We start from the raw sequence: 141,927 nt of genomic DNA, 5'->3' as shown, positions 1-141,927 counted from the left end.
AGCTAACATATCTGGGCAATCAGATAAGGGTTGAGGGCAGAGCAACTCCAGAGGGCATCTCTATAGAGGGCAGTGTGAGTGGGCTGGAGAGGAAGCATCACATGGAATGCCCAGTCCATTCAACTTCAGCACTGTGGACAGGGGCGCAGCTCCCCCCTCCAACCCTGGTAGTAAGTGTTTGGGTTTATGGTCAATGCAAAGATGACTAAGACACTGTCCTCAGGGAATTCACAGTCTTGTGGGAGGGTCAGCTTTGTGGTGGAATGTGAAAACTGTTAGTTGCTCAGTCGTGTCCGACTCTTTGCAACCCCATGGACTGTAGCCCACCAGGCTCCTCTGTCCATGGGATTCTCCAGACAAGAATACTGGAGTGGGTTGCCATTCCCTTATCCAGGGGATCTTTCCAACCCAGGGATGGAACCCGGGTCTCCCGTACTGCAGGCAGATTCTTTACCATCAGAACCACCATAATAACTTAATAATGACATAACAAGAAAATACAGATGCAATTTCCCAAACTCTGCCCACAAGACTTCAGTAGGATCTTACTGTAAGTTGAAGGGAATTTTGTCCTGACACATGTTTTGTGAAAGAATGAACTTCTGTTGTGTTTGACTGATTTGGATGAGTTCTGGTGTGGTTTATCTAAAGGCCACTGAATGCATCTATAATACTCAATAAAAACTTCATTCTTTTAGTATATAGTCAAAGTTATGGTTTTTCAGTAGTCATGTACAAATGTGAGATTTGGGCCATAAAGAAGGCTAAGCGCCGAAGAAGGTGAAGCTCCACTACTTTGGCCACATGATGCAAAGAGCTGAATCGGAAAAGATCCTGATGCTGGGAAAGATTGAGGGCAGGAGGAGAAGGGGGCAGCAGAGGAGAGATGGTTACATAACATCACCAATTCAATGAACATGCTTCTGAGCAAACTCCGGGAGATAGCAAAGGACAGGGGAGCGTGGTGTGCTGCAGTCCATGGGGTCACAAAGAGTCGGACACTTGGTGACTGAACAACAACGGTGATCATGAACATCCACTAAGCACTCTGTGCTAAGCATGTTGCTTGTATTATCTCAGTTAATCCTCTTCACCACACTCTAATGGAGATAAACTTAAGGATCCTGTTTTACAGATGAAGAAACTGAAGGTCAGAAAGATGAATCAACAGGAGTGAATGGTGATGATCTTACAAACACAGAGGGAAAACCTCTAGATGTGGTATTTGAGTGGCTAAAGCCTGTGGCCCGGTATGACATTCAGCTAACTGGCCTTGGGGGTTAAGGTACATGCATGCTGAGACAGGGTGTGTTTGCAGTTGGACTCTTTAATTATTCACGCTGTAATAACGAGCTGCCCTGGAGGCTCAACTAGTAAAGAATCCGCCTGCAATTCGGGAGACCTGGGTTCGATCCCTGGGTTGGGAAGATCCCCTGGAGAAGGGAACAGCTACACACTCCAGTATTCTGGCCTGAAGAATTCCATGGACTGTATAGTCCATGGGGTTGCAAAGAGTCAGACAGGACTGAGCGACTTTCACTTCACAAGGAGCTGCTGCTAAAACTCACTCACCTCCGTACAGCCACGCAGGAACAGTAAACTCGTGTCTCCTGGCCGGCGGGACGTGGCTGTAATATCCCGGACCGCCACAGCCACATCTTGTATTGTCTTTGTATCTATGGAAGCATCTAGAGCAGGCACTTGTCCAGGGGTCCCCCAGCCTTGCCGGTTTACTTCCCAGACAGGGCCTCGGGCGTCTCTCTCTCGCCCCCTGCTGTCTGCTTTCCATACTGCAGCCAGCCTTCTCTAATAAGTGAGGCTGTGAACTATTAATATTTTGCTCTGTTGTTGCTTTGTTTTCCTGTATTCCTTTTTCCTTATTGGCACTTGTACGATTTATTTATTTATTTTTAATTTAACTTATTTATTTGACTGCATCGGGTCTTTGCTGTGGCATGAGAGATCTTTAATTGCAGCATGTGGAATCCAGTTCCTGGATCAGGGGTCGAAGCCCTGTCTGCCTGCATCAGGAAGCGTGGAGCCTTAGACACCGGGCCACCAAGGAGGTCCCTAGGATTTATTTTATTAATCTTGAAATTAAAATAATTCAGTAAGAAATGTTTCATAGATGCCTCGACTATTGAGTTTGGCTCATAGAAATTATGTGGTTTTTTTTTTCAGGTAAGAAAAATGATTCCCCAATTATTGCTAAAAATATTTGTCTCCTTATCTGTTCTGAACTGAACTTATCTGTTCTTTGTTTCTCGAATGTGTAATATTCATTTATTGAATTTCTAGGCTCTTTATTTCTATTTTTTTTCCTTTTTTTTTTTCTTTATTTCTATTTAATACTTCATATGCATTCCTTTAGTCTCTGAGTTTAGTTTTGTTTTGTTTTCTATAATAAATTATACACCACTCCAAGAAAATGCATATCTGACCCCTCCTTGGATGCCCCTTCATGGCAACCCACCCATTCTAGGGGTGCTGTGAATGCCCCTTGGTGTTCATGCACACCTCATTCCCACCCCCGAACCCCCGCCTGACTTTCAGACCCTGCTTCATACACAGGCGCTGTTCACCACCCCTGCTCCTTGTTTGGCCCTGATAACATGTATTTACAGAACGGCCACGCCAAGGAACTGTGGCCACCCCCGCCCTCCTTGGGTCAGCCTGTCTTGGGGAGAGGGAGGCGGTCTCCACAGGAAATAGGTCTCTGCGGCTGCCCACAGGCCTCTCGGCTAAACACACCAAGGATTTTTTTGTCATCATCACCATTCCCATCAATGGTGGTAGGACATTACTCTGCGATGCCTTTCCAGAGCTACAAATTATTCCCAAGGAGGCTCTGAAACAAGCCTTATTTCCTCTGCTGAATCAGTTCCCTGGAGGAACTGGCGGGCTGGGAGCAGGGGAGGGGAGGGGGAGACTCTAGAAACCCCAGTCTCCCGTCAATTCTTCCTTCCTTTTTTTTTCCTTTAACTCTTAGTTGCAGCATGTGGGATCTAGTTCCTTGACCAGGATTGAACCTGGACCCTCTGCATTTGGGAGCAAGAAGTCTTAGCCACTGTACCACCAAGGAAGTCCCCCCACCCATATTTTTTAAAAGTAAGAAAAAAAAAAAGGTGAAATTAGCATTTATATTTTATCTAAGCCAGTATATCAAAAACTGTATCATATCAACATATACTCCAGGTTTTCTTAGTTTTTAATGAGATATTTTAAAGTATCTAGAATGCAAAAGTAGGAAGTCAAGAGATACCTGGAGTAACAGGCAAGTTTGGCCTTGGAGTACAAAATGAAGCAGGGCAAAGGCTAACAGACTTTTGCCAAGAGAACAGCCTGGTCACAGCAAACACCCTCTTCCAACAACACAAGAGATGACTCTACACATGGACATCACCAGATAGTCAATACCAAAATCAGATTGATTATATTCTTTGCAGCCAAAGATGGACAAGCTCTATACAGTCAGCAAAAACAAGACCAGGAGCTGACTGTGCCTCAGATCATGAACTCCTTATTGCCAAATTCAGACTTAAAGAAAGTAGGGAAAACCACTAGACCATTCAGATATGGCCTAAATCAAATCCCTTGCAATTATACAGTGGAAGTGAGAAATTCAAGGGATTAAATCTGATAGAGTGCCTGATTAACTATGGATGGAGGTTCCTAACATTGTACAGGAGGCAGTGATCAAAACCATCCCCAAGAAAAAGAAATGCAAAACGGCAAAATGATTGTTTAAGGAGGCCTTACAAATAGCTGAGAAAAGAAGAGAAGCAAAAAGCAAAGGAGAAAGGGAAAGATATACCCATCTGAATGCAGAGTTCCAAAGAATAGCAGGGAGAGATAAGAAAGCCTTCCTCACTGATCAGTGCAAAGAAATAGAGTAAAACAATAGCAGGGGAGAAACTAGAGATCTCTTCAAGAAAATTAGAGATACCAAGGGAACATTTCATGCAAAGATGGGCATGATAAAGTACAGAACAGTATGGACCTAACAGAAGCAGAAGATATTAAGAAAAGGTGGAAAGAATACACAGAATTATACAAAAAAGATCTTCATGACCCAAACAACCATGATGGCATGATCACTCACCTAGAGCTAGACATCCTGGAGTCCGAAATCAAGTGGGCCTTAGGAAGCATCACTATGAACAAAAGCATCACTCTACTAACAAAGCTAGTGGAGGTGATGGAATTCCAGTTGAGCTGTTTCAGGTCCTAAAAGATGATGCTGTTAAATTGTTGCACTCAGTATGCCAGCAAATTTGGAAAACTCAGCAGTGGCCACAGGACAGGAAAAGGTCAGTTTTCATTCCAATCCCAAGGAAAGGCAATGCCAAAGAATGTTCAAACTACCACACAATTGCACTCATCTCACATGCTAGCAAAGTAGTGCTCAAAATTCTCCAAGCGAGGCTTCAACAGTATGTGAACCAAGAACTTCCAGATGTTCAGGCTGGATTTAGAAAAGGCAGAGGAACCAGAGATCAAATTGCCAATTTGATAATAGAAAAAGCAAAAGAGTTCCAGAAAAGCATCTACTTCTTCTTTATTGACTATGTCAAAGCCTTTGACTGTGTGGATCACAACAAACTGTGGAAAATTCTTAAAAAGATGGGAATAACAGACCAACTGACCTGCCTCCTAAGAAATCTGTATGCAGGTCAGGAAGCAACAGTTAGAATCAGACATGGAGCAACAGACTGGTTCCAAATTGGAAAAGGAGTAGCAAGACTGCATATTGTCACCCTGCTTATTTAACTTCTATGCAGAGTACATCTTGTGAAATGCCAGGCTGGATGAAGTAAAAGCTGGAATCTACATTGCCAGAAGAAATATCAATAACCTCAGATATGCAGATGACACCACCCTTATGGCAGAAAGTGAAGAGGAACTGAAGAGCTTCTTGATGAATGTGAAAGAGGAGAGTGAAAAAGCTGGCTTAAAACTCAATATTCAAAAAAGGAAGATCATGGCATCTGGTCCCATCACTTCATGGCAAATAGATGGGGAAACAATGGAAACAGTGACAGACTTTATTTTCTTGGGCTCCAAAATCACTGCAGATGGTGAATTGAGCCATGAAATTAAAAGATGCTTGCTCCTTGGAAGAAAACCTATGACCAACCTAGACAGCATATTAAAAAGCAGAGACATTACTTTGTCAACAAAGGTCCATCTAGTCAAAGCTGTGGGTTTCCAGTAGTCATGTATGGATGTGAGAGTTGGACTATAGAGAAAGTGAGTGCCGAAGAACTGATGCTTTTCAACTGTGGTGTTGGAGAAGACTCTTTCGAGTCCCTTGGACTGCAAGGAGATCCAACCAGTCCATCCGAAAGGAAATCAGTCCTGAATATTCATTGGAAGGACTGATGCTGAAGCTGAAACTCCAATACTTTGGCCACATGATGTGAAGAACTGACTCATATGAAAAGACCCTGATGCTGGGAAAGATTGAAGGCTGGAGGAGAAGGGGACGACAGAGGATGAGATTGTTGGATGGCATCACCGACTTGACGGACATGAGTTTGAACAAGCTCCGGGAGTGGGTGATGGACAGGGAAGCCTGGCGTGGTACAGTCCATGGGGTCGCAAAGAGTCAGACACGACTGAACAACTGAACTGAACTGAATGAGATATTTTGTTCTTTTTTCATACCAAGTTAGGAAACCCTATGAATATTTTATACCACTAACATGTGTCAATTTGGGGGCCCCACACATTTTGTGCTTAGTCGTTCAGTGGCGTTCAACTCTGTTGCAATCCCATGAACTGTAGCCCCCCAGGCTTCTCTGTCGATGGGGATTCTCCAGGCAAGAATACTGGAGTGGGTTGCCATTTCCAACCCCTAATTAGGGGTTAATTAACGACATGTGGCTGGTGGCTCCCACATGGATAGCACTGCTCCAGAATGCTGGTTCTCAGCAGGAAGTTACCCCCGCCCCACTCCACCCCCGTCTCACTAGGGAAACATGTGGGAAATCTGAGGTGCTCTTTTTGTCTCCACACCTTTTTCTCTCCTTTGGCCGCACCTTGCAGCTCCTGGGATCTCTGTCCCTGTTGTTGTTCAGTCGCTCAGTCGGGTCCGACTCTTTGTGACCCCGAGGACTGCAGCACGCCAGGCTCCTCTCTTCACTATCTCCCAGAGTTTGCTCAGCTGCATGTTCATTGAGTTGGTGATACTATATAATCATCTTATCCTCTGCTGCCCTCTTCTCCTTTTGCACTCAATCTTTCCCAGCATCAGGGTCTTTTCCAATAAGTCAGTTCTTCGCATCAGGTGCCAGAGTAGTGGAGCTTCAGCTTCAGCATCAGTCCTTCCAATGAATATTCAGGGTTAGTTGATTTCCTTTAGGATTGACTGGTTGATCTCCTTACTGTCCAAGAGTCTTCTCCAGCACCACAATTCGAAAGCCTCAATTTTTTGGAGTTCAGTCTTCTTTATGGCCCAACTCTCACATCCGTACATGACTACTGGAAAAACCATAGCTTTGACTGTACAGAGCTTTGTTGGCAGGGATCAAACCCATGCCCTCTGCAGTGGAAGCGTGAAGTGTTAGCCACTGGACCACAAGGGAAGTTCCTGTTTCCACAATCATTGAGGAGCTGTTGGTGTAAAGTGGGCAGAAGCCAGGCACGCCGCCGCTCCTGTAATGCCTGGGACAGTGCTGCCAAATGAATGGTCCCGTATCCCCCCTGTGACTTTTGAATCTTCCACTGAACATTCACAAAGATGGTAAAGCAAACGAACAAGCAAACAGAAACATCTGTAAGCTCTGAACTACCTCTCTGTTTTATGTATGATCCCCGTGTCTTTTGGACTATTTTGTTGTACACTGAACAGTCCAAGAAGTTAGCTACCCAGTAAATCCCGGGAAGACCATGCTTTGTTTAGTTTGGAGTCTTACCAGGAGTCATCTACCAGCTGGGAAATTCACATTTCCAAATGTGGTGTCTATGGGACGACACAGGACAGCCTTATCAGTTTGCATTTTCAGCATCTGCCCGCTCCTTTAAGTCTCGCAGAGTATTTGTGCCTACGCATTTATTTGTAGAAATGCATATTATTTTATTATAAATGACATTTTTTATATTTTTCCTTTTAAAAAGACAGTTGGGTCATGGTATTCATTTTTGTAAATTATGCATGGGGAGAGGTTACATTGTCCGTGAATTTTCTTTCAGGAGAGTAAAGTGAGATTATGAAATATTTGTATTAAAAGGAAGCTTTAGGGACTTCCATGGTGGTCCAGCAGCTAAGACTCCATGCTCCCAATGCAGGGGGCCTGGGTAATATCCATGGGCAGGGAATTGGATTCCACATGCCACAACTAAGTGTTCGCTTGGTGCAACATAAGATTCCCGCCGGCCGCAACAAAGATCAAAAATCCTGTGTGCCGCAAGTAAGACCTGGTGCAGCCAAATACTTTTTTTAAAAGAAAAAAAAAAGGACCTTTGGGTGTAATGGGTTGTCTGCAAGACCCAGGCCCTGGCCTAGCCCAACTCTCCTGTTGCTTGGAGGGACTGAACTGTCTTTTCACGACCTGAGGTTTCTAGGGCATCTCCTGATGACACAGTTTGATTGTGTCCCAAACCCTGACGGATCTAGGCAAAGCAGTCAGAACCAGGTCAATAAGAGCCTTGAATGCCATCCTAAGGGCTTTGAACTTAATCCTGAAGGCAAAAGAAGCCACGGAACAGTGGCTATTTGTTCTTCATTTTATTTCCAATTGTCCATGTCCACAGCCACTCTTCAAAATTTTCCCCATATTTAATACAGCCTTCATCTTGACATAATTTTAGAGTTACAAGAGGTTGCAAACATAATATAGAGAGTTCTCATCCACTTTTCACCCGCCTTTCCCTAATAATAACATCTTACATAAATAAAGAGTCCATTATCAAAACCAGGAAATTAACACTGGTATAATGCTATTCACTAAACCCCAAACTTCATTCATGTTCACCGGTTTTTACAGGCATTTTGTGTGTGTGTGTGTGTGTAATACTATGAAATTTTATTACATGTGTCTAGATTCTTGTAACCACTTCCATAACTGGGATACAAAATGGTGGCAACATTACATGTTCAAAAACTATGTGCTTTACTGATATGCAAATAGCTGTGTGTTATTTGGTAAGTATTCACAGTGGATCATTGTATAGACTATACAAAGAAGGATGGGGGAAATGACAGGACACATCCCTTTTTATTTCCTTTGATCAGGTATATTTTTTATTTTATTATTATTTTTTAAGGTATTTTTTTTAAAGAGTCAGAAGTATTGTTTCCACATTTTAGGTAGCTAAATTTCCATTCACTGCTCAGTCTTATAACTCTGTTTCATCAAAATTTGTTATCTTTATCAAAGGACTTCAAACTAGAAACCCAAACACATGGGATGGCATGACATATCCCCTTTGCTGTATCTTTTTTTAAAGGAATTATAAGAATAATTTGTGAAATAATTTTAATAATGAGTCAGTACCTAGACTGTGGATCGCAATCTTGACTGCTGATTAGGAGAACGTGAACAGAAAGATACTTTTTAAAATCTTATGTCCAGGCCCTAATTTATACCAATCAAATCAGAACCTATTGGGACTTCCCTGGCAGTCTGGGGGTTAGGACTCCACCCTTCCAATGCGTGGGGTGCCGGTTCAATCCCTAGTCAGGAAACTAATATCTCATATGCCTCTTGGTGTGTCCTAAATAAAACTAAAATGAAAGATATTAAAAATGTTTATTTACATGGATAGCATGTAAATGCAATCAAAGTTAAAAAACAGTCAGAACCCTATTTCCATAGGGTCCAGGCATCAGCAATATTTCAAACTTTTAATTTTGAGGTTATTTTAGATTTATGGAAAATTTGTTTTTAAAAAAAAGCCCAAATAGTTCCTCTAAGACCTGATGCTGGGAAAGATTGAAGGCAGGAGGAGAAGGGGACGACAGAGGATGAGATGGTTGGATGGCATCGCCGACTCGATGGACATGAGTTTAAGCAAGCTCCAGGAGACAGTGGGGGACAGAGGAGCCTGGTGTGCTGCAGTCCCTGGGGTGGGAGAGTTGGGCACGGCTGAGCAACTGAAAAGCAACATCTCTTATAATCATAGGGCAATGGGGTCATTGGTTATGGAGCAATAAACAACTCACATGTGCCTACCTCCTAGTTCTGTAAAAAAAATTTTTTTTTTAAGAAAACCCATTCTGGGTTGGGCTTCCCGTGAGGCTTAGTGGTAAAGAATTCACCTCCCAATGCAGAAAACTCAGGAGACTCGGGTTCAATCTCCGGGTCAGGAAGATCCCCTGGAGGAAATGGCAACCCACCCCAGTATACTTGCCTGAAAAATTCCCCGGACAGAGAAGCCGGGCGGCTATAGTCCATGGGGTTGCAAAGAGTCAGATACGACTGCGTGACTGAGCAACGCACATCTTCTGGTTTGTCTGCCCTCAGCAAAACTTTAATGTAATGTAATTAAATTAAATTATTTTTGGCTGCGCTGGGTCTTCATTACTTTGCATGGGTTTTCTCCAGTTGCAGTGAGCGGGGGCTGCTCTTCGTTGCGGTGCGTGGGCTTCTCACTGCGGTGGCTTCTCTTGTTGCAGAACATGGGCTCTAGGCGCACAAGCTTCAGTAGCCGCAGCTCCAGGGCCCGACAGCGGGCTCAGTAGTCGTGGTGCACTGCCTTAGTTGCTTCACTGTGTGTGGGATCTTCCTGGACCAGGAATCGAACCCAGGTCCCCTGCACTGGCAGGCAGATTCTTACCTACTGTGCCACCAGGGAAGTCCAAGATTAGATTTAATAATATATGGTAAAGGGCTTAGCATAGCACCTTATAGAATTGCTTATTAATGTGCTAAAAAATGATATACACACATGCACAGAGATTATAAAATGACAGAGATCCCAGGGACAGCAGCAGAGAGAATGTCCTCATCAGAATGTCTTGAGGAGAGAAAAGTACAGAAGCTATTGCTCAAAGTCTAGAAAAATTGCTTGGGAAACTTATGGAAAGAGGGCTGCAAACGGCGGCCAGGAACCAGAACTTAGCCCAGGAATGTGTTTTTGTTCGGGTGGTTAAAAAAATGCTTTATATTAAAAAAAATCAAGCCACTATATAAAACTCAAAAAAAGTATTTTAACATGAAATTCCACATTCCACTTTTCTCTTGAAAATTCCTAAGCTACGGCAACACTGGGCTTCCCAGGTGGCCCTACAGGTAAAGAATCCACCTGCCAATGCAGGAGACATAAGAGACTCGGCTTTGGTTTCTGGGTCAGGAAGATCCCCTGCAGGAGGCCATGGCAACCCACTCCAGGATTCTTGCCTGAAAAATCCCATGGACAGAGAAACCCGGCGGGCTATAATCCACAGAGTCACAGAGAGCCGGACATGACTGAGGCAACTTAGCACTCATGCATGGCAACACTGTCCCCACACTTCCCCCGGCAGCAAGCTGCTGGAATTCAGTAGGAGCTGTCCCTTTAAAAAGGGAAGTCTTGGGATTCCAATTTGCCACAGTCCCTACTCCTCCCAGTTGCCCTCCAGCACTAAGGCTGAAACCCAAACACAGTAAACATTTCAGCATTTGAGTTGCTGTTTTCTTTCAGCAGAGCCATCTTTCTCATTACTCTATCAAAAGTGGGAAAGAGAGAAAAGACTTTCTGGCATTTGAAAAGGAAATCTAAGTTCTGTATTATGTGAAGAACGATTACTCAAGGCTCCCTGGCATTTAGTGGCATGAATTTACCCTTTCGAACTTTATCGATTCTTGCTAACACCTGTCAGAAGCCGACAAGCCTGGGAAGGAGGCGGCTGGGTGTGGTGGGGCGGGGGATGGAGAACACGCGAGCTTCTAGAACTCCATTCACCTTATTGCTACAATCTCAGATGTTACAGTGTGAAAGAGAGGACTGGGAAGCTCTGAAAAACAGGAGATGGACAAACTGCTGTTTTCGGCTAATCCCCGGACAGCCAGCATTCTTGGCAGGCACTGAATTGTATGAGACCAGAGAAGGAATTTCTCAGCGATGTGCATTAAAATCTAGCTGCCTATTTGACTCAGTGCATTTTCCTCTCTGCAACAAGAACCTGTTATGTTAATGCTCAAGATACGAGGAAAGAACAAATAAGAAGGGTGACGTCAGTCATTTATCTGATTACCTGATGTTCCATGTGCTTTTACACACTCTGAGTTTTCTCCTCCTGTCTCCCCCTTCCTCTTCCCTGAATTTACACTGAAGTCAGCCTAGTACTCATGACCTCAGGGGAGAGACATAGCAGGGGATAGAGTAGAAATAATATTTGGGGTTTTTGTTTTCAAAACTCAAAAAGCACGTTATGTGGAATAACAGCCAAGAAGTAACTGTGATGTGAAGAAGATGCAGAATGCCTTGATGTGTTTGCTAAAGTTTGTGTTGGGGATAACGAAAGGAAGGAAGGAAGGAAGGAAGGAAGCTGTGTAACTCTAGTGCCAAGAGGCTTCTTGGAGAAAAGGCTGATTTTAGACCTGGAGCAGGAAATGTGTAAGGTGAGCAAAGACTACTACGGCCCTCTCAAATCCAGATGTTAAGTTCAAGAGTCTCCTGCAGGCCAAAGAGGGGATAATTTGACTATCAATAAGGATAACTGAGGGGCTTCCCAGGTGGCTCAGTGGTAAAGAATCCATGCCAATGCAGGAGACATGGGTTCGATCTCTGGGCTGGGAAGATCCCCTGGAGAAAGAAATGACAAGCCACTCCAGTCTTCTTGCCTGGAGAACCCCACGGACAGAGGAGCCTGGTGGACTACAGTCCATAGGGTTGTAAAAAGGTCAGATACAATTTAGTGACTAAAACAACAACAAGGATAACGGAAATGGGTTGAAATAAATATATTTAAATCCACAAACGCATAATCATACTTTGAAAAAAAAAAAACCCTCACCTTACAGGATATGAATGAACCAGCTCATTCTGTTTTGAAATCTGGTAAACAAAGGGAACGAAACAAGCATTTGTTTTGCCTTCCTTCTTCAAATAGAACCGCAAGATAACCGAACAATTGATTTAGCAAAGATTCCACCTAACACAGGAAGAAAGAATAGATTGAATCAGAATGTTGCCACTTTGCAATTTTGGATAAATTAATAGTTAAGGCAACAAAGTGTTGTGTGTGTGTGTGAAATCGCTCAGTCGTGTCCGACTCTTTGCGACCCGATGGACTGTAGCCTACCAGGCTCCTCTGTCTATGGGGTTCTCCAGGCAAGAATACTGGAGTGGGTTGCCAAAAGCGTTAGTGACCTCCAAATTGACAAAAAGAGACAACCTGAGGCTGTGTACCTCCCAGCAGAAATGCACACACCAGCTTGACAAAGTCTTGCCAAACAATGGAATCTGATACTAAAGGGATGCATATTAGGGGACAGTAGATGGTCTCTGCCCCAAGCAGGAGGAAGAACCCCACAGGCAGAGAGGACTGTCTGAGGACACAAAGGCTTTCCGAGCTGGGAATTCCCTGATGGTCCAGTGGTTAGGACTCTGGGCTTTCAGTGTCACGGGCCTGGTTCAGCCCCTGATTGACGATCCCACAAACCATGGAGCACAGCCAAAAACAGACCACAAAAGAGAGTACCTGGTACTTGAGCTGGGCATCAAGGACTGAGTGGGAGTGAGCCCTTCGGAGGGTTCAGCCATGGAGGCCTGAGAGATGTCAGCCTTGGCGGAAATGAAGTCCACGGCGGCTGGAGAATTAAAAGCAATAGAAGTCTCTGGAAAGGAGGCTGCTGCCCCACTCCCTCCTGTGTTGCTGTTGATGTTTGGTCGCTAACTCGTGTCCGACTCTTTGTGACCCCACGGACTGCAGCAGGCCAGGCTTCCCTGCCCACTATCTCCCAGAGTTTGCTCAAATTCATGGCCATTGAGCCAGTGATGCTATATAACCATCTCATCCTCTGCCACCACCTTCTCCTCCTGCCTTCAGTCTTTCCCAGCAATTCAGGGTCCTTTCCAATGAGTCGGCTCTTCGCATCAGGTGGCCAGAGTATTAGAGCTTCAGCTTCAGCATCAGTTCTTCCACTGAATATTCAGAGTTGGTTTCCTTTAGGATTGACTGGTTTGATCTCCTTGCTGTCCAAGGGACTCTCTAGAGTCTTCTCCAGCACCACAGTTCGAAAGCATCAATCCTTTGGTGCTCAGCCTTCTTTATGGTCCAACTCTCACATCCGTACATGACTACTGGAAAAATCAAAGCTTTGACTCTACGCACGTTTGTCGGCAAAGTGATGTCTCTGCTTTTTAATACATTGTTAGGTTTGTCATATCTTTCCTTTCAAGCAGCAAGCCTCTGTGTTACAGGGAATGAAAGATCAGGGAGGTTAGGAAATTTGGCCAGGATCAGAGTCTATGAAGTCAGGACTTAAACCCCGGTTTATAGAATGCTTGCAGGCTTGAAGTTTCCATTTGCTCAGTAGGATTTTTTGTTTGTGTTGGTTTTCTTCTCTGCATTAAATCACACACCCAGATGTGCTGGGCATGGAGCCCAGGCATCAGTATTTTTTAAGCCCCCACCCCCGTAATTCCAACCTACAGTCTGGATGGAGAACGACTGGGTGGGTTGATCCTCCTAAATCCCGAGGCACTTTCCAGTGACTCTAGATCCCTCGTTCGACCTGTCCAGGTGGACGCGCTTTCACCACACTTGCTTAATTTTGAGCAGCAGAAGTTTCTCGAAGGTGAGGAGTGGCGGTGATGCAGAAGCTAAAGCAGATGAGATCGGCTCTTTCCTCTGCGAACGAGGCCCGAGGACTTCCCACATTTTGGCGCAAGAAAAGAAGCTGAGAACATTCTCCCTCCTTTGCTTGGTTTGGGGGAATTTTTGCTGGTGCTGTTCTTTGATTTTTTTTTTCTTCCACCTAGACTCCCACGAGGTGAGAAACGGGGAGTCCTGCTGGGCTGGGCAGGCGGGCAGGCAGCTGTTGGGGCCGCCTCCTCTTTGGAGTCATCGCCGCATCCTGACTCTCCAAGTGGTCCAGCCCCCACACCCACCCAGCCCTGGGCAGCTGCAGACGCAGACCAGACGGAGCCGCCCCCTCGCCTCCTCCGTCCCCCGCCCCCCGCCCCCAGCGCCGCTGCGAGGGGAGGGCGGAGGATGTGAAAGAGGGGGAACCTGTGAACCATCTCCCAACTGCCGTGTGCACACGCTCCTCCCGGGGAGCAGAGGTGGCCCCCAGGGCGCTCCTCTTCTGGACTCATCCTCTCCTTTTAACATCCAAGTGGGGATGCACCCATGTGAGGCAGTATGGGGCGCCCATCTCAAATTCCAGGTTTAGCAAGCTGCAGCCTGCTTCTCCGGGACCTGGGCGCGCCTGGGCCTGACCCTCTTTCTCAGGTACCCGGGGACCCCGTTTCTCTCTCCACCCCCACATCTCCCCGTAAACCCGAAATGACTGTGTTACACTGGCTTTGAGAGCGATCAGAGGTAACGGCAACCCAGAGCAGGAAACTTCCTGCTCAACGTGAGCAAGCACCCTTAATCTGTTACTCTGGTCTGTGTTAGCTAGGAGCCTTTGGGTTCCAAATGACCGAACCCGTCTGAAATGGCTCTGGAGAAGGAGGCTGCAACCCCCTCCAGCATTCTTGCCTGAGAAATCCCAAGGACAGAAGGAGCCTGGCTGGCAACAGCGCACGGGGTCGCAAAAAGTCGTCGGCGACTTGGCGGACCACACAACAACATCTGAAAAGGGCTTAAGCGAATAGGGAAGGGATCACTGGAAAGTCCGGGGCGGGGAGATTTCAGGTCCGGCTGGATCCTGTACCCGTGTCAGGCTTCGTGTCTTTCCTCTCCTGTCCCTTCCTTCTCTCTTGTCTCCTTTTGTGTCCCCCTCGTCTATTTTTTATCAGTGGCTACCCTCCCCCTCCTCCCCATCTCTCTCGCCACCCTCCCTCCCCCTCCACCACCTCTACCCACTAGGAACCAATAGTGTGTGTACACGCCTCCACGTGCACACACACAGAGCAGTTGTGAGAACCCAAAATGTATCTAAACATTGCCAAAATGTGTGTGCATGTGTGTATCACACCTCCCCTGCCTCATTACAAGAAGAAACCTTTGTGAGAGATAATAGTGGGCTGGAGCCGTGAGGAAAGGGAGCCCGTGGGTCCTAAATCTGGATTCCTCTGAAGATAAGCTTCCTACTGCCATGTCTTAAACTGAATTGGGGAGTTCTTGTTGTTCAGTCGCTCAGTCGTGTCCAACTCATTGCAACCTCGGGGACTGCAGCACACCAGGTTTCCCTGTCCTTCACCATCTCCTGGAGTTTGCGTACACTCATGTCCTTTGAGTCAGTGATGCCATCCAACCAACTCATCCTCTGTCACCCCCTTCTCCTCTTGCCCTCAATCTTTCCATCAGGGTCTTTTCCAATGAATCAGCTCTTTACATCAAAAGTGGCCAAAGTATTGGAGCTTCAGCATCAGTCCTTCCGATGATTATCAGTGTTGATTTCCTTTAGGATGGACTGGTTGGATCTCCTTGCAGTCCAAGGGACTCTCAAGAGACTTCTCCAACTCCACAATTAGAAAGCATCTATCCTTTGGCACTCAGCTTTCTTTACGGTCCAACTCTCACATCTATACATGACTCCTGGAAAAACCATAGCTTTGACTATATGAACCTTTGTTGGCAAAGTGATGTCTCTGCTTTTTAATATGCTGTCTAGCTCTTCTTCCAAGGAGCAAGCGTCTTTTAATTTGGGGAGAGCCTGCATGAAATCCCCCCTTATCAGTCCCTGAAGCTTTCTGGGCCGGTGTCACTGTTGTTTGTTTATATTTTAATGCTGTGAGCATAAAAGAGATATTTATTCAAAAACATTTAGCATGGCCCAGAACTGACAAGTTTATTTTAAGGTCCTGCAAACCAGTCCTGAGAGCAGGGTTTGATTGCCACCTCGGCATCAAATTAGTGCCTTTAAAGATGCATTAAATTGTCCCTTTGATCTAATAATTGCCTTTTGCTATGGTGATGCCTCCCAGCTGGAAACAAAAGCCATTGTTAACTCCTGCAACATAGAGAAAAATGTGATTTTTCTCAGACTGGAAGGTTAGGAGCTGACAAATCACCCAGACTTGACCGTTTTCTTCCCAGATTTGGGCTGAGGATGGCTTCTGGCTTCCTTTGTGAACTTAGTTAGTTCCTTTGTGTGTGCATGTTCAGTCGCTTTAGTTGTGTCCGACGTTTTGTGAACCTTAGACTGTAGCCCGCCAGGCTCCTCTGTCCATGGGATTCTCCAGGCAAGAATACTGGAGTGGGTTGCCATTCCCTTCTCCAGGGGATCTTCCCGGCCCAGGGATTGAGCCTGAGTCTCCTGCAGCTCCTGCGTTGGCAGGCCGATTCTTTAGCGCTGAGCCAGTGGTGTTGGTGGGTGGTTCTTTTATCTGACGGCAGAAAGCTTAAGCTCTGTGTCTCCCTTTTCACCCTGAATTCTGGAAACAGCAAAACTTAAGTACAGAACAATAACCGTCAAGTTCATTGACCATCTCCTGCCTGGCTCCGGATATAATTATCCTGCTTTCCTTAAGCGGTTAGAGGTGACTCATTTCTCTTTATTATTTTTGCTTACTCTAGGTCGTAGTATTTCAGGAAGGAATCTCTATGGATCCCACTGGGGAAATGAATAAGCAAATATATGAACTGTTAGATTTTAAGCTGAGTAATAGGAAATTGATTTTTTGTGACTCAAAAATAGCTGAGTATCAACAAATTCATATACTACAATCGAGTGTTTGTGGATGGTTGGATGGTTAGATGGCATCACTGACTTGGTGAACATGAGTTTGAGCAAGTTCTGGGAGTTGGTGATGGACAGGGAAGCCTGGCGTGCTGCAGTCCGTGGGATCTCAAAGAGTCGGGCACGACTGAGCAACTGAACTGCACTGAGTTTCTGGGGCCCTGAAAGAGCCACAGAAGGGACAATGCTCCCAGATTCAGAACCCGGATGCTGAGCAGTGTCATTAGGTTAGAAATGGTCCCCAAAATCCAGCAACCCCTGGAAGAGCGTGTGGTGGTCTAGACCCACAGTCACCTGCAGCAGCCAACTCAGGTGAGTTTTACTTTCTTCTTACACGGTGTACTTATCAGTGGTTGCTTGGAGATAGGAAGTAGCGGGGAGGGAGGAAGGAGTGGGAGGAACACAGAGAGATTCCAGGAAACTTTTTGGGGGGTGATGGGAATGGTCACTACCTATCTTTTTGGCTGTGCTGGGTCTGCGTCACAAGCGGCCTTTCTCTAGTTATGTCGGCAGGGGCTACTGTGTTCTTTGCAGTGTGTGAGCTACTTGTTTTGGTGGCTTCTCTTGTTGAAGTGCATGGGTTCTAGAGGGTGGGCTCGGTGGTTGTGGCGAATGGCACGAGGGCTTAGTTGCTCCGTGGCATATGTGATCTTCCCAGACCAGGGATTGAACCTGGGTCCCCTACATTGGCAGACAGATTCTTAACCACTGGACCACCAGAGAAGTCCAGGATGGCCACTGTCTTGACTACAGTTATGGTTTTTCAGATATATATATACACACACAGACACACGCACATATATATATATGTGCTAAGTCACTTCAGTCGTGTCCAACTCTTTGCAACCCCATGGACTGTAGCTTGCCACGCTCCTCCGTCCATGGAGACTCTCTAGGTGAGAATACTGGAGTGGGTTGCCTGTCCCTCCTCTAGGGGATCTTCCCGACCCAGGGATCGAACCCCAGTCTCTTATGTCTCCTGCATTGGCAGGCAGGTTCTTCCCACTGGTGTCGCCTGGGAAGCCCTTTATGTATATATATGTCAAAACCCTACATCAAAACGGACACTTAAAATATATGTGCTATTTACTATATATCAATCATCCTTCCAAAACATTATAACATTCTGCACATTCGAAACAAATCAAGGATTACGTATCATTTTTCAAACATTGCGAAATGATTTTGTCACACCCGTCAGGATGGTCACCATCAAAAGAACATAAAATGACAACTGCCAGCAAGGAGGCAGGGAAGTTGGAACCCTTGTGCACTGTTGGTGGGAATGAAAAATAGTGCGGCCACCGTGGAAAATAGTATGGAGGTCCTCAAAAAATTAAAATTATAATTATTATAAGTTCCAGCAATCTCACTTCTGGGCATATATCCAAAAGAATTCACAGGAGGATCTTGAAGAGATATTTGCACACTTATGTTCATAGCAGTATTATTCACAGTAGCCAAGACAGGGAAGCAACACAAGTGTCCATTGACAGATGAATGCATAAAGCAAATGTGATGTTTTCACTTCTCTTATGTCTCCTGGATTGGCAGGCAGGTTCTTTATCACTAGCACCACCTGGGAAGCCCCACGGCAGACGACTACTCAGCAATAAAAAAAGAGTGAACTACTGAGACATGCAACAGCTTGGATGAATCTCAGAATTATTATGCTGAATAAAAGCAGGCAGACCACCCAAAGGCTGAGTACATACTGTATGATTCCTCTGATAGAAAACTTTTTAAAAAATGCAGATGAATCTATAGTGACAGACGGCTGATCGGTGGTCACCCAGAGATGCAGCGAAAAGGGAAAGAAGAAGAGAAGGAGGGAGATTCGTGAAAGCCACCAGGAAACATTTGAGGGGATGGACAGATTCACTGTTTTGATGGCTGTGGTTTTTTTTTTCCTTATGATTCTTCTTCCAATTTTATTCAGATATATTTGATGTACAGTGCTGTATAAATTTAAAGTGTACAGCATAATGATTTGACATACATACATCATGAAATGATTATCACAATAAGTTTAGTAAACACACATCTTCTCATATAGATAGAAAATTAAAGACAAAGAAATAAATTTTTTCATGGTGAGAACACTTGGGATTTACTCTCAACAACTTTCATATATAACATACAGCAATGTTAATTGCATTTATCATTTTGCACATTACATCCCTTGTACTTATTTATCTAATAACTGGAAGTGTGTCCCTTCTGCCCACCTTTGTCCAATTCCCCTCCCCGACACCCACCCTTTGGTAAGTGCAAATCTGAAATATCTTTCTGTGAATCTTTGTTTGTTTTTGAAGTGTAATTGACCTACAACGCTATGTTAGCTCCTGGTACACAGCATGGTGATTTGTTATTTCTGTACATTTCAAAATGGTCAGCGCTGTAAGTCTAGTTATGATGTGGTGGCTGTGATTTTATTGCAGGCGTCTATGTACCTCAGACTCATCAAAACGGACACTTAAAATATGTGCTGTTTATTATATGTCAGTTATCTTCAAAAAATTATGATGGAGTAGCTTCCACTTTTTCAATGCTCTGTTCTCATTGCTTTGTTTTTTTAACAATATTTATTTTTAAATTTGTGGCCGTGCTGGGTCTTTGTCGCTACTCAAGGGTTTTCTCTCGTGGCGATGAGCTACTCTCTAGTTGCGGCGACGGGTTTCTCATCGCGGGCTTCTCTTGATGCCAAGCAGGGACTCTATAGCACAGGCTCGATAGTTTGGCACACGGGCTTAGTTGACCCTCGGCGTGTGGAATCTGCCCAGTTCAGGGGTTGAACCCATGTCCCCTGCATTGACAGGTGGACTCTTAACCACTGGACACCAGGGATGTCCCTCATTGATTTACAGACACTACCTCAGTTAACTCTTACCACAGCTCCGCTCTACAGATAGAAAGACAGAGGCTCACGAAATTGAAGGTGCTGCCCAGGTCCACGCAGCTATTACTAGGTCTGTCTGGCTTCCAAGTTCATCCTCTTTCTCCTCTCATCTCCAAACAGCATCCCTGCCACACACATTACAGCTAATCTTCCTAATCACTCACCGCGAGCTGAATACTTTGCACAAATTAATTTAATCTTGAGCCTTGGGGAGTTTGGGTTTGCCCAAGGACACAGTAAGTAGAGCTGGGATTTGAACCCAGGGAATCTGAGGCCAGAATCACATGCTGAAGGCAAGTGCTCCCGGAAGGACACCCTTCCCAGTGTCTCCTGGGAGCCCTTCTTGAATAAAATCCTTGTCCAGAATCTCTGTCACCGTTGCTGCTTCTGGGGAATGGAACCTTAGACAGCATGAGGTTCAAAGGCTTTCTCCAGAGCACAGATGTTTTAACTGGCAGGAGGAGGGGGTCAGAGTTGCTGCTGTAACTCAGAAACTAGAATCAGCACTGGTGGCCGGACAGTGCCCGGAGATGTGGAATCCTGGGGCAAGTGGGGGTGGCGTGGGCACTGCAAAGCCACCTCGGATCCCGAGAGGCTGGGCTTTGCCTAGTCCCTCTCACGCCGTATTCTTTCCAAAGGGGCCAGTTTCCTGCTACTGATCTGTTTGTCAATTTCCAGTTGCCCCTCAACTCAGCATGACTCAGCCATGGGGCAGGGAGTGGGGGGCCCAATTACAAAGGAAGAGAAACGCGTTCAATGTTTCACTCAGTGACATTCACTGAGCTTGCCTCCAGGCCAGGCATTATGCGTGGCACTGGAAGGATCTGATGGTGAACAAATGCCCTTCCCTGATCTCAGGGAGCCAAGGAGACAGCTCCAGGAATAAGCCATCTCAGCAACAGAGTGATTTGACCGAGGAAAGCAGAGATCCCACGGAGGTGAGACAAGGAGCATCTAACTCTTTGCTACCCCTAGTGTGGTCCACGCACCAGCAGCATCAGCATCATCGGGGCAGGTGTTAGAAAATGTCGAAACCCAGGTCCCACCCTAGACCTCCTACAGAATCAGAATCTGCCAATTAACAAAGGCCCACAGCCATTTGAAAGTGCATTAACATTTGAGGAGCTTTAATGTAACCGAATCAGGGGCGAGGCAGGCTGAGGTATAGGTGGGGGTCAGAGAAGGCTGCCTGGAGGAGACGACACCTGAGCTGGACAAAGGACTAGGAGTCAGCCAGGTGAGGCAGAGATTGGCTGGCTGTTCTCCAAACCAGCTCTTCTTTTCTGGCTGGACCACATTCCAGCGTCTTGCAGTTCCGGGCGGCCACGTGACCAGGTTCAGGTCGGTGGAACGTGAAGAGATGCCTTGGGCACCCTTTGCAAGCCTGGCCCAGGGAAACCTCCACAGTCTGATCCTGCTGAACTTTCCGGATTCACCAACCATATGGAGGGGACGTTGAGAAGGCCAGAGCCATAGGAATGACTGATGCACTGGCTGGTTAGCCAGGAACTCCCACAGATGAAGTTCTGTCGTGTTCAGCCCCTGGGGTGGGGGTTGATTTACAGCAGTTGACCTATCCCTGCTGAGACAGCAGGCAAAAGGGGATGAGCTTTGGTCTGTTTGCCTTTGTTTTATTTTTGGAAGGTGAGCAGAGGTAGGAACAGGCTAGATCTTGAGGATGGAAGAGACCGTGCTAAGGAAGGAGAACATTCATCCATTTGTGTTTGGGGAGGGGTGGAGTCAGAGACCCCCCTGCTAGTAGTGGTGGTGGTTTGGTCGCTAAGTCATGTCTGACTCTTTGCAGCCCCATGGACCGTAGCCCGCCAGGCTCCTCTGTCCATAGGATTCTCCAGGCAAGAATACCGGAGTGGGTTGCCATTTCCTTCTCCAGGGGATCTTCTCAACTCAGGGATCAAACCCAGGCCTCCTGCATTGCAAGCAGACTCTTAACTAACTGAGCTACAAGGAAAGTTATAAAACGCCCCCTAAAAAATAAAGAAAGTTATAGACACTCGTTTTTCCCAAATACACACAAACAACTCAACAGGAGACGCAAGCGGTTCATGAGTTCCAGGTTAAGATATGTTTCAGCGGATGGGAGACAGTTTTTAAAAAAGAAAGTCAAGTCACATGTATCGAGGGAAAATTTCCCTTGTCATCAGCCAAGGCATTTTTGGTTTTCATTTTTTTCTTCCTCATAAGAATCCATCTTCAGGGCTTCCCTGGTGGCTCAGTGGTAAAGAGTCTGCCCGCCAAGGCAGGAGACATGGGTTCTGAGCCCTGATTCAGGAAGATCCCAAATGCCACGGAGCGACTGAGCTGATGTGCCACAATGATTGAGCCTGTGCTCTGGAGCCCGGGGGTTGCAACTTCTGAAGCCCATGCGCCCTAGAGCTCACGCTCCCCAGAAAGAGCAGCCGCTGCAATCAGAAGCCCATGCACCGCAGTTAGAGAGTAGCCGCCACTCTCCGCGACCAGAGAAGGTCTGCTTGCAGCAACGAAGACCCGGCTCGGCCAAAAATAAATAAATAAATTAACCTTAAAAAAAAAAAAAAAAAGAGTGACTTCCATGATGGTCCAGTGGTTAAGAATTTGTGCTGCCAACGCAGGGCTCACAGGTTCGATCCCTGGTCGGGGGCCTAGGATCCCACATGCTGTGTGGTGCAGCCAGAAAACAAAAATTAAAAATTAGATAATCTTAAAAAGAAAAGAATCCATCTTTAGTTTTACAGCGAAAAACAATAGCGAAACAATGAGATATCACTACACACCTATTAGAATGGACGTAATCCGGAACACTGACAACACCAAGTGCTGGGAAGAGTGTGCGGCAACAACTCATTGCTGGTGGGAATGCAAAACGATATGGACACTTTGGAAGACAGTTTGGTGGTTTCTTACAAAACTAAACATATTCTTTAAAAAAAAAGAAAAACTAAATATCATCTATAATCTTACTGGATGATTCAGCACACTGACTCCTTGGAATTTACCCCAAGCAGCTGAAAAGCTAAGTCTACACAAAAACCGCACACAGATTTTTCCAGCAGCTTTATTCATAAGCGCCAAAACTTGGAAGCAAATAAGATGTCTGTCCTTCAGTAGGAGAATAAGTCAATAAGCTGTGGTCGATCCACACAATGGAATATCATTCAGCACCAAAGAGAAGGCAGCTATCAAGCTATGGAAAACCATGGAGGAAACATAAATAGGCTGCAGTGATATATTGTACAGCACAAGGAATAGAGTCAATAATTTATAACAAGTTTAAGTGGAGTATGTCATCTATCCAATGGCTGAGTCACTGTTATACACCTGAACCTAATGCAAGATTGTGAATCAACTTTACGTCAATAAAAAAAAGGAAAAAGAAAAATTAAGAAAAGACAAGACGTGGAGGAAACCTAGACACATATTATTAAGCGAAAGAAGCCATTCTGAAAAGACCATGTACTATTGTAGGGGTCCAACTATACAACGTTCTGGAAGAGGCAAAACTACGGAGACTAAGGAGTGGTTGCCGGGGATCAGAGAGGGAGGGACGGATGAGTAGGCGGAGCGTGGAGGACGTTTAAGGCAGTGAAAATACTTTATATCATAGTAGAATTACGCACACATGTCATGTAACATTTGTCCAGACACATAGCAAGCACACCACCAAGCGTGAACCATCATGTAAAGGATGAACCTTGGGTGATGATATGTTCGGGTCAGTTCGAATGTAACAAATAACGACGCTCTGGATAAGGGGAGCTTCTGACGGTGGGAGAGGCCAGGCATGTACAAACAGCCTCTGTGTATGAACAGAGGGCATGTGGGAAATCTCCCCACCTTCCTTTCAAATTTGCTGCGAACTTTTTTGTGGTTGTTTTTGCTGTGAACTTTAAATGGCTCTCAAATAGGATAAGCTTCCCTGGGAGCGCAGTCAGTAAGGAATCCGCCTGCAGTTCAGGAGACACAGGTTCGATCCCTGAGTCAGGATGATCCCCTGGAGAAGGAAGTGGCAAACCACTCCAGTTTTTTCTCGTTTTAGTGAGAAAACAAGAGTCCTCTTATAGCTCACGTGGCTGGGGCACATTTATCTGGTGAGGCCGTGGACAGCTGTGCTTCTTCAGCCCTGCCATTTTTCTGTTTTACCTTTTTTATTAATTTTTATTGGAGTATAGTCGATTTACAACGTTGTTTAGTTTCTGCCGTTCAGCAAAGTGAATCAATTATATATGACGTGTATCAGCTCTTTTTTAGATTCTTTTCACCTCTAGGTCATTACAGAGTATTGAGTAGAGAGCCCTGTGCTATAAATAAGTCCTTATTAATTCTCTATTTTATATATAGTAGTGTGTATATGTCAACCCCAATCTCCCAATACCCCCCACCATCTTTCTTTTAAAAGAGATGTCCGACTGGGATCCATTCTTCTGGGTTGTCTCTTTTATTTAGCTGGTAGTGCACGCTGGTGAAAAATCCACCTGCGCTGGCAGGAGACTCAAGAGATGTGGGTTTGATACCTGGTGAGGAAGATTCCCCTGGAGAAGGAAATGGCAGCCCACTCCAGCATTCTTGCCTGGAGAATCCCATGCACAGAGGGGCCGGGTGGGCCACAGTCCATGGGGTCGCAAAGAGTCGGACACGATTTGGCGCCTAAACCACAACAAGGGCAAGAACAGGAGAGTCTTGAGTTTTGACACCAGATGGGGACCCAGCTCCCAAATCTCTGCTGAGCGGCTAAGTCTCCGCTTGGCCACGAGAGGGCGCAAGGGCCCCAGTCAGCTGAACCTTGGCACAGCCCTGGCCGCTGGGGTCAGGGCACCGGCTAGTGATTCAGCAAGGGAGGGCCCTCCCCGCCCCCGGGGGCACGAACAGCAGGCTCTCCAAAGCCTCAGGACTGCAGATAACACCCCCCCCCCCCCCCCCGAGCTTCCGCTGGCATCTGATCCAGCCGTGCTAATGACAGTCTGGGGCGGCAGTGCCAGCAGACCCAGAGGAACGCCCTGGGGTGGGGTGAGGGGGTGACTTTGCCCCCCGCCCCCCACCTCGGTTCTGCATTCCTGAGCCTTGACCCCCACGGAGCAGCCCCAGGGCAGCTGGAAACGCCCTCAGCCCCTCTGCAGACAGCCAGGCTGTGTCCGAGAGCTCACAGGTACATTAAAGGCTAGAAGAGCCCTGTGGTGGATCGGCCTGCCCTTCCAGCACACGTCCTGTTTTCATTTACTCTAAGCCACGCTGCTTCTCTGATGAGACGTGAGAGGGAGAGGGAAGGGACAGGAGCGTAGCCATGAGTTTGCTTCACGCAACGTGGCGGCCTCCAGTGCGGTCAAGCAGGAACAGGGACCGAAGCCTCTGAGTGTAACCTAAGGAGCCTTCAGGAGAGGTGGCACTGGGAAGTGCAAAGGGCCTGGGGCTCCGGAATCAGAAAGACTCAGGTTCAAGTCCAGCTCCCTCATCTGCCAGCAGCTGGTTACCTCCCCTCTCAGGGCTGCAGTCTCTTCATTTTCAAAGTGGAGGTGGGGACTTCCCTGGTGGTCCAGTGGCTAAAACCTCTCGCTCCCAATGCAGGGCATGCAGGTTCGATGCCTGGCCAGGGAACTAGATTCCACATGTCCCAACTAACAGTCTGCATGCCCCACTCAAGATCCCATGTGCTGCAACAAAGACAAGGACCTGGTTCAGGCAAATAAATTTTAAAAAAAATTTTCTAAAGTAGGACTTTACTGGTAATCCAGTGGTAAAAAAAATCTGCCTGCCAATGCAGGGGACACTGGTTCGATCCCTGGTTCAGGAAGATCTCACCTGCCTCGGGGCAGCTCAGCCTGGGCACCATGGCTACTGAAGCCCGCGTGGCTAGAGCCTGTGCTCTGCAACAAGAGAAGCCACCGCAATGAGAGGCCCGCACATTGAAACTAGGGACAGGCCCCTGCTCACCACAACTAGAGAAAGACTGAGCTCAGGATAAAGACCCAGTGCAACCAAGATTAAATAATGTTTTTTGAGTGGAGGTGATATTTAGCACACTGGTATGAGATAATGATTCCCTTTGTTGTTTTCTCCCCAAGTTGTGTCCGGCTTTTTGCGACCACATGGACTATAGTCCGCCAGGTTCCTCTGTCCATGGGATTTCCCAGGCAAGAATACTGGAGTGGGTTGCCATATTTTCCTCCAGGGGATCTTCCTGACTCAGGGATTGAACCTACAACTCCTGCATTGGCAGGTGGATTCTTTACTGTTTCCCTAGCACCCAGCATAGCAGGGCTTCAATTCATATTAGATAAAATTGGACAGTAGCTTGAAACAGCCATGTTATTATCCCCTCGGTTCTGTGGGTGGCCTCACGAGGCTATTTCACAGCTGATGTTGCTTGGGGTCTCTCAGGCTGTTGCAGTCTGATGGATGGAGTTATCTTGGAGGCTTCAATAGGAACTGGGAAGGCTGGGTGCTGCTCCTTTCCAAGCTGCCTCAGGGTCTGTCTCTCCATGTGGCCCCCTCCTGCTCTATCTACTGCATCTTGGGACTCCCAAAAGCCCAAAAGTAGAGCTGACCAGTCTCCTGATGCTTGGGTGTGGAGGTGACAAGCATCTCATATGTCATCATCTGTTGGTAGGTCCCAGGTCTCGCAGATTCAGTGTAGGAGGGACCTGTCTAGAGAACAGATACCGGAGGTGTGGCTCACAGGGACGTCTGCTCAGGGACTAGACATGAGATGGTGTGTTAGTGTCCTGTTGGTGCTGGAACAAACCGCCACAAATTTAGTGGCTTCAAACAGCATACATTTATTATCGTACAGTCCTAGAAGTCAGACCTGCAAAATAGATCTCTCTAAAGAGTCTCCCAGTAGTTATGTATGGATGTGAGAGTTGGACCATTAAAAAAACGCTGAGCGCCAAAGAACTGATGGTTTCAAATTGTGATGCTGGAGAAGACTCTTGAGAATCCCTTGGACTGCAAGGAGATCAAACCAGTCAATCCTAAAGGAAATCAACCCTGAATATTCATTGGAAGGACTGATGCTGAAGCTGAAGCTCCAATACTTTGGTCACCTGATGCGAGGAGTCAACTCAATGGAAAAGCTCCTGATGCTGGGAAAGATTGAAGACAGAAGGAGAAGGGGGTGGCAGAGGAGGAGATGCTCAGAGAGCATCAGTGACTCAATGGACATGAACTTGAGCAAACTCTGGGGAGACAGTGAAGGACAGGGAAGCCTGGCGTGCTGCAGTCCATGAGGTTACAAAGAGTTAGACACAACTCAGCAACTAAACAACAAAAAACAACAAAAGGGCCAAAATCAAGCTGTGGCGGGCTGCCTCCCTTTCTGGAGGCTCTGGTAAAGGATTCCTTGCCTTGCCTTTTCCAGCTCCTAGAGACCACCCATGAAGGCTTCCCAGGTGGCTGAGTAGTAAAGAAATTCACCTACCAATGCAGGAGACACAGGAGATGGGGTTTTGATCCCTGAGTTGAGAAAGATCTTCTGGAGGAGGAAATGGCAACGCACTCCAGTATTCTTGCCTGGAGAATCCCATGGACAGAGGAGCCTGGTGGGCTACAGTCCATGGGGTCACAAAGAGTCGGACACGACTTAGCGACTAAACAACGACAAGGGCAAGAACAGGAGAGTCTGAGTTTCAGCACCAGATGGGGACCCAGCTCCCAAACCTCAGCTGAACTGCTACCCGACTCTTTCCTCCCAGTGGCCACTAGAGGGCGCACGGCCGGCCCTCCTCGCCCCCGGGGGCATGACCAGCAGGCTCTCCACAGCCCCAGGACTGCAGAAAACACCTCCACCTGGGTCCAGAGCTTCCGCTGGCATCTGATCCAGTCAGACTAATGACAGTCTGGGGTGGCGGTGCCAGGAGACCCAGAGGAACGTCCTGGGGTGTCTCTGTCCCCCCTTTAGTTCTGCATTCCTTGACCTGTGACTCCTCCCCATCTTCAACACGTTACTTCAACCTCTGCTTCCGTCATCACGTCTCCTCTTTCTTCTGTGACAGCCTGCCACCTGTCTTTACAAATAAAGTTTTATTGGAACACGGCCACATCCATTCATTTCCGATTGTCTGTGGCTACTTTTTGGACTACAATTGCAGAGCTCTCTACTTGCAGGAGAAACCGTGGCCGACAAAGCTAAAAATATGCACAATCTAGCCCTTTGTAGAACAGTTTAGGTTAGGTCGGTGGTTGTCAACTCTGGCTGTAATTTAGAATTATTTGGGGAAGCAATCCTTTCAAAGATGCTAAAACCCTGGGCCCCACTCAAAGCCCTTGTCATTTAATTGACCTGTGGGTGGACTCAGGGCATGCATTTCTTAAAAGCTGAGGGACTTAGGGACTTCCCTGGCTGTCCAGTGGTTGGGACCCTGCGCTTCCAACGCAGGAGGTGCGGCTGTGATCTCTGATCAGGAAACTAAGATCCCACATGCCCTGCGACACAGCCAAAATAAAATAAAAAAAAATTAACCACCTCTGGCATCACACAATAATTTTTTTAAAAATACCCAGGTGATACCATTGGGCAGCTAAGACCAAAAACCACTGGTCTAAGCCAGTCATGGCAATTCAGTTCTCCTTTAACAGGAAATGATGGGAACCAACTCTGGCCAATGAACCACAGTGGGGAGTCCATTGGGGTGGGTCGCCGGTCTGGGAAAACTTTCCCACTCTGATATAAAGACAAGGATAAGGAGAAAGTGGCTGTAATTACTGCTGACTCCCCCTTCCTGCTGTGGATGCTGCTGGGAAAGAGCCCGTGGAAATAATTAATTTTAATACCAGGAGAAAACACAAATAGAATCCTGTCTGCCTTGTATTTGCCTTTATACCAATACAGTCACAAAATATAATCTTTTTTTTTTTTTAATGGAGGAAGAGCCCAGAAAAGTTATAATGTGACCCTGACAGTGCCTGGTACAGAATAAGCCTTAATATATAAGAGTTGTTTTCATCATCGTAGGATCACTGCTGTTAGTGGCAAGAATGGGTGTGGTCATCAGACCAGCCTAGCCAGATGGAAGGGTGAATACAGCCAAGTAATAACAGGGACAAAAGCAGTGAGTATACACACCCTGCTTTCTCCTGAAGTCGATTTTTGTCTGCTCTTCTCCACCCAACCTCCCTATCAGGTGTTATTATCCCCATTCTACAGATGAGGAAATAAAGGCCAGGCCAGTTAAGTAATTTGCCTCGGATCACACAGGTAGTCGAAGGGGAGGTAGGATGTGAGTCCAGGTCTGTGGGATGTCTGTCACAGCCATATCTTCTTCGTGCTAATCAGAAAAGAGAGAAGTTCTCCAGTGACGGTCTTGGGAATTTGGATTGGAGCAAACAGCTGACAACACCGGGAGATTTTTGGAAAGGAGCTAATGGCATTTAGGGAGCTGTGGGTTCTCACATTAATTCCAAGGAACATTTGAAGAGGTGTCTGAGAGTGTTAGGACCCGAGCCACTGAAAGGATTCATTTTTCCTGGACACAGCTCACTTGGGCCATACACTGAAAGTGAAAGTGTTAACCACTCAATCAAGTCTGACTCTTTGTGACCCCATGGACTGTAGCCCACCAGGCTTCTCTGTCCATGGGATTTTCCAGGCAAGAATATTGGAGTGGGTTGCTACTTCTTTCTCCAGGGGATCTTCCTGACCCAGGAATCAAACCTAGGTCTCCTGCATTACAAGCAGATTGTTTACTGTCTGAGCCACCTGGGCAGCCCAAAATAACAAGACATAATGCGCCATAGCCCAGAACTCCTGGTCTCAAATGTCCTCCAGCCTCCGCCTCTCGAGTAGCTAAGACTACAGGCGCACGCCACTGTGCCTGGCAGCAATACACTGGTTTAGTATTAAAAGGTATTAAGTATTAAAAGGTACTAAATTTAGTATTAAAAGTAAGTTAGTAGGACTTGCCTGGTGGTCCAGTGGCTAAGACTCCATGCTCCCAATGAAGGGGGCCCAGCAGGGAATGAACTAGATTCCACATGCTGCAACTAAGCGTTCCCATGCTGCAACTAAAGATCTCACATGCTGCCACTAAGAAAAAAAATCCTGCATACCATCACAAAGATCGAAGGTCTCATATGCCTCAATTAAGACTGCAGCCAAATAAATAAGTAAAAATAAATAAATATGTGTGTATGCTCAGTTGTGTCTGATTCTTTGCAACTCCATGGACTGTAGCTCACCAGGCTCCTCTGTCCATGGGATTCTCCAGGCAAGAATACTGGAGTGGGTTGCCATTCCCTTTTCCAGGGGATTTTCCTGACTCAGGGATCAAACCCAAGTCTCCTGCATTGCAGATGGATTCTTTACCACTGTACCATCTGGGGATCCAAATAAACACACATTTAAAAAAAAAAAAAAGAGGGAGATGGGAGGGAGTTTCAAAAGGGAGAGGATATATGTATACCTACAGCTGATTCATGTTGAGGTTTGACAGAAAACAGCAAAATTCTGTAAAGCAATTATCCTTCAATAAAAAATTAATTAATTTTTTAAAAAAGAAGTTAGAGAAACTGCCAGCCCAACCACCCATCCAGCAATGATCTGGAAAATTATCTCTTTTAATACCTTGACTTTGTGCTGGGAAAAAAATACTACAAACCCTACTCATGATCTGCATGATGGCTCTGTTTGAAACGATCTGGAGCTAACAAGCAGTGATCTATTAAACAAACACTTACTACATGCCTAGTTTGTGCCAGGTAGTCCATTAAACAGTGGACACAGAGCTGAAAAGATTTACAAATCTCTGTCCTTTCAGAGCTTACATTCAAAGAAGGGAGCCTGTCCCAAAGGAAACAGATAAGCAACTCAAATGATAACAGATTATGACCAGTTCTGGGAAATAAAGAAGAGGCTGTTTACTGGAGACAGAATACAGGTTACCCGCTGTCCTCCCACAGCTCTTCTCTCTTTTAAAGTCATAGATCCCCCAAATTCGTAGCTGGGCATGTGGCCATGCAGGGCTTCCCTGGTGGCTCAGATGGTGATGAACCTGCCTGCAATACGGGAGACCTAGATTCCATCCCCGGGTCGGGAAGATCCCCTGGAGAAGGGAATGGCTACCCACTCCACAATTCTTGCCTGGAGAATTCCATGGACAGAGGAGCCTGGCGGGCTACAGTCCATGGGGTTGCAAAGACTTGGACAGGACTGAGTGGCTAATACTTTCACGTACCATGCGGAATATCCCAGGCTTCCTGGCGGCTGGCATGGCCATGTGACTGAGTCCTCTCCAATGGGATGGAAGCTGAAGCCATGTGTGCCCCTTATAGGAAGGGTCCTAAAAGACAGAGTGGATGGGAAAATGCTGGAGCACATGTCCTAACCATGTAATGAAGGCTGTGCACAGCAGAGAAACAGGGTAGAAGGAGTCTGGCTTCTAGGGGCCATGAACCCCCAGCCCAGCCCAGCACTGCCCATTTTTGGACTTTAAGGTGACAGAGAAATAAATATCTGTGGTTAGAACCCAGCTATAGGGGAGAGGGCTTACTCTGTGTGGAGTGGTTCAGAAAGGCTGCCTGGAGGAGGGGGCATTAGATGGATGCCATCCAATACAAACATAATGCAAGCCATAGATGCGATTTCTAATTTTCTAGTAGCCATGTTTTCAAAGTAAGAAAAAATAGGTGAAAAAAAATTTTTTTAATTGCTTTTCTTTTTTTACTAAGTCTTGGAAATCTGGTGTATGTTTGACACTTACAAATGGGGACTAGCCCATTTCAAGTGTTTAGTAGCCGAGTGTGAGTGGCAGGTTCTGTGCTGAGCAGCCCAGCTCTGAAGGAATGAAAGAGCCAATGAGGAATTCTGCAAAGAGCATTTTATGCTAAGGAAACCAGGCTGAGTGCAAAAGACAAGAGTGGGAAAGATCAGATCTGAGAAATACAAGTCCTCACTTGATAGAATCTTTAGCAGATACAAGATGGGCCCAGTAGGGGGCTGGCACACTTTAATGTATATATTAATTATATACATATATATATATGTGTGTGCACACACGCATACATATGTTTAGCTTTATTCCCTTTACCATGTTTTTTAAAAATTGTCTTGTAGTTGATTTACAATGTCATGTTAGTTTCAGGTGCAAAGCACAGTGATTTAGATAGGTAGATAAATTTTCTTTTCAGAATTTTTTTCCCTTATAGGTTGTTGCCAAATATTTAGTATACTTCCCTGGGCTATACACTAAGTCCTTGTTCGTTATCTATCTTATTAACCAATACATTATTTAATCATTTATTTATTTATTTTTATTTTTGGCTGCCCTGGGTCTTCGTTGCTATGCGCTGGCTTTCTCTGATTATGGCGAGTGGGGGCTACTTGGTGTGAGGGCTTCTTGCTGCAGTGGCTTCTCCTGCTTCAGGGCACGTGCTTCAGAGGGAGGGGACTCAGTCATTGTGGCCCCCGGGCTTAGTTGCCCCACGGCAACCAGGGATCAAACCCGTGTCCCTTGCATTGGCAGGTGGATTCTTAACCACGGGACCACCAGGGAAGTCCTATTAACTAATATCTTGAAAGCGCCTTGATATTGGATTTCCCTTCTTCCACTAGTAAGTGTAACGCCAGGGTCCACTACAGTGAGTGATGAGTCAGACTTCTTATGTTCAAATCTTTGCCCTGTTTCATACTGCTGTGTGACCTTGGCAAATTACTTCATCTCTCTGTGCCTCAGTCTGTTTGTTTTTTTCATCCCTAAAGGGCAGATGATAATTATAGGACTTGCCTCAGAGATAGTTGCAAGAAATATATGCTAAGCCCTGGGGGCAGTGCTGGGCCTGTGGTGGGCGTCCTTTAGACACTGGCTATAGACTTGGGATGGTTTTTAGCTCCTAAGTTAATGACAGGCAAGAAGAAACAAGTAAAATATGAACCTAGTGCCAGCTGGGTTTCCTGAGCTTCAGACAGGAGAGGAAAGAAGGGAGGTGAATGTTCCAAGAATGCAATTCATTTAAAGCCGTAACATAAGGAAGTGGGTGGTGGTGCAGATACAAACGCAAACTGGAAAAAGTTAGCCAGCAAGAAAAATAAGCCAGGAGATAAATGGACACAGAAAAATAACGGCCACTATTTTTTGCCTCCGTGCCATGCCCTAAGGTTTGGAAACTCAAAATGCCTAAAGGAGCTAGGCTGGTTTTGCAAATAAGTGAAGCCACCTGACTGTAAGATGATAGAATATGGTGGCGTCCATGGCAACAAGTTTCCAGGCTCAGCCAACTGAAGTCAGTCCTAAAGTACATTTTCTCTATTTGGCAGAGTAAGAGCACTCATAGTTGGAACTTCATCAGTTATGTGACCATGGACAAGTTGCTTAAACCCTCATGCCTCAGTTTCCTTATCTGTTATACGGAGACAACAGTAACTATTTACAAGAATGAACGCACGTAAATTTGAACAGGACTTGACATGTAGTATTAGACATTCAACAAGTATTATAGGGAATTCCTAGTTGAGAATCTTGCCAATGCAGGGAACACGGATTTGATCCCTGGTCCGTGAAGATTCCACGTGGCGAGGGGCAAATAAACCCAAGTGCCACAACTACTGAAGCCCATTCGCTGAGAGCCCGTGCCACAAGAGAAGCTACCGCAATGAGAAGCCCCACCACCGGCAACTAGAGAGTACCCTGCATAGCAAGGAAGAGCTGGTGCAGTCATAAACAAATAAATAAAAACGTTTTTAAAAACCAATATATCGCAGGCAGATTCTTTACCAACTGAGCTATTGGGAAAGCCCAAGTATTATATACCATTATGTAATATGCCATTATGATTACTGCTGCTATTGTTGCCATTAGTTGCATTGCAGAAACCGGGCTGTGGGGGGCGGACAGTAGGGCATGGCATGGGTGCACTAGCTAATCCTCACACGCTGTGATTAAAGGCATTAGCATGGAAGTGATAGAGACCCAGATCTGCCACTTACTAGCTGAGTGACTCATTTACATTACGTAACGTCTTTGAATTCAACTCTCTCAAATGTAAAATGAGGGTAAATATCTACATGCATCAGTGAGATGTCTTTGGCTGTAAGGAACAAAAATGTGTATCAACCATAAGAAAATGTATCATCTCACATCGCAAAAAGCCCGGAGGTAGGGTGGGCTTCAGAAATGGCTAATCTTGAAGCTGAATCGAAGACCCAGAAACTTTTATTTTTCAGGCCAGGGCTGCGGTTCTTTTGTGGCTATTGGAAGACTTCTCGTGGTAACTGAGGCCACATGCCTTGTTCACATCCAACCGAGCAATAGAGACTCACCCCCCACATCATGGAATAAAATTCCGTCCTTTCAGTCTAATTGGTCCAATTTAAGACCGAGAAGCCATTCATTGGAGAATGCCTGAAGCTGATTGGCTTGGGCCTGGATCCCTGAGCCAATCACAGGCAGCAAAATGGGATTACCAAGTTTAGACCAATCAGAGTCCACTCCTGGAGCTGCGGGGACGGGATTGGCTGGCCCTCAGTCACGTGGGCTGCATGCTTCTCTGGATCTCAAGAAAAGCCAGACTGGTTGCTGAGTAGGCAATCAACAGTGCCCCCAACACTGTCTCCCAGGGTTATCAAGAAGATTAAATAAGAAAATGCCTTTAAAGCACTTAGCACGGTGCCTCACACCTATTATTAAGCTTATCTGTGTTGTTAGTGGGAGCTGAATTGAGTGTAGGGAACTGCTAAATTGGTTTCCAAAGGAGAACAGAGAGTACTGGCAGGATAGATTTTTCTTTCTCTTTTTGTTTGGTACAGTTAAAAGAGAAAGAGTATAAATATTCTTAACCATTTGCCAGCTGTCAGGTGCCTTGAAGACAGACTCAGAAACTAATGCAATCATCAGGCAATGCTTGAGTTTAATCTGATACAACATTCACATACACCCCCAAATAATAATAATAGATGCAAACAAATGAAATGACCCATCTTAAGGGGGTGTGAGAGTCATGAAGTTTGAGTTTTGGGGGCCATTATTTCTCCCTTCCTAAGACCTGAGTGTAAGATGATAACGTATTTTAGGCGTTGTGTTTTCAAGTCATAGGATCTGCTTTTTGATACATTAGATCGGGGTTGGCAAGCAATAGCATTTGAGGCAAACCTGGCCTGCTGTTGATTTCCTAACAATTTTATAATAGTGATTAAATCTTTTTTTCTTGAGGAAGACTGCTCCAAAATCACATCAACTGGCCACCCCGATGTGACTTTCTCCTTTGAATACAAACCCAAACTCACAGAGGTCAGTTTGGGGGTAAGCAATTGGTGAAAACCCCTGGGAACTTCAGAGATAAGTCCTTTCTCTTTCCTTTTCTCTCTCTCTGGTCTCTGAGTTGCTTGCCTGGGTTTATTTTGCATGGATATTCTTGCCATGTGGCTTCCCAGATGGCTCAGTGGTAAAGAATCCGCCTGCCCACGCAGGAGACGTGGGTTCAATCCCTGGTTTGGGAAATTCCTTGGAGAAGGAAACGGCAACCCACTCCAGAATTCTTGCCTGGGAAATCCCATGGACAGAGGAGCCTGGCGGGCTACAGTCCATGGAGTCACAAAAGAGTCGGACACGACTTAGAGCCTAAAACAACATCAACAACACAGCATTACACCAAGGAACTGCAGTCGTTCACTCCATTCCCATCAGTGTTATCACTGAGGGTACTGTGAACCAGAGAAGGGACATTTTAGTTTACACAAGGTTGCCCTGTATTTGCACAGCAGATCAATCAGTATTATGAAATCACAGACCTGATATAAAATAATCCTACCCCCACATCCCCCGGTGGGGGGCGGAGTATGTTACAGGGGAGGGAGAAAGTGCCACATTTATCGTGTCGCTGGTTATGGCTCATCATCTTGGGCCTTCTGACCCAGAAAAATGGAAAAGGCCTGGAGTCAGAAGGTCTAGCAGGACTCATTTAGGGCTCATCAAAGGGATCTCTCTTAATTTACCCGCAGAGGCTCCTCCTTGTGGAAGCTTCTCTCAGTGCTGCCAGAGCTTCTTTCCTAGAATAGCTGCAGTTCAGGGGGTGGAGGTGGGTATATTCTCATCCAGCAACTGCAGAAAATCCGACATCATTTTTCATCCCTACCTCCAGGGACTCCAGCACCACACCACTCCCTTTTGTAGACTGAATGTCATCAGCATCTCACCTCCCAGTGGTGTTCAGCAGAAATGTCTCCCCGTCAACCCAGGAGAATGACAGCTGTAACCAAATGCTTCCTCCCTCGTTGTCAGGAGTCAGCTGGGGCAGGAAGGCAGCCAGCGTGAGCAAAAGAGAGAGCTCACATTCGGGAGATAGGAGCGCCTCGCCCAACCTAAAGGCCTCGGGAGGGCTCAGAAGTGGAAAGCCATCAGAAACGCAGAACGGATCTGCATTTCAAGAGCGTCTTGGCTCACTTTCTCTCTCCAAGTTGCATTGCTCCTTTCTCTCTCCAGCCTGACTTCCTGCGCTCCTGGACCACTCCAGGGTCTGTAGCAGCTTCAGAGCTCAGTCCTAGCCACACAGTCTTTCTCTCAACCTCTCTGTGTAATGGAGGAAGGGTGGCCACGGATGGTTAGGCAGGTTCTGCCCTGTGCAAGAGCCCCTGAGCAATGAAGCCCCTGGAGGGTTGAACCCTAGTCCCTCCTGTGTTTATCAAGCCATTCATTAAGGCTGAAGCCTGCATCTACTCATGGGGAAGGTCTTCCTCTAATTCTGCAAAGCTGTTGGATGGATTAGTGGTACCCAGAGCAAACTTTTCTCTGAACTCATCCTCCAAGCGCGGCCCTTGAATTTACTTAAAGGAAATTCTCTTTCTCCACTACTTGCAGCTTGACTGAGCTTGTTGATCAAGGTACCAAAGGGAAAGGATGTGCTGGGACTAGACCTGTCTTGAAATCTAAACCTGCTCTCCCTGCAGCAGTGCCTGGAGAGACTGATGGAGCCCACCTCATGGATCCCAGGGCTACTTCTCTCCCTTCCTAGGTCTGGGTTGTTCAGCTTTTCCTTGGATTCTCTGATCAATCCTCTCTCCTTCCAACAAATGCCTGTTTTTTAGTTAAGATTAAGTTGTATGCTGCCTAGAAGCCTTAGAACAGAAGAACCCTAACGTATAACAACATCACCAACAAAGATATTTCGAGCACTCACTGTGTGCCAGGCACTGTTCAAAGCACCTTATGTGTAAATTCATTTTCTCCTTACAACAGCTCTATGAGGTAGGTACTAATGTAGCTATTCCCATTGCACAGATGTGAAAACTGAAGCCTGGGGAGGGGACGTAACTTGCTCAGGACCACCCAGGTGTTAAGGAGTGGAGCTCGGATCTGGAGTCAGGCAGCCTCAATGTGTCCAGAATTCATATTCTTATTTAGTCCCAGTTCCAAATTCCCAGGAAAAGGATTCCATTTGGCTTTAGATGAGTCAGATATACAACCTCAGTTCAGGTTGTATATCTGGTGGTCCAGTGGCTAAGACTCAGGGCTCCTAATGCAGGAGGTCCGGATTTGATCCCTGGTCAGGGACGTAGATCCTGGATGCAGCAACTGAAAGAAAAAAAGATCCTGCGTGCCCCAAGGAAGAGAGAAGATCCGTTGTGCTGCAGCTAAGACCTGCTGCAGCCAAATAAATAAAAATAATTTTTTTAAAAAAGGGGGACCTAACCATCTGCTATTTTTAAAAAAACACCTCAGGCATTCTTGTGCTTATTATGTTGAAAACTGCCCTGTCTTTGTAAGGAGCCTCTGGAGGGAGAAGAAGATTGCAGTCTTTGTTTGGGATGCCCTGAGCGTCTTAGCATACAGCAGATCAGTGGTACGGATGGACATGCCGGCTCTGTCTCCTTTCTGCCCCCTCTGCAGCCTGGCGCCCCTCTGATGGCACATGCGCAGAGTGGAAGCTGAGCCCTGGGTATGAATCAGCTCCTGGACTGCCCAGGAGTCAATGAGTGTTTCTTGGTTTCTAGTCCGGCAGTTCAGCCCGTCAGAGTCAGAGCTGGGCCCTCTGGCCCCCAGGGATAAAGGCTCACCTGCTGCCAGTCTAACAAGATGACAGCTACGCAAGAAGGAGCATCAGATGACTTTTATCTAGTTTGATTCACTTTTTCTATTTCATATTCAGTGCTCCCATTTCATTTAGTTTATGTTTTCCAACTTTGCCATCCATTTTTTTTTATGTTCTTTCTCAAGCCTTTATTAAGCAGAGTAGAAAAGTTTTTGTTTACACATATATAAATCATATGTATAATATATATTTTAGAAAACACAAATTTTTACCTAACTAAAAAATTTATGGCATATTGATTCCACTTGTTTGACTTAGAATGAATAGAACACTAAATTTCTCTTTTAATAGAAATTTTAGTGTCTATTTTAAATTTTTAATAGCTATTTTAAAAAAATAGATATGTAACAAGCAACAAAAGTTGATTGTATAGCACAGGGAACTATGAGTTCATAGTTGTAATAACCTATAATGGAAAATAATTCAAAAAATAATATATGTATATATGTATGGATGAATCACCTTGCCGTGCACCTGAAGTGTTGTAAGTCAGCTGTGATTAGTTGTTTGGTCATGTCCAACTCTTTGTGACCCCATGGACTGTAGCCCGCCAGGCTCCTCTGTCCAGGGGGATTCTCCAGGCTAGAATACTGGAGTGGGTTGCCATGACCTCTTCCAGGGGATCTTCCCAACCCAGGGATTGAACCCAGGTCTCCTGTATTGCAGGCAGATTCTTTACCGTCTGAGCCACCAGGGAAGCCCAAGTCAACCGCACTTCAATAAAATATATAAAGAAAAAAAAAGAGAGACAGCGAGGAGGAGAAGGAGCAAGCCTCCGCCCTACTTTCCTGCAAGCAGCAGGCTGTGTCCCCTACAGGTGGCACCTGGAGTGAGGGAAAACCCTGCCCCAGTTTTTCCCCTGGGAAACTTTTATCCCTTGCCCCACCCTCCTTCTGGGAAAACACCTATTCTTCTGGCATCACCTGAGCTGGGCATTGCATGGAGGTCAAAGAGTGTAGATTGCAGAGCCAGGCTGAATCCCTGATTCTGCTGTGTGATGTTGGCAAGTTACTCAACTGCTCTGTTCCGTCATTCTCACAGAGGCCTGCTCCTCATGCGTCAGAGGGAGAACTGAATGAGCTAATATATGTCAGGGACCCAGTGCACCTGATACCTGGGATACAGAAAATGAGGAAGAAGTGTTTTTTGGTACCGTCATCAGTACTAATAGTTATTAATGTTCTGTGTGTGTGTGTGCGCACGCTTAATCGCTCAATCGTGTCCGACTCTTTGCGATCCCAGGGACTGTGGCCTGCCAGGCCCCTCTGTCCTTGGGGATTCTCCAGGCAACAATACTGCAGTGGGTTGCCATGCCCTCCTCCAGGGGATCTTCCCTCCTCCAGGTCTCCCACATTGCAGGCAGATTCTTTACCATCTGAGCCACCAAGGAAGCCCAAGCTCTTCCCAAATCCATGAACCAGTGTGAAAGCTTTAGATGCATGTTATAATCTTCATAAAAACCCAATAGGGGGACTTCCCTGGTGCTTCAGTGGTTAAGACTCCATGCTTCCAATGCAGGGAACACAGGTTCGATCCCTGGTCAGGGAACTAAGATCCTACTGCTGCGTGGTGTGGCCAAAAAATACAATAAATAAAATAAAAACCCAACAGATTCTGGAACAACTGGATAGTGGTGATGGCTGCCCCACATTTTGAATGTGCTTACTGCCAGCAACTTGCGCATGGTGCAGCTTAAAATGGGAAAATGTTACATCTTTGTGTTATGTATATTTCACATCCCTCCCCCAACACACACCCAAAGCCCCCCCAACACACACCCAAAGCCTCCCCACAGTAGGAGGTACTGTGATCTCCTTTATTACAAATGAGAGAAACTGAGGTCAATGAGCCCCTGTGCCTGCCCCAGGGTCCCAGGGCTGGGAGTGGCTCGGTCTGGATTTTATCCCAACAGGCTCCACACTCCTGTGAACACAAAGACCCACTGGGCTACCTTTCTGCCCCCTTGTCCCGCCCTCCTTTTATTCTTTCATTCGACAGCCATGAGTTGTATTCCTACTGTGTGCCAGGCCCTTTACCAGATGCTGGGGATCCAACAGACAGCAAGAGATGTGATCCTCAAACACTTGCCCAAAGGAACATACACGTAACCCCTGGGCTGGTGCTGAGATGAAAGGTGCCAGGAGAGGAGACGACAACTGGTGTGAACCAGTCAGGGGCCCTGGGGGACAGCATCACGGAGGAGGTGACAGAGTCAGGGGTGAAAGATGCTAGGAGTCCCCTTAGCGGGCTGGGAGGAGAAGAATGGTCCTGGCAGAGGAAGCAGCCACTTGTGCAAAGGCCCTGGGGCCCATGTGGCCGATGAGAGAGCATGGGAGAGACAGAGGAAGCCAAGGGCAGAGAGGACCATGCAGGCTGCCCCTGGGGAAGCTCTGCCTTTGTCCTAAGTGTAACAGGGGTCTTTCAGGGGTTGAAGCCAGGAAGCATAACCTATTTCGCCACCCCAGGAGAGCCCACCTCTCTGCAGTCTTGCTGTCCCACCAGCAACGATGAGGAGGGCCAGCAGTCCTCCTGCAAGACCCTTCCTCACCCTCATCCCCGCACCACCACGCCTTACCTACCCCTCAGCGCTCCACCTGTATGCTCCCCCAGCCAGCCCTCCTCCCTGCTGTATTCCTCTCCAGAGACCCCTGGGACCCTGTGTATCTTACTTCTCAGCTTGTCTCTTCCCCTAGAAGGAAGGTTCCTCAAAGCCAAAGACTTTGTTTCCCCGGTGCCCCCAGACAGGGTTGAGCATCCAGTAGGCGCTCATTTATCAGGCACCCAACCATTGAAAGGAGTCCTACTACCTCATGTAGATGGCAAGGGGACAAAAGTGAGGGGCCAGAGCTTCCCTGGTGGTCCACTGCTTAGGAATCCACCTGCCAATGCAGGGGACACGGGTTCGATCCCTGGCATGGCAAGATTCCACATGCCGCAGAGCAGCTAAACCTGAGCGCCACAACTACTGAAGCCCTTGCACCTAGAGCCCATGCTCTGCAGCAAGAGAAGCCAGCGAAATGAGAAGCCTGCACAGCCAAAAATATTAGATTAAAATTTAAAAAAGAGTAGGGGGCCAGGTAAAGATCTGCTCTGGGATTCTGAGTCGGGGCACTGAGGCTTAGGCTACAGAAAGTGAAAGTGTTAAGTCGCTCAGTCTTGTCTGACTCTTTGCAACCCCATGGACTGTAGCCCACCAGGCTCCTCTGTCCATGGAATTCTCCAGGTGAGAATACTGGAGTGGGTTGCCATTTCCTTCTCCAGGGAATCTTCTCAGCCTAGGGATAGAACCCAGGTCTCCTGCATGACAGGAAGCTTCTTTACCATCTGAGCCACCGGGGAAGCAGAAAAATGGGAACATTCCACAGTGGTGGGAGCAGTCCTCGAAAAGCTTCTGAAGGTGTCTTGGCCCCGGAGAGGACAGTTTTCCTGATTAGAGGAGAGAAGGCCCAAGGTCAAGCTGGGACTGAGATTAGAAGTCAAATCCATCTCCACCCAGCAGGACATATTTGATAGCACCCACCAGCAGACCCTTCCTGGACCCCTCCTGTTTCCCTGCAGCTCACACAGAGCCGGAGCCAGCCTCCAGGCATTTGCCCTCCAGGTCTTTCACTCCTTAAACAGAGCCTCTGCTTCTCCTCCCTTCAGGTCTAGCTTCAAGGCTCAGCTTCAAAGTCAAGTCCTCTCAGAAGTGTTGGAGGCGAGAGAATGGGAGGGGCTAAGGGGAAGGGAGTGGAGAGAAGCCAATCTGATTCTAAGGTCAAAACCCAAGAGTTCTTCAGATTCATTCATTCACCAAACTGCTGTTGTGTGTGTGAGTTGCTCAGTCGTGTAAAACTCTTTTTGACCCTATGGACCGTAGCCTGCCAGGCTCCTCTCTCCATGGGATTCTCCAGGCAAGAATACTGGAGTGGGCTCTATTTCTTCCTCCAGGGGTTCTTCCTGACCCAGGGAACAAACCCAGGTCTCCTGCATTGCAGGCAGATTCTTTGCCCCCAGTCATATGCAGGCTTTGGGGAGACGAAAAGGAGACAGAGGAATTTCTTTCCGCTTCATGGAGCTGACAATCGATAGCGGGGAGATGGATATTAACTCTCAGAACAAAGTATTATGATTATTACTACTACTACCGGGGACTTCCCTGATGGCTCAGATGGTAAAGTATCCGTCTGCAATGCAGGAGATCCGGGTTTATTCCCTGGGACAGGAAGATCCCCTGGAGAAGGGAATGGCAACCCACTCCAGTATTCTTGCCTGGGAAATCCCATGGACAGAGGAGCCTGGTAGGATACCATCCATGGGGTCTCAAAGAATCGGACACAACTGATTGACTAACAACAACAACAACGGTTATTATTATTATTTTGAATAGTCTGTATAAGGGTGAAGTGACTTCACTGCACGTCAGAGGTCAGAGTCTGAAGGAGACATTCTAGGAAACACAGGGCTCCCCGCCCAGCCAGTGCCCAGGTTCTCTGAGCATTGCTCTGTTCTATCTGCAGAATAATGTGGGGCCAGCATGCCTGTCTCAATGCTGAGAATCCAAACACTGAGGCGCAGGGAGCTCCACCCCGCACCCCTGACCAAGAGCAGGGCTGGTGGGCAGAGATGCCAGGGCTGCTGGACGCTTACCTCCCACCACCCCTCCTTAGAAGGCCTTCCTGGACCACCCTCTCTTCCCCTCAGCCTGCCTTGCTTCTCTTCCTGGCACTTCGAGATGTATCTATTTTTTAATCCGACTCCTCCAGGAGAATGTAGGGCCAAAGGAAACTTGCTGATGACTCATCCCCTGCTGCTGCACACACCCGAAAATAATTGGATTTGGAAAGAAACGCATTCAGTTGACTTTGATTAGCCCTTTAAAATCATAACCATTCTGGGAGCTCTCCTGTTGACAGAAACCCTTGCTAGACTTGGCTAAGTTCACATTCTTGTTCCTAAGGCTGAGCGCGATACCGGGCACTTCGTAGGTGCTCATTAAAGACCTCAGTAAAGTGAGGAAATGGGTGAGTGAAACCACCTGGGACTTTCCTTTCCCTGCTCAATTATACCCCCATAGTCCACCTGTTGCTCTTCTCTCCTTCCCCCAGGCCTTTTTTTTTTTTTCACTTATTTTTATTAGTTGGAGGCTAATTACTTTACACCCCATTCCTTCTTGATCTCTGCAACTTTTGAGGCCCCATTCCACCTCAAGCTCTTATGCAGAGCCTCGGATAACAAACTAAAAGAGAGAGAAAGCTCACAATAGTGGGGTCAATAGAATCAGTGTTTTTAATTGCCTTTAATGGAATTCGATGGTGGTTCAGTGGTTCGGACTTGGTGCTCTCGCTGTGGGGGTCCCCAAGCTGTGTTGGCATGGCCAAAAAAAAAAAAAAAAAAATTCCCTTTAAGATAACGTGCTGTGTTGTGCCTAGTCACTCAGTCATGTCTGACTCTGCAACCCCATGGACTGTAGCCTGCCAGGATCCTCTGTCCATGGGGACTCTCCAGGCAAGAATACTGGTGTGTGGGCTGCCATGCCCTCTTCCAGGGAATCTTCAACCTTATTTTGTGTAATTATTTTTCCATCCTTTGCTCCTTTTTTCAGCTTTGGTATATGTAATATAGGCTTCCTAGGTGGCTCAGTGGTAAAGAATCCACCTGCCAATGCAGGAGACGCAGGTTTGATCCCTGGGTCAGGAAGATCCCCTGGAAAAGGAAATGGCAACCCACTCCAGTATTCTTGCCTGGGAAATCTCATGGACAAAGGAGCCTGGCGGGCTACCGTCCATGGTGTCACAAAGAGCCGGACATAACTGATCGACTGACCATGCACTCATAATTAATATACAAAAATCGTACATTAAAAAATATATATTACATATGTATTTGTCTTCACTGGGTCTTGGTTGTGGTTTGTGGGATCTAGTTTCCAGACCAGGGATCAAACCTGAGCCCCTTGCTTTGGACGCGAGAAGTCTTAAGTCACTGGACCACCAGGAAAGTCCCCAAATTGTGCATCTTTAATGTATTTATTTTGGGAATTTGGACACACACATATATACCCACAATACCATTGCCACAGTCAAGGGAACAAGCATATTCATCACCTGCCAAAGATTTCTTGTGTCCCTTCTTTTTCTTTTCTTTCTTTTTCTTCTTTTGTAGTAAAAACACTTACCCTGAGATCTACCTTCTCCACAAGTTTTTAAGTGAGTGACATGCGTGTCTGCTCAGTCGCTCAGTCATGTCTGACTCTTTGGGACCCCGTGGACTGTAGCCCACCAGGCTCCTCTGTCCATAGGATTTCACAGGCAAGAATACTGGAGTGGGCTGCCATTTCCTTCTCCAGGGGATCTTCCTGACTCAGGGATCGAACCCAAGTCTCACGCATCTCCTGCATTGGCAGGCGGGTTCTTGACCACTGAACCACCGGGGAAGCCCAAGTTCATGACACCATGGTGTTAACCACGGGACCTAGGTTGCACAGCAGTTCTCTGGAATTTTCTCATCTTGGAGTTAGACCAAAGCTGGAGTGGGGAATAATCCGTTCTTTGGGGAGTGAGGCGGGTGTAGAGTGTAGAGAGTGGGGCCACTGGAGAAGCCTTCTGAAAGGGCAGAAGTCTGAGAAAGACTCTGAAAAATGTCCAGAATTTCATCTCCTGTGGGCCATGGAAACTGCTGGAACAAAAGTGTGGAAGTAGAGAGAGACAAATACTGCATAATATTACTTACATGCAGAATTTTAAAAACACAATGAACTAGCAAATACGACAAAAAAGGGGCAGACTCAGGGATACAAGAAACTAGTGGTTTCCGGTGGGGGTAGGGGTGGGGGAGGGGCTGTGGAGGGAGCTAAGTCGCTTCAGTCATATCTGACTCTTTAGGACCCCGTGGACTATAGCCCACCAGGCTCCTCTGTCCATGGGATTCTCCAGGAGAGGATACTGGAGTGGGTTGCCATGCCTTCCTCCAGGGGATCTTCCCCACCCAGGGATCGAACCCACATCTCTTACGTCTCCTGCATTGGCAGGCGGGTTCTTTACCACTAGCGCCACCTGGGAAGCCCCATGGGGGAGCGGGAGGTACCAAGTATTGGGTGTAAGATAGGCTAAAGGATGAGATGTTGCACAACACAGGTGACATAGCCAATTTTTTTATATTGGTTTATTTCTTTGGCTTCACTGGGTGTTGGTTGTGGCAAATGGAATCTTTGCTGCATCTTGTGGGATCTTGGGTTGTGATGCATGGACTCTCCCGTTGTGACGCTTGGGCTCAGTAATTGTTCAGTCCAGTCGCTCAGTCGTGTCCAACTCTTTGCGACCCCATGGACTGCAGCACGCCAGGCCTCCCTGTCCATCACCAACTCCCGGAGTTTACTCAAACCCAACTCAACTTCCAGAGTTTACTCAACTCAGTAGTTGAGGCACGTGGAATGAGTTGCTCTGTAGCATCTGGGATCTTAGTTCCCTGACCAGGAATCAACACCTCGTCCCCTGCATTCTAAGGCAGATTTTTAACCAGTGGACCACCAGGGAAGTCCCAGCCCGTGTTTTATAATAACTGTAAGTGGAAAGTAGCCTTTCAAGTTGCATACCATTTTAAAAAATATAATAAGAAACTAAAATGCAAAAAAGAAATAAAAAAGTAAAGCAGTGACTGACATTAGAAGAACTCCAAGTACCCAGGGTAGCTACCAGGAGGGGTTTTGTAGGGAGTGGCAGTTTGTCAGGCCAGCAAGTCCTGTTTAAAGTACTTATGACCCAAGCGGCTGCATATTTAACTAATGGTTATATCTGCAGCAGATTTTGCATCAGCACTTGAAGGATTTTATTTTTTACCTTTATTGAGGTATAATTTACACATCATAAAATTAACCCATTTAAAGTGTACAACCCAATGATTTTAGTAAGTTTACCGACATGCACTTCCACTATAATCTAATTTTAGAAACTTTCCATCACTCTCAAAGGATCCCTTGGGTCCATTTACAGTTAATCCCGTTTGCTCCACCAGCTCCGGGCAACCACTAATCCACTCTCTGTCTCAATGCATTTGCTTATTCTGGACATTTCATATAATTGGAATCCTACTCCATGCAGTCTTTCGCATCTGCTTTCTTTCGCTGAGGGCTTTTCCAGTGGCTCCATGGTAAAGAGCAGGGGACTCAGGTTTGACCCCTGGGTGGGGAAGATCCCCTAGAGAAGGGAACAGCAACCCACTCTAGTATTCTTGCCTGGAGAATCCTATGGACAGAGGGCTACAGTCATCGGGGTCGCAAAGAGGCAGACACAACTGAACGACTAAGCACAGCACAGACCGAAGAAATGTTGAGCAGAAGGTCTTTATGGTCGCCTATTTTCATGTCTTTTGGATAAATACCCAGGAGTGAGCTGGCAGGTTGGATGGTCAGTTAGTCAGTTCAGTCACTCAGTCGTGTCTGATTCTTTGCGACCCCAAGGACTGCAGCACACCAGGCCTCCCCGTCCATCACCAACTCCCGGAGTTTACTCAAACTCGTGTGCATTGAGTCGGTGATACCATGCAACCATCTCTTCCTCTGTAGTCCCCTTCTCCTCCTGCCTTCAATCTTTCCCAGCATCAGGGTCTTCTCCAGTAAGTCAGTTCTTCGAATCAGGTGGCCAAAGTATTGGAGTTTCAGCTTCAGCATCAGTCCATCCAATGAATTTTCAGGGCTGATTTCCTTTAGGATGGACTGGCTGGATCTCCTTACAGTCTAAGGGACTCTCAAGAGTCTTCTCCAGCACCACAATTCAAAACCATGAATTCTTTGGCACTCAGCTTTCTTTATGGTCCAATTCTCACATGAGTACAGACCACTGGAAACAGTGCCCTAATCTTAAGTGTAGTGGCTTGATGACCTTATTCTTTTTTTTGATGACTTTTTACATGTAGACGTATCCTGCAACCACCACACAAACCAACACCAACTAACAGTATTTTCAGCACCCCAAATTTCCCCTCACCATATCCCTTCTCCACTCCCTGTCCAGTGGTAACCGTGACGCCAAGTTCTAGCTCCACTGATTAGTTTTGCCCCTTCTTGTAATTCATGTAAATAAAATAATACGTGTTTGTCATGCTGCCACGTCTCAATCATTTGTTTTCTTTTTTTTTTTTAATTGCTGTAGAGCTCTGGAGAAGGAAATGGCAACCCACTCCAGTATTCTTGCCTGGAGAATTCCATGGACAGAGAAGCCTGTCGGGCTACAGTCCATGGGGTCACGAGTAGACACAACCGTGCGACTAACTTTCACTCTTCTTTGCTCTAGAGTATTCCATAGTATAATGATACTAAAAATAATTTAACCGCTCTCCTGTTGATGGACACTTGAGCTATTTCTAAGGTTTTTGTTGTTGTTATTGTTATTAGTATATCCTGTTACTTAATAAAAAAGAAGAATGCAGACTTCCCTGGAGGTCCAATAGGAATCCGCCTGCCAGTGCAGGAAATGTGGGTGTCATCCCCAGTCCGCATGCCGTGGGACAGCGAAGCTGGAACCCCGCAACGACTGAAGCTCTAGAGCCCGTCCTCTGCAACAAGAGAAGCCACTCAATGAGAAGGCCAGGCACAGTGAACAGAGAGTCGTTCCTGCTTGCTCCAACTGGAGAAAGCCCACGCAGCAGCAAAGACCCAGTGCAGACAAAAATAAATTAAAAAATTTTAAAAGAACATTAAAAAAAATTTTTTTTAATTAGAAAAAGAATAATATGTTCCTACCTAAATAGTATGTTCCCAAAGCATTCTCAAACACCTGTATGACAACCTGGTAAGGATTTATTCAAAACACAAAGCTTTTAAAATTACCTGATTATTTCACCGCAGTGAATTTGTTAATAGGAACTTTATGAAGTGGGCATCGATATGGTACAGTATGTATGGCATGTGATCATGTTATATAAAATTATGTTTCCTTTATGCAATGAACTTGTACTGTAATATGGTTAAACAATGAAATAATGTGTCAAGGTTATAAGGAAAATATCTAAAGTGGAGCTGGTTTCATAGCCCCCAACATACCCAGCCAACTCTGGAACCTATGAAAGGGTAGGTCTTCAGGGAAAGAATGGATGAGATGAAATGAACAGCATTTATTTTTTAAATTTATTTTATTTAAGTATAGTTGCTGTACAGTGTTGTGTTAATTTCTGCTGGAAGCAAAGTGACTCAGTTATCTAGGTATACACATTCTTTTTCAAATTCTTTTCCATTAGTGTTTTTCACAGGATATTGATATAATTCCATGTGCTATATGGTAGCATTGTTGTTTATCCAGTCTAAATATAATAGTTTACTTCTACCACTGGGTCTCTAGCCTTTCCCATTCTATTGTTTTCCTCTATTTCTTTGCATTGATCACTGAGGAAGGCTTTCTTATCTCTCTTTGCTGTTCTTTGGAACTCTGCATTCAGTTGGGTATATCTTTCCCTTTCTCCTTTGCCCTTCACTTCTCTTCTTTTCTCAGCTGTTGGTAATGCCTTGTCAGGCAACCATTTTGCCTTCTTGCATTTCTTTTTCTTGGGGATGGTTTTGGTCATCACCTTCTGTACAATGTTAAGAACCTCCATCCATAGTTCTTCAGGCACTGTGTCTATCAGATCTAATCCCTTGAATCTATTTGTCACCTGCACTGTACAATCATAAGAGATTTTATTTAGGTCATACCTGAATGACCTAGTGGTTTTCCCTGCTTTCTTCAATTTGAGCCTGAATTTTGCAATAAGGAGCTGATGATCTGAGCCACAGTCAGCTCCAGGTCTTGTTTTTGCTGACTGTATAGAGCGCTTCCATCTTCGGCTGAGAAGAATATAATCAATCTGATTTCGGTATTGACCATCTTGTGACGTCCATGTGTAGAGTTGTCTGTTGTGTTGCTGGAAAAGGGTGTTTGCTATGAACAGTGTGTTCTCTTGGCAAAACTCTGTTAGCCTTTGCCCTGCTTCATTTTGTACTCCAAAGCCAAACTTGTCTGTTACTCCAGGTATCTCTTGACTTCCTACTTTTGCATTCCAGTCCTCTATGATGATAGGACATCTTTTTTTTTCCCTTGGGTTACAAAATCACTGTGGATGGTGACTGCAGCCACGAAATTAAAAGACGCTTGCTCCTTGGAAGAAAAGCTATGACAAACCTAGACAGCATATTAAAAAGAAGAGGTATCACTTTGCCAGCAAATGTACTCATAGTCAAAGCTACAGTTTTCTCAATAGTCATGTACGGATGTAAGAGCTGGACCATAAAGAAGGCTGAACATCAAAGAATTAATGCTTTCGAGCTATGGTGCTGGAGAAGACTCTTGAAAGTCCCTTGGACAGCAAGAAGATCAAAACAGTCAATCCTAAATGGGAAGATCCCCTGGAGAAGGAAATGGCAACCCACTCCAGTATTCTTGCCTGGAAAATCCCTTGGGCAGAGAAACCTGGTGGGCTGCAGTCCAAGGGGTCACAGAGTTGGACACAACTAAACGACTAACACTTTCTTTCTTTCCTTCTTCTTTGCAAGGACTGATCATGAAGCTCCAAGACTCTGGCCACCCATTGTGAAGAGCTGATTCATTGGAAAAGACCCTGATGCTGGGAAAGACTGAGGGCAAGAGGAGAAGCGGGCAGAGGATCAGTTGATTGGATGGCATCACTGACTCAATGGACATGAGTTTGAGCAAACTCAGGGAGATAGTGAAGGACAGGGAAGCCTGGCGTGGTGCAGTTCGTGGGGTTGCAAAGAATCAACTGAACAATAACTGCCAGGTGGTTGGTTCAGCAGTATAGAATCCGCCTGCCAATGCAGGGGACACGGGTTCAATCCGAGGTCAGGAAGAGCCCCTGGAGAAGGAAATGGCAACCCACTCCTGTATTCTTGCCTGGGAAATCCCATGGACAGAGGAGCCTGGCGGGCTACAGCCCAAGGGGGTCTCAGAGAGTCAGACATGACTTGGGGACTAAACAACTAATCCCACACTCCCAACCCATTCCTCCCCTTCCCACCTCCCCCTTGGCAACCACAAGTCTGCTCTCTGTTCTCCAGTCTGTTTCCGTTTCACGGATAAGCCCATTCTTGAGAGTGTTGAAATGGTAGACACTGATTTGGACCATCGATCATCTATCTTATCTACCTATCTAGGAAAATATCATAGCGAATATTTGGAGTCAAAGTCCAAGTATGAGGTGGGTTTTGCACAGTAATTCAATAAAAGGTAGAGACTCCAAATTGCTTTAGCTGCAGTCCCTGATGTGATCTGGAACCACACCTGGAGTAAACCTTTAAGCTATGCAAATGAGCAAGGATTCCAGACCCTGCCTTCGGAAGAGCTGGGGTGGGGAGGAGGGTGGTGGGAGGGAGCATATAATAAGTGGAGGCTGAGAAGGGTGGGACCAGAACTTTTTCCCATTACTGCTGGCTCTCCAAGACGCAGGGCCCTCTTTATACTCCCAGACAACTCACTGTCTTAAGATTCGCCATGCTGTCAAAGTCAACGACACCTCAGAAACGGAAACGGAGGCCTGTGTGTGGCCGGAAGACCAAAGGGTCACATGGCTCTCAATTCCTGAGACAGCTCTCCCCCAGTACCAGCTTAGCCTGCAGGCGGTTCCTAAAAGCCCGGAGGAACACAAGACAAGGTATGTTCTTCGCAATGACGTTTTCCAACTCGATTGCTGGTTCATAAGCAAGCTGTTGATTTCAGAGAGGTAGATCTCATCGTGGGCCACCTTACAGAAATCTTAACTTTGCCTTCCAGAGCTGGTTTGTTTCTTCTCCGGGGAGGATGTAGGGGTGCATGCAAATATGTCTTTTCCTTTGCAGTTGCGCCTCTGTCTTTTGTTCTCTTGCATTTGGTGGTATTTCTTTGGAAGTTGAATTGACCAAATTGGGGTTGGGTCTTTGAGCAGCTAGTGGAAGGAGAGGGGTGGGCACAGAGGTTTGTGGACAGGTGGAGAGGAAAGGCCAGTGGGTGCTTTATCAGTTGAACCAGGATCATGGCTAAAAGCGCTCCTCCACAGCACCAGGCTCCAACATGCGATGGGCACAGATGCCCAAGAGCAGTCATAATCACCCTTGAAAATCCCTTAAGTCACTTTTGTTACCTTTTTAAAATCCAATTATCTTCCAAGGTTAGAACAAAATTACCTAATTGAGTAGAGCTGAATTGACTGTTGTGTTTAGAAATGTCATTACTTTTCCCTTCTTCAAAAAAAACAAACTTCAAATCCAGAATCACCCCAGTCCAGAGCTGATGTTGTATAAGTTAACATGAAGCATTTGTTCTATCTTTGTAAAACTGGTAAGATCTTTTTCTTCCCTTGGTTTCATCTGAGGCTCACGGCCCTTACTCCCGTCCCTTTGAAACTGACATTCTGGGCCTCATGTAAATACCATCTTCAGCTTCCTTCTGCATGTTTTTTTTTTTTGTGGTTCCCCATTCCCTGGATGGGCTTCCCAGGTGGCACAGTGGTTAAAAAATGCCCACCTGCTAATGCAGGAGACACAGGCCACTCGGTTCGATCGCTGGGCTAGGAAGATCTCCTAGAGAAGGAAATGGCAACTTACTCCAGTATTTCTTGCCTGGGGAATCCCATGGACAGAGGAGCCTCACGGGCTACCGTCCATGAGGTCACAAAGAGTTGGACCCAACTGAGCCCACACGCACTGGAGAAGGGCTTTCCAGTTAGCGCTGGTGGTCAAGAACCTGCCTGCCAACGAGGGAAACAAAAGAGACGCTGCTTCTATCTCTGGGTTGGGAAGATCCCCTGGAGTAGGAAATGGCAACCCGCTCCAGTATTCTTGCCTGAAGAATCCCCATGGACAGGAGAGCCTGGCCTTTTCAGTCCATATTGTTGCAAACACCTGACATGAAGTGATTTAGCTTTACCTGCACAGGGAATCCAGCCTCCAGAACCCCACAGGGAGAGGGCTGTGTGCCTGAGGGTGAGGTTGGAGTTGGGGATGTTGGAGGAAGGTGCGGGGCTACTCCTTAGTAGGTGGGGTTCTTGCAAAGCTCTGCTAGTTCCCGCAGCTGCCACGGACATCTGGCTCTGAGAAACCTACAAACCCTACAAACAGATCGGTTTATTCCTTTAGGCTATATTTGAGTCTTTCCTGTGGATTCTAAAGATAAGGGCAGTTACTACCTTAAGGAGGATGGATACATTCTGCTGGAGGAGACAGAGGTTTTTTGTTTTTTAATCTATATTTAGCAAAATGTCAGTTCACACTGAGCACCTATGTGTACCAGGCCCTGGGGAATGGGGTTCTGCTTCATTGAAGAAACTCACATCTACTAGGGAAAACGTGAAACACAGGGATTTTTGGCAAAAGACCACTGGTGGTCCAGTGGTTAAGACTCTGCACTTTCAATGCAGGGGGTGTGGGTTCGATATCTGATGGGGGAACTAAGGTCCTACATTCCATGCGGCACAGCGAAAAATCGAAAGAAAAAAAAAAGGCAAAACACTTAACAACTAGTGTTAAGTCATCAGTCCTTTTAATCAACTGCAACAATGGCTGTGAAGAAGTATTTGGTACAGTGATGGGGTGCTACAGGGACCTTAAGAAACTGAAAGAAACATTTTGCATCATTTGTCTTAGTAAATCTTTGAAATCTAGTATATATTTCACATAAATATGGTATATGTATGGGTTGCTCGGGTAAAGGATGGGGAGAAGTGATAGTTAGGGAGTTTGGGATGGACATGTGCACACCTCTTCTTAATATCTTCTTCCATTAGGTCCATACCATTTCTGTCCTTTATTGTACCCATCTTTGCATGAAATGTTCCCTTGGTAGCTCTAATTTTCTTGAAGAGATCTCTAGACTTTCCCATTCTATTGTTTTCCTCTATTTCTTTGCACTGATCACTGAGGAAGGCTTTCTTATCTCTCCTTGCTATTCTTTGGAACTCTGCATTCAGATGGATATATCTCTCCTTTTCTCCTTTGCTTTTTGCTTCCCTTCTTTTCACAGCTATTTGTAAGGCCTCCTCAGACAACCATTTTGCCTTTTTGCATTTCTTTTTCTTGGGGTTGGTCTTGATCCCTGCCTCCTGTACAGTGTCAGGAACCTCCATCCATAGTTCTTCAGGCACTGTGTCTATCAGATCTAATCCCTTGAATCTATTTGTCACTTCCACTGTATAATTGTAAGGGATTTGATTTAGGTCATACCTGAATGGTCTAGTGGTTTTTCCCTGCTTTCTTCAATTTAAGTCTGAATTTGGCAATAAGGAGTTCATGATCTGAGCCACAGTCAGCTCCAGGTCTTATTTTTGCTGACTGTATAGAACTTTTCCATCTTTGACTGCAAAGAATATAATCAATCTGATTTCGGTGTTGACCATCTGGTGATGTCCATGTGTAGAGTCTTCTCTAGTGTTGTTGGAAGAGGGTGTTTGCTATGACCAGTGCGTTCTCTTGGCAAAATTTTATTAGCCTTTGCCCTGCTTCGTTCTGTACTCCAAGGCCAAATTTGCCTGTTACTCCAGGTGTTTCTTGACTTCCTACTTTTGCATTCCAGTCCCCTATAATGAAAAGGACATTTTTTTTGGGGGGGCGGTTAGTTCTAGAAGGGCTCGTAGGTCTTCATATTAAGAAGAGGTGGCAAGAATATACAGAAGAGCTATACAAAAAAGATCTTCACGACCCAGAAATCACGATGGTGTGATCACTCACATAGAGCCAAACATCCTGGAATGTGAAGTCAGGTGGGCCTTAGGAAGCATCACTATGAACAAAGCTAGTGGAGGTGACGGAATTCCAGTTGAGCTCTTTCAAATCCTAAAAGATGATGCTGTGAAAGTGCTGCACTCAATATGCCAGCAAATTTGGAAAACTCAGCAGTGGCCACAGGACTGGAAAAGGTCAGTTTTCATTCCAATCCCAAAGAAAGGCCATGCCAAAGAATGCTCAAACTGCCGCACAATTGCACTCATCTCACACGCTAGTAAAGTAATGCCCAAAATTCTCCAAGCCAGGCTTCAGCAATACGTGAACCATGAACTTCCAGATGTTCAAGCTGGATTTAGAAAAGGCAGAGGAACCAGAGATCAAATTGCCAACGTCCACTGGATCATCGAAAAAGCAAGAGAGTTCCAGAAAAACATCTACTTCTGCTTTATTGACTACACCAAAGCGTTTGATTGTGTGGACCACAACAAACTCTGGAAAATTCTTAAAGAGATGGGAATACCAGACCACCTGACCTGCCTCTTGAGAAATCTGTATGCAGGTCAGGAAGCAATAGTTAGAATTGGACATGGAACAACAGACTAATTCCAAATAGGGAAAGGAGTATGTCAAAGCTGTATATTGTCACCCTGCTTATTTAACTTATATGCAGAGTACATCATGAGAAACGCTGGGCTGGATGAAGCACAAGCTAGAATCAAGATTCCTGGGAGAAATATCAATAACCTCTGATATGCATATGACACCACCCTTATGGCAGAAAGTGAAGAAATACTTAAGAGCCTCTTGATGAAAGTGAAAGAGGAGAGTGAAAAAGTTGGCTTAAAACTCAACATTCAGAAAACTAAGATCATGGCATCTGGTCCCATCACTTCATGGCAAATAGATGGAGAAACAGTGGAAACAGTGAGAGACTATTTTCTTGGGCTCCAAAATCACTGCAGATGGTGACTGCAGCCATGAAATCAAAAGACACTTGCTCCTTGGAAGAAAAGTTATGACCAACCTAGACAGCATGTTAAAAAGCAGAGACATTACTTTGCCAGCAAAGGTCCATCTAGTCAAAGCTATGGTTTTTCCAGTGGTCATGTATGGATGTGAGAGTTGGACTGTAAAGAAAGCTGAGCGCCAAAGAATTGATGCTTTTGAACTATGGTGTTGGAGAAGACTCTTGAGAGTCCCTTGGACTGCAAGGAAATCCAACCAGTCAATCCTAAAGAAAATCAGTCCTGAATATTCACTGGAAGTACTGATGCTGAAGCAGAAGCTCCAGTACTTTGGCCATCTGATGAGAAGAACTGACTCATTTGAAAAGACCCTGATGCTGGGAAAGATTGAAGGCAGGAGGAGAAGGGGACGACAGAGGATGAGATGGTTGGATGGCATCACAATGGGCATGAGTTTGAGTAAACTCTGGGAGTTGGTGATGGACGGGGAGGCCTGGCCTGCTGCAGTGCATGGGGTTGCAAGGAATCGGACATGACTGAGCGACTGAACTGAACTGAACTATACACACCGCTATATTTTAAATGGAGAACCATAAGGACTTACTGTATAGCACATGGAATCTGCCCAGTGTTATGTGGCAGCCTGGATGGGAGGGGAATTTGGGGGAGAATGGATACATGTTTATGTATGGGTACCTCATGCAAGGAGTTGACTCATTGGAAAAGACCCTGATGCTGGGAGGGATTGGGGGCAGGAGGAGAAGGGGACGACAGAGGATGAGATGGCTGGATGGCATCACTGACTCGATGGGCATGAGTTTGAGTAAACTCCGGGAGCTGGTGATGGACAGGGAGGCCTGGCGTGCGATTCATGGGGTCGCAAAGAGTCGGACACCACTGAGCGACTGAACTGAACTGAAGTCCCTTCTCTGTTCTCCTGAAACTATGGCAACACTGTTAATCTGCGATGCCTGTGTACCTGCTAAGTCATTTCAGTCATGTCCAACTCTTTTGCAACCTTACTGTAGCCCTCCAGGCTCCTCTGTCCATGGGATTCTCCAGGCAAGAATTCTGGAGTGGGTTGCCATGCCCTCATCCAGGGGATCTTCCTGACCCAGGGATTGAACCTGCGTCGCTTATGTCTCCTGCATTGGCAAGCGGGTTCTTTACCACTAGTTCCATTTGAGAACCCCCCCACTGTTCCCACCCAGCCAATATGAAATAAAAACTTTTTTTTTTTAAAGTGAATGATGTCACCTGGGGCAAATGTTGGAGGGAAGAGGATGGGCATCTCCAGAAAGTGCTTGAGGCCTTCAGATTTAAGATGAGGTGGAAAGGCAGGCAGGGAGGGTCCAGATAAAGCAAGGCGGGATCTAGAAGGTTCTTAAGGTAGTTATCCCATCACATTTTGAAAGGATGACTCTGGCTATGGTGGGATGAGTGGCTTATATGTGCGACTGTCTGGATGGATGGGCCTGGGAAACTGGGGCCTCCCTGGGAGGGTAGAGGGGAAAGAGAGTCAAAGAGATGGACAGGAGGGCGAGAAGCAACATTGGCCTGAACTTGGGCAGTCAGGGCTGGAGAGGCAGGGGTCTCATTAGGAGCTCTTAGGAGGCAGAATAGAGTTCCAGGCGGGAAGAGAGGATAAGGCATGATGGACAGACTTGGGCTTGACCCATCTAGGAAGACTGGGCTACCTGGGGGTTGTGCCAGTGAAACAGCTGCATGGTACTCAGCACTCTTGAGAGCCGGACATGCACAGTGCTAACTAAACTCTTCGCTGTTGCTGTTATTTAGTCACTAAGTCGTGTCCAGCTAATTTGTGACCTCATGGACTGCAGCCTGCCAGGCTCCTCAGTCCATGGGGTTTCCCAGGCGAGAATACTGGAGTGGGTTGGTTGCCATTTCCTTCTCCAGAACATCTTCCTGGCCTAGGGATTGAACTCATGCCTCCTGCATTGGCAGGTGGATTCTTTTTTTTAATTTTAATTTTTTTTTTTTTTTGGCATGTGGGATCTTAGTTCCCTGACCAGGGATTGAACCTGTGCCCTCAGCGTTGGGAGCACCGAGTTCTAACCACCTGACTACCAGGGACGTCCCGGCAGGTGGATTCTTTACCACTGAGCCACCAGGGAAGCCCAACTAAACCCATGAATTCAATTAATCCTCACAATAACCGTCTAACCGTGTGCTGCCAGCCAACCTTTCTGCCATGATGGAAATGTTCTGTATCAGGGCTGCCCAGAACAGCGGCCACCAGCCCCACTGGCAGCTGGGCCTTTGAAATATAAATAGTGCGACTGAGGAGCTGAACATCTAATTGAATTTAATTTGAAGTAATTCAGGTTTAAGAACTGATGCTGATTCTGTTACTGAAGAAATTTTAAGTATTTTTGAAATAACTTGGTTATATAGTTCTACTTTTGAACATTAATATTATCTTCAAAGGAAATTTGAAAATACATAGAAATACCATTTGAACTGTTCTTGATAACATTTTGACTCTACTTTTTCAAGGGCAAATTTTTTGAAATCTAAATGGAGATCAAATATTTCCCAATGAAATTTTGACATCTAAATTGAGACATGTTGTAAATGTGAAATATAGGCCAGATTTTGAAGGTTTATTGAGAAAAATGATGTATGTAAAGTGTCCCATTATTAATTTTTTATGTCAGTTATGTATTGAAACGATAAACTTGGAGGGACTTCCTAGGTGATTCAGTGGTTAGGACTCCTGTCACTTTCACTGACGGGACCCAAGTTCAAACCCTGGTTGGGGAACTAAAGTCCTGCAAGCTGTATACTGTGGCCAAAAAGAAAAAGAGAGTTTCTTAAGCTTGGATATAATTGAGTTAAATGAAGTATATTTATTAAATATAAATAATATTTAAATGATAACTGCCAAAGCCTGTTAACTGGCCTTTCTGTTGTGATTGCTGTTGGTCAGTCGCTAAGTCGTGTCTGACTCTTTGTGACCCCATGAACTGCAGCACACCAGGCTCCCCTGTCCTTCACTATCTCCCGGAGTTCGCTCAAACTCACGTCCATAGAGTCGGTGATGCTATCTAACCATCTCATCCTCTGCCACCTGCGGTCTCCCTGCTCCGGGGCCAAATCTCCTCCAGCAGCCAGAGATATTTTTAAAAGTGTAAATCTGACCATGCTATTCCCTGTCTAAAACACTTCAATGGTTTCTCCATTCCAAATATATCAAATGTAAATTCTTTCCCATGGCCTGGCACTCATTTGATGCTCACTGAAATATTTGTTGAAAAAATAATGGAAAAAAATTTATGTTTTTTTCTGTTTGTTTGTTTCAAACCTATATTTTTTAAACTTAAACACATTTTAAATTGAAAAATTTTAAACACTTAAAATTTATTATTCCTGGGGATTCCCTGGAGGTCCAGTGATTAGGACTTGGCTTTTTCACTGCCAGGACCTGGGTTCAGTCCCTGGTTGCAGAACTTAGGTCCTAAAAGCCAAAAAATTATTACTCAGGATAACATCCCATCTGCAATAGAAGTCCATTTTCATGAGTCATCTCCATCACTAGGTATTCATCTTTTAAGTTTTTAACTATGGCCAATTTGCTGGGTGAAAAAGTACCTTGTTTTAATTTGGATTTCTTTGCTAGTAACTAGGTTGGCTATCTCCTGTTTGTTCATTATTTACTATTTGGTTTTATGGCCAAATTAATTAATAAAACTTTGTTTTTATTGAAAAGTATTCTTTTCCACAAGAAGGATTTCCATCCTTTGTGTCATGACTATTTTTTCTCTATCATTCATTGACTTAACAACAATGATTTTTGTTTGTCTATTTCATGAGTATTTTTCCCCTATTTGTCATCTGTTGGCTTAACAAGAATAGATTTTTTTTTTTTTTAATTTGGCTTCACTGCTCAGATTTCGGGATCCAAGTTCCCTGACCAGGGATTGAACCCACGCCTTTGGCAGTGAAAGTGCAGAGTCCTAACCACTGGACTGTCAGAGAATTCCCAACTAAATATTTTGAAAAATAATCTTCTAGAAGAAAATGAATGCTTGCAAATAAAATACAAGTTAAGAAAAAGACTGGTGTGTGTGTATTAGGAAAATGGTTGATAAAGAATAAGTAGTAGCTGATATTTATATGGCAGGCTTCCCTGGTGGCTCAGTGGTAAGGAACCCACCTGCCAATGTAAGAGATGCAGATTCAATTCCTGGATTAGGAGGATCCCCTGGAGAAGGAAATGACAGCCCACTCAGATATTCTTGCCTGGGAAATCCCATGGACAGAGAAGCCTGGTGGGCTATAGTCCATGGGGTTGCATACAACTTAGCCACTAAACAACAACAAGAACAATTTACATGGCAAGTGCCATTTTACCCAGAGCATTCTGCATCCTCGGTCTTTTTTTTTTTTTTTTTTGGTAAAGATTCAGATAGTAGGTAGTTTGGACCACACAATCTGTCTCAACCACTCCAGTGTGCTACCCTAAGAGCCACAGGCAATAAATGAATGACTGTGGCCCTGTTCCAATAAACCTTATTAATGGATACTGAAATGTGAAATTTCATAATTTTTCAAAATACTATTCACTGATCTTTTTCTCCCAACCATTGGAAAAAAAAGAGGAAAAACCATTCTTCATTCTTGGGCTATACAATAACAGGAAGTAGACCAGAAAAATGTGGCCCGTGGGTTATAGCCGACCAATCCCTGCTTTATCGCTTTTGAACTTGACTGTAGCTCAGTGAGGTTGACAGAAGCAGGAGTCTCCGCTTTCAACACATGCAGGGGCAGGTTCAGGGAGGTGAGGGCACAGAGCTGATTGGGTTCTGCCCTGTGGCTCACCGATGCTCAAAGGAGAAGCCAACAGCAGACAATCCATTGGAAGCCAAAAGCTTTTACTCAAAGCCAAACGGTTACATGTTTTAGAAACTTAAGTTTGTAATGGATTTAAGGTTTTAACAAATTCCTCCCAAGACTAAATACTTCAAAGAAGGAATATCATGTCCCTTTGAGAATAGTTATTTGAATACTTTGCTTGCCAAACTGGATCCCATCAGGGCTCCCCACTTTAAGCTCAGCAGGTGGGTTTTTCTTTTTAATGTTTATTTCTTCATTTGGCTGCGCTGGGTCTCAGTTGTGGCATGCAGGATCTTCAGTTGCCAACTGCAGAGGTTGGGTCCTCTGGGATCTAGTTCCCTAAGCGGGGATCCAACCTGAGTCCCCTGCATTGGGAGCAACTAAGTCAATGAAGCGGTGGAGCCCCAGCTCCATAGTGTAGACAGACTTAGAACCCTGGTCCTAACACTTACTTACTGTGTGACTTTGGACAAACTACTGCCAATCGCTACATAAAACAATCACCTCTTAGGGCTGTCGTTTTTCAAATCTGAGTCAGTGCCATAAACATAGAGGTCAAACCTCAGTTTTTGTCCTCACGTGAAATAATACACATTGCTTGTTGTTGTTTAGTCGCTAAATTGTGTCCAAATCTTGTGCAACCCCCGTGGACAGTAGCTGGCCAGTTTCCTCTGTCCCTGAGATTTTCCAGGCAAGAATACTGGAGTGGGTTGCCATTTCCTTCTCCAGGGGATCTTTCGAGACCAGGAATTGAACCCAAATCTCCTGCATTGGCAGGTGGATTCTTTAACGCTGAGCCAGTAGGGAAGCCCAAATTCCTTAGGACCCCCACATTTATTTAAGGCTCCAATCACCTCAAGGCACATAAGACCAAGAGGTCTGAAGAACCCTTAGAATGTCTATGCTCTGACCCCACCTGAGCAGGTAACCAGAAATACCCACCTTCTATTGTCAAGGGTAATCTTGAATGATTAAGCTTTATAAATGTTGCCAAGTCTTCAGGAACACAACCTGCCCAGAAAATATGGGAGCCTGGAATCCATCCTACCCAGCTAGTGTGAAAAGTGGAGTTAAAAGTAAAAAAAAGTAGCAGGACTTCCCTGATGGTCCAGTGGCCAATGCAAAGGACCTGGGTTTAACAGGTTGGATCCCTGGTCTGGGAACTAAGATCCCACATGTGTGCAATCAAAAAGTAAAATTTGAAAAATAAGTTTAAAAAAAAGTAAGGAAAGTAGCTGGCACGGGGTGGGCCAAGCTAAATAATGGCTGTTTGTATTAGTTCAGTGGCAGAGTATTAATCCAGGAATTTCTTGGATGTGGGTTTTGAAATTTGACAGGCCTGCCTGGGTTAGAACAAGCTGGTGTGACCTCCTATTAAGGCTGCAACAGTGGAAATCTTTTGTGTCTTGTTGTTTGAAATGACAGCTTTAGTGAGATATAGTCTACATACTGCACACCTCTCCTAAGCATATAATTAACATCTATTTTCGGGCTGCACAGGGTCTTCGTTGCGGCAGGTGGGTTCTGGTTGTGGCTGTCTCCTCCCTGCACTGGCTTCCCTTGCTGCGGTGGCTTCTCTCTTGCAGAGCACAGGCTCTAGGGCGTTCTGGAACCAGGCCTTGGTTGTTCCATTGAACCCGCATCTCCTGCGTCTCCTGCATTGTAGGTGAATTCTTTACTGCTGAGCCATGGGGATCGTCCAGCCTGTCCTGAGTGCCTCCCACGAATTCATCTACGTGTCCTAACAATCCCGTGAGCAGAGCTGTGCTTGCAGTTGTCCAGTGTGTGCAGAGTACAAAGTGTGGGGCAACGGATCAGAGCTGGGCAGGGTCAGAGAGAAGGGAGAAGGTGGAAGGGAGAAGGGAGGGTCAGGGAGAAAGTCTACTGTGGGGCGGTGGGGCGGGGGAGGCAGAGGAACTTTTAAGATGTTCCTTTTGATAGTAGGGGAGGGGGATACTCAACCCTATGCATTTGTAAAACCGATAGAACCATACAAAGAATGAACTTCATCTATTTGGCTCATGTCTGCGCTGGGTCTTAATTGTGGCATGTGGGATCTAATTTCCTGACCAGGGGTGGAATCTGGGCCCCCCCCAGCAGTGGAAGCACGGAGTCTTAGGCACTGGCCCACCAGGGAAGTATCAAGAGTGAACTTTTAATGCAAACAAATTGTGTTAAAAGTCAAGAGGGATATTGGGGGGTCCCAGGACAAAATGCAGACAGTAACAAATGAATCCAACTATACTGCAAATATTTGACAAAAGCTCACTGAAGGGGGTGGGAGAAAATCGAAGCTGACTTAAATGACTTTGGACAATGGCATTTTTAATGGAAACTATAAAGCTAAAATCAAAGCACTGGACATTTTTGAAAAAGGTGGGGGGGGACCTCTGGCCAATCTTGCTTCTGGTAACAAAGGCTCTGTCTGTGCACGCTGCCCTATGATGAGAGAAGTGTCTGCCAAGAGGGGCACTTCATTTCAAACAAAGGGACTATGTAGGCGAGTCCTGGCCCTGCCTATGACCTAGAGCCATTACCCCATTTTACAGATGAGCAAGCCAAGACAGAAGAGGAGGTTAACTGGTCCAAGAACTGACCCAATAAAGCGTCAAGGTTTAGCCTCTGGAAGTAACTCAAAATACCTATGAACAGATGAATAGAGAAATAAGAGTTGTATATCCTACCATGGAATATTATTCAACCAGAAAAAGGACCTACCCACTGACACACGCTATCTTGATAATAACCCTGAAGATAATATGCTGAGTGAAATAAGCCAGACACAAAAGGCCGCATATCCTCTGATTCCATTTCTGTGAAATGTTCAGAATAAGTAAATCCATAGAGACAGAAAGCAGATTAGTGGTTGCCATAGGCTGTGGGGACAGGAAATATGGACTTAGTGCATGCGTGCTAAGTCATTAAAATTGTGTCCAACCCTTTGTGACCCTATGGACCATAGCCCACCAGGCTCCTCTGTCCCTGGGATTCTCCAGGCAAGAATACTGGAGTGGGTTGCCATGCCCTCCTCCAAGAAGGAGAGATCGAACCTGTGTCTCCTGCATTTGCAGGCGGGTTCTTTACCACTAGTGCCACCTGGGAAGCCCCAGTGGGTAGAGGATTTGGGGGAGGAGAAGTGAAAATATTCAAAATTGGCCATGGTGATGGTTGTACAAATCTCTGAATACACTCTAAACCCCTGAATTAATGACACACCTAGGAGGACTTCCTCCAATGGTTAGGAATCCACCTGCCAATGCAGTGGATATGGGTTCCATCCCTGGCCCAGGAAGATTGCACATGCCGTGGGGCAACTAAGCCTATGCCCATGAGCCCAGAGCCTGTGCCCTGCAGCAAGAAGCCTGAGCACCAGGATGAAGAGTAGCCACGACTCACCACAACTAGAGAGAGCCCGTGTGCAGAAACAAAGACCCAGTGCAGCAAAAAATACATAAAAGATTTATGCAGAGCTGCACCTCCAAGAGGGGAGTTCTTCAACAGTCTTTCCTGGGATGGTGATGCTGAAGGCCCTGGGACCATGCTCTGAGAACTTGCTTTGAGGTGACTTGTATAATGTGGATCAGAAAGTGCTAGAGAAGTTCTGGTGACCCTGGGGGCAAAGTGCAAAAGTTTTCCATAGTGCCAGCCCTGGCTGAACCTGGGAGTCCATTGTAGCCTGGAGGAGGCAACCAAGAAAAATGATACTAGGGTGGAAGTCTCAGATAATGGCCCCTTGGACCCCCCACCACCAACCAAGACTCGAGAGCCCTGGGTTCTCAGCCTTCTCATCTCAGGTTCCCTGGAACTCTGCTCCAATACTATATAGTTTTGATATGTGTTTCCTCCAGATGTTATTATTACAGTATTATATGCACATGATAAAATTATTAAATGCACAGAAAAAATTCAAACAGTATAGCAGGAATTGACACACTTTCCATTAAGGGCCAAGTAAGTACTTGGTAAGTACTTCTGGCTTTGCAGGCCCTGTATGTGACCTCTGGTCTCTATTGCAACTATTATTGCAACTATTTTACCTTCATCTGATGAAAGTAGACATAGATAACACACACATGAATGAATGCTCTGTTCCAAATAAAATTTAATTTTTTTTTTTTAATTTAATTTTTTAAAATAATTTTTTTAATTTATTTATATTCCTCTTTGGCCATGTTGGGTCTACATTGCTGCCAGGGCTTTTCTCTAGTTTTGGCGAGCAGGGGCTATCTTCAGTTGCCGTGCGCAGGCCTCTTGAGCTTCTCATTGCGGTAGATGCTCTTGTTTCAGAGCACGGGCCCTAGAGCGCAGCCTCAATAGTTTTGCTACAAGGGTCCAATTGTTCTGAGGTGAGTAGGATCTTCCCGAATTGGGGATCAGACCCATGTCTCCTGCAATGGCAGGCGGATTCTTTACCACTGAGCCACCAGGGAGGCCAAAATTTAATTTTTTAATATGGAAATTTAAAAAAATTTACTGGAGCTTAGTTCATTTACAATTTGTGTTCTGTTCACTTCAGCCACTCAGTTGCGTCCAACTCTTTGCGACCCCATGGACTGCAGCAAGCCAAGCTTCTCTGTCCATCACCAACTCCTGGAGCTTGCTCAAACTCATGTCCATTAAGTCGGTGATGCCATCCAACCATCTCATCCTCTGTTGTCCCCTTCTCCTCCCGCCTTCAATCTTTCCCAGCATCAGGGTCTTTTCCAATGAGTCAGTTCTTCGCATCAGATGGCCAAAATATTGGAGTCAGCTTTAGCATCAGTCCTTCCAACCAACATCTAGGACTGATCTCCTTTAGGATGGACTGGTTGGATCTCCTTGCAGTCCAAGGGACTCTCAAGAGTCTTCTCCAACACCACAGTTCAAAAGCATCAATTCCTCGGCGCTCAGCTTTCTTTATAGTCCAACTCTCACATCCATACATGACCACTGGAAAAACCATAGCCTTGATTAGACAGACCTTTGTTGGCAAAGTAATGTCTCTGCTTTTTAATATGCTGTCTAAGTTGGTCATAACTTTTCTTTCAAGGAGCAAGTGTCTTTTAATTTCATGGCTGCAGTCACCATCTGCAGTGATTTTGGAGCCCAAAAAAATAAAGTCTGACACTGTTTCCACTGTTTCCCCATCTATTTGCCGTATGGTGATGGGACTGGATGCCATGATCTTAGTTTTTGAATGCTAAGTTTTCAGCCAACTTTTTCTCTTTCCTCTTTCACTTTCATCAAGAGGCTCTTCAATTCTTCTTTGCTTTCTGCCATAAAGGTGGTGTCATCTGCATATCTGAGGTTGTTGACATTTCTCCCAGCAATCTTGATTCCAGCTTGTGCTTCATCCAGCCCGGCATTTCGAATGATGTACTCTGCATATAAGTTAAATAAGCAGGGTGACAATATACAGCCTTGATGTACTCCTTTCCCGATTTGGAACCAGTCTGTTGTTCCATGTCTGGTTCTAACTGTTGTTTCTTGACCTGCATACAGATTTCTCAGGGGTGAGGTAATGTGGTCTGGTATTCCCATCTCTTTAAGAATTTGTGTTAGTTCAGGTGTATAGCAATTATCTACTTTATATATAGTATTGTGTATATGGGGCTTTCCCAGTAACTTAGTAGATCGAGACTCTGGTTCGATTCTTGGGTCAGGAAGATGCCCTGGAGGAAGAAATTGCAACCCACTCCAGTATTTTTGCCTAAAAATCCCATGGACAGAGGAGCCTGGTGGGCCACAGTCCAGTAAGTGGACATGACTGAATGATTAAGTACAGCACAATGTATATACGTCAAGCCCAGTCTCCCAATTTATCTCTTACTCCTTGCAATAAACCTTATTTTTAATAACAAGTACTTGCATTTTTGGCCAGTGGGCCTTAGTTTACTAATTCCTGTGGAAAAGTAAAAGTAAAAAAAAAAAAAAAAGAATCTCCTCCTCTCCCCAAATCCCTCCAAGGAAACCACTGTTAATTTTCTTGCGTATAGTATTGTGGCTAAAAGCACAAAAGTCAAGTTTTTATATAAAGGCAAAATAAAACAAGCCAGGTGGCATCGTAATTTCGGGTGAAATTCAAAAAGCCCAAACCATTTTTTTTACTCCCTTAAATACCTTGAATGTAACAGAGATTAAAAACATACTTTTTAAAAATATATTTTTATTTGGCTGTGCTGGGTCTTAGCTGTGGTATGCAGGATCTAGTTCCCTGACCAGGGATCGAACCCAGGCCCCTTGCCCAGGGAACACAAAGTCTTAGCCACAGGACCACCAGGGAAGTCCGACTTTTTGTTCATTTATTTGTTTCATAATTTTACTTATTTATTTTATTTATTTTTGGCTGTGCTGGGTCTTCGTTGCTGTGAGAGCTTCCTCTAGTTGCAGGGAGTGGAGCTACTCTCTAGTTGCGGTGTGAGGGCTTCTCATTGTGGTGGCCTCTCTTGTTGTTGAGCACAGGCTCTAGGGCACATGGGCTCAGCCCTTGTGGCTCCTGGGCTCCAGAGATCAGGCTCAATAGATGTGGTGCAGGGGCTTAGTTATGCCGAAGCATCTGGGATCCTCCCCGATCAGGGATTGAACCTGTGCCTCATACACTGACAGGCAGATTCTTTACCACTGAGCCACCACGGAAGCCCCCCATGTTTTTTTTTTAATTGATAAAGCAAGTTAGAGTTGATAAATAACAGTGGAAACGATCTAACATAAATGGCTCCTATCTTTAGGGTAACTTAGTAGGTGTTCCAGAAATGTTTGCATCATTTGATTTAAAAAAAATACTCCAGAATGATAAGCATTCTCCTAGAAAATCAGGGCAATTCAAGTTAAATTCGGCCCAGTTAATTAAACCCAACATTTGAGCTCCAAGTAGATTTATTAATTGCAGACTTATCTTTGTCCTCTGCTTTTGAATTTCTACTCTTAGAGTATCTGAGAACTGAATTCTGTATTAGTTTACCACTGCCTGCTTGTATTTGTCTTCTTGGGACATTACTTCAAGTCAATAGCAGAATTAATCCAGGAAAAAACAAGTTTTTTAGGACTCAGATAACAAGGACAGTCTTTCTCTAGGCCTTGAATATTTCTATTGTAAGAAAAAAAAATCTCGATAACACCAAATGGTGAAACACATTGTTCCTTGCCATTTAAAGATACTATAGTTGTTTTAAAAAAAAAAAGAAATCCAAAAGGCTCTCTCAAAATGTAGATGCTTAAAGTATTAACAAGAATTTCCTTTCTACTTTCCTTTGGTTGATGTGCTGAGCAGGAGCAGAGATTATTTATGAACATAAACTACTCTAAACAAGTAATTATTAATATAGGATATTATCTAAAAAAAGACAACAAAACAACAGAACAATCCCCAGGGTGCCTGGCACATAGTAACTGCTTAATAAAAGTTGTTCATTTCGTATGTAATTTTCTTTAAAAGGGACCTCCGTGTTCTCAAGTTGGTTGCCTCAGAACCTGAGACTCTTTCCCTATCAACCTTGATATCAAATGCTATTATTTTAATTAATTTAAATTCCCTGAGATCCCATCTGGCAGATAAAATCCAGTTGCTGCTTGCAATTGTCACTGTACTCCAAACAGTGGTGCAAAAACTCTGCTTGTTGCCAGCATGTGTATTCATTAAGTCAATCAAAACATTACTCCACGTGACTTCCCTGGTGGTCCAGTGGCTAAAACTCCACATTCCCAATGCAGGGGGTTCAATCCCTGGGCAGGGCATTAGATTCCCACATGCCACAACTAGAGCTTCCCTGGTGGCTCCGACGGTAAAGAATCTGGCTCCAATGCAGGAGGCTGGGGTTTCATCCTTTTGTAGGGAAGATCGCCTGGAGCAGGGAATGGCTATCCACTCCAGGATTCTTGCCTGCAGAGTTCCATGGACAGAAGAGCCTGGAGGGTTACAGTCTGTGGGAATGCAAAGAGTTGAACACAACTGAGTGACTAAGACTTTCACTTCACATGCCACACTATGACCCAGGGCAACCAAATAAATAAACATTAAAAAAAAAAATTTCCTGAACAAGAACTATGGAAGGAAAGACCTATTTCCTGACCAGTCATAGAGCCTAGTATTAATAGCTTAGCTGTGCCCGGTGTCCAAGTGTCCCAAGAGATGGGAGAGAGGGGATCCAAGGATGTGACAACCTCACTGGCCAGGGGACCCACATCACGGCCTTCAAGCAAGGTTCCTTTTTTTCTGCCTCTATCCAGACCTTGAGTATCCGGGTGCTGGACAAGCATTCTGCATTTGTTGCATGAGTGAATGCTTGTATGTGAGGTTAAATACATTTTACTTTGAACGCATGGATGTTCTCCACCCTCATTTTCAAATGTCTTTGAAACTAATTTTCCAGGTCTGCAGTTTATTTTTAGCCTAATTAGGAGAGGAGTAAGTTGAATCATTGAACAAGCTAATGCCAAGTCTGGAGGCATTTGTGTTTGTCACAGCTGCTACCGGCATTCCGTGGGTGGACCGAGGATTTGGGTAAACATCCTACAGTGCACAGGGAAAAAGTGAAGTGTTAGTTGCTCAGTCGTGTCTGACCCTTTGCGACCCTATGGACTGCAGCCCTCCAGGCTCCTCTGTCCATGGGATTCTCCAGGCAGGAACACTGGAGTGGGTTGCCATTTCCTTCTCCAGGGGATCTTCTGGACCCAGCAATGGAACCCTTGTCTCCTGCACTGGCAGATGGATTCTTTACCACTGAGCCACCCTGGTTCAAATCTTTACCTTATTTGTTTTTATTATAGTAAAGTACATAATATAAAATTTACCATTAATGACATTTCATCCATTCACCATGTTATGCAATCATCACCAGTATTTCTGGAACATTTTCATTGCCTTGCTCCCAGAAACCCCATATCCATTAAGTAGTCATGCCCTCCACCCCCATACCCAGCCTCTAGCAGCCATTAATCTGTTTTCTGTCTCTGGATTTGGCCATTCTGGATATTTCATATAAATGGAATCACACAGTATGTGGTCTTTTGTGGCTGGCTTTTTTTACTCAATGTAATGCTTTCAAAGTTTATTGAAACAGGTATACATGCTTCCTTTTTAAGGGCTGAGCAATATTCCACTGTAGGCTACATTGCCTTTTGTCAATCTATTCATCTGTCCATGGAAATTTGGTTGTTTCCACCGTTTGGAAAGATGGAAACAATCTTTTGATAGGAAACTATCATGCCTCCTGCTGCAATGAACATCTGTGTACAAGTTTTTGTTTGAGACCCTGTTTTCCACTCTTTTGGGTACATCCCCATGAGTGGCATAGCTGGGTCATCCCGTGCTAAGTCTATGTTTAACCTGTACTAAGAATCCCTTCCCTTATTTTTTTATTACCTCTTAGTCCTTTCCTTCTTTGCATCTTGGTTTCCTCTCCTGTAAAGAGGGGTGCGCAGTTTTATTTCAAAGGGCAGTTGAGAGGATTAAACGAGTGAGTTGCTGTAAGCCCTTGGCCCAGTGCCTGGCACGGGGAAGCACTCAATAAACATGAGCAGTTACTATTGCTCTTACCTGATCGTGGGGATTAAGATGCTCAAACACAAGGCGTGCTACCTGGCTCTTTGAGGAGTTACTTATTATTTGGTTTACAATTCGTGCTAAGAAAATTCTGTCAAGAACATGTGTGATGTGACTAACTTCTAGGCTGATACTGGTCAAACACGAATCAATTGCCTTTTAAAGCAAAGGATGGCGGGACTTCACTGGTGGCCCAGTGGTTAAGACTCCACGCTTCCAATGCAGGGGGCGTGGGTTCAATCCCTGGTCAGGGAACTAAGATATCCCACGTGCTGTGAAGCCCAAAAAATAAATAAATGATAAGACTAAAACAAAACCGGGCTTCCCTGGCGGCTCAGTGGTAAAGAATCCGCCTGCCAATGCAGGAGACCCAGGTTCAATCCCTAAGTTGGGAAGATCCCCTGGAGAAGGGAGTGGCTCCAGTATTTTTGCCAGGGAAATCTCATGGACAGAGGAGCCTGGCGGGCTACAGTCCATGGGGCCACACAGAATTGGACACGACTGAGCCAGTGATACTTGATTGGTAAATGGCAGAGACTGAATTTAGTCTGGTCTTGTTTTGGCTGCCCTGGGTTTTTGTTGTAGCACGCAGGCTTTCTCTACTTACGGCGAGTGAGCGCTCAGGCTTCTCATGAGTTCGATCCTTGCTCTGGGAAGATCCCACATGTTGCAGCTACTGAAGTTCTCACATCCTACAACCCATGCTCCACAACAAGAGAATCCACTGCGTTGAGAAACCTGAGCCCGGCAACTGGAGAGCAGCCCCCGCTCCCTGTCACTTGAGAAAAAGCCACACAGCAACAAAGACCCAGCACAGCCAAAAAATAAATAAAATAAAATTATAAATAAAATTCATGACTCCACGGAAAGGAAGGTTCCTGAAGATTTAGCATGAGCAGTGCCACTGAAAGGTGGCCTGTATCTCTTTTCATTATGAGAAGATAGTGTAAACACAGCCCCCCAAATTATGAGGGTCCTGATTCCAGTGGGGCAGGGGGGATTTCACATTGCGGGTGCCAAATGAGTTGCTTAGTAATTTTTTTTTTTTTTTATTGTGGCAATTTGGAGCCAGACTGCTTGGATTGCTCCATTACCAGCTGTGTGACCTTGAGCCTCTGACTTAACCAGGAGCCTCAGTGACCTCCTCCGTAAAATGGGCATCAGAGCGCCCGCCTCACACGGTTGCAGTGAGGATGAAATGAACTGGGTAACACGTGAAGTGCTCCAACGAGTTCCTGCCTCACAGTAAGGGCTATTTAAAAGAGCACTTCAATTGTTTTTTTCTTTTTAAATTACCCCATTGTTCCATGGTCTTGGGCTTCCCTGGTGGCTCAGACGGTAAAGCGTCTGCCTGCAATGCAGGAGACCCAGGTTCGATCCCCGGGTCGGGAAGATCCCCTGGAGAAGGAAATGGCCACCCACTCCAGCACTCTTGCCTGGAAAATTCCATGGATGGAGGAGCCTGGTAGGCTACAGTCCACGGGGTCGTAAAGAGTCGGACATAACTGAGCAACTTCCCTTTCCTTTCCACAGTCTTACCCTTTTAAGAAGATCTGACCAAGATGGGTGGTAGTAGTCTGACAAATTTCCCTAAAACGCAAACAAACAGAAACAGGAAAAGAAGGCACCCACAGTCTCACTGCCTCTCATTAGGGCATCTTTGTCTTTAAACTTCGAGGCAACCCATTCATATTACCAAAGCATCTTTTTTTTTTTTTTAATATATATTTATTTATTTATTTGACTGCATGAGGTCTTAGTTACAGAGACTTAGTTACAGCACATGGGATCTTGTTCCCTGACCAGGGTATGAACCCGGGCCCCCTGCATTGGAAGCAGAGTCTTAGCCACTGAATCACCAGGGAAGTCCCCACCAAAGCATCTTTTTGTGAGCCGTTTCTTTCGTTTTTTTTTTTTTTTGAGTAAACGATACCCCAATATCTATAGCACACCAGCCAACTGTGAACAGTCATTCTAGAAAAGAGTTTGCTTTAAGGGTATTAAGGTTTTGCGACTTCCCCGGTGGTCCACTGGTTAAGTAGGACTTTGCCCTCCAACGCAGGAGGTGCAGGTTGGATCCCTAGTCAGGAAGCTAAGATGCCTAGAAGCCAAAAAACCAAAACATAACACAGAAGGAATATTGTAACAAATTCAAAAAAGACTTTTAAAAAAATGGTCCACATCCAAAGAAATCTTAAAAAAAATAATAATAAAATAAATAAGGTTTTGTTGTTTCACAGCCTAGAAGCATGTTGGCAATGTGACTTCATTAGCCACCCCCATGGTCATTTTTGCCATGTGTTTACCTTAGGCAGCCCTGTCCTTTTCACATAGTGGGTACTCAGCCTATGAATAGTTTTGAGTGAAAGGATGACGTGTCAGGAATCGGGAATGGCTGGGATCTCATTCACTCTCTTACAAGAACCATCTCACAATCTCTGGATGGGAAACTGAGAAAAGTCTTATCTTTTCACTTGGTTTCCATAACAGCCCCTTTAGATAGAAACTGGCCTCCCCATTTCCTTGATAAGAACCTTAAGTTCTAAGAGGTTGAGTCAGTCTCCTAAGTTCAAGTTTGTGGAACCCCTTTAGACCACCTGGTTCCACACCCTAAAGCCTCTTACCCTCTTGAACTGCTTACAGCTGCACGACCTTTACCGAATGCCTTCTCTCTCTGCCCACATCCTCACTAACCTTGTGGTTAGGGGTTTAGGTTGTGTCTTTCCAGCTATGGATTATAACACTTACACTGAAAAAAAAAAAGAAAAAGAAAAAATGTGCTTGGTACTCCCATTTCTTCTTTGACATGTCCATTAATTTATTTTAGACCCTGATGAGAACCTACCTTCCAGGTAGGTAAATAGTTTGGGTGGGTCTCGAGAAAAAAAAAGCTGACCAGCTGTTTATGCCAAGTCATGGCTGGGGCCCTGGGAGCGGCAAAATATGTTTTGCTCAGACAGTAGTGATAGGGTGGCCCCTCCCTCCTTGGCTGTACCTACTGACAAGGCAGCTGGTCCAGAGGTTCCTGTCTCCCCGGTTTTCTGTCTCTTCCTCTGGTCTCTGGTTTCTCAGAACCAGGGTAGGGGTTGTGAAATTTAAAACAAGTTGGCAGTGATTGGAAACAGTGCCAGTCCCCTTGCCCAAACAGAGTTCTCCAAACAGCTTCTTTGAAGCATCTTGGCATTAAGACTCCCAGGAAGCACGCTTTCCACAACTGATTCACTTCTTCTGTGGAATTCTTCCCCAGCAACCCCTTCTGAGTGTAAAGGGGCTTTAATAATTCCACTGGGCCAAGAAAAAAACAGACTAGCACAGCCCTCAGGAATAACTGAGTCTGGGCCTTCTTGGGAGGCCTCAAAGTGCACTGGTCTTGCTTTCCTAGTAGTCATGGGGGCCTAGGGATAAATTCTCCACCTGCCATCCACTCCTCTATGAAACATGGGCAAGGGAGGAAAAGAGCAAAGAAGTACGAAAATCCATCTGAGATGCCTTGAAAGCAAGCAGGTACTGTCTTTCCCATCTTTGCACCCCGGACGGCTCCTAGCTCCTCACTAGCATTTAGTAAGCATCAGCTGGGGTAGAAGCATTGATTCAACCTTTATTGAGCATCTGCTATATATCAGGCACTGTGCTAGGTTCTGTGGACAGAGCTGTGAGAAAGATGCTTCTAGGAGTGGACAGATGATTTACACGTGTTCGTTTTGTTTGTTTTTCTCTTTTTGCTGTGCTGTGTGTGCATGCTAAGTTGTTTCAGTTGTCAGACTCTCTGTGACCCCATGGACTGTAGCCCACCAGGCTCCTCTGTCCATGGGATTTCCCAAGCAAGAATACTGGAGTGGGTTGCCATTTCCTTCTCCAGGGGATCTTCCTGACCCAGGGATGAAACCCAGGTCTCCTGCATTGCAGGCAGATTCTTTACCACCTGAGCTACCAGGGAAGCCATCTAGGATGAAGGCTGTAGGGAATAAAAGAGAATGCTGGTAAGTACTATGAAAAAGTAAACTGGTTCCCAGAATTATTGTCTCCCCTGTGGGTCCCTCTTTGTATCAGTGTATGACTATGGCCCACATCTGCTATATAGAATATATCCCCACCTCCCTAAGTGACCTCTAGGCTCTCATACCATCTCCACACATTTCTACCCCTCAGTCCAGAATCCTGTTGAACTAATTTCTTCGCACCTCCATATGGATAATGTCTGGGGTTTCCCAGGTGACTCAGTGATTAAAAAAAAAAAAAATCCACCTGCCAATGCAGAAGACTCAGGAGATGCAGGTTCAATCCCTAGGTTGGGAAGGTCCTCTGGAGGAGAAAACAGCAACTCATTCCAGTATTCTTGTCAGGAATATCCCATGGACAGAGGAGCCTGGTGGGCTACAGTTCATAGAGTCGCAAAGAGTCAGACATGACTGAGCAGGCATGCATAGATAATATCTAACAAGCACTTCAAATGTAATACAGTAAAAAAGGAAAGAAAAAAAAAACAACGGCAAACATACAGATAAAAACAACAACCCCTCTTGGCTCCCCAAAGCAAAGCCAGAAAAACCTCTCGATTTTTACTCCCAAACCTGTGCCTTCCCCAGACTTCTCCCCCATGTTGGTAATCGGCACCATCATTCACTTAGTTGTTCAAACCAGAAATCTGAGAGCAATACTTGATTCTTCTCTCTTCTGTCCCACCCAACTCCAGGCTATCAGCAATTTGACCTGCCAACAGACTAACCTATTTTCTCCATCTCCACCCTCGCCCCCACCCCAGGGCACTCCATCTCCAGCACTCTCCTAGACTACGAACAGCTTTCACTCTGGTCTTTTACTCATTCTCATCTTAACAGCTTTCACTCTGGTCTTTTACTCTCATTCTCATCTTTTTATTTTATTTTTAAATTTTATTATTTGTTTATTTGGCTGCGCTGGTCTTAGTTGTGGCATATGGTGTCTTTAGCTGCAGCATGTGCGATCTAGTTCCCTGACTAGGGATCGAACTGGGCCCCCTGCATTGGGAGTGTGGAGTCTTAGCCACTGGACCACCAGGGAAGTCTCCTCATCTTTTTCTTTTTTTTTTTTTAATTAATTTTATTGCAATCTGACCCATATCATATAATTTACCCATTTAAAGTGCACAATTCAGTATTTTCAGTATGTTCACAGTTGGACAATCACCAAAATCAGATTTTGGATATTTTCATCACCCCTCAAAGAAACCCTGTACTTTCTAGCAGTCACTCTCCAAACCCTTAACTGTCCTTAATCTATCTTTCATCTCTATAGATTGATTTTTCCTGCTCTGGACATTCCGTGTCATTGGAATCATCATGCGCTATAAGATCCTTTCTGTCTGGCTTCTTTAACTCAGCACAGTCTTTTCAAGCCTCATCCAGCTTTTTTTAAAAAATTAAATTTATTTTAAATGAAATGATGAATATTTTTAAAGATATAAGGTATAATTCACAAAGATAGACATCATAAATCATTAGACACCTTAACAACAAACAAAGATAAAGCAAAAAATCAGAATAAATACAAGGGAAAAGAATATATAATTATAGTGAGACATATTAACATTTCTCTGAGAATATTTTATCAAGTGTAGAAAAAGTAAAAATAGGAGCATCTTGAATGATGTCATTAATAATTTAAATATAATAGACTTACATTTAATTAATTTATATTAATCCATTCTTCATTTCCAAATAGTATTTTACTGTATTGGGTGTACCACATTTAGTTTAACCATCATGCAAGGTATTCCTTACTCTTATCCTTTTTTAATTCCCGGATTGGTTCTGAACCCAGTGATGAAGATAAGGTTGGCCAGTGTGGAACCCGATAGGCACCACTATCATTGCCTGCCACCCCTTCCGCCAGAGCGGTCCTGTCTGCCCTCCCCCAAGTGAGAAGGGTTCATTTGCATCTGAGAACCGTTCATTAGCATTTGTGTGAATAACAACACCTCTTCCTAATCTGGGGGGAGATGCTGGGGCTGGACTGATTCCTCGTGAAGTGGCTCCTTCCCTCTTGAATGTCACTGCTTGGGTCCAGCAAGAAATTCACTGGTGGGAAATGCTTGAGGGGGCGGGCGGGATCTCATCACATTTGAATCATACATTCATTCAACAAATATGTATCTGAGTACTTGCTCTGTCCCAGGGCGCTTGGGATACCACAGAGAACAAAACATTCTTTTCCCGGTAGGGAGACGGACAGTGAATCAAGTAGAGAAAACCGGAGAGAAATGCAGGGACAGGAGATGAGCAGATAGAAAATCTTCCTGGTCATTTGAGGGCAAAATTATATTCTCCCTGGAGACGGTCACTAAGAGATACAGTAGAGACGCAGAGATGTATGTATCCTTCTCCACTCCCTTCTTCATCCACACTGCCTTGGTTTTCATCAGAAAGTTGAGACCCCAGTCGCCGGTCTCCCAAGGAATGGGAAGGAGGCAGGCCCTAAATGATCTTAGCCAGATTGGGTTGATGTGAAGGGAATCAATTAATGCCAGATCAAGAGGTACTTGGGCTGGTTCTGAGGGGACCAAAACCTGGTGTCTGGTTTGGGCTCCAGTGAGAAAAGTTCTCGCAAAGCGCGGCACTGGGTTGAATGGATTACACATCTGTTTTCAAAGAGGTAAAACAATCATCACCAGGGCCAGCAAGGGCTGACCGGCGCCGGCCGCTCGCTCCGATCCGGGCCGTCTTCTGCCGAGTCCCCGGGCGACATCAGCCAACCCTCCCGCGGTCACTGGGTCCGGGCAGGGTTTCGGCCACTGCACCCCCCGCCCCCCTCCCCGGACGGCCCTGGGGCTTCCTGGGTTGACCACACGCCCGGGGACGGGGCACCTGCCGGGGCCACTCTCCCCGCTAGGACTGGGGCCCCCGGGCGCGCACGCCGGGGCTGGGCCGCGAGGCTCCGGGGCGGGCCCCCCGGGTCGGGAGAGGCCGAGGCGGGCGGCGCGGGGCCGCTGCGCTGAGGGCCGCGAGCGGGCGGGCGGGCGGACCCAGGCGCCGGCGGCGGCGGCGGCGGTGGCGGCGGCAGGCTGGCCGCGCCCCGCTCCGCCTCCCCGCTCCGCCTCCCGCTCCCGCTCCGCCCTCCGGCGCGGCGCCCGCCCGCCCGCTCGCTGCGCCGCCCGCCCGCCCGCTCTCGTCGCTCGCAAGCTCGCTCTCGGGCCCCCCATGCGGATGTGACATTTCACGCCGCCGCCATTTTGAGAGCGAGCCGAGCCGAGCCGCCGGGCGCCGCGTCCGCTGCCGGAGCCCCGACGACGACGCCGAGGAGGCGGAGGCCGCAGCGCCCCGAGCGCGGCCGGCCCGTCGCCCGCCCGCGCCGCCGCCGCCGCCGCCGCTCCCGCCGGCCCCCGGCCCCGCAGGCCCGCCGCGGCCGGCCAGGCCTCCCGCCCGCCGCGCCCGGCCCGAGGCGGGGCTGACTCCGCGGCCCCCGCCCGGCCGCCCACCGCCCCCGGCCGGCCCGCGGCCCCGCAGCCCCGGCCCCGGCGGCGGGAGGCGGGCCCCGCGGCGGCGGCGGCGGCGGCGGCGGGAGCGGCGGCTGAGGCGGCGGCGGCCGCAGCAGCGAGCGACGAGGCCGCCCGGCCCGACCCGCCGCCCGCCCGCCCGCCTCGGCGCCGAGATTGGGCGAATCGCGAGCAAGTACGTGCGCGTCTCCCTGCCTCCGCCGCCGCCCGCCGTGGGCCGCCCCGGGGCCGCCGCCGCCGACGACGCGCGCGAGGAGGAGGAGGAGGCCGCCCCGCCGCCGCCGCCGCCGCCGCCGCCGCCCCGGCTCGCCGCCGCCGCCCGCCCGCCGGGCCCGCAGCCCCGGCCCCCGGCCGCAGGCGAGGCCCAGGCCGCGGCCGACATGAACCACCAGCAGCAGCAGCAGCAGCAGCAGCAGAAAGCGGGCGAGCAGCAGCTCAGCGAGCCCGAGGACATGGAGATGGAAGGTGAGGCCCCGCGGGCCGGCCGCGGCGGGGGCCGGGGGCGCCTTCCATTGTGGCCGGGGCGGGGGGGGCGGAGAGCCGCGGGAGCCACGCGAGGGGCTCGCCATCTTTACGCAGGCTCCGGGCGGCCCGCGGGCCTCGGCCGGGCCGTCCCGGCCCGGCCGACGCTGCACCGTCATGCCGGGGGCCCGGCGGGTGGGGGGCGGGCGGCATGCGCACCGTCCCCCCCACGCCTCCCCGCCCGCTGCATTGTCCGGCACATGGGGTCCCCCGGCGGCCTTCCTGGCCGGCACAAAGCGCCCGGAGCCCCCCTAGTTGTAAAGGAGGGCGCTCCGGGCCCGGCCGCGGAGGGACGCGGGCGCTTGCGGGCTCTGCCGTGCGCCTCGGGTGGGGAAGCCGGGCTCCGGGGAGCTGTGTCCCCCACGGCCCCGGTGGGGCGTCGCGTGGTTTCCCCGCTTAACGCTTGGGAAACCGGAGACCTCCGTGGGCTCTGGAGCTCGGCCCGCACCTGCTCGCGCGCACTCTCTCCCCCCACCCCGAGAGCCCACCGGGGGCTTCGAAGCGGGGCTCCCCCCGACCCCCACCACCACCACCCCGATCGCTCCGTAGCAACACTTGCTGGCCTCCGGCTTGGTTTGGAAACACCTGCAAGGGGCGCAGAGGTTCGCAGCCTCTGGACGGGCCCAGGATTCGGAACCGGGCGCGCTCTTCGTTTCCGAGTTAAGTCGTTTTGCGGGGAGTTAGGTAACCTGGCTGTGTGCGGTGCCTCAGGCCAGGTATGCGTTTGAAACTACGTGAGCCGCCCCCCCCCCCACCCCCCCCCCCAGCCTACGACTCCTTACCTCCGAATTCAACCTGACTTCAGAGGTAACTTAATTTTCTGTCTAGATGCCGGCAGTTTTTCAGACTGCTCAGCTTTGAGATAATAACAAGGGCTTGGTAATAGAGGTTTGATGTAGAGGGTCTGGACAGGAAAGGGTCTTGCTTGGGCTTACATAGCACAATCAGAGCTGGTGGTTCGAAGGCTCGTGGCCCAAGTGCTTGAAAGGGCAAAGTGTAAGAAGTCTTCAGAGAGGGTCCTTAGCTATTTCGAGAGGGGGACAGACAGGCAGGAGTCAAAAAGAGGGCTTCTGAATGAAGGGGGTATTGAATGAGCTGAACTTAAGTTGCTTTCAGCCGGAGATTTTGGGCTGCGGAAATGAACAGGGGCGCTAAGGCAGCGTTCCTGCCATGGGGTGCTGCACCCTGGTTGGTGGAAACTCACCGTGACTGGTACTCCCCTGTGAATAACAAGGGGCGGCCAGCAATTGAATGTGCCCTGAAAAAAATTGGCCTGCAGGATAGCAAAAGGCAAAGTGGTGGAGATGCCGGCAGAAAGCACTTCCCACTGGAATTTCAGTGGCCACTAATGGGGGACAGGGCAGCCCATCCACGGCCAGGCTGGGGCTGTGTCTTCTGACCCCAGCAAGGCAATAACTTCATAGAGCTTTTGTCATGTGTCATTAAGCCAACTAGCCAGAGGAGTACATTGCCCGGGAGGATTTTGAATATTAAAAAAGGGGTTGCTTTTCAGTGTCCTTTTTAAGTATCATCCTGTCGAGACAAAAACCCAATAGTTAGGTTGTCTTAGCACTTTTTCAAGTGTTTTAAACACAAGCGATAGCTGATCAGCATGACCCCCAATGCAGAGCGGATTTCTGGGGTAGAGCTGCGCCTCTGGGGAAGTAGTCATGTCCACAAGTTTCAAGGGCTTTTCTCAAAGACCAGAGAGTGTTGAGTGGGGGAAGAATTTTCAGAAGTCATGCCTGCTGTTAAGACTACTTTATTTTCTCTAGGAGTTTTTGGTTCTCATATGCAAGTTTGCGTTGGAAAAGTCACCCATAAAATCACTAACCTGCAAATTTACTGCCTTTTCAAACTGGATCACAGAGGTTGTAGTTTACTACTACTGATTCCATAAACTTACAACCCTTGTTTCTTTCAAGTGGGTCTCTGTCCTGGATTTATTTTTCAGAAGGTACCTTGTCTTTGTAGGGCTTACGGTCGTCACCTTCTCCTTGTAGGCTTAGGGCTGTCGACACTCTGTGAGCTCCTACAGGTGTGCCGTCTAAAAAGCCGCTTGTGTCTCAGGCAATCTCTGTCAGCCTTTCTTAGCCTTCCCACTCCTCAAATGTGGTACTCGGTTTAAAAGAATCCTTCCTATTAAAAAGCGAGAAGGGTGGGGTTGTGGTGATCCACTGTGCCTGGCTTCATAAGCCAGGCTCTGCAAATGTCTGCACCTGTTTGGTGTTCACCTTGGTTCCCATAGACTCAGCAGCTGAAAGCTGTCAGGGCTCTGATCAGCTTGAGGAGTTCTGCCCTTGAGGAGCATCGCTTGCCCACTGCTCCTAGGCAGGCTGGTTTCAGAGGAGCCGGAGAGGCTGGTTAGATTGGCGCTTTTCCCCTATCAACAGGTTAATTGGCTCTCCTCCTGCTCTGCTGTAAAGGGGTCGCATTTATTTATTTTTTTCTTGACTGACTCTGCACACCCTTTGTATGTCTGCTGGAGAATAACTGCTCAGGCCAAGTTATTTTTAAAATGTCTTGTTTTGAGCAGTTGGGAAAGTTCAGAAGGGCAGAGAGGGAAAAGATGGGGGGGCGGGTATGGTGGCAGTTCATTGGGGTCGCGACCACATGCTTCCTTCCTGTGAGGCCTGTGCACGTTTTCAGGTTGGGAGGCAAATAGCATTGTTGAGGTGTGGCCTCCATCGGGGCCTGGCCAGGAATGAATTTGCTCGGCAGTTTATTTACCCTCCAACTCCGGGGCAGTGCAGGCCAGGGGGCTGCGGGAGGGACCCGCACTGGCCTCTGCCCTCTGGGGTACTTCAGAGGTGATAATCAGGGCTGTTCATGCCCCCTAGGAGTCAACAGGAAGTTTTCCCGAGGCCTCCCTTCTGCTGCTCAGGGCTGGCTGGCACCAGCGTCAGTACCTCGGTGTGTGTTCCCTGGTGTGATTCTGCTGCCCGCGTGAGCAGTCTGAGTGTCATCTTTGAAACTAATGGGGACAGACAGTTTCATTTTGTACTTTTGTACAACGCTCAGACCATTGCTACCAGGACCCCAAGCTGGGAGCAAATCAATGAGTGTGGTCCACCGTTTCTGAAAAGAATTCGTCACTGACTTCTGTGTCTTTTTGTTTGGGGTGCCCCAATGGTGGATTTCTTTTTCTTTCAAACCTGTGTGGGTAGATTTCACAGAGTTTCAAGTTACCTTTCTGCTAAAGCAGGTTTAGGAATAGAAAGTGAGTTGTCTTGTACACGTGCCTCCAAATAGACTACACCTGGGCATTTTAGTCCATCTAAAGCATGTTTCCTTTTCAGCACCATAACAAGGCAAAAGTCAAATAATGTGAGAATATAGTTTATCCTCTCACAGTAGCTTCGGTTGGTAAAAGAACCCTACGAAGTGAGCATCAACTTGGGAGAATCCAGAAAAAAAAATTTTTTTTTGAAGAATTTAGGCCAAACCTAAAAACATCTGACTCTGATGTGAGCCTGTCAAGTTTTGATGGGTTTGAAAGTTACTCTCCACAGGCATTTACCCTCCTGATTCTTCCAGACTGCTGACCTTATCTATTAACAAAAGATTGATTAAGTTTTATAACACATAACTGGGGGAAAAAAATGTATACTTTCATCTTGGCTTTTTTGGGGGTGGGGGCGCAGTCAGTTTTGTGGAAAGGGAGAAAGAAGCCGTTGTGTGAACTCAAGGAAGGCAGGTGGCCGGAGAGCGAGTACAGGCTTAGCGCCAGGCGTGAGTCTGAGCTTGGACTTTGCCATTTAATTGTTGTGTGACCTCAGCACGTTGCTTAAGCCCTCAGTTGTTGCATCCCGGAAAGGGAGGTCGGTGGGACCCTGCAGGGTGGCCGTGAGGGTGGAGGCAGGTGTGTGCAGTGCTGGGCGCTGTGGTGTTCAGTCACCGTGTTGTGATGGTCACAGGGTCGCAGTTGGGGCGGGGACAGGCGCAGGTTAATCAGGCGTGCCACGCGCAGGCGGGGCCGGCTGGTACTCGTGTTTCTGCAGTAATTATATCCTAACATGGATTAGGAAGCAAACTGACCAGCCTCAGTCCAAGCAGCATTGTTTATGAAACCCTGGGCTTGATGTGCTTAAGCAGATATTTAAGGTTAATGATAGACTATTTTAAGAAAAATGCCATGGGCTCAGGAGGAGAGGATGGTGGATTTGGTGTGGTGGGACACTGTTGGGACACCTGGTCAGCTTGGGGGCCTTCTGCTGAGGGTATTATTTGACGATTATCCAGTATCCAGAATCTTGACGTGGTTGCCAATCACGTTTGTCGCAGGGAGGCCGGGTCACAGGAGTGTCCCAACCTGGAAGTTGGCCCTGAGTTCTTGTCTCTAAATCCCACGTCCTGTTAACCAAACCCTTTCGGTGTTCCACCCGCCAGGCCCCTGTTGCCTCATGCTGGGACTTTGCAATAGGCCTCTTACTGTTCCCTGCTTCCTCTCTTCCCTGCAGGCTGCCTGGTCCCCGCCCTGCTTAAAGGACTCAGGTGGGCTGCCTTCCTCATCCAGGTGCATGGCTAGTTGCCCAGGCCTGCGCGGATGCCTGGCCCACTTTGTGCTTCAGGCTCCGAGCGCGCGCACACACCTGCACTGCACGGGGGCAGCCGTGGCTTTCAGGCCCTGTTCTTGACGTGGGTAGTGTCTGCCTCTCCTTGGCTGCACACAGCACAGAGACCCCAGGAAAGAGGCCCAGCAGCCGTTCATTCATTTTCCCAAACTTATCTGGTGGTCTCAGGCACTAGCCTTGCATAAGAGCCGTGTCTTTGACCTGTGGGATTGCCGCTGTATCCTCACCTTCCTCACCCCGGGACTGTTCCTCTTCTGTTAAGTGTTTCTGTGGGAGACACTCATTCAGGAAACGGCAACCCTAAGGCAAAACAGTAGTACCGGAGGTGGCTGGCTGGCCAAGTTGGTGTGAAAGAGAATGCCGAAGCCATAAACCAATTTCGCTTTGATAGCTGCTAATTCAGTTTTATTGCTTTTAACGTTCAGTTGCTTCGATTGGCATTTTTGATCCTTTTGCCAGGAAAAGGTCTTTTCCCACACACAGGGCATCAATGGACCTTAATGATGTTTCCTTTTGAGTATTTTTGAGTTTGTTATTGTTTCTGGTTTTTTGCCTGAATAGTTCATAGCCTGGGTGCTTCTCCTTGATTTCCAAGGCAAAGGAACTTTGGAGACTGGAGTTGTAACAAGGTGTTTCTTGAGATGTACTATGACAGTTATATGTTAAAATGTCACCTGCTTCACAAACTTCTTGTTTTGAACTAATTTGGACTTAGGAAAGTTGGAGGAAGCAGGATTTTTAAGTGTCAGGCGTAGGCAAGAAAGTCAGTTATGCCATTTTGGTAGTAAGTTAACACACGACTCGGCTAATGAGAAGTCACATGTGTTGAAACCCTCTTGAAGAGAAGCAGGCCTACTTCTGAGCGTTGGTGGTGTAGACTTGGAAGTTGGCAGCCGGAGGTAACTGGAAAGTTTGTTGGGTAGGGAAATACACGGACCTGGATAAGAGTGACTGCTTCCAGAACTTAAAGATGCTGCTGTGAGCTAGGAAGAGCCAGGGTGTGGGGATGGGGGGGAGGGGACTCCGCGGGGTCACGCCTTGAGGAGGAGGAGTGTCGTTGTCATTGGTGTTGGGCAGAGAAGGCCGGGACTGGAGGGCGCACCGCCTGGGTGCGCTGGTCAGAGCTGGTGCTGCATTGCTGCCCCCTTGGCTGGGACCACTGTTATGTTAATATTCGCAGAGATGCCCAGGTGACCTTCCAGGGGGTGCAGGTCATCCAGTCGACCGACCGGGGCTTTACCTTTCCAAATGTGAGGGAGCACCATGTCAAAGTCTTGGGGCGGTGGGTGGCTCTGTGTCATTTGGGAACCTAAACGATAAAGGGAGGGAAGTCCCCGTCCTTGTGCAACCACAACAGTTCCACGAGCTCCCGCCTGGCATAGGATATTGGAAACCCAGGCCCGCCCGCCTGCCCGCCCTGGGCAAGGGAGGCCAGTGACTGGTTTCCCTGACATCCTGCTACTGGGAGGGTAGCGTCCCGTGTGAGGTACCAGCCCAGGAATATGGACCAGGAGAAGGTCTGACTGGTGCAGTAAGTTGGTAAACTGGCCTGTGCTTTGGAGAGGGGCTGTGTGAGATTGTTGGGGTGATGTGTGATGCAGAGCGCGATCACATGCAGGGCGTGACTCCAGGTGTCTGGGTGGCAGTCTGACCTCTTGGCTCCCTCCCACCACCCCCTTTATGGTGCTTTCAGAAGGACTTGGGGGCGCTTTTCTCTATAGGCTGAGCAAACTAGGCTTATGCATCTAGAATTGCAAGTACATTTCATCAATATGACTTTGGGGAATAAATTACATTTCAAGGCTCTTAATTGACCCGGTGCAATTGCAGTTTTCAAACAAGCACCTGTAATACTCTTTAGCCTGTTTACATGGCTAGATATCCAGCCGCTCCTCTGAAATAGTGAAGGGCAGGTAGTTTTCTTTTCCTAATTGAAGTATAGTTGGTAGTAGGTAATTTGGAAGTGCTAGCTTCTTAGAGTTGGTAGTTTGTCAGTTTGGAGGAGAAATTATTCAGTCAAACAAATTGGGTGTGAATTGGTTAAAGACATTCCTCAATCCCTAACCTCAGTTTCTCTTTTATAGCCATCATAGGTGGACCAGTCAGAGTGTTTCCCCACGAATCTCAGCCTTTCCCTCCTGTGTTCAGCGTGTGAGGGCAGAGGCAAAGCAGATGGGGCTGGCGTGCCTGGCCCGCAGGATGTCCCCCAAGAAGCTGGTGGGTGAGGTTGCTGAGCTGAGCCCCACGCTTTGGGCAGTCCCCCTCCTCCAGCTCTGTGTGATGTCCAGCCCGCACTAGCCTGGGGGCTCCTCCTCTTTCTGAAGCACTCCAAGCCTCCTACTGCTACTGATGAGGACAGATTAAACCTGGTTTCCTCCCGGGACCCGTACTGCTGGAGAAGGCCACTCGGGTCTTGGGAGCAGGAGAGAGGATGCTCAGGGTGTAACCTGTACTGTGTAGTAAGGTGGCCACCGGCCACACGGTGGCAATCGCAGTCCTTAACTGACCAGCCACGCCACAGGGATTCAGTCGCTGCCCATGGCCAACGCCGCCGCCCGGAACGAGCAGATGCAGCACGTGTTGGCCGTGCAGAAAGTGTTGATGGCCAGAGTTCACCTAAACAGTCTGGTTGGAGCCTTAGCTAGCGGGTGCTTTCTGGTAGCGTTAGTGTCATGTTGCCTGTTGGAAAGATACAGTGTGTCCTGGAAAAGCTAAGTTAAAATGAGTGAATGAATAGTGCCTGGGCAGATGCTGCAGAGCAGGCTTTCTCGGGTTATTTGTGGTGAAGATCCAGTTTGTTTGTCTTTTTTTATTTTCCAGTTCGCTTGTGGACAGTTTCTTTCTGTGTTTTGTAAGCAATACAGGGTAAACAAATTATTTAAGAAATGAAATAAAAATGCCCATACAGAATGCGCACCCTACGTTATTATTACATTAAAGTCACATTTCAACAGTTATCACTTAGAAGAAACGCATAGGAAGAAATTGGCAGAAGTTACATGTGTTCACTGAAAGTGCAGAGAGGCCCTTGGTTTGAGGAAATGTGCTCCGGCCCCATGGTAACTAAACAGTTTTGTGTGAAATAGCAGTTCCCCATGTAAAAAGCTTGCTTGCACACTTGGAAGGAATGCCACGTATACGACGAGTCTTTTTTGTTTATTTGTTTTGTTTTTGATCATTTTTGGCTGTGGCGGGTCTTCATTTTCCTTGGTGTACAGGCTTTTCTCTGGTTGTGGCGTGTGGGGCCTAGTCTCTAGTTGCGAGTTTTTGGGCTTCTCACTGCGGTGGCTTCTCTTGGGGAGCCCAGATCCAGGGCATTGGACTTAAGCATTTGCAGCACGTGGGCTCAGCAGTTGGGACTTGCAGGCTCTAGAGCACAGGCTCATTAGCTGTGACGCCGGGCTTCGTCGCTCCTCCACATGCAGGATCTTCTCAGACCAGGGACCGAACCTGTGTCTCCTGCACTGGCAGGCGAACGCTGAACCACCAGGGAAGCCCACTGAGTAGTTTTCAAAGTAACAAGTAATCTTCTTGCTCCTGCTTGCTTGGGGGACATCCTTGCTCCCCGTGGAGCATGTTGATTCAGACCATCTCCATGTCTGTTTTACCGATAGTAAATCGTATGCACTTGAGTCCAGGGCTGCAGAGGTGTAGGTTGGGAGCTATGTGGGACACATGACGCCATGCTCCAGTTTACGGTGGGTAAACTGGCCTGCGCTCGGATGTGGTGGGGAAGTCAGGTCGCTGAGAAGTCTCCTCCCTTGCTCCTTGTTTCGGTGAGGCCAGAAGACGGCACCAGCCCGCAGGCTCCTGCAAAGGCGCCCTTGGTCCTCTCCACTCCGCTTTTTTGTTGGGTTTCTCCGAGCACCCACCAGGCCTGCTCCTGACTCCCCCGCACCCTGAGCCTGCTGCAGGGCTTCTGTCCTCAGATAGAGGGCCCTCCCGACTGGGGGCGCCGTGCTGGCTGCCCCTGCACTTGAGTGAGGGCTCCTGGTGAACGTGTGCAGGGAGGACTGGCCTGAAGAGTCAGTGGAAGAGTGAGGGTGTTGTGCTCAGAGGCGGGAGGTACCGAACAGCACCGTGGCCTTGGGACCTAGCGGGGGAGCGTCTGTGGCCCACAGAGGTCTGTCCTGATCCCCTGGAAACGGTGACCGCGACTGCCTGACGGGGTGCTTTGCAGCTGTTGTTAAGTTCAGGATCCCTGCATGGGGAGATGTTGCTCAGTCACTGAGTCGTGTCTGACTCTTTGTGACCCCATGGACTACAGCACGCCAGGCCTGCCGGTCCATGACCATCTCCCGGAGTTTGCGCAGACTCATGTCCATTGAGTTGGTGAGGCCATCCAACCGTCTCATCCTCTGTCGCCCCCTTCTCTTCCTGCCCTCAATCTTTCCCAGCATCAGGGTGTTTGCCAGTGAGTCAGTTCTTCGCATCAGGTGACCAAAGTATTGGAGCTTCAGGATCAGTCCTTCTGATGAATATTCAGGGTTGGTTTCCTTTAGCGTTGACTGGATGGGGAGGTGATCCAGTGTTATCCAGGTGGGCCCAGCATAATCACAGGGTCCTCCTTCCCCTGAGAAAGAGATGTGACGTGATGTGAGAGGCCACTGCTGGCTTCGAGGATGGACGAGGAACCCAGGAGAAGCAGGAAAAGGCCAGGAAGCAGATCCCGCCTCCAGAAGGAGCCCTGCCTGCAGATACACTGATTTGAGCCCGGGGAGGCCCATTTTGAACTTCTGACCTCCAAAGCTGAAAGGATAAGTGTGTGTTGTTTAAGCCAGTGAGTCTGCGGTGATGTGTTGAACCCCACTGGGAGATGGGTCAGGGTCCAGGAAGTGGATGAGAAGCGGCAGATGGGCGTCTGGGAAGGTGCACAGAGGCTGGGAGAGCGTGGCCGGCCCTCCCGGGGCCAGGCCGCTGGATGCCAGGGCTGTGCTGTGTCCACTTGTTGGCTCCTTCCCACAACTCTGATGTAGAGGCAGCAGCATCCCCATTTCACCCCTGAGCAAAACAGAGGTGCTGAGCACACTCCACAGCCTATCAGGGCTTGGCGGAAGTGGCGGGCTTTGAGTCAAGCCAGCCGGCGGCACAGAAATTTGTGTCTCGTCACATTCAGCAGACACTTGGTCATGACGTCGTGGTCACCCCCCTGCTGCCCTCTCCAACGGTTCCCGTCTCCCCGCCCGAAGTGGCAGGCTGCAGGTGGGCTCCTCAGGCGGAAGGTCTCTGTGTGGTTCACCACATGCTTTGAATGTAGAAGGCGGCTCTCTGCAGAGTCAGCCGGGCCGCCTTCCCTTCAGCACGTGGAGTGTGGCGGGTGGCAGAGGGAGACTCAAGGTGTTTCTGGAGGTAGATGCCTGCCTGCCTCGCTGAGTCAGGCCCTTAGTACTGTGAGCCTGAGCCAGAGTGAATCACTCCGAGCAGACCATCCAGGGCGCTGGGCGTCTGGAGAGATTTAAACTTGAGAAGGCAGGGAGCCTTGTCCGCCAGGGCTCAGGGTGCAGACCCGGAGGCCGCACGTCCACCCCGGTCCTCCGGTCAGCTCACCCACACAGCCCTGCGCCCACTTGTGAGCAGACAGAGGCTCCTCCAGCCACGCAGACGGCACCAGCCCGGCTGTCCCCCGCCCTGTCTCCGAGCCCCAGCCACCTGCACTTGTGTCCTCGGGGCCGCCTGAGCCATCTGTTTCTTAAGGCAGCAGCTTTCACCAGGTAGAAGACCGGGTCGGAGGGGCCACAGCCGGGGTCCTCGGTGGGGCAGGGGCTGAGAGGCCAGCCAGTCCTCTCACTTCTGACATCAGGCTAGCAGCGTGGGGGCGTATCCTGAACGTCCTCCTCCTGGGCCTCTTTTCCTGACAGTTTTAAAGGTTTAAAACACAAGATAGATACATACACACCGCTAATACGTTCACCACTGGGTTGGCCAAATTGCGGCCTCCAAGCACGTGGTTTGAAGGTGTCTGGAGAAGATGCAGATAAGTGAGGTAGCTCACGGGCATCCTCATTAGGACCCAGAATGCAAGTGATCCGTAGAGGTGACGCGTTCCTCCTCAAGGCGTGCGGCGGGCAGTGACCCAGACACTACCTCTCGGGGTCTGGACTGGTGGTGGCCGTGGGCTCCTGCTGGGCGCTCAGGTCGTGGGCATGGTGATGTTACAAGCAGGGTCCCGAGGAGCTGTTAGCAGTCCTCAGAATTCTCCTCCAGGTGGTCACTGATTACCCCCAGGGCTCGGGGAAGGAGGGAGAATTCTGTGATAGCCAGTATTTTCTTGGGAATCAGAGGTTATTTAAAATGTTAATTTCTCTTTTGATGAAGTTCAGTCTTTTACTTTTTAAGGGCTGTTCTTAAAATATTGCTTTCATTGTGGCTGTGTTGTTGGAGGGCTTGTGGTCATGTGACTTTGTTTTAGAGCTTTGTTTGTGATTAGACTTGTGATTTAGACTTTGTTTGTGATTATTACACCCCCTACTCTAGAGGCCAAGAGACCCAAGTCTCCGGGAGGGTGAAGTGATTGAAGTCAAATAAATACTCAGCTCCCCAGTCTCACCAGATCTGTTCAGGGGCATGTAGCACCTGTGGCTCGCCGCTTAGCAGCGGTGGACGGTCTACATCGTCACGGACAGTTCTAGTGGCCAGTTGCTGCTTCAGATCCAGCCTGTGAACTGGTTTTGGGAAACTGCCTTGGAGCGTATTGCTCAGAGTAACAGAAAACCAAGCATTTTCTTCTGTAGAAAACCCAGGAAGAGGGATCCGCAGACTGACTCCCCAGAGCGCCTGCTCACCCTTCGCCTTAGATCTCTGCTTCAGGCTCTGGCCCGGGTGCTTGACACAGAGGAAGAGAGGATCAGGTGTCAGCCGGAGGGGAGTCCGCGGGATCTAGAAGGGCCCCGGGAACACACTGCTAATGCGGAGAGAAAGGGATGACGGCCACGGAGGGGCAGATCCCGGGCTCTGAGGTGGGGAGAGCCGGTGCGTTCGGCTGCAGGGCACAGGGAGGTTGCTGACTTGCGTGAGCTGGGACAAGCCGGGGGGCTAGGATGTGAGTTCTGGGGACTCGAGGCGAGAGTGGCAGAGGTCTGGCTTTGGATGGATGGAGGCAGAGCCCTCTTTGCTTCCTGCCCAGGTGCGTGGATCGCAGTCAAATCTGAGCTGTGTTTCTCTGCCCTCCCTCCGTTAGTCTCTGAGGCCAGCGGCATTCCGTTCTCTCCACTGTGAATAGCCGTTTCTACCAGATAACTGAAGGCACTGCATTTTTACATTTTACTTTCAGTAGGCTGGGAACAGGCTGCTGTTCGCAATGCCTGTTAACCTTCATTTTACCTGCGTTGGTAACCATCATAAAGGTTAGATTTGCATCTGCGTGCCTGCAAGTCTCTGAAAAAATGTCTGTAGTCGCCACAAATTCTGAAATCACGAGTTATACTGATGATTCCCATCCGTCACAATTTGAGCCACCCATTTAAAGCGTCCGATTTATTGTGACCATCAGCACAGCGGAGTTTGAACGTTTTCGTTGCCCCCTGGAGCCCTGTGTGCAGCCCGCGGTCCACCCTCTTGGTGCCCGTTGTGGACACTGTGACCGCCTCACACACGTGTGGCCTCGCGTCCGGCTCCTTTCTGAAGCTAGAGAGGGAAGGATCAGCGCGCCGTCCCTTTTTATTGCTCAGTAGTATTCCGTCCTGTGGAGCCTCGCTGTGATTTGTATGGGATCAGAAAGATGTGCAGTCTCATGATTCTGTCGTCTGTAAGAGGTTTTCTTCAGTATTTTTAAAAGGGACTTGGAACTTTGTTGAGGATGTGATTCACCGCCAAATCTAATCGGCTGCGTGGTGTGGGGTGAGGGTGTATCGGTGTCAGCGGAGGGTTGTTAGCAGCAGAGCCGCATGGAGGCATTTATTAGGTTTCTCCCGCACACAGCTCTGCGAGCTGCTGACAGTCCGCTGGCGCTGGCACGGGAGGCCACCTGGCCCGTGGGCTGCGGAGGAAGACGGTGGCAGGTGGGTGGGCGAGGCTGGAGCGCATCCCTGTGGCTTCTCCCCGCGTGCTGCTGCCGACCTCACAAAGCGAAGGGCCCGCAGGCAGACAAGCCCCCAGGCATCGAGGAATGCGGGGGCTCCTTTGCTCACCCTCCTCACTGCTGGCAGACCGTCTCCTGCTGGAGCTCTGCGGGGAGGGGCCTGGGTTGCAGGTCGCTCAGGTGGCACCATCCACCCGGTGGCCTGGTCTCTGAACTGTCACTGCTGAGAACCCTGGAGAGCTGCTGGGTAGGTGGGTCACATCTATCATTATTTGCCAGGTAGAAATTAAAAATCAGTTATTCATTTAGAAGTAATAAACCAGTGTGTGGCAGCACATTTAATATAGTGGGTTTTCTCGGCCATGCCCACAGCCGTGGGATATTAGTTCCCCGACCAGAGCCCCTGGCAGTGAAAGCAGAGTCCTAACCACCGGATTGCCAGGGGATACCCACATGTGCAGGAGATATTTTCTAAAACAAAAGTTCAATGAGGAATGGCATTGTTCATACATTTTGCAGATTTATTGTCAGACTTGACAGGAGACAGCTAGATTTTCATATCTGCTTTTGCTGACAGCTGCAATGTACATTTTACTGGAGATATAAAGCAGCCCAGTCTTACAGAGGTGCGGCCCTGTCAGGTAATTGTGGCAGTTCGTTCATACTCCACCACGATTTGATAGCAGCTTAGGTTAATTGCAACATGCAGTTTGAAAACGCGATGAGTTAACTTTTCACGCTCTATTACTTGAAAACTTATCGGTTTGTCTTGAACTTTGAATGCTGCCTTTCTAATACTATTCATTGATCATTTGAAAATTCCGATTCACAGTTTACAGACCTTTTAAATGTTGGCGTATTTCATTGTACAGTTACATTAAAAAGTCCTTAAAACATCACATTTTCATTCAGCCTATCGCTGTTACCTAATTGGGTTGTAGTTAAATCTCCAGAAAGCTCATGGCACAAAGAGAGCGGTGACTTTCGATCTATATGTGAGAGTCACCTGCCACTAGTTGGCAGGTGAAAATGAAAGTCACTCAGTCCTGTCTGACTCTTTGCGACCCCATGGACTGTACAGTCCATGGAATTCTCCAGGCCAGAACACGGGAGTGGGTAGCTGTTCCCTCCTCCAGGGGATCTTCCTGACCCAGGGATCGAACCCAGGTCTCCCACATTGCAGGCAGATTCTTTACCAGCTGAGCCACCAGGGAAGCCCAAGAATACTGGAGTGGGTAGCCTTTCCCTTCTCCAGGGCATCTTCCTGACCCAGGGATCGAACCGGGGTCTCCTGCATTGCACTTGGTTTCTTTCCCAGATGAGCCACCGGGGAAGCCCGCCCAGTGGATGTAGTTGGATGATAATTAGCGACTGGCAGCTGAGTTGTCCACAGCAGCTAATTCCATGGTTCAGGCAGTGTTGGGTGGTCCCCTGCAATGGGAAATTGTCCTGTGGTCCAACACACACACTTAAAAATGTATAGGCTCCATTAAGATGAACAGATACCCTCTGAGAATTCAAGGAGAGGACAATTAAGTAGAAATAATTTGTGATTTTGATTATTTTGCTTCCTGCTCCTTCATCATGGCCGCATTCCACTTCCTGTTCTGTTTGGGTCTTTCCCCTCACTTTCTCCATTTTCCAGTGGCTTGTGTGGAACAGTTGGAGGAACTCTGAGTTTAAATGTAGCTTTTGAAACAGCACACCTTGTTTATGTACCTGAGTTCACTGGAGCAGAGTGTGTATCTGATCTCCCATTTTCCTGACTTCTTGACGTTCTTGACTCCCTCTCCCCGCCGAGAAAACGAGCTGTGCTGCAGTCATTCATGAACACGACCGCCCGCAGTTCCTAGGGTAGAAGGACTCAGACCTGCCTCTTTTCCGCTCTGTTTTCTTTGCCCATGTGGATAAAGTTCTGAACTTGTAATCCAAGGCGGTGTTTATTTAGAGAGTTGGTAAATCATATTCTTCTCCTTGCCCTACAGGTGTTTTTTCCTTTGCCTTTACACACAGTGAAGTGGGCAGCGTGGTCAGCGGCTCGGCGTTGGGCTCGGGGGCAGGTCTGTGTGCCCCCCGGCCCAGCAGGACCCAGAGCAGCCCCTCACGCCGGGCCGAGCTGCTCCTGTGTCTCCGTGCAGCCTTGTCGTCTTGCAGAATCGTACAGCTTGTAACCTGATCAGTAGTTCGTTGCTTTTTATTGCTGGGCTCTATTCCACAGAGGGACATCTGGGTTGTCTCCAGTTTTTGGCAGTTACAAATGAAGCCACTATAAATACCCATGTTCAGGCTTTTGTGTGAACATGAGTCTTCATTTCTCTAGAGGAAGGTGTCGAGCTGTTGGGTGAGGCGTGCTCCGTGGGGAACTGCCCACCTGCTTGCTGTCCGTGTGCCTGGGTCCTCTGCAGCGCCGCCTCAGCCTCGCCAGAGGTTTCGTCTCAGTCATCTCAGAGGTGGCGGTCGTTTAATTCAGACACCTAATAGCCCAGGCACACGTCTTTCTGTTTGTTTATTTGCCATCCTTGTACCCTCTCTCACGTGTCTGCTTAAGTATTGGGCTTTTTAAATTCTTACTGCTGTCAAGTCTGGAGAGCTCTTTATGTACTTAGTGTAAGTCCTTTGTCAGGAGATCTGAAAGGACTGTCTCCCAACCTGTAGCTTGTCTGTTTTTTCCCTTAGTGGTGTCTTTACAGAGAAGTCCATTTTATCAAAATTCTCTTTTATGGATCTTGGCTTTTGGTGTTATGTCTAACAATTCTTTGCTGGGTATCACATGATTACTTTTTAAAGTTTAAATGTTTGTTCACCTAAGATCCATTATGAGTTAGTATCTGTGTAAGGTGCGAGGTTGCAGTTTATTTATTTTTGTCTGTGAACATCCAACTCTTTCTTTACTGTTTGTTGAAAACACTATCTCTTTTCCTCTGAATTACTTGCACCTTTGTCAAGAATCAGGCAGTAATGTTGACACGGGCGTTTTTGTGGACTCTCCTGTTCTGTTCTGTGTCCACCCCTTTGCTAACACAGCTCCGTCTCAGCTGCTGAAGCAACTCAACTGCTCCTTTCAGAATTGTTTCCCTTATGTGCTGGGAATTTGACTGGAATAATCGTGTATCAACATACCGATCGATTTGGGGAGAACTGAGGTCTTCACCCCGCCTTCCAGCCCTTGAACGTGTCTGTCTCCTGCTCTGGTGCCTCTACCTGGGAAACTAGTCTTCCTCCTACTTTCTTTCGCCACTAGTTTTTTTAGAAGGTCTTGGATGTAAGTGTTCCTTGATAGTCTGGGTGGGCCCCCCAGAAAGGAGGGTCAGGCCTGAGTGATAGTCCAGTGGCACCAATGTGGGGAGAAAAAAAGACACCAGCCAGAAACGGCTTGGTCCTCCGTCCCAGGCTGTTCAGTTTGTGGCTTTGTACAAATAAAGGAACTCCCCTGACATGGGCTATGCTTGACTGGTTTGTTAAAGTTTTAATTAGCACAGTCAGAGTATGTATTTTAAAGATCTCTCCTCTGCTTCTGACCCCATTCTTCAGTCCCCGGATTTCCTTGTTTCCGTGAGTAGAAAATGCAGGCGTCTAAGGGCGGGTGTTGCTGTCTGCCCAGGTGTACGAGGATGACCGTCGCGGTCACAGATCACTGAGGCAGTCCCTCTGTGTGGGGTCTGCTGGAGGAGTCCCGCTGCCTCCCGCCCCCTTTCCCTTCCTGCTGCAGCCTGGCTGGGTGCTCTCAGGCCTCCGGCTGTGTTCTCCTTGTCCCTTTTCTCTGCGCTGTGGGGTTGCAAAGAGTCTTGGACAAGACTGAGCGACCAAACTGAGCTGATGGGTGGTGTTACCTTTTCTGTAAAGGCATGTGTACTTGCTGAGGCAACAGGAGGGCAAGCAAGACTCCATCCAAGGGGTGCACACTGCGTACTTAATGCGTGAGGGGTGTTGTCCTGCCCACACGCACCGCTCTGTTCCCTAAGGACTGCCTGCTCACTGAGTCCTCTCTGGGTGGGCCTTCTCCCTTCACAGTCTTGGTTTCTTTAAAACTACGTGAATGTGGGGTGAATTCATACACGCAAATTTTATAGATAAATGGGTTTTCCAAACACCACAATGGATTTGTGGGTTTTTTTAATTTATTTATTTTTGACTGTGCTGGGTCTTTGTTGCTGCATGGGCTTTTCTCCAACGGTGGTGGACAGGGGCTGCTCGCTAGCTGTGGCCATGGGCTTCTCACTGTGGCGGCCTCGTTGCAGAGCTCCCAGGCTCGTGGGCTCAGTAGTTGAGGCGCATGGGCTTAGCTACCCTCCAGCATGTGGGGTTTTCCCCGACCAGAGATGGAACTGGTCTCCTGCATTGGCAGGTGGGTTCTTCACCACTGAACCACCAGGGAAGCCCCAGAATGTTTATTTCTAGAGAAACAGTGCAGAAAGGAGAGCGTTTACACCTGCCCCAGTGCTCAGCTTCAGTTGGTGAAGAGCCTGCCTGCAGTGCAGGAGACCCCAGATCGAGTCCCGGGTTGGGAAGGTCCACTGGAGGAGGGATGGGCTACCCACTCCCATGTTCTGGCCTGGAGAAGTCCATGGACTGCATAGTCCATGGGGTCACAAAGAGTCGGACGCAACCTTCACTTTCGCTTTCAGGTGTTCAGGGCACACAGCAGTTCCGTGCAGAGCCCTCGGGACGGCTCTGCTCTAAAACTGGTTTGTCCCCACGCAGAACGGCCTGTTTTATTCAGTTCTTGTCCCCCCTGCCCCAACAGTGCAGCTTTATTGAGATATTCCATATACCCTGCAATTCAGCAGTTTTTAATAAACATAATTCACCCATCACTGCAGTCGGTTTATGGTACCTAAAAGAAACCCCTGTGCACCTCAGCCATCACCCTTCCCATCTCCCTCCCAGCTCTGGGCGACCACTGGTCTGCCTTCTAACTCTGTGGAAATCACTCTTCTGGACACCTGATATGAATGAATGGAGCCATACCACAGATGGCCCTTAGAATTAATGAGCACTTGTGTTTATAAAGTTTTTCTCTGTGAAACGTGCTTAGGTGTAAGAAACATGCTTGTGTACAATTTGGGGCATGTATGCTAGTTTTCTGAGAATAGATATTTAGAAATGGCATTCTGAGTTATGACTTTGGCTTTCATAAATATTGCCTTTGGGGAGAATGATTTGACTGTAAGTTTAGACTCCAGCCACTTGGCACCCATTCTGTGATATGAGACCCTCCGCATCTGTGGGCATCTCTAGTAGTTTTCACTGTTGATGTGGTAGACGAAGAGGGGTGTCCTGTTGATTAGGGGAGTTGGGCATACTCATTACTTGTGTTTCTTCGGGACCTCTCCTTGGCTGCAGTTGGCTTGTGCCGTCTTGACTTCAGCATCTCGTGAATCCTCGGGCTGCTGCGGGCTGCTTGTACTCGTCCTCCGTCCTGGAGCGTCCACATTGTCCCCCCTCTGCTGGGCTTGTTGGGGCTCGGTTTCCTCCTCGGCCACCAGACAGCCCTACGCAGTAGAGCAGATGAGACCGGACATGTGAGAAAGCAGCTGGGACGTGATTATAAGTTCCTCAGTTGGTCTGGGTGCACGCCCCTCTCCGAGCCCGGCCAGTGTCCACACCAGTCCGCGGTCGTGGTCTGTGGGGCAGATGTGATGGCGGTTTAGCGTGGTCCTCCAGAGAACAGACGAGTTTTGCATAATGAAGCCAAACGGAGAGCCCCAAACAAATAGTCTTATTTAAGGCACACAAGTTTATCCGTGGCCTTCCTTGGGGCTTTATTTTCCTATAACTGATGTAAATCTGAATTGTTTAAGAGCATGGAGCCCACCGTCGGGCTTCCGCACACTGCGTCTGCTTGGAACTTTCAGGCTCTCTGCAAGGCAGGAGCCGAGAAGCCCTCGTTTAGCAGGGCGGACACCACCCGCAAGTGGGCTTCCAGCTCCCTACATGGAGCCAGAGCATATAAAAATGAAACCCAGAACACACGTTAAAATGTGTTAACACAACTTAGTGTTGATTAAGTCACGGTCTCATTGTTAACGTGACCAGAGGAAGTCTAGAATCACTGGAGGCCGCCTTGCCCAGGGGCCAGGGGCACAAGAGCACAGAAAACTCACTCGCGCGCTCTCTCTCTCACGCATGCGCCCGCGCACACACATATACACACACACACACACACACTCCCCACTTCCTCCCAGGACCAGCTTCGGACGGACGCCTGGGCCCATGGTGGGTGGACAGGCTCGGTCAGATGGCTGCCTGGGGCTGGCAGCCAGGTCCAGACCCCCTGTTCCGAGTGGCACGTGCTTCCGGGCCACAGGTGGTTCCTCTTGGGACGGACGGGTGCTTGTGTGCATCGGGGGTTTTCAAGGCCCCGCCCACCCCTGTGCCCGCCTGCTGCTGGTTCCTGTTCCCTGTGGAGCCTGGCAGGTGCTTCTCGGGACTGCTGTCTGGGCCTGTGTGTCCCTCTGCCCTTCTGTCGCCTTAGCCCTTGTGTCCAGGGGCTGCTCGTCAGTTCTCCCCGCCGCCTGGCCCAGCCTGCTCTTGACACATCTTGATGCTTGCTAAGAAGGGGGACTAAACTCTGTGAGAGGAGGGCTGCCCGCCTCCGCCTCCCAGGTGGGTCGTGTGTGCAGAAGACCAGTGTCGGGAAGGGGGTCCACCCCTTGAGGGGATGGAGAGCCTGGTAATGTGATAATGGATTTGAAATGACTCTTTTGAAGCATAGTTGAAGTTTTCCAGTTCTGGGAGGTTTCACAGAGGGAGGGAGGGCGTTTCCTCACAGTCCACTGGCGCTGTGGTCCTTGTCCGACTGGGCCGGGATGGGACTGAGCTTGTTGGCAGAGCCCGTGGGCTCTGCGGCCTGGTCGGCACCGGCTCCTTCCCGCCCGGCGGCTGCTGGGGTGGTTGACCTGCGTGAGAGCAGACAGCTCAGACTGGCCCTTCCGCTCCATGTCTGTGTCCTCGGTGACCTCCACATTCTGCCCGAGGATGCGTCCTCTGTCTTCTCTGTCTGTGGAGGCCTGGCTCGCCCTGAGACTCCCCCAGGGGGACCGGGGTTGACACCAAGCACAAAGTTCTCCCACAGAATTGTAGGTTTTATAGGGGCGTCCGGAATTGTTTCCCAACACCCAGGACGTTCTGGCTCCTTGGGGAGTGTGACAGCCGACACCTGTGGGTCCCTGCTTTTGTGGAAGCCTTCTCGGACCCCCTCCTCCCTGTCCTCTGCTGGGGGCGGGGCCCCAGCTGCTGCCTGCCCCCCGCCCCCAACCCCACGTCACCCCCACTCCCCACCACGCCTTCCTATAACCAGCCCAGCCTCTCAGCCCAGCTCAGCAGGAGTGGTACATCTTCTGTCTCTCACCATTGAGTTATCAGTTGCTTCTTTGAGCTCAGAGCCAGGGGTTTTGTGGATCAGAACCTTGGGAAATCAAGTGTATCTGAATTCTTGAGAGGAAGTGATGGAGTGGAAACAGGATATATATGCACATCTCCGTTTGGACCTGTACAAAACTCTGTTTCTGAACCACTTTGCCTTTTGAAGGTGATCATCTCCATTGATGGTTGCTTGATGATGTGTCTGGGCCTGAGAACTGTGGGCAGCTTTAAAAAGAGAATGCTGAGTGAGAGCTCCTGGAGCTTCTATGCAGTCACTCTGATGTGGCTGAGAGAACCCTGCCCTCCCCTCCCCCACCCCCAGCAGATTCTGCTGCAGAGCCATGCAGACATGGCGGGGAACTGCGCGCTTGGACCAGGAGGTGACTCGCGAGCCCAGTGGGGCCTCATGACGCCGAGAGGAGAGGAGGGGGCCCAGGCAGAAGCCCGGGGGCTCTGACCTGGAAGTCAGGGTGGACTCGTGGGGTGCGGGGCGGGGCTTAAGCTGGGCTGGTGAGGCTCTGCTTGACCCATCCAAGGACCCACTCATGCAAGGTCGCCGTGGTGTCTGTGGCAGTTCACTTACCCTGTCTGCCCTTTTAAACCAAGTTGTGGGTTTTGCTCATGGGGTTGTATCACTAGTTGGGATTTTGAGGAGTTTGAAGCGGGGTGGTTCTGAGTGGACAGCGACTCTGAGGCGGGGCTGGGCCCTTGTGGCCCAGCTGCCTCCTGGGGGCGGCATACAGACTTAGTTGGAAGGCCGTGAGGTTTTATTGGAGTCGTTTGGTCCCCTCTCCCCAACCTTTTTGGGAGAAGTTTGTGAAGTGATGGAAGACATCAAGGCCATCAAAGTGGAATTTTCTGTTTTTCTCCTCCAGGAGTGAGATTCGGGCACTAAATCGGGGCCACCTCATTTCCATAGCAATTGGCCAGTGTTCTTTGGGTCAGTGCCTCCGGGTTGTGACATCACAGAGGTCTGGGAAGAGTAAAGCTGGATATAGGCACAGGGAGTCCCTGTAAAAAAGCAGGAAATGCAGGCTTTGTAATTAAACAGGGGAGGCTTTTGTGTTTCTAAGTCACTCTTTTAAAAAGGTGTTTTGTGCCATGTGTATATATTAAAATTTGCCACTGATACTATCACAGTGCTGTTGTCAAAAGGCCTACTAATCATGAGTAATGGAAATGATATGTTGTATTTCTGGGCGTCTTGTGTATATTTCAGAATGATAATCACCCCCTTCCCCTCCCTGACATTTAAGTGTACCAGAGACTTGGTCTGTATATTTGAGGCATTCTGTGTTGTCACTGGTGTTTGTAATCATTGTGTCATCATTCATATCTGGCCGAATGAGAGTTAACATATCTGGGAAAATTCCAGTTGGGCAAGACATGAAATTCAGAACAGGATCAGTTTATATGGTGATAAACAAACATAAATGCCAATCTTGCACTTCTTCCTTGATGATAAAGACAGCCTTATCGTTTAGGATATTTCTGGAAGCCTAGTTCAGATTGTGATATCAGGCACTTCCATCATTTAATTCTGGTCCAGGGATTTACTGTGTCTTAATTAAAGTTTTAATCCTTTTGTTGAACTAACTCATTTAAGAGGAGCTTATTTTAACTGGATACTCAGTCCCTTAGGAGCTAGACTTGAGTTGCCGACCTTTTCTCCAAGGGTCCCGTGCCAGTTGATGGGGAGGGCCTGCTGCTGGCACTTTGCGCATATGCGTCATGGGCCAGCCAGGGGGCTTTTCTGCAGTTCCACAGCTACCGGCCTGGACCACTTGTCGCCATGCCTGTGAAGGGTGGAAAAGTGGTCAGCCCAGCAGGAATGTGTACTGTGTAAAAGATGGGACGGTGCTCAGGAGAATCTCATTCTAACTGTGGAACCATACCCTACCCGCCTTGCCTTTAGGAGCCAACTTCAGAGACACTTTTGTCAGTTTCGCATGTGTGCAATATCAACCATACTTTAAAGCTCTTCTAAAGACCTGAGAAACTAAAGTCAAAGTACCAGGCACATGTCAAGCAAATGACTTCAAGATTTCTAGTGCATTCATGTGACATGTGTGTGTGTCTGCAGTGAAGAATCACTGCTGCTTCAGAACCATGTACTAGTTTATGTTCTAGTCCATGTTTGTTGTTGTAAAGGGCAATAAGAATTCATATAGTCTTACTCCAACAAAACTCTTATATCTTTTATAGCTATGGTGATAGATATGGCATCTTCATTTTTAAAAACGTAATACTGTTAACTCAGAACCTCATACAGGTACACTGAGAACCTTAGTTCCCCGATCAGGGATTGAACCTGGGCCCTGGGCAGCGAAAGTGTGAGTGCTAACCACTGGGCTGCCAGGGGATTCCCTGAGAATCTTTTTTAAAAACTGCTGTATAATACTCCATTGGTGGAGTGTGCTGGGCCTTTGTAGAATTTTTCCTCAAAATATTTTTTGATGGTTAATTAATTTAGGAGGGTAAATGTGGAAATTTCAGTCAATGTACTTTTTTAGCATATATGGTTCAAGCTAGATAAGCAACAGGAAAAGGAATTTCTACTTTTCCTTACTTCTTTCCCCAGTTTTTTTGTCAGGGTGTCATGATTGAGGGAGCCAGTTTAAAAATTGTGTTTTCATAAACAGCTTTTATTGACACCCTGACAAAAAATTAATTAAATGTATATATTGATATTTAGTGGCTCAGCTGGTAAAGAGTCTGCCTACAATGTGGGAGACCTGGGTTTGATCCCTGGGTTAGGAAGATCTCCTGGGGAAGGGAAAGGCTACCCACTCCAGTATTCTGGCTTGGAGAATTCCATGGAATTTACATGGGTCGCAAAGTGTCGGACATGACTAAGCAACTTTCACTTTGGGCTTCCCTGGTGGCTTAGACGGTAAAGCATCTGCCTGTAATGCAGGAGACCTGGGTTTGATCCCTGGGTCGGGAAGATCCCCTGGAGATCCTTCTTGGCAACCCACTCCAGTATTCTTGCCTGGAAAATTCCGTGGATGAAGGAGGCTGGTGGGCTCCAGTCCATGGGGTTGCAAAGAGCTGGACACGACTGAGCGGCTTCACTGGTTTATTGATATTTAATAGAACAAAAACATCAAGATTGGCAGTGGTCTCAATTTGGGTGGTAATACCTGTTTCTTGGCTTCCAAGGAACTCTAAGGTGTGTTTTGAGATACGTAAGAAAAAAAGGGCAGTTTATTTAGGAATTATTTGAGAAATGTAACCTGACAGTTGGGGGTTGGAGCTTGCCTAGAGGGGAAAGGTGCTGTCCGTGGTGCTGAATCAGACCCACTGCTTGTTGGAGTGGTATAAAGGCTCTGAAATACTGGAGTCCAAGGACACAGCTATGTCGCTACTTTAAAAACCACATCTCCTGCTTGTAGCTGATATTCTTAATTTCTGTTGAGTGTCTGAATTGCCAGGGAAAGCTGACCATACAAGGAGACACAGAACATCATTAGTTGCAGTAAACTGTTCTATATGCCAGGACAGGATTTAAATGTGAAGTATGGCCATTTTGACCAGTAGAGGCTGTTTAAATCCTAAGTCCTGCCAGAAGTTTAAATTTTTTTTTTTCTTTTAAACCATGGCCCTATGTCTCGAAGAAGATTGTACTCAATGACTGAAGAGGGATGGGAGTGTTACAGTTGGAGTTTACACTTCATATTTGCCAGTCCTTGGTTAAAAGTTTTAAATCCTCACTTCTGATTTTATATAAATGTTTTCCAGACCAGCCTTCAGCAAGCATTTTGCTAGTTTCGAGATCCTTTCTCGAATCTTTGTCCATTCCCATCCTCCTAGGGACTCCCTTTTCAAATTCCCCACACCCCAAAATGCCATTCCTGTTCTTTGGTATGGATTCATACTTTATATAATTATAAAATTGAAGTGTCCAGTAACAGTTTGAAAATGAGCTTGCTGTTTCAAGGCATGTGTGTCCATGATGGAAGATTCTAACGTACACTGTTTTAGTAACCGCCCCCCCCCCAAACAATATTTTCTCTAGGATTGAGTTTTAATGAGTAGAAACCTTTTTCAAAATAAATTTCATTGCAAATTCAGCAGATTATTGTGTGTTCAGATCCCACTTAGCATTTTGAAAGGAACAAAAGTTTGTTTAGCAAACATATCAGTAAACATACCCATACTTTTGGGTTAGAGTGCAATTATTTGGCACGGTTGGAACTTATTGGTGACTGGAAATCATCCAAAATACAGATATGTTTTGTTTACTTGATCCAAGCCAGGAAGGTAAAACTCATGGAATTTCTTTGTTTCCTTTAAAGCTGGAGATACAGATGACCCACCGAGAATTACCCAAAACCCTGTTATCAACGGGAATGTGGCCATGAGTGACGGGCACAGTAACACAGAGGAGGACATGGAGGACGGTGAGTACCCAGGCTTCGTCTCCTGGTGTCGGGCAGAAAGCTGTCGGAAGCAGACACTTCTTCCTGAGGACTGCTGAGTCTCTTTGAGAGTAGCTAGTTTTCAGGAGGTTGTATCTGAGCAAAATTTAGGAGCCTGGTTTGGTTTTGAATTCCACGATTGCCTGCAAATTTCAAGGTAAGGTGATTCTCCCCAGCCTAGCCAAGAAGGTTGAAATACAGAAGTCTGTAATTGATGGGTATTTGGTCAGGCCTGCAGTTAATTTTCCAGCCACTCCTAGTATTCAAAACAAGTACCTTACTGTCCTTTCCTTTTCGTCTGCAGCACGATACTTCTAGACACTGGAACGTGGCTTCCCATTGCATTCCTATTGTAGCAAGTCTATCAGTTGTCTGTAGCTGATCACCCCTCCCCCCTCCGGTTAGGTTCGAAACCAGAATCGAGCTTTGGGCTTCATCCCCCAGACTGACTTTTGGTCTTTTATCTTCTCTGCGCAAAGTATACACATTTGTACACGCATGGGCATTTTGGGCCTAGGGAAGCACTTTCTCTCGAGGCTATTTTTTCATTATGCCTTATCAGACGGGTGTGACCTGTGCGTTTGCCAGGTCGACCCCACGAGAAGGTAGCAGCCAATAGTCACTTTATGCAGCCCCCAGGAGTCTTGCAGTGTAATATGAAACCATGTTCTGTCAAAAGCGTGTCCATCAATCCTCATGAGGGTTGTGTCCTTCCCAGGGGTGTAACGGGGCAGTTGAAAGAAACCGTCAGTCACGGGCTGCACCACCAGAAGGACTGCTGTTCAGACCTCCTGCCAAAAGCTCAGCCTCCATGAGAAACTGCAGCCGTAGTTGAGAGTTCTCTCACAGTGCGCTTTACCCCTGGCAGCGGGCTGAGGCCATATCTGAGGAAGGTAAAGAGGCGTGGTCTGACCCGCTGCTTTGTTACCTGTGGAGTGCGCTTTCCACCGCAGACAGGGGGCGACGGTGTGGGGCGGCCCCCGGATGCGGGGGCCCTTTGGTTCCATCGCAGACCCCGGATGGGGTCAGAGAGCAGTGGTTCAGAGAGCGCCGCGGGGGAGGCCCGAGGCAGGGGGTGAGGGCAGCCTCTCCCAGAGCAGGGAGCCGCCCCAGCTCGTCCCATGGCACAGGCTTGTCCTGGCATCGCCCCCGGTGTTCTTGGGGTGGGGGGGCCCGGGAGGAGGCGCAGACGTGGACCCAGGAGCAGGCTTCCGAGGCCTCCGAGGCCTTTTGGTGGATCCTTCTTGGTCAGAAAGGGCCGTCCTGTGCTTTTTAGTATGCCGTGTTATCCCCTCCTCTCCGCCCTGAGTCGTGACAGCTCCAAATGTCTCTCAGAGTGGCTAGAAGTCTCCCGGGGGCCCCAGATTGCCTCACCTGAGAACCAGTGTAAGGAGATCACAGTGTACACAACACCCCTTTCCTTTTGAGGCCAATTGTACTAAATTATTAGTAGGCAATGATGGTGTTATGGAACCTAAAAGCAGAAATGCTCCTACTGCGAATTATCAGCTGGAAAAAGCACTTTACAGGACAAGGTAGCAGTGGTCTTCAATACCCTTTGTTCCTGGTCTTCTGAAAGGCCCAGGGGCAGGAGCGTGAAAAGACGGTGTCTGTGGGGCGGGGGGGCCACGGTGATAGTTATTTTGAACCATTAATGGCAGAATATGTGTGTGTGAAAATTGTTCAGAAATCTGCAGAAAGAGGAGTGCTGGATTAAGTTTGTTTCTTTACTGAGTGCTTCTGAGCTGTTAGCCTCCTAACATCTTTTTCCAAAAGCCCTTTTTGTTGTTGATGATGATTCCCCAAGCCTCTGAAATGCTAGAACCTCTTTTCCCTGAGTCTCCTTTGACATCGTAATGTAGGGAGGTCACACAGTGTGGGGAACCGTGGGTTGGGATCCTCAGTCTGTACCGAGAAGCCTTCGTGGTGGGGGAGGCTCTTGCACGGCAGTTGAGTGGCGGACAGCAGAGGTGAGAGAAATGTCCAGCTGAGGTAGAGTGATTGTTGTAGATCTAGGTGGTGGTTGGTGCCCGTGAAGCAATAGTTGTTTTTGGTTTTTTCCCTGGGGATTAACTGGGATGTGCAAAGACTGGTATTAGAATGAATAATTGAGGTTTGATACAGCTTCTGCCAGAGTGCCCTTTGGGGGAACCTCAGGCCTGCTTTTTGGGGGACCAGGTTCTCTGCCAGGATGTGTGAGGGCAGCAGGCGGTACACGGTCGCCGTCCCTCCATTTACGACCAGATGCTGGTGTGGGTCGGTCAGTGTCCCATGGTGCTCAGGCAGGTCAGAGTCTATTTGGATGAGGTAGTAATCCAGCAGGGTAGGAGGTGGCCTTCGTAATCCCAAGTGTACCACTTTTACCCAAAAGGGTTTCATTTTGAAGCTATTGCAGATAGAGAAAGCTGCATAAATAGTCCGTGGAATCCTGGGTACCTTCCACCCATTTTCTCCCCCGGCTCCTCAGGGAATGGTCGCCAGGCCAACCCTGTCCGCCAGAGAGAGAGGGGCTTCCTGTCTGCCGCTCTCCTGCACCCCTGCCTGTCTGGATCTACTGGTACTTAATGCAGGTTCCCAGCTGCTCTGTTAGCGGGAAGAGCTCAGCAGGCAGCCGTGCTTTGGTCTTGGCCACCAGTGCTACAGGCTTGAAGGGCTTGAAGACAGGGCGTGGTGACATTTTTATTCACATGAAATCTCACATCAAACCTCCTGATTAGCATATTTTGGAAGATAATCCTGTGCCTTGGGCGGGAGGCAGCACCTCACATCTGGTGTGTGATTCTGGAGTGTGAACTGCCTTGGGGAGGGGAGGGGAGGAGGTGGGCCTGGGTGGCACTGGGAGCCCTGGAGGGCTGGCCTGCTCCCGGACCCATGCCAGGCTCGTGTGGTCCTGTTTAAGATTAATTGAGGATTTTGACTAAAGTGTGGGGACGAAGAGCAAAAAGGCATTTTTTTTGGTCTGTATAAAACTCATCCTACACAAATCTGAATGGTAACTAAAAGTCACGTAGGTGGGGGCTTGTGACGTCATGTCTTTAGGTCCCTGGAACGTGTCCTGTCATCACCGGATAGCAGCTGGTTTAATCAGGCTCTGGGTTTGGTCCCCTAAACTCTTAAGATGGCATTGGTCACTGTGTTTAGTGTTTAGGACCCACAGATCTTGGGTCCTAAGACCCCCTGTGCCACCTTGGATGAGACAAGCCGCTTGACCTCAGCAAGCCTCGGTGTCCCCACCTGTGACTTGGGAGCTGAGTCACACCTGCCTTGCCTGGCTGCGGGGTTTGGACGCTGCTCAAATATGATGTGTGTGGCTGTGAAGGAGCAGCCCGCTTCTTTCCCCAGCACCCTAGACAGCATTCTCTGCAACAGGCGTCTTGCCTTTCTGTGGACTCTTATCTCGGGAAGGGATGAGGGTGACCCCTGCAGAGGCTCAAATGCATCACACGCCGTGCAGCTGCTCTTCCTTTGAGGGCCTCTGCCAAGAGCTGGGTTACGGGTAGTCAAACAAGTGGGGACAGAGCCTTTAAACGGAGGGAAAAGCGCTGTTAGCACATCCTATGGGGTTTTCTTTCTTTGGTAAAGAATACCACCCTCTCATGAGGACTGATGGACATGTTTTCTTAAGAACAAACTCAGCCACAATGGAGGCAGTTCTGTGTGCAGAGAAGTGAAGCGTGGAGGGCCTGGGTGTGTTCTCGGCACGCTCTTCCTAGGCCTGAGAACCCCACTAGTGCCGGGGCTCGGGGATGACAGAACAGCCCCTGCTGCTCAGCCAGAAAAGGCCCTCCTGTGACTCTAGGTCACATGTGGCCCTCGGCCCCTGCGCCTGTGAGCTGTCCCCTCCTGCCACCGGACAGGCTCGTGAAGAGCAGGGAAGTGACTGGAAAGTTGCATAGCAGTTTGTCCTCCCCGCTGCAGTTCTCTTACGTGCTGGCCGGTAACAGGTTTTTTTGGGAGGGTTGGACAGCTGGAGAACGCCGATGGGTTGTTGGCGCTAATTATCACTACCTGGGGTTTCTTGAAATGAGTAGTCACCAGCAGAAAAGGCTAGAATTCAAAATGTGACTTTTTAGTTTAATTCTTATCAATGCTTTGCTTTTTATTGGAGGAAACCTTGATTTCTTAAGTTGGCCTTTGGTCTTGCTGAGTAAATTTAACAGTTCATTCTGTTCATGTCCAAAGAAATACCAGTTTCTTCATTCTCCCCCCGCCCCCCCCCAGATATTTCCCCTTAGAGAATCTAGGGCGATTTCACCAAAATAGTGAACTGATGAAGTTAACGTTTATTTTTAGCTAACTTCTTAGGAACGGTCTTATCTCTAACTAGTGCTGCACTTCCCAGGAATGGCTGTCCCCACTCCTCGGAAGGCCCTATTTGCCTGCAAATCCATGTCTTTTCTCTACATTCAGCCCCGGTCTCAAGCCCTTTTCTTTCCCTCCTGAAGCCCTGTCCTTGAACAGATGTGACAGGAGAAGTTTATTCCTTTCCTCCAGCCTTTCCACTCACTGCGGATTACTTGGGAATTAAGACAGAGCAGAGTAGACGTTCTTAATCGCACTGAGCCAGTTTGATGGGAAGGCAGGTGTGTGTTGCTGGCCCTCTGAGTCTGGGGTTTCATTCACACAAACTGTATGTCATCTCACAGTTTAGATTGCTACTAAATTGGAGATGATGCTCTCCTTTCCCCAGAGGGTTAGGCTTTAGCGGTTGAACTGCCATTGTAGAGAATGTTTATCCCAGGTTTGTCCTGCTTTCAGTGTTGTCTGACAGTCCCCGGGCCCTATGATTGACAAAGTGTTCTCTTGCAGACACGAGTTGGCGCTCCGAGGCAACCTTTCAGTTCACTGTCGAGCGCTTCAGCAGACTGAGTGAGTCGGTCCTTAGCCCTCCGTGTTTTGTGCGAAATCTGCCGTGGAAGATTATGGTGATGCCACGCTTTTATCCAGACAGACCACACCAAAAAAGCGTAGGATTCTTTCTCCAGTGCAATGCTGAATCTGATTCCACGTAAGACAGTTTAAATGATGCAATTACAAATCCACAATTAGTTATAAGCCAGATTGGCCTCTTTGAATTTTGGATTTCTCTGTGAATTTCCTTGCTGCCTCTACATAGCAATTTGATTTTCAATTAGATTCAATACATTTCCCTCTTTAAAAACTCACTGGTAGGTATTATCTCTAAACTAGAAAAGATGTATATTTTTCCTGCAAATAAAATACTAAACTTTGTGTATGTGAGAATCTACCTGCCCGTGGAACATGGAATTAGGGCCTCTCTGGACTACCCTGATTCTTATTCTGCCAATAACTGCCAGAGGGGAAGACGACAGTTAAGGAAAACTCTCCAGGCAGACATCCGCACTGTATGTTAACTGATTCTGTGGGTTATTCGGAAAGTTAAAGACCAAACTCCTGCTGCTGGGTGTTTCCCAGCAGCACAGCTGAGCGATTGTTTGGGGGGTCCCAGCTCCCTCTGCCTCACCTCATTCCACATTGACCAGCCCAGGAGACGCCGCCTCCCTGGCCCACGTCTCCCTGCGCCCCCAGATCGTGGCCCTTGGCACCTCGATGCAGATGTTCCCGAACTGGCTCCAGCGGGCTGCCGAGGCCCCGGAGGACCCAGCTGCTTTCATTTTTCCTCTTTACCTGGGTGTTTCAGAAGCCAGTTTTCAGGAGCAGTCAGGGCCTCGGCTGTGTTTTTACTTCTGTGTTCAGTTCACATTACGACCTGACCTGATCGGATGAGCCTTTGGGCTGGGCTTGTTTAGTCCCGCAGACGGCCTGAGCCTGAAGAGCAGGTGGCTCGGGCGCAGCCCACACAGGGGGCCCGAGCGGGCAGCAGCCGCCGCCCCTGTGCTCACGAGTCTGCGGCCATGTCAGAGGTCGTTTGAAGCAGTCCTTCTGTGAGCTCTGAATTGGGCCTCAAGCATTTAACGTGCAGCTTGCCCTGGACGTCTGCACTTGCAGTTGTTCCCAGGTGGCGGGGTCCTTCTCAGAGCCCCCGAACAGCCCGACCCAGGAGCCTCGCAGCCCCAGGGGGAGGGGCAGGAGTGACACCTGTAGAACCTGGAGCTTTCGGTCTGTTATCTAACAACCAAACAGCTTTATCATCATTCTTCAGTGCTTTTCAGGCAGTCTCGCCATATTTGATACTAGAACTACTATCTGACCAAAAAGCTATCGTCTCTTGTCAAATCTCAGGACACTATTTGAAGTTCAAACGCTTGTGTTTTATAGATATCAATAAAAAAACTTGAAACCTTTTAGAAATCAAAAAGACATAAAACGTAGACTGAAATCCCTCCAGACTACACAGGGGCACCCCGGGACCCTCTTCACTTCTTTCTTCATTAAAGATCTACATGTGTGCCCTTGATTCCATCTAAAAAACATAGAAGGAAATGATGGGGCAATTTTGTGTGCTCTTAAAGCGGGGTCAGGTGTGGGTCAGGCTGTGGACTGAGGCTCGGGTCGCCCTCCTCGCACAGGTCTTGGTCCTGTCACGCACAGGCGGTGCTGAAGATCATCAACTACAGAGACGACGAGAAGTCCTTCAGCCGGCGCATCAGTCACTTGTTCTTCCACAAAGAGAACGACTGGGGATTTTCCAATTTCATGGCCTGGAGTGTAAGTAGCAGTTACTCAGACTGAATCATCCGAGCCTCAGTCCTCGTTCCCTGATTCTTAATTCTTCAGCTCTTCTATCCATTTGTTTCAGAATCAGAAACATTTGCTCTGCGAGTTGGATAGGTAACTGAAAATGGGTTTCTTCCTGATTCCTTGCCGAGGTTTTCAGCAGCCAGTGTTTTGATTAGATGTTGTAAGGTAGTCTAGCGCTTTTTGGATAGGCTAGATTTCCTTTAAGAAAAATAATACCGCAGGCACGGTGCGGGGAGATTCCAGTAACCAGTGAATTCTTACGTCAGCGCTTTGGGGCTGCTTTTGCAGGCGCAGAAGCCAGTAGGACGTAGGAACGCTCTGCTCAGCTCTCTGGAGTGTTCTCGGTGGCCTCCCTGGACCTTGCCTGCTAAGTGGACATGGAGGTCTTGGGTCTGAGATGTGGTCTCCCCCCACTTCTCCAGGAGGCATCCAGACTTTGGCTGATTTCATTCAGAGGACAACATTGTTGAAAACAGGCCAGAGCGCTGCAGAACTAGAAAGCACAACTTGGGTGTTTTGAAAAAGTAGTATTTTAATCTGTCAAGTACAGGGCCCCAGGGTAATTGTTTGAAATGAAGCGAGTATTCATGTGTTCTCATGCAAGTTGGATATTCTTTTTTTTTTTTATAGGAAGTGACTGATCCTGAGAAAGGATTTATTGATGATGACAAAGTTACGTTTGAAGTCTTTGTGCAGGCGGACGCCCCCCATGGAGTTGCGTAAGTTTCCCTTTGATTGGGTGCTGTGGTGAGAGGAGTGAGCCGAGGCGCCCGTGGCAGCAGAGACGCACCCTCCCGGTGCTCGGCCCGCGCGCACGGCGGTGCCTTTGTTTGGCACATTTATCGAGCAGTTTCTAGGAGCCTGGGCTTTCCTGGTGGTTCAGGTGGTAAAGAATACACCTATAACAGGAGATCTGGGTTCGATCCCTGGGTCAGGAAGCTCCCCTGGAGGAGGGCAGGGCAACCCACTCCAGTATTCTTTTCTGGAGAATCCCACGGACAGAGGAGTCTGGTGGGCTACAGTCCATGGGGTCACAGAGTGGACACGACTGAGCGAGTAACACAGTTCTGTGAGCCCGGCACACTGCTGGGCTCTAGGACTGTAACTGTGGTGGACAAGGCGGCCACGGTGTTACATCCTCAGAGAACTCTGGGACCGGTCAGGCAGAGGAGTTAGTAACAGTGACTCTGGCAGCACATGTGCTTGTCATTCTATTGGAGGGATGGGCAGCTCCATGATGCGTGTGGTGGTGGGGAGGGGTGGGGAGCTGGGAGGGTGGGCTCCTGTCCCGGGTCTGGGAGGGCTGTGGGCAGAAGCAGGGTTTTGGCCTTGAAGAACATATAGCTTTGGGCCCTTGTTAAGTGGGAAGGGAGAAGGATGGGCGGGGCATCGGGGGAGTGTACCGGGGGCTCCAGAGGCCGAGCTGGCGCGTTGGCATCAGGTTGGAGCTGAACGGGTGTCCTCAGGCCAGGAACTGAAGAAGCGCAGCGTGGTCTAGGAGCGAGGCAGGTGCAGGTACCCTGTCTGCTCACAGTGTTTCTCTCCCCGTGTGGCCCTCCTCTGGCACGAGCGTATAGGCTGACCTGGGAAGAGGGGGGCTTGGTGGCACTGGGAGTTTTAAAAAACAAATGAGATTTGTTGATTTTCATATTAATTGGGCTACTTGCAGAGAAATCAGACTCCCCTTTTTGAAACACACACTTAAACTGTACAGTTGAATCATATTCAGATATCCAGGGTCAAGGGTGAGCAACAAGGTGGTATTTCTAGTTAAGTTTTTTGTGGGGTTTTTTTTTTGCCCTTGTTTTAAAAACGTGTTCCCCTATACTTACGATATGTCTTTTAACTTAATAAAACAAAGCAGATTGGGTTTTTCAGACTTAGCAATCAAAACTGTCTTACTCAAGAAAACCTAATACCCGCAGCATCAGAGTCTTTGCCGACGCTGACCTCACAGAAAACATCTAGCATTGGCCACGTGTTCGCATAATGTGTGCAGAGAGGGAGGGCTCCTCTGCTTCCTGTTACTGCGGGGGGTTGTGGGGGTGCTGCAGACTGCTGACTGTCCTAAGCAGCCAGCCATACAGCGTACTCAAGAGAAGAGGCTCCGGGAGTTGAGGTCTGACCCTGTCGGCATACCCGTCCTCGCCCATGTATGTGACACTACAGAAAAGAGGGTTTCGGCGGTTCCCACCTTGCACCGACTACACGTGTGTGTCATGCGTGTGCGAGGGAACCAGTCTGAGAGCAGTAGACTAGCTCGTGTGTGGGAGCACTGCTCTGGGTACATGATGGCCATGCAGCCGCTCCATTCAGACCGAGTTCCCACTAGTCCCCGCACTTGAGTGGACCACACACGTGATATTGGAGGGAGCCGGGTGAGCAGGACTCCTGGCTTGGCGACGAGTTACTCGCTTGGAGGCGGGTGCTCGGACATCACCCCGTGTCAGGAGTGGGGCGGAGGTGGTTGCACAGAGCAGCCAGCCCCAGCCACACTGCCCACACACGTGGCAGAAGCGTGGGGGCGCAGCCTTCCCTGAACCTCAAACTGGTCTCATAGGTGGGACTCAAAGAAGCACACGGGCTACGTCGGCTTAAAGAATCAGGGAGCGACTTGCTACATGAACAGCCTGCTGCAGACTTTATTTTTCACAAACCAGCTACGCAAGGTAAATGGATGGTGTTCCTCTCCCTCAACCCTCCCCAGCCTGCCTTCTCTCTGCAGGATTCTGGGGCAAGAACAGCCCGGCCCCAGGCTTGTCTCCAGGGAGGGCCCTGCCTCACGGTTACACGTAGCTTCATTCCTCATTGTCCAGATACTTGTGAAGCCAAGTAGTGTGATGAAAAGCTTAGTACAGCCAGCAAACCCAACTTCATTGGGCTAGAAGTAATCAAGCTTTTTTTTAAAATATGAAAGTCAGTAGTAGCAAGATATGAAAAGCTTTATATGGAAGTTGATGAGTTGAAAGACTACTGGCCAGGAATCTGATTTTTCACTTTTTATAGATAAAACATAAAATCTAACAGGATAGTTATTTGTACTTTAGGAAGGTCGTGAGAATAGCACAGACCCATTGCTGGGTCTGCTGTCACTTACTATTTGCATCACACTAGTCTTCCAGGAAGCATTAATTACCTTGATAGGATTAGATTAGAGGCTAGCTGAGTATGGATAATTTCAGTAGCATTGAAGGTTTCATCAACTTTTTTGTTCACATGTCAAGTTAAAAATCTTGCTCTAAGAAGTATGAAATAGAAGTGATTCTCATTGGATGGTAAGCTATGAGTAATCTTTAAAATTCTTTTTGCAGTTTCTTGTAACTTCTAGATTGTCTTTAAAGATGTCCATGATTGTCCAAAGAATGTTCTGGCTCTTTGGGGGGATAGTGAGAAGCCCTACCCATCTACCTTAGTCGTTGTGGTGTTAGAAATGATACTTTCACATAAGATTCCATTTTTACTTCTGAATTGCTTCTCTTTAGGCTGTGTACATGATGCCAACAGAGGGCGACGATTCATCCAAAAGTGTCCCTTTAGCATTGCAGAGAGTGTTCTACGAGTTACAGCACAGCGATAAGCCTGTAGGAACAAAGAAGCTGACCAAGTCGTTCGGGTGCGTGTGGGGAGACCTTTCCAGCTAGTGGACGCAGAGGGCTTGAGAGCGGAGAACAGGCACGCAGTCGCGTCAGCACATCTCACCAGTGTTCTTTGTTTGACCTCTTTGTCAATGGAGGCTTTTAGAATTTTGCTTGAGAACTAATGCACCACTTAGGTTTACCTGTCAGGAAAAGGATAGGTACGGTCTTCAAGCTTCTGTGCGTTTACTTGCAAACATGACCTCCCCATGCAGTAAGACTTTCAGAACAAGAGAAGGTTGTGAGCGTTTTGGTGTTGAGATAAAATTCAACTTGGCTTTGAATTATAACCCTCCAAAATAATCCTCTAAATTAGTTTAAGAATGATGACTGGTGATACGGTTTAGTTTCTTAACTCTCCTGTGAAATTTAGAAGTTTCAATGTACATTCATTTTATCTTTCTAAGGTGGGAAACGTTAGATAGCTTCATGCAACACGATGTTCAAGAGCTCTGTCGAGTGGTGAGTTTCCTCCTGTAATTTTTTTCCTCTTACATTTCATATTTCGAAGCACTGTCAGAAGTTGTTACCAAACAAAACCTCAGACCTACTTTAGTCACTGTAATTCCAGTTATGCCCATCTTTGTTCAGGACCAGGACTATGCTAGAAAGAAAAGATGGCACGTATCTCATTTAAAGGCCAGAAAGACTGAAAAGTGATTTGGTAGGAAAGTGTGAGGGGAAACAGTATAGGCAGTGGACTGTTAATGTGTTAAATTGGCGTAATCTACCAGTTAGTAACCCAAGAAACAAGTCCTGGTTGAGGCAGACCTCTGTGTGGGTGACTCTCCCCCAAACCGCCTCTAGTCACTAGCAGGTACCCACTCTTCCAGTCGTGATGCAAGACACTCACACACACACACACACACACACGTGAAATGGCAATTCAAGGTGATTGGCTGGGCAAGGTGTGTTTTCTTTTTTGCAGCACTAGCTGGATTGAATCCAGTTCATTAAATATCCATGGACAAACCAGTCAATCCTGTTGACAGGCTCAACCTCATTAATCTCTTGGTGTGGACCAATACGAGTTAAGTTTAGTGCTCAATTTACATGCTTTTCCACAGAGGTAAAATGAATATGAAAATGCTTAAAGGCGCCACAAGTTACTAATTCATCCCAGAGGCTGTGTAGGGGGTTAATCTCAGCTGTTGCATGTAGTTATTTCTGTAAATATCCAACCAAGAAAGAAGATTTTGTATGTTTTTGATAATTGCATGCTAAAGGTCATAATATTTATAGTCTAGAATTTTTTTGACCATTGAAATTTCCTAGTCGTGTTTCAAATTACTGCATAATGCGCAACATTTTCTGAAAGCCAAAACTTTCTCTTCCAGTTGCTTGATAATGTGGAAAACAAGATGAAAGGCACGTGTGTAGAAGGCACCATACCTAAATTATTCAGAGGCAAGATGGTGGTATGTGATTACCAGTTCTGAAGAATGACTTGTAGAAACTTTTCAGTGCTCGTGTTCTGACGCTGAGTGCCTAAGCCACCTTATTTTCCTTGCTTGCAGTCTTACATCCAGTGTAAAGAGGTAGACTACCGGTCCGATAGAAGAGAAGATTATTATGACATCCAGCTAAGCATAAAAGGGAAGAAAAACAGTGAGTTCTGTGTGCATAGAGCACGGCCTTTTCATGGTTTGTTACAATGCTTCATTGATCATGCAGTTTCTACTGAAATACACTATAGAGAAAATGGCCCAAATGATGAACGTACCTCATGAACACACGCAGGTAACCCCACTCAGGTCAAGAAACTTAAAACGTTTGCTGATTAAGTGAGACGCTGGCCCTTTGCTGTCATTGCCCACCTCTCCTCCTGGGAAGCGTTGGGCTTCTAACATCCTTTGCTGGATGATTTTACAAGGACGGGAGCACGTAGAACATAGTCTTCTAATTGTCGATTTGCTTTTTCTCAGTGTTCCCTCCATATACTTGTGGCAGTAGTTATCTGATCATTTTCATTGCTGTGTAGTATTCCACTCTGGGGGTATAACACAGGTCTTTGGAAACCATTCTTTTCGAGCTTAGCAGATGCAGCCATTTATCCCTGCCACTCCCCAGCAAGCTGCGAGCCCTTGTTCCACATCCACTCCAGAGCAGTTAGTCATCAGGATGGTGGAAGATGGTGCTATCTTGGGTTTGATTTTCATTTGCCTGGAAGTCAGGGAGAGTTCACCTTTTCAAAAGCTCCTTGGTGATTTGGGTATCTTCCGGAACGTGCGGAATGTAGTTCACGGTTACTTGATGTCCACGTCTGCTAATCCTGTGATTTCTGGGTCTGTCTCCGTCAACTTGTCTCTCATCACGGGCTGTGAGTTCCAGCCCCACTGCCTGTCCAGTCATCTTTCATCAGATGCCAGCTGTCATGATTTTTATTTTGTCAGGTGTTGGCTGCTCTTCACCTCTGTTCTGGGGCACATTTCAGTTGTATGGAGATAGTTGATGCTTTCGAGGCCTATTTAAGTGTGGTCTCTTGCTGCAACCGTGGTGTTCAATTGTCCCCACAGCCGAGGCAGCGTCTGGCAGGTTTTCTGCCCGAGGTCCCGTCCCTGTGGGGCTTTCTCACTGTGGCTGCAGGGAGCAGGGCTGTTGCAGGCCGGGGTGAGCTGTGGGGGCTGTCCCTCCCTGGTCAGTGCTCAGCAAGGCTCTCAGAGAAGCCTCGGCTCTCCCAGGCCCTCCATCCTGCAGAGGCCAGCTGCCTGGGGCCCCTGTAATCCTCACACTCTCAGATTCTGGGGTTTCCCTCCCCATCGCTACCGCCTGGAAGGTCCGGGCAGTGAGCCGGGCCTTGGCAGGCTCGCGGGGGTCCCACACTGCCGTCACCCAGTGTGTGAAGGTGGTGGTTGCCCGTGTAGTAAAGACCAGTCCGTGCGGCTGGTTCCTCGTGGGCTCTGGACCCTGGGCTGGGTTTGGGGGCTCTTCCCGCATTGGGGGCTCACTTTGTTTGCTCTTGCCGTCTAGCCGTTTAACAGAATTTCATAATTGTGAAATCCAGTGTTTTGCTCTTTGCTTTTTGTGCTGTCCCTGAAGTCATCAGACAATTCTTCTCTCTTTTCTGTCGATCTCCAACCCACCCAGAGCAGTTCCTTTCTCCCTGGGGTCAGTGTGGACCCGAGGTGCTCTGCCTGCCCTGTCAGCGGTGAGCCCTGCGTATCTGTGTAGGCCTGTTTCTAGACTCCTCTGCTGGTCCACTGGCTGCCATCCTTGGATGAATTCTGCGTTCTTCCTTTTCAGCGTTATAGTGGTGTAACTGACGCAGTCATAAAGGGTTAGCGAGGATCCGTCTGATTGGATGTGCATGGATATTGTGAGAGAATTACTGCCCCATCTAGTCAGTGAACTCGCCCATTATTTCACCAGCATCTGTGTTTAAAACTTAGGGGTGAGCACACTTAGGTTCTACTGTTGAGAGTTACACGTGGCCGCATTCTTGGCTGTTTCTAATGTTGCTGATGTTGTTATTAGTCAAACATCCACTCCATGTGATCGTAAGACAAGATGATATTGTAAGATCCTATGAAAAACCCAAACAAACTTTCTGGCCAACTCAGCAGCACCCTCAGTTTGCTTAAGAGTAAACACCTCTCCCTGGGTCAGTGCAGGCGCAGAGCTGGGAGTTCGTGTTCACGGCTGCGGTGCTTGATATTTTCGTTCCTCTCTGGCACCTGAATTGAGCGGTTGGTTATGTTATAATTGAAGCTTCAGTGATGACTTTGGCTGACTTTCCTCTCTCTCTCTCTCTCTCTCCCCTGAAAGTTTTTGAATCGTTTGTGGACTATGTGGCGGTAGAACAGCTGGACGGTGACAATAAATACGACGCCGGGGAGCACGGCCTGCAGGTAACTGAGACTGGGGGCTGGTGTCCCCTCCGGTCCTTGCGCTCCGTGTTCAGACCCCTCACTTTCCCGCCAGCTGGAGACCCACTAAGGGTCTGTCCACACGCTGCTGGTGTGGAGCGCGCGGAAGGGTCGTGTTTCTCAGTCTGGACGAGACAGCAGAGAGCTGGTCGTGTCGCTGGTGCAGGGCTGGGGATGCCGTGGGCAGGAGGTGGCCGAGCCTCCTGTGGATCGGAGGCGGGACCGTCACCCGCCTCCCCTGCCCCTCCCACTCCATCCAACCCTGCCCCTGACCTTACCGCATCCTCCGACTCGGATCGCTGCTGTCTCCCGGGCACAGGGAGAGCCGCTCAGTCACCAAGACTCCCGTTTTGGCGGCTGCTGGCGATGGTGCTTTGCCTTTCTTCTTTGCTGGTTTTCTGAGAACCCTGACTCCCAGCACGAGGAGCGCATTTCTCTTGTTTGTTGCACAAGCGCTCGTGTCCCTGCCTCTTTGCCACGCGGCCTTGCAGGAACTCTGCGGAGCACTGAGGGTGTGACCCAGCCACAGTCTGCGGTCACAGGGCGTGGCCTGTGGCCTGTGCAGGCTGCGGGTCAGGCTGCTCGGTGGATCAGCGGCGCCCACGTGGGTCCAGCCACCCAGCCTCGTAATCTCCACTGACTGACTCAGCTAATGCCTGAGTGTTTCAGACTGTCCTGTGTTTACCAAGCTTGCTAATTCAGTGTGTGCGCGAGTGAACCCGTGTTGCAGTGGGTCACAGACCTGCTGTCCTGCTGGGTCAGGCCACTCGGGGTGCTGGGGTGTAGATCAGTAAGTCTCTTAGGGAACATGCTGCTGGATATGCTTAGGAAACACGAGTCACAAGAACCGCCCTAATCCACGCTGAATGTTTTGGGGTCTGGGTGAGCAATATGTATATTAGAATCAGAGTCTCTGGGGACAGTGGCCAAGAAACAGGATCCTTCTATTACTCTCCCGAGTGGCACTAAAACCATGCCATTCCTTTGTGTGGCAGTAGGTTCCTGGGTTTTTGGTTTTCTTCCCAGAATTGCCCTGTTCTCTGAATACAAGAATGTACATCAGAGAACATTGCCACATAGGTGTGGCTGCTCGTGGACACCCATTCCTCCAGGTGGGCATTTCCTCACTGGTCTTGGAAGTAAGGTTCACAGCTCAGAAGGAAGGCCTGATGGCATGGTGGCGGCTGGATTTGGCCAAGGCTGCTTTGAGTGAGGAAAGAGCCGGCTAAGGCGGAGCGGAGACGGGGGAGTGAGGCGGGGGCTGGGCAGAGGCCATGCCAGCAGGCAGGGGACCTTGCTGTTAGCAAGAGGGGGTGTGTTCAGAAGTGGGAGTGAACCGGTCGGCACTGACCACCCTGAGGAAGGGCGGCGCTCACAGGCTGTTCTCCTGAGCCCCGACCACGCCCTTCTCTTCCATTTGATTTTCTCACACTTCTCCAGAATTTCAGTGTCTACTGACTGTGTTGCTAGGGCAGCAAGTGACTGAGCCTTGGTTGCCTTCCCCGTCCCTGTCCCTGGGCAGTAAGATAGTGTGATGCAGTCTGAGAGGAGATCTCCCATGTAGGGCATTTAAAGGCCCCTGTACCTGTCTCCCCAGCAGACGTCCCCCCTGTGTTCCCATCCTGATGTGAAATGCTATCGCTTTGGTGGCTGGGAGAAGTAACCGGAGGCGAACTAAACCTGCATTTCTTTTTCAACGTTTAGGAGGCAGAAAAAGGAGTGAAATTCCTGACATTGCCACCAGTGTTACATCTGCAACTGATGCGATTTATGTATGATCCTCAGACGGACCAAAACATCAAGATCAATGATAGGTAATGTAGAGGGCTGTGAGAGGTAGGGTGTGCCCAGCGTCCTCAGGCGGGGGCTAGTCTTGGTGCCTTGTTAAAGTCTGTCTGTCCTCGGTCTCCTCTCTTGTTAGGTTCCTGCTCTACCGAGGTGTCCCAAGAACTTTTCTGGGGGGGTGGGGGGCGGTGCACTGGGAGGCCGAGCCTTACAGCCTGTGGGATCTTCCCCGACCAGGGAGCGAACCCGTGCGCCCTGCATTAGGAGTGCGGAGTCCCAGCCACTGGGCCGCCAGGGAAGTCTGATCTGCCCTCTTGAAGGGATGGCTTCAGGGGCTGCAAACCCCTGTCTCCTGCTCAGGGAGCCCCTTTGTCCACCCTCAGGCAGATGACGCCCTGGGGAGGGTGCTTTCTGCTGCCCAGGCTCTGCTTGCCCTAGAAGTGGGGCTTGATATCCCTCTATTGCTTTACCTAGGATTCTCCAGTGGTTTGTTATCTCTGGGTTCATATCGACTTGCAGAATGTGCCAGACTGGTCAGGGGTGCTGGTGTAGGTGGGTGTGCTCCCCCCACTGCTCCATGTGTTTTCTAGACCCTTCAAGCACCTGTAAGAGATTGGTACCCCACACTGCTTTGTCTGGTTCAGCAGACAGAACTTGGAGCGGTGACTTTGTACCCCTTGGTCAGAGGGTACAGCCTGACAGTAACCAGCCTCCTGGACGTTGGCCAGTCACCCCCAGACTTGGGGGAGGGCGCGGCTCGACCACATTGCCTGCAGCAGCCGGGCCTGCTAGCCTGTCCTTGCCCCTCACCGTGAGCCCTGAGATGGCGGAGCTCGCAGACCAGCGGCCTACAGGCCCATCCCACCTGCTGAGCTTTGTTGGGCCCTCACCTCGGTTTTCGTCCTAGTTTTATTGGAATCAGTTGCCGACATTTTTTCACACTGTGAGCTGTCACGTGGAAGTCCTGCTTCTTGGCCTCTGACGGGCAGGACATTGTGTGGTGCCGGCCCCGGGTCCCTGAGGGCAGTGTGGGGCCGGCTCTGCCTCCCACCACAGTCTTCCTGGAGATACCCGCCTCCTAGAAAAGGCAGCATATTTTGCTGTAACACCCTGGAATTGGGGAACTCCGATAGGTGTATCAGTACTCTGCAGGCATTTTTCTCAAATCAAGCCTCAGATTTTTGTCGATGTGCAAGTCACCTGAAGGAGTTCTGGGGACCTTGCATGTAAAATGCCCTGCCCTCTCCACGGAACAAGGGGCTAGGGAATTAAGAGGGCCTGGTAGCAAATAAAACCCTAAGGTGAAGTGTCTCACCAGAAGTGAAACCTAGATTTCTCGTTAAATGTTTTGTTTTGTTTTGAAATAGGTTTGAATTTCCTGAACAGTTACCACTTGATGAATTTTTGCAAAAAACTGATCCTAAAGACCCTGCAAATTACATTCTTCATGCTGTCCTGGTTCATAGTGGAGATAATCATGGTGGACATTATGTGGTTTATCTCAACCCCAAAGGGGATGGCAAAGTAAGTATGGGTCAGGGGGTCCGGTGGTCAGGAGGCTGTGTGGGAATTCAGTGATGCTTCAGACTTGGCCTTGGCGGCCAAGGACTCCTCCTTGGCTTCTGACGTGTCTGCACGTTCTGATCTGTGTTAACTGCTGATACTTTCAAGTGGATTTAAGTTGTGATTGTCCTTTTTATATACATCTTAGTATTGGACGTTGGACCAGACAGGATCCCTTTCTGTCTGACCGTTATCATCTGTGGCCCTCGAGGGTGGGGCTGCGACCGATGCCTGTTCCCGCAAGTGCCATGCATAATGAATGCTCTGGCTTTGCCTCGTTCAAGTGGATCCCATCACGTGACCTTCATCAGGCGGAGCAGATGAGGGTCTGGGGGTCTGTGTCCAGGCCCAGCGAGGAACAGAGCAGGTCGAGCCCTGCTAGTTCACACAGGAGGGGATTTGATGGAGGGGCCCCCATGGCCAGGTGCAGAACCTGCAGCGTAGGCATTATTGCCCGGTGGACTGAGATGGAGCCTGAGCTGAAGCCGGGCTGGTATCTGAGCGCCTTGTAAGAACTGCCTGTGGCTGGATGTCGGCAGTTCCCCCAGAGTTTGGGACGAGGAAGGCGAGAGCGCTGGCAGGATTCCGCGGGTCGCCCGCGGCAGAGGAGGCTTCAGGGAAACGCTGCCTCGTCCTCCGTGCGCCTTACCCCTGTCGTTCCCGTCACAGTGGTGTAAGTTTGACGACGACGTGGTGTCCCGGTGCACGAAGGAGGAAGCCATCGAGCACAACTACGGGGGCCACGACGACGACCTGTCCGTGCGGCACTGCACCAACGCCTACATGCTGGTCTACATCCGCGAGTCCAAGCTCAGTGAGTGCGCGGGCGCCCGCCCTCACTGGGCCGCTCCCCTCCCGGCCGCGCCTGAGCTGCGGCCGCCCGTCCAGACTGCGGCTTGCCCCGCCTCCCTCCCGGCATGCCCTGGGAGCAGCCGGCGTGCCCGTGGGTCTGCATGTGGACCGAGGGGGGCGAGCGGCATTACCCTGAAGGATGGCTTTGTTTGCCGGCCTAACGCCCAGAGGTGAAGGCAGGTGCCTTTGTCCCCCAGGTGAGGTTTTACAAGCTGTCACCGACCAGGACATCCCTCAGCAGTTGGTGGAACGATTGCAGGAGGAGAAGAGGATTGAGGCGCAGAAGCGGAAGGAGCGGCAGGAGGCCCATCTCTACATGCAAGTGCAGGTCAGCCTCCCGCCGGCACGGCCGCTCCGCGGACCTGGGGCTCCCTCCTGAGCACGGTGCCCCGTGAGCACGCAGCCGAGGGGACGCTCGGGCCAGTCCCCTGACCGTTGGGAGTATTCTTTCCAGTTCGGGGGGCAGCTTAGATGGGAGAGGTACTCAAGCTGCCAGAGAGGGCAGCCGTGTGCGAGCGTTCATGAAACGGGCAGGGGACTGGAGAACAGTGGGTGAGTGGGGCCTGGATGAGGGCCAGGCCGGGAGAGTGCTGTCAGGGGAGGGCGAGGGCTGATTTTGGTTCCTGATTTAGTTGCCATTAGAAAACGGGAAGTTGTATCAAGTTGAAAGGTACCTGTGCATCTGGCTCTATAATTGGGAATTCTCTCACCCAGGCAAGCTTGCAGTTGAAGCTTGTGGATGAGTTTAGAATGGCTGCATTGGAAGTATAGGGTTTGGTCTTTCCTAAATAAATGAATATCTGATTTCATGCTTGGTCACTGGGGGTTTCTCTGCGTGGGTCGTCTGAAGAAGGCAAAGGACGAGTCACTCTTGCTCTTAGCGTTGGAACCTTGGCTTCTGTCTGCGTGGCCTGGTTCTGTTCTGCCTTTTGGGTGTAAACCCTGCCCTGTGTTCCCACACCTCTTGGCAGATCGTCGCAGAGGACCAGTTTTGTGGCCACCAAGGGAATGATATGTATGACGAAGAAAAAGTGAGATACACTGTGTTCAAAGTGCTGAAAAACTCCTCGCTTTCGGAGTTTGTCCAGAACCTGTCTCAGACCATGGTGAGCGCGGTCCTCTCCCTCCTCCACCCCCGGCGTGCGCCGGGTGCTGCCGGGCCCCTTCCCTTCCGCTCCTGCCCTCAGCGGCTCCCTGCCGCCTGCGCACCGCCGCCCACACCCGCGGGGAGAGGGGTCAGCATCACTCCCCCTTCTAATCACAGAACCGTCACCTTGATCCCAAATTGAACCACAAAGTGATTGTGCTTCGATTAATTGAACTGTGAATACTTCCAGGGCTTCCCGCAAGATCAGATTCGGTTGTGGCCCATGCAGGCGAGGAGCAACGGCACCAAGCGGCCGGCCATGCTGGACAACGAGGCCGACGGCAGCAAGACGGTGAGCGCGGCCGGGCCGGGCTGGGCGTGCGCAGTGCCCGCCGCGTGCCCTGCCGTGTCGCCTGTGGTCCAGTGGCATGGGGTTGGACTTGTCAGTTACTCGAGTCTCTCACCCTCAGCCATTTAAGTCTCCTAAACCCGGCCTCTCTCTTGTTAATAGATGATTGAACTCAGTGATAATGAAAACCCCTGGACGATATTCCTGGAAACAGTTGATCCGGAGCTAGCTGCTAGTGGAGCCACGCTACCCAAGTTTGATAAAGATCGTAAGTGCCCCCCTCGCCCAGCCTGGCACCTCCAGGGGTGGAATTAGGAGTTCTGGACCATTGTTCAAAACACAGGGCTAAGCGTTTTCTCGCAGAGAAATCTCACTGGTCCCCAGAATGCTGGCTAACATCTCTGTGGTCAGGTCAGGTGAGCCTGGGCTGTAGCTGGCGGGTGAGGAGAAGGTGGCAGCCGTGTGCTGTGGGTCGTGTTCCCTGCTATGCACGTGACAGACGGGATGGAGCAGGGTCGCTGTCAAGGGCCAGCAGTGAATACTTGGCTCTTTGTGGGCCGTGACCCTCTGCCTGCCACTGAAGCGGCCAGGTGGCCTCAGAGGTTGGGCACGGGAACCCCGCTGCAGCACAGCTTTATTTGCAGACAGGTGGGTCTGAGCATGCTCTTCTGTATTGCTTCAGGTGGTCACTTGTCTGGCAAAAACGCAGACACAGCCCTGAGCAGGTATCCCCTGGTAGCTAGTGAGTATCTGGTCTCGAAACTAGGTTTCCTACGTTCTCTGCACTTACTCTCGTCTTCGCTGCTTCAGATGCAGCGCTTCCGCGGGTTTGATGTTTGAAATGACGCTACAGTCCTGGGCTCAGCCCTAAGAACCCTCCTGGCGCACAGTAACTGTCAGTGCTACACGCTGTCGCTTTGGTTGTCACTAAAGCTGACTGCGGATGTTTGTTAGCATTGCACTGACTGGAAGATCCCAGCAAAGCCTGTTTGTTAACCTTGCAGATGATGTGATGTTATTTTTGAAGATGTACGATCCCAAAACACGGAGCTTGAATTACTGTGGGCATATCTACACACCAATATCCTGTAAAATACGTAAGTCCGGCTGCGGTCGCCTTCTGAGCGGGTTTTGCTCAAGTCGCCACATGTCGCAGCCTTGGATTCTTCATTTTTCTTGAACCCAGGTGACTTGCTCCCGGTTATGTGTGACAGAGCAGGATTTATCCAGGATACTAGCCTTATCCTCTATGAGGTTTGGATCCTTATTTTTCTGTAATCCTCACGTCGGTGTTGGTTTGGGAAGGACGGCTCCTGTCTGTGTGGCTCCCCCTGAATTTGCATTGTGAAGACCACAGCCAAGTGGGGTGGTGTCAAGTCAGGATTCTCTGTCCTCATCTGACTTTCCCTTCTGTGGGGTCCATGATGATTATTATTAAAAATGTAGAGCTAATGGAATTGGGTGTAGAGAAAGGACATACAGTGTGTGGCCATATTAAACATTGGACAGGTGTTGCGTTATAACCGTACCGTTTCTTTCACTGCAGGAAGTTAAACCGAATTTAACAGAGAGAATTCAGGACTATGATGTGTCTCTTGACAAAGCCCTCGATGAGCTAATGGATGGTGACATTATAGTGTTTCAGAAGTACGTACCCCTTGAAGGGTTTTTCTCTCCTTGCACAAAGATCCGAAGTCCTGGAACCAGAAAACAGATCACCTCTAGACCCCGAGTCACGTTTTGCTTGATGTTGGCAGCGTGTTGACCACAGCTGGCCTCTTCTTGAGTTTGGGAGTCAGGGGTGGTGAGCTTTTTCCTCACTGGATGCTTTTAGTTTCTAAAGATGGTGACAGTGAGCATGATAACTATTTGCAGGGGGACAGAGGCCTTTATGGAATAGCAAAAGTGTTGTCTTTTCCTGAAAACATCAAATTCCGTAGCCTGCACCTACTCGGGTAATCACTTGGGTCTGTCTGCATGAGACCCAGCAGGTGTGCGGTCTGAAGGCAGCCTGGTGACACGGCCGGGCTCCTGAGGCCTTCTGGTGGGGTGGGACAGTCCTGGACCCTGGCCACGGGGAGGCCGCCAAACACGGGGGAAGAGTGGGGCAGCAGACTTCTCCTTAAGGGCCAGGCAGTGAGGATTGTAGGTTTAGTGGTGACCCGCTCCCTTTGAAGGAAAGTGCCAGCCCACCAAGCCCTGGTCAGGGAGGAGACCCTACACACCTGGCAGGGTGGGCCCCAGCGTGCGCCCTGAGTCCTCTCCCTTGTCCAGAGGGCACCGTTCTGTCTTGGGAGTGAGATCAGGAGCGGAAAGCGGCTGCCCTGTGCTGCTCAGGGCACACCTTCTGTCCGCGGTCCCTTTTTCCTGGTGGCCAGGCAGGCTCCCAGCTTCGGGAAACGCTGGCCTGAGTTCAGATCCGCAGCGCTCGGTGCCGCTGTGGTGTGGGAGACGATGCCTTTTTAAAACAAATGAGCAGTGAACCTCGGGCTGGACTTCGATCGTCTGTGTTTCTCCCCTTCCCCAGGGATGACCCCGAAAATGATAATAGTGAATTGCCCACTGCAAAGGAATACTTCCGGGACCTCTACCACCGTGTCGATGTGATTTTCTGTGATAAAACGATCCCCAACGATCCTGGATTCGTGGTGACACTGTCAAATAGGATGAATTATTTCCAGGTATTGGATCAAACACTCTTCCCTTCAGATTCCACACCAGGAAGACCAGGTTCTTAAGTTAAAACTCTCTTGCCAGTGAGGCTGTGTGGTGGATGTGGTTCTGGGGGAGGGGCTACCGTCCGCCGTCTGAGGAAGCTCCTGCTCCCAGCTGGCTGGTGCTGAAGGTGCCGGGGACCGGGAGCAGTTTCCCCCTGACTCCCCCGCCCCCAGCCACGGCCACGGCCTCCTCCAGATCCTCTGTACCCCCGGCATAAGGTGTTTTCAGAGATCACAATTTTAACAACAACTTTGCTTCAGTTATAATACGCCAAGTGTGAGCTATTAAAATAATAGTTTAAAGAAAACAAATCTATAGACCTCCCCATTAAAAGTGAAAAGTGCTTTTAAAGGCTTTCTTCTTCAGATATGCTGTTCCCATGGAGACATACTAAGAAGTCTAGTTTACTCCTGTTAATAGTGAGTTTCTGGGGCATTTAACTTCCGGCAGCTTGTGCCCTGTTGCTTAAGGACGTTGAACAGTTAGTCAGCGCCAAGTGCATGGGCCGGGCTCAGTCTGCTCCGCGGATGGAAGCCCCACTCTCTGCTCCCCCCAGGTAGCCAAGACGGTCGCTCAGAGGCTCAACACCGACCCGATGCTGCTGCAGTTCTTCAAGTCTCAAGGGTGAGCCGCACGCGCAGACGCCGCCGCCGGGTCTTGGCCACGTGCTCTCCGTGGCGCGTCTGTTAGTCAGAGCCCCCGACTGACGTGGCCCACCGCCGGCCGCCTCGCCTTGCCTGGTTTCAGACCATGCTGCTGCAAGCTCAGAATAGCTGGCAGCCTCGTCTAAAGCCTGCCTTACTCTAGAGACCACACGCCTCCCCTCCCGTGTGTCCGGCTGGGTCCGTCCCAGCCGGGCCTCCATGTACCGTGCAGAGACATTCATGAGTGACAGGCTCAGGGACAGGACTCGGGGCTGGGGGTCACATGTCAGGGCGAGGGGGCAGGGCAGAGGTTTGCTTTGGTGCTCACTCACGGGTGTTTGGTTTAGGCAAATAAACAAGCCTTGTATTGATGTACTGCTTTCTTGTGTAGTTACAGGGATGGCCCAGGTAATCCTCTTAGACATAATTATGAAGGTACTTTAAGAGATCTGCTACAGTTCTTCAAGCCTAGACAACCTAAGAAACTGTACTATCAGCAGGTATGAGCCCAAGTTAACGTACCGTGGGTCATAAAGAGAAGACTTGAGTTTCTGTTGGGACAGGTCTAAAATGCCTTTCTCTTTTTTTAACAGCTTAAGATGAAAATCACAGACTTTGAGAACAGGCGAAGTTTTAAGTGTATATGGTTAAACAGCCAGTTTAGGGAAGAGGTAGGTATTTTCATGGTATGAGATTTTATTTTTATTGTGGCTTATTGTTTCTTGAAAAACTCCTGGTAACAGGGTCAAAGGGCTTCCCTGGTGGCTCAGCAGGAAAAGAATCTGCCTGCAGAGCAGGAGACGTGGGTTTCGATCCCTGGGTTGGGAAGATCCCCTGGAGAAGGGAATGGCAACCCACTCCAGTCTTCTTGCCTGGAGATCCCATGGACAGAGAAGCCTGGTGGGTTACAGTCCGTGGGGTCACAGAGAGTTGGACAGGACTGAAGCGGCTGAACAAGCCCTTGACAACTAAAACAGCTAAAGAAAGATCATAAGCCGCAGCGTGTGTTAGAGCCCCTGCCCCAGAGTCTGAGAACTGGATGGGAGCTGGGGTGAGCTCTGCCCTCCCCGCCCCGGGGCTGCAGCAGAGTGACGGTGTGCCGGTGTTGGGCACTGTGGTCACCGTCGGGGGCCCGGATGCTCGGCCTTGGGGCCGGCGGCCTCTCCTCTGGCACCTCGCCGGCGCCCCGCCCCGTGTTAGGTGGCCCTTCTGGAAGGTCAGACCCCTAGCCATCCACTTCTCTGTCCCCACTGGGTGGAGAGGAGCCTGGACCACACTCCATCAGAGTTGTCACCCGTGCGCTGCGGCCGGGTGGAGGAGACAACGTCCTCCCTGGGCCTTGTCCTCTGTCTCAGTGTTGAGAACTGGACAGGCTCTTAGTGACCGTTCCAGGGGAGAGATTCCTGAGGAGCTGTTCTGGGAACCACGAGCTTTTTGCCTCAGCATGGCCTCTGATGGACGCACGGCAGTGCGGGGCGGGTCCAGGCTGGGCAGACGGTCTGCGGGAAGGTCGGTGGGGAGGTGCCGGCGCTGAGTGCACAGGCCCCGCTTGTGTTATGGTTCCCCTAAAGCCGTGATCTTGTCATTTCTTAGGAAATAACACTATATCCAGACAAGCACGGGTGTGTCCGGGACCTGTTAGAGGAATGTAAAAAGGCTGTCGAGCTCGGCGAGAAGGCATCAGGGAAACTTAGGCGAGTATTTCCCGAAGGTGGAGGTGGGGCGGCCCCAGCCCAATCCCACTGTCGCTACCCACCCGCCACCCCACCACTCCCCTCCCTCAGCTTTGCTGTCTGTCCTTGGCAGCAGTTTTTTAAAATATTTCACAGCTTTTCGCCCGTCTTCCCTCCCCGACTCTTGACACTAATTAGCAGCAATGCAAAGGGAGATTCAGGCAGAAAAAGCCAAGCAGAGGAAGAGTGACCTCAAGCAGAAAGATCAGCTGAAACGGGAAAACTCGGGCTTCGCTTGTGTCTGAGAAATCGGGTCGCTCCTCCTCCGTTTGTCTTGTGTTTGGGCCGAGGGAAGAAGACCAGATTTGATGATCAGTTTTTATTTCCGAGAGTTGGGTGCTGTTCTTACCACCTTGTCTTCCGGGCAGCATGGAGGATGAAATAGTCCTTCAGGCTGTTGGTCCCCACAATGTTTTCTTTGCAAAATTAATGGAAGAATGAGGCCTTTATTATCTAATGAGTGAGAAGAATGTCACAAACCCTGCTTAGTCTGGAACCATTGCGGGAAAGGTCTGCACAGGCCCCTCCCGGCCCTGGCCCTGGCCCTGACCCAAGGGCCCGCTTCAGACTGTCCTTAGCACGCTTTCCGAGGGACCCCCCGGCCAGTGTTCTGTCTGCTCCCCACGGATACCTGCTTTTGCCACTTCAGATCTTCATAAGGACAAGGAGATCTGCATAATTTGTAATAAAACCTTTGTAGAAAACCATTTGTTGGTTTTTTCCCCGTGAGTTTGTATAGTTTATTTTCTTCCTTGCTTTGCACAGGCTGCTAGAAATTGTAAGCTACAAAATTATTGGTGTGCATCAAGAAGATGAACTATTAGAATGTTTATCTCCTGCAACGAGTCGAACGTTTCGAATAGAGGTGCGTGTCCTCTGACTGGGGCGGGGGTTGGGGAGTCGGGGTTGCTGTGACCTGATGGGAGGTGGGGGCCGCAGCTTGTTCAGGTAGCACAGTGACTCCCAGAACGTGCTGCCATCCCTGGGGTTAATTCTTCCAGGTTTTGAAAATGTAAATGTTGGCACAGTAGACTTGCCCCAAAAGCTACTGTTTGAAGTGTCCCCTTCATTTGGTGACAGGAGTGCATTCATGTTGTTGGACAGTGGTCACTGCTGGCCATCTGCCCCCAGGGGCCCGCCTCCCCGACTCCCAATGCCTCTCTTGTTCACCCTTAGAAATTGATTTCAGAGGGGGATCACCAAGCGCGTCTAGTCAGAAACCTGGGCCCTGTTAATTGTAAAGCGGCTTAGATTGCCGCAGTAGCTGGAGTTCATCGTTTGGTCTCTTAAAACCTGGCATTTTCTTTGAGGTTGAGGTCTTTCTTCTGACTTTAAATCCTCCTCATTCTCACAAGCCCCTAACGTGACCTTGTGGCATAAAATCTGCCCTCACTTCCTTGCTGGAAGAGCAAGTCAAGGGTTCGTAATTAAAACGTGCAGTGCTGTGTTGGCCTTAACTGAACATCTGTCCACTCCGTACGTCCCCAGGAAATACCTTTGGACCAGGTAGACATCGACAAGGAGAACGAGATGCTCATCACGGTGGCTCATTTCCACAAGGAGGTGTTTGGGACGTTCGGGATCCCGTTCTTGCTGAGGATACACCAGGTGAGGCGTCCTTCTGCTGGCCAGCCGGGTGCTCCGGGTCAGCCCCACTCAGCCAGGGACTTCAGCCCGGGCGGCCGCGCAGGCGGGCATGAGCCGTGTGAGCACGCGCACCCTTTGTCATCCGCAGGGCGAGCATTTCAGAGAAGTGATGAAGCGGATTCAGAGTCTGCTGGACATCCAGGAAAAGGAGTTTGAAAAGGTACATGCTTCTTGGATGTCGGCGAGTCATTTGTCGGGTGGAAGGCTAAAGTCCTGACTGCTTTTTTGCCTGAGGTGTGAGTTTCCCCACTGTTTGCAATAACGGAGTTTTCGGTTTTTGTCTGTCAGTTTAAATTTGCAATTGTGATGATGGGCCGACATCAGTACATAAACGAAGATGAGTATGAAGTAAACTTGAAAGACTTTGAACCTCAGCCTGGTAAGAGCCCTCCCGCAGAGACGCAGGTCGTCAGGGTCCAGGAGGCAGGTGGCCCCGGGTTCGAGGACCAGGCCTCCCATTCCTGGCTGCGGAGTGAGTCTCGTTCTCGTCCTCTGCGGAGCAGGGAGGGGGAGCAGCCTGCCTCCGGTGACCTTGGCGGGCATCACACGATGGCGAGAGGGGTGGCGGGGGCTCTTGACGGTGCCACGCGGGGTCCGTGACCTTGGTGGGGTGTGGGGTCCCGGCTGCCCAGGAGGCCCCTCGGCCTCTCCTGACCACAGGGCCCGAGCGCTGGCTCCGTGGTCTGACCATCTGCTCTCCCCACCAGGTAACATGTCTCACCCTCGGCCGTGGCTCGGGCTCGACCACTTCAACAAAGCCCCGAAGAGGAGTCGCTACACATACCTTGAAAAGGCCATCAAAATCCATAACTGACTTCCTCCCCGGCGGGCGGGCGAGGCGGACCGCGGTGGGTGTGCCCCTCACCAACAGCCGAGAACTCTGGTGCACGAGCACCACCCCACGTCTTCAGCAAGAGGATTTGCTGCTGGTGTTAATTTTATTTTGTTGAGGCTGTTCAGTTTGGCTTCTCTGTATCTATTGATTGCCCTTTTTGAGAAAAATGAAGGTGTTTTTATAAAGCTTGGATGCCAATGAGAGTTATTTTACGGTGACCACGATGCCAGGCGCTGTCAGCGTGTCGGGGAGCGGCCGGCGGGCGCGGCGCTGGGCGGGCGCGGCTGACCCCCTCCCCGGGGCCCAGCCGCCAGCCCGCAGCTAGGAAGTCTTCTGTTAGGCTCGTCTGACGTCTTTCCCTCAGTTATACTTTCAATGACCTTTTGTGCATCTGTAAAGGCGAAACAGAAACTCACAACCTAATAAATAGCGCTCTTTCCTTCACTGGTGTCCTGTCGCCCCTTCCTGGGTCTCCCCAGCTGCCTGGGTCTTTCCAATAAACTCGCCTCCCTTCCGTCAGCCCCCGCGTCCCACAGCCCGTTTGCAGAGCGGATGCACCGAATACAGGCTTGACCAGACACTTTGGGGTCTTTTTATTCAATTGAAAAAAAAAAAAAAAACAACACTGTTCAAATCCAATTAAGGTGTACTATGCTGCCTCTGGGCAAACCTAATGATCTCAAGAGTTCATTCGAGCAGGTGAAAAAATTATAAATAGACTCGTCTCCTTCAAATGGGACAGACGGAACCAAGAAAGGAGGGCCTTTTAGCTAAGAGGGTATGCCCACTGGTGTTTGCAAGCTGTTGACTTTGTATAAAAAAAAGTAAAAAAAAAAAAAAAAGTTAAATAAAAAAAAGAGCAAAAAAAAAAAAAAAAGGAAAAATGAGATTGTATATTTAATGAATGGACATGTACAATTGACCACGGGGAGGAGGTGGTGGCTTTTGTCGGGTGACTGAGTGGCCCCCGCTGATGTCGACGTTCATCGTGTGTGGTTTTCTTTCAGTCCGGCCGTTTCCTTTGGAGCTGACGCCAGCCGCGTGTCTAGTTTTGAGTGCAGTAAAATAGAGTCAGCAGATCACACTTAGTTTTCATCCTTTTCCAGTATTTTTTTTGTTTGTTTCTGTAGCAGCAGTGTACACCAACTCTTCCTGTATATTGCCTTTTTGCTGGAAAATGTTGTATGTTGAATAAAATTTTCTATAAAAATGATAATTCAGTGAGTTGACGTGGAAGTTGAGGGAGCCATCAGCTCTCCCTGCAGGTAGGCCCGGGGAACCTTTTATCACTCCATGGCAAGGTTTTGGAGGTTCTTGCCTTCTCCTGTTGAAGCTTCAGAGATGAAGGTTTTCCAGGCTGGAGTCGAGTACATTAAGATGACCATAATACGGGAATGGCCGAAGGCGTGGTCTGGGGGAGGTGGCCTTGCGTCCCCCTCTGACGCAGCGTGTCCGCAGGCTGCTCTCCACCTGGAGAGCAGGGCCATCCTGCCTGGGTCCCCATAGTGACCATAGACAGCGCTGTCTTCCTGCAGAAAGTCACTCCCCGGGTGCCCGACTTTGAACGTTTATTAAAGTATTGGGGTTTTTTTGTTTTTTTAGGTTTTGGCCAACGATAGATTATAGGCTTGGGTCACTGAAACTCCCAAGTTCTTAAAAGGCTTATATCAAAGGCCATTTCACAGTTTGGGCAGTCAGCACATACTTCATGCGATTCTCTTCCATTCCCTCCCCGTCACAGCCTTGAGTCCAAGTTCATAAAACCAATGGGGGCTGCCGGGATGGGGCTGAACCCGAAAATAACCCCTCGCCTGGGGACCCCAGAACCACAGTGTAACGTTCTCGAGAGGCTGGAGGTTCCTGTTGCTACCAGAAGCTGTACCATGGGAGAAAGGGTCTCCTTGGTTAGAGGAGCAGACTGTTTGCAAACATCCATTTCAAATGTCAAGGTTGAACTATAGATCCCTGTTGTGGGGTGGGTGATACTGGCATTTCTTGGAGTAGGAAACGGCAACCTACTCCAGGATGCTTGCCTGCAAAATTCTATGGACAGAGGAACGTGGTGGGCTACAGTCCATGAGGTCGCAAAGAGACAGGACTTGAGCAACTGAGCATGTGCTGGCATTTCTGCCAGGTTAGGCCTTGGTGTTCTGACCACTCACTCACTGCTCAATAGAACGACCTAAGTGATGGCGGGGGGCGGGGGGAGGGATGCTCCGTGTCCCTGCCCAGGAAGAAAGCCATGCACCCCAGGTGTCCACTGAGTATCTGACATGTGGCTGAAGTAGCAGAGAGTGAGTTTTCATCACTGATTTTTTTAAATTTATTTGGCTGAGTCAGGTATTAGCTGTGACACGCAGGATCTTTCAATGTGGCGCAGGCTTATTTCCCCGGTGGTGGTGGTGGTTTAGTCAGTAAGTCGTGTCCAACTCTTCCAACCCCATGGACGGTAGCCCACCAGGCTCCTCTGTGCATGGGATTCTCCAGGCAAGAATGCTGGAGTGGGTTGACATTTCATTCTCCAGGGAATCTTCCCGACCCAGGGATCGAGCCTTGGTTTTCTGCATTGCAGGCAGATATTTTACCCACTGAGCCACCAGGGAACGATCAAGCCGGAGTCCCTGGTACTGCAAGGCGGTTTCTTGACCGCTGGACCACCAGGGAAGTCCCTGGTTTAGTTGTAAATGGCCACATGTGACTTGAGGCGTCCCGACCAGATTGTCCTCGCTTTGTGTGGTGGTAAAGTGATGAGTTCCCTCGAGCCGTCTTGAGTTAGTACATAAAGCCCTCATTAGTGCGTGAGTTTTCTTGACCTCATTAGAGGAAGCCATGGGGGCATCCATGGGCAGGGCAGGAACCAAGTGAAATAAAGGCCCGATTCCCCAAGGTCCTCCAGCGCCTCGTGCCCTCTGGGAAGCCAGGTCCCAGGCACGTTGGGGAGCGGGCTGATCAGAGTGGTGTCTGCATGTTCGGAGGCAGGGTCCCTTCTCAGCCGAGCTCTGAGAGGCCGCTGACCCGCCGGGGTTGGAGGGGGGCGGGCGGGCACCATCAGTGGAGGGATCCCGGATGGTGTGTGTGTGCCAAGTTTCTCATTTGTGTCCAACTCTGACACTATGGACTGTAGCCCTCCAGGCGCCTCTGTCCGTGGGGTTCTCCAGGCAAGAACAGGAGTGGGTTGCCATGCCCTCCTCCAGGGGATCTTCCCCACCCAGGGATTGAACCCGCATCTCAGGTCTCCTGCATTGGCAGATGGATTCTTTACCACTAGTGCCACCTGGGAAGCCCCGTTCACAGCAAGATGGAGCCAATATGATACATGTGCCCACTGCAGTATCCTTACCTGGAGAATCCTGTGGACAGAGGAGCCTGGCGGGCTCCATAGGGTCACAGAGAGTCAGACACGACTGAAGCGAGTCAGCTCGCATGCAGAGTTCATGAGATGCTGTGGGAGGGAACCCGCACTCATAGCCCGGTGGAGCCTCGCACCACGGCAGAGAGGCGGCCCCTCATCCGTTCAGACCCAGCGCCACGCAGGTTGGGGCTGCTGTCGGGCTGGTTCGTTCCACCCCGCGCTGGGCAGGCAGTGGATACACAGGATGGCAGCGCGGCCACGCTTGGCTCTCCTGACCCTGCGGCACCTCTGGCAGGAAGCCGTGGGAGGCGTCCCCAGTGCCTCCCACCCTGGGCCCCTCAGTCTGCCCCTGTGTTGGGGTGGGGGTGTCTGTGGGGGGAAAACCAGAGCAAGGGTCCTGATAACGGCTGTCAGCCCTGAGCACAGCATGGGCCAGCAAGGAGACATCTGGCCGCCCGAGTGACCGGGACAGGGAGTAAATGAAGCCCCCGGGCTGGGCACGCAGGGCCTGCTGAGTGCAGAACCGACCTTGAGACCCACACTCACTGCCACCCCTTTCTGAGTGCTGGCCTCCCTGCTGGAAGGAGAGGAACCCCACTTTAAGATGAGAGTTTTGGGAGAAAGAGGGGCTGGACCAACCTCCTCCGCCTCCCCCAGCCCGAGCCCTGGCCCCTCCTGGCCAGCCCCGGAGGTCAGTTCAGATGAAGAAGGAGCCTGGGGAAGCCTCAGGGGGAGAATGGCCGTCCCCCACGTGCCCCAGCCTGGGTCTACAGTGAGGTCTGGGAACCCAGAACCGAGGCCTCGGACATCAAGGGTGGGACTTGCCTGGTGGTCCAGTGGTTAGGAATCCACCTGGCCATGCTGAGGATGCGGGTTCAATCCCTGGTTCGGGGACTGAGATCTCACATGCCTTGGAGCAGCTAAGCCCACACACCAATTAAGACCCAATGCAGCCGAATAAATATTTTTTAAAAAGCAACAACAAAATATAAACAGACTGAGAAGTGGGAATGGTGGTCTAGGTCAAGTCGTCCAGGCAGCAAGTGAGGATGACGGGGACTTCAGGGGCTGGGCCAAGGGGACAGCCCGAAACCTGCTGAACCCACGTCCTGTGCAGAGATTTTGAAGCCGAAAAATCTGGACTTTTTATTTTAAGTTGACACTGGGCAGACTGAGTCAGAGAGGCCTGGAGTGGCTCCCTGGGCTCACGGAGCACTGCTGGGGAGCTGGGCAGGGCGTCATGGCTGGACCGTGGTGACTGAAGCAGGCTGATCAAGGAGGGTCCAGGACACCACCCATAGCCGTGGGACCAAACGCTTCTGCCCGTGGACCTCTCTGGAGATCCAAGCAAAACCCGGCATGTTGCCTGATGGGCACAGGATCAGACCGCCAGCTGGAGCTCTGCAGACGTGTCCAGGTCCTGGCCTGGTTCTCGCAGAGCCAGGCAGGCCCGGTGACTCTGGCCCGCCTGGCCTGGGTGCCTCTGCGGGGCTGTGGGCCTCCAAGTCGGAGACTGAGCAAGTCCCAGGTCCACACCCCTTCCTCGGGGTCGTGGTGGCTGGTGAGCCCGCCTGGCCTCGCTGGTGGTCGGTACACACAGGTGGTCCCCTTGGCGCCCCCCGTCCTGATGTATTACGAATGAGAAGTTGCTTCTCAGGGCTGGATGCCTGGTTTGGGTCAGATGCCTCATCTTCATCTTTTCATAAATACACACTTTTATTCCTTGTTTATTTTTGGCTGCACTGTGTCTTCGTTGCTGTACAGGCTTTTCTCTAGTTGTAGTGAGCGGGGGGCTACTCTCCAGCTGGGATGTGTGGGCTTCTAGTTGCAACGGCTTCTCTTGTTGCAGAGCGTGGGCTCTAGGGTGAGCAAGCTTCTGTATTTGCAGCACGTGAGCTCGGTAGTTGTGGCCCCCAGACTTAAGAGCACAAGCTCAGTAGTGGAGGCAGGCGTGTGGGCTTAGCTGCTTCTCGGCATGCGGGGTCTTCCCGGATCAGGGATCCCCTGTGTCTCCTGCATTGGCAGGCGGATTCTTCGCCACTGAGCCACCAGGGAAGCCCAGATGCTTCATCTTCAAACCCTGAAAATCTGAAGTCCCAGGGGCTTCCCTGGTGGTCCGCTGGTTAAGACTCTGCGCTCCCTCTGCAGGGCGGGGCGGAGGCACGGGTTCCATCCCTGGTCGGGGAAGTTCCACATGCCTTGAGGTGCGCTCATAAGCAGATGGGTCCCCCATTTGGATGTGAAAGCCGGTTTCCCATCCGGCTGCTGGTGCCACGCTCTCGCGGGTTTTCCGGGGCATCTTGGGGGGAGGGAGCAGAGGGGCGGCCGCCAGTGTCTCTGGGGAGGGTGACACCCAGATCCAGGGAAATCCATCCCCCTACTGGCCCTTTCCTTCTGCTGGTGTGACACGCTCCGCCAGCGCCATCCCAGCAGGGCCAACCACCTAAAGGCCGCGTGGTGCTTCCGCGCCAGCTCCCCCGCCACGTCTCTGCTCTCCACACACGCCGTCCTACCCTCGCACCTTTTCTGCCGTGCAGGAGCCTTGGGCTGGCAGAGCTGAGGTTCCGGCTGCCCGTCTGGTCACTGGATCCAGACTGGCCGTCTCTCGGCCTCAGCTTCTGTGTCTGCCTTCCCAGACGGTGCTGAGCAGGGGCGGAAGCAGCTGCTGCATTTTGGTGAATAAACCATAGCTCAGTGACCATCCCACCGACTACTCGTCCTCCTCTGCCTCTCAATTCTCCCACTTCTGCCCCTTCTCTAGCAAATTCCTTTTAATTGAAAAGAGGAGTAATATTTGTTATATTTTGCAAAACTGAAAACATCCCTTCGTGGGATTCCCTGGCAACCCAGTGTTTAGAATTCTGAGCTCTCAGTACTGGAGATCCTGGTTCGATCCCTGGTTAGGAAATTTAAAAATCTCATAAGCTGTGCTGTGTGGCCAAAAATTAGAATAATAATAATAATAAAGACAGAGGGGAGATGCCCTATGATACAAATTATTTTTTTAATTTATTTTTAATTGAAGGATAATTGCTTTACAATACTGTGTTGGCTTCTGCCATACATCAACGTGAATCAGCCCTGGGTATATATATGTCCCCTCCTTCTTGAACCTCCCCCCCACCTCCCACCCCATCCCACCCCTCTTCATTGTCTCAGGCCCCGGTTTGAGCTCCATGAGTCATATAGTGATTTCCCACTGGCTATCTGTTCCTGGGTCGGGAAGATTCCCTAGAGGAGGGGATGGCAACCCCACACTGCAGTATTCTTGCCTGGAGAATCCCATGGACAGAGGAGCCTGGTGGGCTACAGTCCATGGGATTGCAGAGCCAGACACGACTGAATCGACTGAGCACGCACGCATGCACAATGTATATGTTTCCATGCTAGGATAGAAATTCTTCTTGAAAAAAAGTCCCTTCATTGTGCCGTTCAGCCCATCCCCCACTTGGCCTTGCCCCCTAGGCCAGCAACACGGTACCGAGAGGGGTCCCGCTCAGAAACCAACTTGGGACCTTTTTACATCCTAAGCATTTGTGAGATTCCTGCATAGCTTCCAGGACAGAAAAGCTGCTCGACTGTCGCCTCGAGGGAATTTAAGGAATTTAAAGGATTAAACCTCTTGTTGGGAAGCGGGCCCAGAGATTTGGAAAGTCTGGTTCCCTCATCCCAGCTCCCAAAAACCCACCTGTCCCCGCCAGGACCTGGGGTCACCGGGGTCTGGGGAAGTGACAGACCCAGGAGCCAGTGATGGGGCTGGAAGGAATTGGCAGAGAGAGAAGGGGGCAGGCAGAGAGCTGCAGAAGAAGCCAAGGACTGAGTCTGGACGCTCGGGTGAATGGGCCCTCTTGGTTCTGGCTGGCTGGGGCACAGGGGAGCAGGAGCCACAAATGGCCTCAAGGGGGCCCCGTGTTAAAAGTCTGGTCCCAGGATGGACCTCCCTGGTGGTCCAGTGTTAAGACTCCGCCTGCCAGCGCAGGGGTCACGGGTTCAATCCCTGGTGCAGAAAGATCCCACCTGCTGCAGAGCCACCAGGCCCGGGGCCACGACTACTGAAGCTCCACCGCAAGAGAAGCCACCACAGGGAAAAACCCGTGAACCGCAAGGAGGAGCAGCCCCCGCTCAGCCCGACTGGAGACAGCCGGCACACAGGAACCAAGACCGGACCCAGCCAAACATAAATAAACAAACGAAAATGCAAAAAAGAAGCCTGGTCTTGAGGGTGGTGAGTACTAACTGGGCGGTGTCAGAGCCAAAGGTCCTAATTCTTGCCCGTGATCATCGCGCTTACTCTGCCAGCCACCGGCCACAGGGGAGGACCGGGAAGAGTGGTCAAGGCTTGGGAGCTGGGAGACGCCATCAGGGGCTCTCTCCTCCTTTAAGGAAGAGAGGGGTAGGGGAGCGGGGAGGTGCAGAGGGGAGGGGCTGAGGGCTCTGGGATGAGAGGAGGTGATGCAGAGAGGTGGCCGTGCCAGCCGCAGCCACCAGGGGCACCTGAGGAGGTGGGAAGAGGAGTGACTTGGAGATCTGATGGGTTTGGGGGGCCTTTGGGCATCCAGGGAGGGCTGTGGGGAACAGGAGGTGAGAACTGGAAACCTCAGGAGCGGCTTGAGTAGGGAACGGGCTCAAGACAGGACCCCGCGGGGCAGCAGGCCAACAGGGTGTGCTGAGAGGATGCGCAAGACATGGCCAGAGCATCACTGCCGGGCAGGGGAGGCGGCAGGGAGGGCCCGGGCTGCCGAGGGGCCAGGCAGGTCGGGAAGTCAAAGTCGCTCAGTCGTGTCCGGCTCTTTGCGACCCCATGGACTATACAGTCCATGGAACTCTCCAGGCCAGAATACTGGAGTGGGTAGCCTTTCCCTTCTCCAGGGGATCTTCCCAACCCAGGGATCCAACCCAGGTCTCCCACATTGCAGGCGATTGTTTACCAGCTGAGCCACAAGGGAAGCCCAAGAATACTGGAGTGAGTAGCCGTCCCCTTCTTTAGTGGAGCTTCCCAAGCCAGTTATCGAACCCAGGTCTCCCACATTGTAAGCGGATAGTTTACCGCTGAGCCACAAGGGAAGCCCTGACCCCCAAGGGTACCCAGGCAGGTAGGGAAGAGGGCAAAGTGCCCGGAGGATGCAGGATTTAGCTGTGGGAGCTCACAGGCTCTCTGCCAGCATGAAGGGCAGGTGCGGCCCTGCGGATTCTCTGGCTGGAGTTGCAGAGACGTTGTCACAAAGATGAAGCTTGACTGATGGAAGAAGTGTTAGTCGCTCAGACGTGCCCGACTCTTCACGACCCTATGGAGTGGAGCCCGAACCAGGCTTCTCTGTCCATGGAATGCTCCAGGCAAGAATCGTGGAGTGGATCGCCATTCCCTTCTCCAGGGGAATCTTCCCAACCCAGGGATCGAGCCCAGGTCTCCCACATTTGCAGGCAGATTCTTAACCATCTGAGCCAGCAGAGAAGTCTGATGGGCAAGAGTCGGGAAGGAAAGAAGAGGGTGGAGCCTGAGAAGGGAGGGCCAGTAGGCACGCCATCGGTCAGCCCCTCAGTGCTCAGTCAGCCCGGGCACCTCCTGTGTGCCAGCGCTCTCCCGGCCTCCCCCTGCAGACAGACGCGGGCAGACAGCCGTCACCTAATCAGCATTTATTTCACAGGCGTTTGTAGAGGAAGAGCTCCTGCAGACACACGGGGCACGTGTGCCTCACGTCCATCAAGCTGTCCACGCAGAAGGGGATGAGGCAGCAGCCCAAGAGACACCTGCAGCCTCGGAAGCAGCGGGGACTCACCGGAGGCCAAGCCAAGCCTGCGAGCCCCCCACCCCGTCCCTGGGGCTGCCCGGCCGGCAAGGTGGGCTAGGAAACCACCCCTCCCTCCGCGCCCCATGCCAGCCCCCCGCCCCAACCCAGCAGGCCCCCAGCACGGATGCCCAGGGCCCCGATGGAGGCGAGGGGGGACCACTCACCCGGCCATGAAGATGCCGGTGCACATGAGCCAGGTGAGCACGCCTGGGACCGGCGTGGTCACGGTGATGATCCGATTCATGCAGTATGGACACGTGAACTGTACCGGATTTGGGGACAGCAGCCTCGCCACCCTGAACAGTTCTTGGGGAAGGGGGAGGGGAGGGACCCGTCAGACCCCACGCCCCACCCCCGTTCCCCCCCTCCTGTGTCCACCACGGGGGGCCCGCCCCCACCTGCAATTTCTCCAGGCCATCCCGATGGGCCCAGCTTCCCCCTTGCACCACCCCCTACCCACCAGCCTCCAGGGCTTGGGGGCTTCGCTCAGTTAAGACTTCCAGGCCTCCCACCCCCAAGCACTAGGGAATTTAGGGGCGTCTCTGGGTTTGAACCGAGTTCCTTCAGCCCTGTGAGTTCTCACCCATATATTCCCCTTTGGGTGCATTCAGTTCAGTTAGCCAGTATCTGCTTCTGACTCTGCAGTTGTTCTTAGTTTGTTGTAAATTGTTCTAAGTTCAATTGTGCTTCTGATTCTGCAAGCTCTAAGTGGGGGGAGGGATAAACTGGGAGATGGGGCTTGACATATACACTCTACTCTGTATAAAATAGATAATTAATAGGGACCTACGGTACAGCACAGGCACTCAATTCAAATACTCTGTGATGGTTTATATGGGAAGAGAATCTAAAAAAAGGCTGTACGTATAACTAACTGGTTCACTTCGCTGTACTCCTGAAACTAAAGCATTGTGAAGCAACTCTGCGCGTGGGCGGAAAACAATGATCACGATAAAGCATGCATGCATGCTCAGTCGCTCAGTCACGTCCGACTCTTTGGGACCCCACGGACTGTAGCCCGCCAGGCTCCTCTGTCCATGCAAGACTTGGCAAGAATACTGGAGTGGGTTGCCATGCCCTCCTCCAGGGGATCTTCCCGACCCAAGGATCGAACCTGCATCTGTTACTTGGCAGGCAGGTTCTTTACCATGAAGGCTACCTGGGAAGCTGCCTCAAAAAGCAACTATATCCAGTTTTTTTTTTTTTAAAAAGCAACAACTCTAAGTGACACCCTTGGGGAAGCAGTAGCTTGAAAACAACAACAACCCCCCCAAACTCTTCCTTTTGGTATTTTTGTCTCTTCTTACCCGGGCACAGCATTTTTTTGTGGTGGGGGTTCCAGAAAAAAAGTTGATCTGTTTTTAGCTTTTTTAAACACAACAACCATTTTTACAATCTTGGGTGTGTAGAGGTGAAGTCTTTGGTAGTGGCTGAATATTTTGTTAAGAAAATAAGATTCCAGGGAGTTTTCACGCTGTAGACGGAAGGCTTCACGTCTGGTCTGGGTGGACTGTTGAGCTGTTAGGAGGGGCCTGTGACCCTTACAGACTTTAGGTTCCCGAGGGGCTGAGGGGAGGGGGTGCTGGGGTTTGGAGAGCTGGGCTCTAATGTGGGGGTGCCACCCCCACCCCTAGTTTGGCAGGAAACCAAGGGAAAGAACTACGTTTGGCTAGACGGGGGTGACCCATGGTTTAAAGCTCACTTTCCCCCACTGGACTTGATGGCCCAGTCCGGCACCTCTCAAAGTTTTTCTTTACTTAAAAATCCCTCCCCCACCTCCAGATTTCCCTGGTGGTCCAGTGGTTGGGACTCCACGCCCCCATTGCCAGGGGCACAAGTTCGATCCTTGGTCAGGGAACTAAGATCCCACAAATTGCCATCCAGTGCAGCCAAAAAAAAAAAAAAACCTCCCCAAAGCCCAGACCCTACAGGGTTGAGTGGGTGGGTGCCTGGGGTCTGAATTCCTCCCCTCTTTGGTTTCAAGAGCAACGGATTCACAGAGTCGAGAACAGGGCTTCTTTTCATAGACCTTTCCTGAGCACCTACTGTGTCCCAGCCCCCTCCACCAATGACTGCACGTTAGAGAGAAGGGCTCCAGGCTGTGGGCAGCCTGGGGGTCACAGCTGTGGGGGGGGGGGTCACACCGCTCTGGGAGCAGGACGCCGGGCTTCCCAGAGCAGGTGCTGTTCGGACAGTCTTGGCGAGTGGTCAGGGCAGTGCGGAGTGTGAGACAGGGAAAGCCTGCGGAAGGAGGCGTGGAGGGGGCGATGAGGGGACAGCAGGAGCACTCACCTTGGTAAACAGACATCGGGGGAGGAGGCAGAGGCCCTCCAAGTCCTGGAGGCGAAGGAGAATAAGGAGGCCCTTGGAGGAGAAGAGAAGGAAAAATACCCTTAGACCCTTGGAAGGCTGGCTGAGTGCCAGCTGCTGAGCTGAAAACTTGGCTGGTCTGAGGCAGGGACCCATTTTACAGGAGAGAAAACTGAGGCCTGGAGGGATGGATCAAGTTGCCAGAGGTATTTCAGCCAGCAGATGGAAGAGCTTGGATTTGAACCCAGGCATTTCTGACCCCACTGTGCTCTGGGTGTCCTAGAATGCAAAGCTCTTCTTGGAGGCACTGCCAGGGACTTGAGGCTGCAGAAATTATGCAGACCCCATAATCTATCCTTCTCTTTCTTTCCTTCTTTTTGTAATCCCCGGAGAAGGAAATGGCAACCCACTCCAGCATTCTTGCCTGGAGAATCCCATGGACAGAGGAGCTTGGCGGGCTACAGTCCATGGGGGCTGCAAAGAGTCAGACACGTCTGAGTGACTAACACTTTCATAATCAGCCTTTATTATGTGCCAGACTCTGTGCTGAACACTTCACATGTCTGTCTTTGTTTACTCTCACTGAAACACCAATACGGTAGATTGTGGCATTATTTCAATTTTGCAGATTCGGAAGCTAGGCTCAGATAGGTTAAGCAGCTTGCCTGAGGTCACCCAGCACAAACGTCAGAGTCAAGGATGGAACTGAAGTTGGCCTGCTTCCTGAGCACAGGATCCTAAGTGCCATGTCCCTTGCCTCTGGTCAGGACAGCTCCAGAAGATGCAGCATCCCATCTGCTGCTTCCGAGAAGAACTGTCTGGGCTCCAGGCCGGCCTCCTTCTTCAGCCTTGTCTCCCACCTGACCACCAGGGGCTCAGCCCCTCGCCTCCCAGGAGTCAGCCCTCAGCCTGCCCCCAGGGCCCTGGGAAGCCTCGTCGCCCAGGCCCTGGATGCAGGCGTGAGGCTGTTTGGGTGAGGAAATTCTGGGATCCCAGATATCCAGAAGGTGATCTGGAGGGGAGGTGGGGAGCCCCCGAATCTTAACCAGTGTGGGCAATGGGTGGGGACCCTGTGTGTTTTTACTGGAAACCTCTCCAGGGCTTTGCATGGGGAACTGGTCCTCTCCACAATGGAGTCTCAAGGCTGAGGGGGGCACCTGGGCCGTCCCCCACCCATGCCTCCTCCCAGAGTGGGGGAACCAGAGACCAGGAAGCCCCTCCCCACTTCTCACCACTCAGTATAGGCTCTGTGGGAGCAGTGGTGGTTTCCTGCCCATCTGGTCCCTGCAGCCCTGCCTGGGCTGGAATTTGTACCCATTTTACAGATGCAGAAACTAAAGGTCAGGAATTAAACCACCTGGCCTGGGACCACCAGCTGGAAAGTCCTTCTGTGCTCAAACCCGGTTACTGACTGCCCAGCCCTACATCCATCATCTCTTTGAACCCTCCCAACCCTTTCTCAGATGAGAAAAGAGGTTTGGGGACTTACCTGAGGCCATGGCAGCATGGCCAGGACTCTCCTCCCTGCTCCCCCACCCCCAGGGCATTCCAGGTTGCCTCTGGCCCCTGGGTGGGCTGTGGGTGGAGGGGCACATCATACCTGATATGCGGGCGTCATCAGTCTATGGATAGTTTGAGGGTACAGGCCGTCGGGGCCCCACCTTGCCCCTATCAGGTCTCGTGGTCCCCGGGTGGGTGGGGGGCAACGTGACTTGTGGGGTGAGGACGGGAATCAGACCCAGTTCAGCAAGGTGACCCATAGCCTCCCTGCCCCTGCCTGGGGCCCCCTGCAGTCAGCATGTCACCTGAATGAGGAGACCCTCACCCTGGGCGTAGTACCCTCCTGGGGCCCAGGAGGTCTGTTCCAGCGGTGGTGTCTGGGCAGCTTTGGGTTCCAAGCTTGGAGCGGCCTGGTGCTGGCCTCAGGAGGCCCCCATCCTGCAGCCTGGCTGCGGCAGGGGGCGGGAGTGCAGGTCACCCCAGTGCCTCTTGCTGGGCCTGGCTCAGGTGGAACAGCAATTGTGATGTGTGTCCTCACAGTGGCCG

At 49.1% G+C, this 141,927-nt stretch overlaps 2 protein-coding genes across 3 annotated transcripts; one reads left to right on the top strand and one right to left on the bottom strand.

Moving 5' to 3' along the window:
* The first annotated feature begins 76,217 nt into the window (after nucleotides 1-76,217).
* USP7 (ubiquitin specific peptidase 7) lies at nucleotides 76,218-129,646 on the top strand. 2 transcript variants are annotated; one of them, XM_043914292.1, is made up of 31 exons: nucleotides 76,218-76,619; nucleotides 100,931-101,035; nucleotides 105,863-106,061; nucleotides 107,545-107,683; nucleotides 108,347-108,435; nucleotides 110,277-110,385; nucleotides 111,199-111,329; nucleotides 111,759-111,813; nucleotides 112,689-112,769; nucleotides 112,869-112,959; nucleotides 115,117-115,199; nucleotides 116,922-117,031; nucleotides 118,370-118,526; nucleotides 119,235-119,379; nucleotides 119,615-119,745; nucleotides 120,389-120,523; nucleotides 120,755-120,856; nucleotides 121,016-121,121; nucleotides 121,858-121,950; nucleotides 122,040-122,107; nucleotides 122,400-122,500; nucleotides 123,381-123,534; nucleotides 124,128-124,195; nucleotides 124,607-124,715; nucleotides 124,809-124,886; nucleotides 125,809-125,909; nucleotides 126,714-126,813; nucleotides 127,437-127,556; nucleotides 127,684-127,755; nucleotides 127,884-127,974; nucleotides 128,303-129,646. In XM_043914292.1, the coding sequence occupies exons 1-31, from the start codon at nucleotides 76,535-76,537 to the stop codon at nucleotides 128,407-128,409; spliced, it is 3,315 nt and encodes a 1,104-aa protein (XP_043770227.1). In that variant the 5' UTR covers nucleotides 76,218-76,534; the 3' UTR covers nucleotides 128,410-129,646. The 2 variants fall into 2 exon arrangements, with proteins under 2 accessions (XP_043770227.1, XP_043770228.1); XM_043914293.1 differs by lacking the exon at nucleotides 76,218-76,619 and adding an exon at nucleotides 101,772-101,946.
* A 7,775-nt stretch (nucleotides 129,647-137,421) lies between these two features.
* LITAFD (LITAF domain containing) lies at nucleotides 137,422-139,900 on the bottom strand. The gene is made up of 3 exons (XM_043915568.1): nucleotides 139,864-139,900; nucleotides 137,736-137,877; nucleotides 137,422-137,530 (listed from the first exon to the last, which is right to left on the bottom strand). Exons 1-3 carry the CDS (start codon nucleotides 139,877-139,879, stop codon nucleotides 137,422-137,424), a joined length of 267 nt encoding a protein of 88 aa, XP_043771503.1. The 5' UTR covers nucleotides 139,880-139,900.
* Nucleotides 139,901-141,927: the final 2,027 nt, after the last annotated feature.

This window comes from Cervus elaphus, chromosome 10 (assembly GCF_910594005.1).
Source record: "Cervus elaphus chromosome 10, mCerEla1.1, whole genome shotgun sequence".
In the NCBI taxonomy this organism is placed as follows: Eukaryota; Metazoa; Chordata; class Mammalia; order Artiodactyla; family Cervidae; genus Cervus; species Cervus elaphus.
The sequence above is the reverse complement of the archived record's forward strand: the minus strand, read 5'-3'. Positions and strand labels throughout refer to the sequence as shown.

Bases quoted from the DNA above. Each gene is read 5' to 3' on its own strand.
- USP7 (XM_043914292.1), top strand. From the start codon at position 76,535: ATGAACCACCAGCAGCAGCAGCAGCAGCAGCAGCAGAAAGCGGGCGAG. The intron at 112,960-115,116 runs GTGAGTTCTGTG...CTCCCCTGAAAG, and splicing joins CATAAAAGGGAAGAAAAACA to TTTTTGAATCGTTTGTGGAC. The intron at 122,108-122,399 runs GTTTGGATCCTT...CTTTCACTGCAG, and splicing joins CTAGCCTTATCCTCTATGAG to GAAGTTAAACCGAATTTAAC.
- LITAFD (XM_043915568.1), bottom strand. The intron at 137,531-137,735 runs GTGAGTGGTCCC...CCGAGGCTGCAG, and splicing joins ACCGGCATCTTCATGGCCGG to GTGTCTCTTGGGCTGCTGCC.